Source organism: Martes martes (genome assembly GCF_963455335.1).
Source record: "Martes martes genome assembly, chromosome: 6".
Classification (NCBI taxonomy): Eukaryota; Metazoa; Chordata; class Mammalia; order Carnivora; family Mustelidae; genus Martes; species Martes martes.
Window position 1 is genome coordinate 138509840 of NC_137893.1, and position 111191 is coordinate 138621030.

The following is a 111191-nucleotide window of genomic DNA, read 5'->3' on the forward strand; positions in this document are numbered from 1 at the left end:
GGGGAGACCCGAACAGTCGCGACTCGGTCACAGAAACCTGGGACCCCGGACCTCCCTCGGAAATCCTCCTCCTGCCTCCGCAATTTCTCTTGGGACAGCCTGAGTCCACCTCCCAGGGGATGATGTGGGAAAGCCACGGGCCTTAGACTTCATTAAGACCGTTGAGAGGTGGCGAGGGAGCGCCAACATGGTCCCCACAACCATGAGCCAAGAGCTCCCGCGACCCGAGACGCCCGACGCCGGACGCCCGCGCCGCCGCACGCATCCCCTCGTCCACGCCCTCCCTCCCCCGCTCCGCCCAGCGGCCTGCGACGCCGGGGAGAGGCGGGGTTTCCGCTTCCGGCGGCGGATTGTTGACGCCTGCGGCTGCTGCGGTGGCGACCCGGCCGTTGGGGAGGGGCTAGTGGGGGAGGGAGACGGCGCAGTGACAGGACCGCCGAGGGTGCTGCTGAGGCGACGATGGCAGAGGGGCCGGAGGAAGCCCGAGGCCGCCCTCCTGGGCAGGACGACGGCGGAGGAGACCCCGAGCCCGTCCCTTCCCTGAGAGGCTCTCCTGCCGCCGCCGCCCCACGGCCCCGGGACGGGCCACAGGCCGAACCCCAGGCCCCGGGCAGGCCCCCGGCCCCGGGCCTCGCGCCCGCCGCGGCCACCACTGAGGAGTCGGAGCCGCTGCGCGAGCCCGGGAAGTGCGGGGAGGCGGCCCCCGGCCCTCGAGCGGGGCTGCAGGAGCCGGCAGGCCGCGAGGCGCCCGAGGCCGCCGCGCCGCGAGAGAGGCCGGCGCGGCTGAGCGCCCGCGAGTATTCCCGGCAGGTGCACGAGTGGCTGTGGCAGTCCTACTGCGGCTACCTCACCTGGCACAGCGGCCTGGCCGCCTTCCCCGCCTATTGCAGCCCCCAGCCGCCCCCGCCGAGCTATCCCTCCGGCGGTGGCGCCGCCGCCCCCCAGGCCGCGGCGCCGCCGCCGCCCCTCCAGCTGGGCTATTACAACCCCTTCTACTTCCTGAGCGCCGCAGCCGCCGGACCTGACCCGAGAGCGGCTACCGGCATCACCCCCGCTGCTGCGGTCGCGGGCCTGGGAGCCCGGGCTCCGCACGGGCAGGGGCCCGTCCGGACAACCCCAGTGACCAGAGTGGGATCCGGAGCCCCTTCGCGAACCCCGAGCGAGACCGGGCGGCAGGCAGGTGAGAAGCGCGACGGAGAGGCGGGGCGGGGCGGAGCGAAAGGGTCTTAGGGGAGCTCTCCGGTGGGTAGAGCGGGCACACTTTCTACTTCCGTAACCGCTGCTGCTGCTCGGGTTGGCATTTCTCTGCGTGCTTCAGCTGTCGTTCGCCCAGGCTGTAAGTTCCTGAAGTGTGCAGCGAGGCTGTACGGTTTCTTTTTCCTTTAGACTTGCTCCTCCGACCTGATTTCCTTATTCCTGGGACTAGTCGGGTCTCCACGTGTAAGGACATCTTTGCTCAGGAGACTAGCCTCTTGATCTCTGTGCTGTGGAGACCGAGATCAGAGCTTCATTCTCGGGTGGCAAACCCACTTAGAGGGCAGGGTCGGGGTCGGGGGGTGCGGGTAGTGCTGGGAATAATCCAGACGTGGATTTATTATGTATGATGCGGTATATGATGATATATAGTAGTATCTGTATCATTGATAGGGGAATTACACGTTACCTATGCTAGAAACAATGAAGCTGACGGATTATGAAAGGAGATTAACATGAATGCGGACGGAGTTAGGAACCTTTGAGCCCTAACTTATGTTCTTTGTAATATTGTCTGTTTACTTCTGTATGGGAATTAGAACACTAGTTACACTTTTTAGTTTATTAGACTTTGTTTACTTTGTTCAGCCATATATGAGACAAGATCTAGTTTTCCTGAATTTGATCCCATTCAGAACTTCAGATGTCAGATTGATAATCATTGGATTTATTACACAAAAAAGCAAGACAAACTAAATGAAGGGGGGGTAGAATGAGGAACACAGGTATTTACTTTGTACTAGTAATTGTCTATACTTAACCGGGGTTCTTACTAAAAAATGTTTAATTTTGTGTCACAGGGTTGGTGATCACCAGGGTACACTTTTGAGTCCCTAGTGAAATGTATTGAGTGCCTTAAATAATTTAATATCTGTGAAATCATTTTTTAAACCGTGAGGTGGTGAAAGCAAACTTTAAGCTGTTCAGTAAATAGTGGAATAAATAGCATGTGGTTTTGATGGAGTCAAATACCATTAACTATGCAAGGTTTTAACTTGTTTTATTAGCTGGTTATACCTTGACTTTGTGTTCTCCATTTATTACCTAGCTTAGGTTCTGAGGCCTATGTGAAATAATTAGTTTTCCTCTTTTTTTTTTTATTTTTTTAAATTTACAGGCAGAGAGTATGTTATTCCATCCTTGGCCCACAGATTTATGGCAGAGATGGTGGATTTCTTTATTCTCTTCTTTATAAAAGCAACCATTGTCTTAAGCATTATGCACCTCAGTGGAATAAAGTAAGTTAAGGCTATTTGCAGAAAGGTTTTAATGTCTACTGTATAGAAGTCTTGTTTTCTGAAGTTCTGGTCATGGCCGCAAGTGACTGTATGGACAGTGTGCCAGTGTCATGATTTCTCCTACTGGGAGCTCCTCCAAGGAGCTTAGTCATATTTGTTTTCTTGGTTTTAAGAAATAAGTACAAAAAAGAGAAAAACACTTAATGAGTTCTGAAAGATCTGTGGGAATCTCACCTATCAGAAGTAGGTAAACATTTGATTTTTTTTTATTCAACCATTTTATTAAATTAGGCATTAATTTCCCTCTTACTATCCCATTCAGAGTAAAAACAAAAACATAAAGAGCTTTGGGTAGATGAAGTGTTGATAATCAGTTAGACGGCTTTTCCAAATGGGATAGCTTATACATCGAGGCAAGTCCCAAGAGAACTGCAAAGTGAGCCGTTTACTTGAATGATCTTCCTTTCACATTAATAATTACATACCAGTGACCACTTGCTTAGCCCTTTCTATATATGCTAAGCGCTGAGCTCATGTCATATGAAGTCTTTAATTGTACCACCAGCATGAGATGTAGAGGTTAATACTTCCTTTTTGTAGACTGAAGTTTGGGTTTACTTCAGGTTAGCCCAGAACTTACAAATACAAAGGTAGTAAGCGTGTCAAGATACAAACCCTTTGGTGAAATTTCAGGGCCCTTGCCAGGAACCTGAGTGTTACTTTGATTCCGCTGACTCTCTCTCCCACCCCCCAACACAGCCAACCAGGTACCAGCTCCTTTCTTTTCAGGTTCCCATTCAGTAGCCTCCAGCTCAGACCATTGTCCCTGTACTGTTTCACTGTCACTGCTTCTCCCTAGTCCGGTGCTTGTCATCTCTCATCTGGGTCATAGCAAAAATCTTCTGACTGGTATCTCGGTCTGCCATCTCCTGCTCTATCTCAGTCCAGTCTCTGATAATAAAACCAAAGAGATCGTAAATTCTGATTCTGCCCCTCTCCCACCTTAAAACTCATCAGTGATTTCTTACTGCCATCAGGATAAAGGCTTGTCTTCATATCATTTAACAGATGCTCTTATTTCTTAATTGCTGTGACCTGCTATACTTAATATTTGAGCCATGCTGTCCTGCTTACAGCCTCCATCACAGCCTTGTTCTGTTCCAAGGCTCGCTCTCTTGCTAGTCTCTCCCTCCTGAAACTCCCCCCGCCCCCTCCTTAGTCTGGCTAACTTCTCTTCCTACGCAAGATCTCAGCTCAGATGTCCTTTCTGGGAAGCCTTCACTCCCTAAGTGAAATGTACCTGGTACGTGTCTCCCTACTACCCTGTGGTTCTCCGTCATCACCCCCGTCCCACTTCATTAGTACTTTGTTGTTGTTGTGCTGTCTGGTAGGTAAGAGTCTCCGTGAAAGCAGAGATCAGGTTGAATCCCCGAGGCTAGTACAATGCCTGCTCACAACAGTGCTGCTTGTTTGTTGAACAAGCTAATGAATGTTTTGTGAAACGAAAATGTGTGGAAACCTAAAGATTAATTTAGAATTTCAGTTAAAGTTTGTGACACTGATGGAAAAAATACCAATGCAAATTGCTCTGGTAACTAATTCTTTATAACCCCAAACTATTGTTTTGTGTAGGGATATCTCTAAGTTTGCTATGCATTATATAATAGAAGAAATAGATGAAGACACATCAATGGAAGACTTGCAGAAAATGATGATTGTGGCTCTTATATACAGATTGTTAGTTTGTTTCTATGAGGTAAGCTACTGACTCAGCAAATATTCACATTTCACAAATTATTTTATTTTTTAACAATCTAATTTTAGATGATCAGCCCAACATAAAAAGTAATGGAAATTTATAATTATTCATGTTTCTGTCAAATATCTTTTTTAATTTTTTTCCACATTTTTTTTTCTTTTTATTTATTTCACAGACAGAGATCACAAGTCAGACAGAGATCACAAGTAGGCAGAGAGGCAGGCAGAGAGAGAGGAGGAAGCAGGCTCCCTGCTGAGCAGAGAGCCCGATGCGGGGCTCGATCTGAGAACCCTGGGATCATGACCTGAGCCGAAGGCAGAGGCTTTAACCCACTGAGCCACCCAGGCGCCCCTCCACATGTTCTTTAACGTAGTATTCTTCAAGTTAAAAAGCAGAACTTACTGAGTGGAGACATTTTACAATTTCTTTATAACATACTTGAGTCTTGTGGTCCAAAAATATACCTGTAAGTTGGTTGTGGAACTTGAAATGTATTTTTCCATAGAAACAAATTGCTAAAAAAAAAAAGAAAGTGGGTCACAGAGAAATCTTACAGTAGACCTCTTATGGTACTGAGGGTATAAAAGACCTGCAGAGAAGCCTTACAGCGTTGACCTCCCAATATCCTATGAGATTCTTTCAACTTAAAATTTTAAAACATGAATAACATGGCAAAAAAACTTATCTTTAAAATTGGTAGAGTTGAGCTAGTAAGTTATTTTTAAATTCTCCTTCTCTCGGGGTACCTGGGGGGGTCTCAGCGGGTTAAGCCTCTGCCATAGGCTCAAGTCATGATCCCAGGGTCCTGGGATCAAGTCACGCATCGGGCGCTCTGCTCAGCGGGGAGCCTGCTTCCCCCTCTCTCTCTCTCCCTGCCTGCCTCTCTGCCTACTTGTGACTTCTGTCAAATAAATAAATAATCTTTAAACTCTCCTTCCTTCCTTAGATAATTTGCATTTGGGGAGCAGGTGGAGCTACCCCAGGGAAGTTCCTGCTCGGCCTTCGCGTGGTGACATGTGACACATCAGTGCTTATTGCACCAAGTCGGGTTTTAGTGATTCCTTCCTCAAATGTTAGCATTACAACGTAAGTTCTTTTCTTGGCTTAATTTCTTACATACATATGAAAATAACTAAGTGTAGAATTCAATGTTAGTCCTAAGTTATACCATTTGATATAGTATTTTTAGGATGCTGGTATTTTTTCTCATGGCATGTAATGGTATTAACCTGTGTTAAGTTTAAAACTGAAAAGTTGGAGGTTCTCAATGTTGTGGAATTGTAGACCCCTCTTCCAGTGTACAATTTCAAGATAATCATTTTATGGAATAAGAGTTGCCAGAGGGTTTGGGTGGTGGTGGTGTCTGTATCAGTGCTCCATACCTAGTTCAGTTATTCTCTAAATCAGTGGCTGTTGGGCCAGTTACTAATCTGCCTCGCGCCTCCAGTTTGCACGTGGTAGTCATCCGTGTCATTATCCCATCGTGAATGGGCAGCAAGGGTTTGGGCAGATACACGTGCACGCACCCGGCTCCGGCTCTCGAACCATACGAGAGCGCTTGTCCCACTGGCAGGACGCAGGGCTGGCTGGCGGCATCTGGCTCTGTGCGGAGAGGTACACACTGTGATAATGGGAGTTGTAGAGACTTAAGTAGGTGGCAGTCAGTTGAGCAAAAAACAAGATACAGGCTGGAATTGCTGCCAGAATGATTCAGAGCTGGGGTGTTACATAAATATGAGAGACTCTGGAAGCCTCGATGTTGCAGAGATCCTCAAGTTTCCTTACAGTTTTGTGATTATTATAATCCTGGTTGCTACTTTTACTGAGAGTCAGTAACGGCTGTTTATTGAGCACCTCTTATGTAACAGGCCTTGTTTAAAACAATACATATTAATAAGCCAGGTACCATCCGTACCGTTATCCCCTTTTTACAGATGTGGAGCGCAAGTGAGTGGCTGAAAATGGATCTGAAACCAGCCAGTCTGCATTCAGAGCCGCACTCAGCCACGCACTTTCTCTATAGCCTTTCCATGCACAGAGAGGCAGAAATCTAACACTGATAGAATTCTCCATTCTGAGCCACACTCGGAAGCTTTGTAAAGCTTTCTTTAATCACAGCATCCCCCAAAGAAAGAATACACAGTAATTTAAGCTGTCAGAGCCTCACAGAAGGTAGAAGAGGGGATTGCAGGAAGCATATTAGCGTAGAAGGTACTAAACCCACACGAGTGAATATTCAAAAGGTAAGTAAAGGGAACAGTTATTCTTCTAGCAAAATATCCAAGAAAATACTCTAAACCTTTAGTTCGCATTCTAAGAAATACTCATCAGTGCTTTTCATGTGGAAGTTCTGAAGTCTTACTCTTATGTCGATGTCGTCTTTAGAACCCAGGTGGTGGGGCGCCTGGGTGGCTCAGTGGGTTAAAGCCTCTGCCTTCGGCTCAGGTCATGATCCTGGGCTCCTGGGATCGAGCCCCGCATCGGGCTCTCTGCTTAGCGGGGAACCTGCTTCCCTTCCTCTCTCTGCCTGCCTCTCTGCCTACTTGTGATCTCCGTCTGTCAAATGAATAAAAAAAAAATTAATTAATTAGAACCCAGGTGGTTTGATCAGAATATAATGCTATTTGAAAGTAACTCAGATATCGAAGGTAAAAACCCTCAATACTTAGAATGTTTTAAATATATATTTTAAACTTGGTGTAGGATAGTATTAACCTCTAAGTGGTTGGTATATAATTTATCTGGTATTTTTTGCCTCAATTTTTTAGGTCTACTATACGAGCTTTGATCAAGAATTTTTCTATTGCTTCTTTTTTTCCTGCTTTCATCACACTGCTGTTTTTTCAGCATAATCGAACAGCCTATGACATTGTGGCAGGAACCATTGTGGTAAAAAGAAATGGGGTCAGATGATGCCTCCAAAAGCCCTGAATTCCATACTCTGGAGTAACAAGACTAAATTACGCGTCAAGGCCATCGGTATCCCTGAGTTACACTAATTGATGATTTAGAAATTAAAGCAGTCGCTCCAGTGTGATGCAGGTGACTATTCTGAAAGTATTGATTTTACTTGAATGCCAAAGAACTTTTCCAGAAGAAAAACCTGTTAAATTCAAGTGTTAAAAATTTTCAGATCGAAAAGAAGGCAAGTGGTTTTAAGATCAACAATGGACAATATATACTTTCTTAAGATCTAAGGCTTTAGAAGTTGCTGAAAGCATTTTCAGCTGTGAAATCTCCAGATGAAACTTTCAAAAATTTATTTTGGTTTATCCCAAAATGATGGAAAAAGTCCAGTTGTGTTTTGTAAACACATTAACTCATCTTTAGTTAACACTTCTCGGGGTAATTGTTTTTGCTTTTGGGGAGATCGAGTGGAGACACAAATTTGGTAATGCACTTGTCCCCCGTCCTAGGAGGAAGTGAGTTAGCTGCCGGACAAAGGGGCAGACGAGGCAGGCCTAGCTGTTCCCTCACCTGAAGTTTTCAGATCTGTACTGCAGTGTATTGTGGGAATGATGTCACTTTACAAGTATTGTTACTGTTTAACATGTGTTTGGGGCAAGTTTTGCATGATGATAAAAGTATTCAGTCCTACTGCTCTATTATCATTGATTATTTTTAAAGAAAAGGTAAGTTAGTGATTGCTTTTAAAGGGGGGGGGGTCACCTAAATTTTCACCGTAAATTTAAGTTGAAATTCATGTGCAAGTGTTTTTAGTGCCCTAAATCAAACGATAAGTATGTGGGGGAAAAGGACTTCATCAAATTGTTGCATATTTACTGTAAAACAATATTCCCAGTATGTGTGCAGCATGAAGCAAGTGTTAGTGCTGTTCAGTGTCCTGAATGTACCTTCTATTTCTATACCAGGTAGTCACATACTAGCTAGTTTCTTTTTATTATATTTTATATAGTTCCATGACTTTTGCAACATCAAGGAGTTAAATATTAATCTTAGTATCTCATGATAAAATACTAGTAGCCTGTGAAATATTAGCAGTTTTCCTATTATGAACTGTTCTTTCTACAACAAAGACAATTACCATTTCCATACATTTTTCTAAGTTTTGGGGGCCTGCCAGGGATGATGTTTCGAGGGAATTGTTAAGTAAAGTAACACTTTGTGTATTACTATTTTAATTTATTCTTCTACTGAAGCAAAGCTTAGTGTTTTAAATGTGTGTGCATGCTTTTGTTAAATGGCCCAGTTAACAGTGTTGAGATATATCTGAGAAGTTTTCTTAGGCATTTTTTCCAACCCTGACATTGTTTTCCCAAAAAACACTAGCCTGTCTTGGATACTTCATAATTAGGTTGCTTAAAAGATCAATCTGGACTTTATTTTTGGTCTTTAATAGCAAACGCAAGACATGTCTATTATCACTATCATTTTTAAAGTGGGTTTTTCTTTGACTTTAAAACTGAAAATATTCACATTTGATGTCTATAGAAACCTTAACAGCACCCTTATTAATCTTTTTATTGTAAGATTTCATAAACCATGTTTTTCAAAATTTTTTATTAAATCAACATCACAGAAGGCCTATTAAGTGTGTCAAAGTACTCAACAGATCATTCACTTGTAGCCCCTGGGAAGATGTTTGAAGTGTTTGGCCCTTCACAGTAGAAAGACACAGTAGGAAATGTTATGTAAACTTACCACTCAGTAGTACATACGTTAGCATCAGTGGATACCGCTCTCTTGGCCACTGATGGAGAATTCAAGTTGAAGTGTCCGTCAGCCATGTAGCTCTGGAACAGATCTTTAATGTAGAATTTCCTCTCATAATTGGAAGGTTCACCATCTAGGCTATTTTTATTTCTATTGCCAAACAAAAGCAAGTAAGTAGCCCAGTTTAATTCTTACAATATTGCACATTTGCTATATATGAGTTATTTAGAATCCTAGCTGGATGTAGGTTCATTTAAATCTATCTTGGAATCCAAGTTATATAGCCTGATAAAATAAATACAAGTTTTGTTACTACTTTGCCTTTCTAACAAAATGCAAGTGTGTTTGTATTTTGAATTTGGCACATAAGAAAAGAGATTTTGATTTCCAAATCATTGGGGGGAAAATGACAAAACAGTGGGGAAGAAGGGAGAGTCACTAGGGGTGTGAGGGGTTGAGCCTCCGTCTTTTCAAAAACACTTTTCTATTTTTTTCATTTCTAGAACTGCTGATTTTCTGTGTCCAAGTGTAATTCTCATGCTGAAGCTCTAGCCTAAAAAGGCAAAAAGAAAGTTGTTTTCATAGTACAAACATTATTCATCACTTTTACAAGATAAGTCATAAGGGAACAAAAATTAGAAGCCAAGCCAAGTAAGACCACTTGCAGTGAACATGGCCTAAATAAACCCGCAGAACAGGCAGTTAGCGTGGGCATCTAGAAAATCTCCGTACCCAGGACTACAGGCGGCTGGCTCAGAGTGGCTGGTGCACCCTGAGGAAAGTCTGACACACTAAGTCCATGCTGGGTTTAGGGAAGTAAACGGGAGGATGGTAAGCCTTGATTTTTTAGACCAAGCTACGTCTATAAAAATAAAGCCAACAACTTTTTGGACAGTGACACTTTATAAAGTATTGCCCAGCTGCTGCTTGTGTTGCACTGGTGCAGAAGTCACTTGTTTCCACCTAAACACTTACTTTCCAGTTTTACCCCGCTATTTAGGATTAGGGAAAAAATACATTGTATTTGAGGGCCCTTTTATTTAAATAACACTAAGCCTTTAGTGATTATTGCTTTAAATGACAAGTAAAAGTTGTTTTAACTCTGCTTTAAAAGGACTTGTTCCCTTAAGTGACTTGTGTGGGGGTTTTACTCATGCATCAGTATTTCCAGCAACAGGAAAGGAGAAAGGAGTTGAAACTACTTGTGAGTATTGGGCTTTGTGAGAGAGACAGGGATATTAAATATTTTCATTCCACACTTAGCTCTATTAAAACAGGCTGTTGTTTCTTTTGAAGAATATGCCCAAATAATACCAGTATTCCTAAAATCTGACAAGTACCATTTCAGGTACTTGCCATTCCCCGTCCCCTGTACCAAAGGCCAAAATCTTTACACTATGTGCTTGCCTGGGTGAAGTTCCTCATTCCAAACTATGTATTATGTGTATATCCTCACAGTTCATTAGAGTAGGGCTTGACCCACGAACAGTATCTGATGGCCTGCCTATAAATAAAATTCAGCATTCTATTTTTAATAATTTGTATGCCACCTTTGTATTCTTTATCTCAATAAATACTTGATCACCAATGCTTTTGTTTTTTGACTCTTAACTGAAGTTTGCTCTAGAATCTCCTGCTTAAGGGAACCCTTGCTTCCAAATACAATTTTCTAGCATTCCCGGCCTTTAGGAGAATGGCAGTCAACTAGAGTGCTTTCAGAAATAAGAGGTCTCCCCCCACCCCAAAAAAAGTCTACCTTTCGGGGTATATTCTTTAGGCAAGTCACTCAGAAGTTACCCATAGATGACTATGCTTAATGTTCAACTAATTCTGTCCTTAAAATGGTTAACCCTCCCATCTACTATGCAAGATACTAAGGACCCATGTTACACATGGGGAACCAGAAGTTCAAAGTCTCACAGCTGGTAAATGACTGAGCTGGGCAGTTTAAACCTCATTCTGATCCTACAAGCATTTCCTGTTCTAACACATCTAGAGGAGGAGGAGGACAGGATACAAAACAGGTTCCTCAAGAACACAGATAAACTCAATGTAGCTAAACAATGGCCGGGTCTGAGTTCTACAGACAATGTGCTGTTCGGAGCTGAGGCACAACCTACATTTCTGGAACTACAAACTACAGTGGACTTCGAGGTAAGCTTGTAAGAGTTGCCCCACAGCACTAGTCAATTCAGTTGGCATGTGTCGCTAGACCCAATACACATATTTTCCCAGTTTTCCTACACCAGATGTCAGTTTCCATTCAACACACGGGCTAACCTTTGTAACATTTTCATTGAGTTTCAAACTTTAAATAGACCCAGGAAACAAATGAAGTCATGGAGATGAAAAGGACAGCACAGGAAGGAGACAATAATTCTATAATCACATATGGTGACCACACTTACGGTGGTGAGCACTAAGTAACGTACGGAATTGTCAAATCCCGCTGTACGCCTGAAACTATTGTAACATGGTATGTCATCAGTACTTGAATAATAAAAATTTTAAAATTAGGATTTTATTATTTGAAATTAAAGTGGTGGATTAATTTATAGCCTGGTTACAAACTGTTACAATTAGTCCACCACTTTAATTTCAAAATAATAAAATCCCAAATACACGAACAATTTCAGGAGAAAGTTTGTAACAACTATTAATAAGCAGCTAGCTTGAAGACATTTTCCAGTGATCTAAATTACACTTTTTCTTAATGCCCCAAATCATACTCGAAACAACCTGGTACCTGAAGTGCCATCCTTGGGCCTGGACCTCAGGCATTCGAAGTCTTCCAGCATGAGAAGTGGCTTCTTTCCATGGTACTTCCCCTTCTACGAACTGCCCTCAATTTTCACTTGTGTAGGGAACGTAGGACCGAGGCCGGCCCGAGACCGCTGTAGAGTCACAGAGAGTGGCTGAGAAATACGTCTGCTGCGGAGCCAGTCCAAGGAGGACATCCCTCTGCTGGACCGAGTCGGGAGGGGCAGGCTGCCGCTGGAGCTGCGTTCATGAATGTCGTCTGGAGCCACATGCGCAGCCTGGGAATAACGACAATGGAGACGGAAAATCCAAGTCCCAAGCCCTGAATACAGCTCTGTAGACTACAGCTTTGGTGCCAGATTATTTCATTTTTAAGCCACCTTGATTTTCAGTCAACTTGTTTTAAAGAATACTGAACTCTTTCTAGCACATTTCTTATGAAAATCTTTCCCAGAGCAGAAAGCCTAATATTCCCATTCACATGGGCCCAGAGGATGGCGGATAATGAACAAACCTCCCACTTAGTTAGGCACTGACATCTCCACATTAAAACCAGGTTTCCGGTATTCACCATCATTTGCCCCCAAACAGGCCTGTGTCAAATGCGTATTATTAATAAAGTGAGAATTATAAAATGTCTCTCCCCAAACCAGCACCAGATAATGGCCTAAGATGTTTTCAAAACAAAAAATATCTTTGCAAAATTGGAAACACAAAATAGCTCGTAAACATTTTAAAGTTCTGAATTTGGATTTCAACCAGAAGTTAAGCAAAATAAAAGTCTGCACAAAATCACCGTGTGCTCAAATTAAGTCTAAAATCAAGCAAATGCTGTCCCAACAGGTCTTTTATGGACCACGGACGAGATCCAGTTGGGGGGAAAAATTGGTAAAGAATCCGTAAGAATTCCATACAAAAGCACCATGCAATTCTTGTAGGCTGCTTTCGGCATGTGTCTCCAAGACTTGATCAGTAAACACTGTCTAGTCGCCTCTCAAGGAAGATACAGATACAAACAAATGGTTACGTGTGTTTATTTTCAACTTTTAAAAAGGTATGTCATTTTATATGCAAAGTAGGCGTGATTCCTAGCACCAGACAAAAAGCAGGGTACCTTCTCTAGTTTTACCTCCAGACACTTCCCCTTCATGTAGGAGTTGTCCAAATCACTTAAATGTATTCTTTGGAATTTCTCTGACCATGGCGAATCTTTACAAAAAAAGGTTCCCTTCCATTAACACTGGTACCTTCATTATAAGTTAACACTAGAACAAAAAATATTTCATAATTTTTTATTGATGGCATTTATCCCATGGTTTAACATGTTAATTATACTGTAATAAACATGGCTTTAATATTAAACTTTTCCTTATTATCCAAAGTCACCATAGTCCATTTCAGTAAATATAAAAATATATGCTTAATACTTTGTACAATACTGGTTTTTGGTCCAAACAAAACTGGATCAGAAAAGCCAATAAATTCACTTTAAGAATCCCCAATTTTTTTTTTAAAGATTTCTAAATGGATTTAGGCAACTTTGAATAATGGGATTTACATAATAAAATCTGAGACAAGACTAAACAAAGAACAAACAAATTTTCTAACACAAAATTAAAATTTCAAGTTCACAGATTTATGTTATGCCAAAAAAGTACAGAAACAAAATTGTATTTACACCAGTTTCATAATAAAATAATGAAAAAGGCAAGACAGGTGATAGTCAGGAGAATGAAAATATAGAAATAGCATATAATTATTAAATGGAGAACGCACTAGATCTAATAAGTCCTTAGCATGGACCATTCTTTAATCAGGCTTCCTCTATCAGAAAATTTTAGTGCACAATACACCCGACTCACTCACTTCACACATACACCAGCACAAACTCAGCATAGAAATCATTCACTTCCACATTCTCTAATCTATACAGAATTCCTCCCATTTAATTACAATGTCGACGCGTCCCCCGGCGCGCAGGGAGGCTCCCTACAAAGCCACCCGCTGAGCGGGCTCCCTCCCGGGCGCGGCGGCCTACGCCCAATCAGGGGTCACGTGCTGGATCCTATTTCTGCTGCAGAATCAGCCGCCAATCTAGCGATTATGGGTTCTTGAACGGGGGAGGGCGGGGCTCTGAGAACGAAGGGGGGGGTGAAGGGGGGTGAAGGGGGGGGGGGACTAAGGAGGTCGGCAGGCAGGTCTGACCACAGCCAGCCCCACGCACAGTACGGCCGGGATCTGAGAAGCAGGGCACCAGCAGTTGCCAACGTGGTGTGGGACACACCGCGACCTTTATTTCCTGCGCCTGACAGCAGTCTTTATCTTGCGACCAGGAACCGAAGTTCCGGAAGAAGAGAACATGTTTTTCCCGTTTGACCTGCGAAAGAGAGAGACTGCGTTATGGGACCCGGTGCTCGGGGACATTTCAGCATCCCCACAAGGCAACCTGGGGTGTCGTTGAAGGAAACGCGCTCTCTGTCCCCGTCTGTCCCCGCGCACCGCACGGCGACCAACGCCCGCGGCCCCGCGTCTCGCCTGCACGCAGCGCCCGCCCGGGGCCGCGACGCGCAGCCCAGCCCCGCTCCGCGCAGGCGCGCGCCCGCCTCGCCGCAGGCCCCTCCCGCAGCGCGGCCTTACCCCACTGTGAACGCGGCCGAAGACTGGCTGAAGGGGAAGGCCGCGGAGCCGGACGGCTGGGCCGGGGCGGCGGGGGTGCTGGGATTCGCCCGGAACGTGAACACTCCCGACGGGTTGTTGTTCGCGAAGTTGAAATTGGTGGTGCTGCTGCTGCCGAACTGGAAACCTGAAGCACCTGTGGCGGTGAAAGCAGAAACACTAAACTAAGGTCAAAATGCTGGTTTTCTGGTAAGGACTCGGGCCTTTACATACAAGCACACGGGAAGGATTAAGCGGCCTTGCCGTCACTCAACAAAGTGAAAATGAGCGGTTTGCTCCGCCGACACACGGAACACACTCAGAACACCCTCGGACGAGGGACCCCACTTACCCGTGACCAAGGAGAACAGGGCAGAAGAGACTCCCGGTTAAAGCTACCCGAATCAACACACACATTTAGCGCTAACGTCTTCAAAAATTACGTTAAAATAAGAGTAAAGGGAGTTTTACGAAGATGGGGGAGAGAGAGGAGACAAAGGCGACAAAATGGAGACGCCGGGGGATGCCTGGGTGGCTCAGTTGGTTAAGCAGCTGCCTTCGGCTCAGGTCATGATCCCAGCGTCCTGGGATCGAGTCCCACATCGGGCTCCTTGCTTGGTGGGGAGCCTGCTTCTCCCTCTGCCTCTGCCTGTGCTCGCTCTCTCTCTCTCCCTCTCTCTCTCTGACAAATAAATAAATAAAATCTTTAAAAAAAAAAAAAAAAAAAAAAAAAAAAAATGGAGACGCCGGAAGGCTGACTGGAGCCAAGTACTAAGCTGGCAGCCGGGAAAGCACAGGCCGGTGCATTTACACTAACCGTACCCAAAGGCTTGGGTGCCGGGGCCTCGGGAAGGGAGAATGAAGGTGCGACTTTAAAAAAAAAAAAAAAAAAAAAAAATGGAGGAGGAGGAGGAGGATGGGAGAATATCTGTGTGAGAAGCAGGTACCCAGGTCATTCCTCCCCAATACCACATGAGACTTTTCTCCTCTACCCCAACAGGACAGAACTTCCGTCTCTGGACCCGGCGACCACACACACAAAGGCACGAACATCCTACTGAACACAGGAGGATTAAAAGTAAGTTGACATGAGTACGGAGAGCTGCAGCCTTCCTCCCTGACTCGGCTCCCAGAGCACTGGCCATCAAGAGTATGCACACCCTCTAGGCAGGAGACTGGGAGTAACCTCTGGGGAGTCTGACCTTCTAGAAGGAAAGACCTACTGATACTAAGATCCAGGTCTTCCTAAGGAAGCAGGCCCATCAGATAAACCTACAGTGAGATTCAAGATCTATGAGCTTCTCCATGCATGAAGAATTACCAAGTGGTACTGAGGTATCCCACACTTGTAAAATTATGAGTTGGACAGGAAAAGATGTTTACAAACCATATATCTGACGAAGAGCTGATGTCCAAAATATGTAACTTCTACAACTTGGTAGTCAAAAAGCCCAAATAACCTGATTTAAAAAATGGACTAAGGACGTGAACAGACATTTCTCCAAAGATGACACAATCATCTTGGCTAGGAGACATGTGAAAAGATGCTCAACATCACTCATCCTCAGGGACATGCGCATCAAAACCACAGTTCTGTGAGAAAAACCACACCTGTGAGAAGGGCTAAAATTAGCAACACAAGAAACAACAGGCGTTGGTGAGCGCGTGAAGGAAAGCAACCCCGTGCTCTGCTGGTGGGGATGCAAACTGGGGCAGCCACTGTGGAGAACAGTACAGAGGCGCCTCAGAAAATAACTAAAAATAGAAATTACCCTATGATCCAGCAACCCCGTTCTGGGTATTTCTTCAAAAGATTTAAAATCAGGGCCTCGAGGAGACATCCAGACTCCCGAGTTCACCGCACCATTATTTACAAGAGCCAAGATGTGGCCACAACCTAAATGTCCGCCGACCGAGGAGATGAAACAACGGGCGGTTCGGACACAGGAACACTGGTCAGCCTTTAAACAATATGCAAGCGCCTGGCTGAAGCGGGAGGACGTCATGCTAAGTGGAATAAGCCAGACCCACGACAGGTACTGCATGACTTCTCTTACATGAGGAATCTAAACTGCCAAAGCACAGAAGCAGAGAGAAGAAGGGTGGCTGCTGGGTGTGTGTGTGCGCGCGAGAGAGGAACTAAAGGAATGGAGAGGGGCTCGCCAACGGGTGCGGAGCACAGTTACACCAGAGGCGGGGGTGCAGCTGTGAGCAGCAGTACAACAGGGGGCCTGTAGTTAACAACACTACACCATGCACTTAATTTGCTGAAAGGATGGATCTCGTGTTAATTATTCCTACTACGATTTAAAAAAACAACTGTTGAGGGGCGCCTGGGTGGCTCAGTGGGTTAAAGCCTCCGCCTTCGGCTCAGGTCATGATCCCAGGGTCCTGGGATCGAGCCCCGCATCGGGCTCTCTGCTCCGTCGAGAGCCTGCTTTCTCCTCTCTCTCTGCCTGCCTCTCTGCCTACTTGTGATCTCTGTCAAATAAATAAATAAAATCTTTAAAAAAAAAAAAAAAACTGTTGAGTGGATAGCCAAGAAGCACCAGACAGTTGAGGAAAGTATTTCATAAGAAACACCAAGAGCCAAAGAATAAGAGAAAAGCAATTTGTAGAAAATGGATTGAACAGCAGCGTAAAGGGGAGAAAAGAAAACCCCACACCTCATCATTAATATCCTCAAGAGATAACAGGTAACAATTCTGGAACAAGAACATTAAGAATATAAAATGGACACATCCACAGAACAAAAAAGAACATCTGAAATTAGCAAAAGTAAAATCCTGACCAAAGGGGAAATAAAAGATAAATGGAAGAAATCTTCCCAGAAAGGACAGAGGGACAAAAAGAAAAAAAGAACAGAAGTTAAAGAATGAGGCACAAGGGGCGCCTGGGTGGCTCAGTGGGTTAAGCCTCTGCCTTCGGCTCAGGTCATGATCCCAGGGTCCTAGGATCAAGCCCTGCGAGCCCCGCATCGGGCTCTCTGCTCAGCAGGGAGCCTGCTTCCTCCTCTCCCTCTGCCTGCTACTCTGCCTACTTGTGATCTCTGTCTGATAAATAAATAAAATCTTTAAAAAAAAAAAAAAAAGAATGCGGCACAAAAATCTTCAAAGAAGTAATTCCAGAAAGTTCCCAAGAATGGACATTCACAAAAAGACAAACTAAATTCTTCACACAGTCAATGGGTAAAAATGGATCCAGATTAAGGAACATCCTCCTGGTAAGTCAGAACACCGGAGCCAAAGAAAAGATCCAGTGAGATTCCAGAAAGAAGAAATGGGTCCAAAAGCAAAGATCAAGTGCTTACTTCAGCAGCACACATACAAAAGCAAACATCAAGAAAGACTTCCGGAGCAACTCTGAGAGAACCAGAAAGTCCAGCATGGAGAAAGCCTTTCACAACTATGAAAATTATTTCCAAATGAAACCTGCATTCAACCAAAATCTTACCAAACACAGGCGCAGAATAAAGATACTTCCAGAAATGCGAGGTCTCAAAATTCTCTTCCCTGAGGACTTAAGAAGTCACTGGAAGATCTGCTCTCTCAAAACAAAGGAATAAGAAAGAACAAGACACTGACATCCTCCAGCAAAGAGAGGAAGCGAAGGGCAATCTCCAGATGGTAAAGAGAGATACCGAGACCACAGTTCAACAGCAAGCCTAGAAAGCCTGGTAGAAGGAACGGGTTAGGAGATTCTGTGAAAAATTTCCTTCCAATACTACATAACAAGCAGCCAATGTATATGAAAAGAGTGAGAAGCAATCTGTATGACCGGGAGAAGAGCTAAAGTTATAACTAATGACAGGTACAAAGAAATTACTAACATTAGGGAGGGCACGGATTGCATGGAGCACTGGGTGTGGTGCAAAAACAATGAATACTGTTAGGCTGAAAAGAAATAATTTAAAAAAAAAAGAAATTACTAACACAGATGGGGATCGCTGGTGCTGGAGAAAGCAAAATTTTGTATAGAAAAGCAAAGCGCACTGTACCATACAGCGCTTGCATACTCAGAACTGATCTAATAAGCACTCGGCGGTCACTGGTGGAGGAGGACTGCTGGGAAGGGCGCCCGCGTGGAGGGAGGCTGCCCTGTGCCACTCCACGTGCTGAGAAGAATCCATACGTCCTGATTAAAATGGCTAACACAGGTCCCAGGGGAAATTCTGCTACCTGTACTAACTGGCAAAGTACTAATATCCAGGATACATAAAAAATTCCTGCAAATCACTAACCACCAAAAAACAAGGAAAAAAAAAGGCCAAAAAAATCCTTAAAAAACAATTCACAGGGGTGCCTGGGTGGCTCAGTGGGTTAAGCCTCTGCCTTCGGCTCAGGTCATGGTCTCAGGGTCCTGGGATCAAGCCCAGCATCCACATCCAGCTCTCTGCTCAGCAGGGAGCCTGCTCCCCCCGCCCACCTTCTCTCTGCCTACCCCTCTGCCTACTTGCGATTTCTCTGTCAAATAAATAAATAAAATCTTAAAAAAAAAATTCACAGAAAATGAAATCCAGTACACTCAAAATATGAGAATCTTCATACAATGTAGTAGGATGCGAACGGGCACAATCTGTCAGGATATCCTTGCATTATTTTCTGAAGTCTAAGATGTGCACACATACCTTTTAATTTGGCAATCCCTCTCCCAGGTATATACCCTCGAAAAATATGCACGTGTGCCTCCAGGCACATATACAAGAATGAGCAGAGGTGCATTTCCTAACTGGTAATAAAAACATCTCCGACACATTCATCAGCAGCATATGGATAAACTGTGCTACGTTCATAACCTGACTTACTCTGCAGCAGTGACACTGAGCACACCACACGCACCCGCACGGGCGAGCTCTGCCAGAGTCAAAGCTGCGCTAATCCAGAGACTGAACAGTGCGGATTCCATTTACACAGAGTTAAAAATAAGGCAAAATGATATTCTGTAGAGCTTCACAGGTCAGCAGTTAACTTTAAATAAAACCTCAGGAAAGGGATCGCCACGAAAGCCCAGACACGTCAGAGAAGGAAAGAGGCGCATGAACAAACAGGGAGCGGGGGCGGGGGGGGGGGGGGTGTGCACGGCGGGGGCGGTGGCTGCAGGCAGAGGGCTAGCCACGCACCTGCTCCGACACCACACTGCTCATTGCTGTCCCGGGCTTTTCTGTATGAAGTCGTATTTCACGGTTAGAAAACTACACATCCTACAGTTTTGAGGAAATATATCCTCAGAGTACAATGTGATTAGCCACATTAAGCAGGTGTGTGCGTGCGCGCGCGTGTACACACACACACACACAGGAATGTTCATTTAAATATGCAAGTCAAGGATCATCAAGCAGTGTCCTGGGCGCCTGGGGGGTTCTGTTCCAGGAGAGAGCTTGAGGCGGGGGGGGGGGACCTCCCGAAGGAAATCCAATCACAACGAGGACTAGAAAATGCGGCTGAAACCTAGGCTGGAGTGCCCCAAAGTTCAGATGGGAGAAATGGGACAGAACCGATACTGCACCTCAAAGAGTAAGAAATAACTACATTTTAATCGCATGGTTAATGCCTTAAAGTGCTTCACTGTATGAAAGCTGGGAATGTTGTTTCTAGGGAAGTCCCAACACATACTTTTCTATTCTGCCAAGTGCAAGAGACATTTAAAGAAATAAGACGGGGGTGCCTGGTGGCTCAGTCGGTGAAGTGTCTGCCCTCAGCTCAGGCCACGATCCCACAGCCCTGGGATCGAGCCCCATGCCGGGCTCCCTCTGCTCAGCCCTCTCCCTGCCCCTCCCCCCGCTTATGCACATTCTCTCTCTCTCAAATAAAATCCTTAAAAAAGAAAAAGACATAAAAATAAAAAATAAAGAAAGAAGACACAGGCATGGTTTCAGAATTCAGAAACCGTTCTATGTGAAGACATGCAGACCCCAGGGGCAGAGCAGACACAAGCCCCGTGAGCGGGGCCACTCACCGGAACTCGGAGCTGCTGCAGAGCCAAAGGCAGACTGACCGGGCTGCTGTCCAAACACGGGAGGCTGGCTGCTGCTTGACACGGTCCCGAAAGTAGGTGGTGTGGGCTGAGGGGCAGCAGAAAACAACGCCGCTGACGAGGACAGAGCTCCAAAGCCTGGGGGAGTGGGCTGGCTGGCACCTTGACTCTGTCCAAATGTCGGGGTTTGGTTAACACCAAATGCTGGACTGGCAGACGGCGCCGAAGGCCCCGTGCCAAATACAAAGGAGGATCCTAGAAGCCCAGAGAAACACCGATGTCACCTGAGAGCCACCACGAGAGAATCCTCAAGAAACTGCTATCAAGTCAGCAGCAAACTTGAAGCTTCTTTTCAGATACTTGTCTTAGAGCTGAGCAAACCCCAGCAAGGCCAGTTTTGATAATCACGAAGAGCACAATCCTCGCCCATTATTCAGTGAGACCATAAAGAATTCGCATCAGCAAAGCCGCTGACGAGCGAGAGTCCCCCCCTTCGCAGCCACATTTTGTCAGGTAGAGAGAGCGATCGAAGACAAGCGATCTCTCGCCCGACTACCTAACCCGCAGCAGAGGCCACTAGCGCTGTCCCACGTACGCGCTACCGACTGCTGGCTCACGTCGAATGAAACAGTCCCCGGTTTCTGGTTACTGAACCACCCAACGTTTCAAAAAGAACACCTGGAAAAACTACAGAGGACGCTGAAACTAGAAAACTTCCCCCAACCGAACCACAAAATGGACACGATTCCAGGCAGCGAACGGTGACAACACACTGGGGGCAGCCGGCCTAGCGGCGCCCGGCACTTCTCGGGTCCCCGCTAGTTACCCGCCGGGAGAGGACAGTTCCAGCCCGTCCGGCGGCAACACATACGCTTTCCTTGCGTCACTGTACCTGCAGAGCTGGATGTGGTCGTGGCTCCGAAACTGAAGCCGGAGGTGGCGGTGCTGTGGCTGCCGGCTCCGGGCCCAAAGACGAACGGGGTGACGGCGGTGGCCGAGCTCGATGTGGTTGCTGGTTTGCTCTCTTGAGAAAACAGCAACGACTGAGACGCGCCCGACTCGGCCGAGCTCCCGAAGGCAGGGCCGCTCCCAGGGTTGCCGGCCTGTCCAAACACAAAGGCAGTCCCAGGCGCGCTGGAGGCGGCGGCGGAGCTCCCGAACACGCCCCCCGTGGCGGCTGGGGCCGGCGCACTGGACGTGGGGGCGCTGCTGTTCAAGAAGGTGAACGCCGGCTTGGCGGCCCCTGGATCTGCAGACACAGGTGACAGGACACACAAAACTCTGAGGACATGGAACCACAGAAAGGCACTTCTTCCTACGGTGCAGTCTAGCCAGTCATTGGAACACAGAACCACTAAGGTCTTTTTTATATAAATTCATCAAATGGCTGTGCTATGTTGAATTTTGATGTAAGCAAATATGTCCATCTTTTCTTTTATGGCTTTTGGACTGCGTCTCAGATCAGATAACTTTCAGCATTCATATTAGCAAGAATAAAAAATATCAATCCCACACTCCGAACTGGAGGCTACGTCTGGACACCTGTGCAGATGGCGGGAGATGGCTCTCCTCTTGATTTTGCGAGAGATGTTAGCAAGACATTCATCTGTCCAACTGCATCACTTACTGACCAGGTCATCCTCACCCACTCGTTTGTAACTCCCCACTTAGGACACACTAAATTTCCAAGTACGTGTGCATTTGTTCCCTCTGCAGTGACCGCTCCTAGACCGTTTTAATTCCTGCGGGCTTCACGGTATGGTCTGATACAAGTGGAGCAAACCTGTCTGTGTGCCTGCCCTTTTCTCCAAAATCTCTCGTGCATCCTCCCTTCCAGGTGAATTTTAAAATGAGCTTAGCTTGTCACACTCCACCGAAATTCCTCTCAGAACTGAAATGAAGGCTTCCAGCTCTGGAAGGAGTCCAACACAGGTGACAAGGCTTAGCACCGGGAGACAGTCTACGGTGCTGTCCCGGCACCGAGCGGGGACAGATGGCGCGATGCCGAGCACAGACTACCACACGCAGCCGCCCGATCACTATGCTGCACACCTGAAACTCATGTGACATGTGTGTCAACCACAGTCAACTACACACAGAGCGAGAGGACACCGAGGACACCAGGAGGGACAATGCTCTCACTCAGGAACAGGTCTGAAATAGGTCATTTGCGCAGCTATTTCTTGCTGATTTAGAGGAAAGCTACTGGTTATATATGAGCCTGAAATCACCCACCTTCCTGAAGACATTTTTTTTCTTAACTCTCCCAATGAGGTCTCAGTTCCAATATTGTCTCTGGACAGGCCAGCAGCGATATGGGATGGGTGTTAGTGTGATTTACAGAAAGTGGAGCACGCTGGCTCACTTTCAAGTTCATTAATGGGAGGTTAAGAGTGTCTGTTTCAGTGGAAAAACTATAGTGATACCACGATTACATCTAATTAGACCTAATCGTGTTTTTATTCTTTTCCAAATTGTATAGAATGTAGTATTTACTTTCTTTTTTGGAGGGTGTTTTGAATGTCCAGACAATGGACAAAAAAAAAAAAAAAAAAAATCCACTGATTTCCATTTTTTTTTCCCAAGGTAAATTTTTCATTTCGTGTTTCCAGTGTATTTTCAGAAGTATTTGCAGGCATTCTACTTTTTGCCCTGTCTGAAAACATCTCTATTTTGCCCTTCGGCTGGATATAAAATTGTAAGATCAAGACCATTTTCACTTTTAAGACACTGCTCTACTGTTTCAAGCATGTGGTCTTACAAATTCAAAGTCTGATGGCAAAGAGCTTTCCTCTCTCTGAAAGCATTCAGGATTTTGGCTTTAGTGTCCTACAAACCTCACTGGTCCTTGCTAATGAGTGGGCCGTTTTCATTTTTAAGGAGAGGTTTTCTTCGCACAAAGGAAATGTTCTTCTGTCACTGCTTTGATTACTTCTTCCGTCCTTGTTCTCATCTGCTAAGCACCCCTCCTGCAACGGCACTTGTGGGCTGGCTGGACCCAGTCTCTCTGCACGTTTATGAGACTGAGTTCTGTGAAATCCTAGTTCACTAATCTATCATCTAAGGCTTTTCTGCTGCTCAGCCCACAGAAGGATTTCATTTCACCAAGCACGTTTTTTGAAAGTTTTTAAAATGCTCTTTCATTTTTCCTTCAGGATACTAGTTTTCATAATCCCCTGTTTAGAGACAAATTCTATTTGTTGTCTATGCTCCGTAATGCCTGATGACGACTGGTTAACTGTATCTGTGAATGAAGGCCTGTACACAAAGAGGGAGTTAGAAAATATTTCACGAGCTTACGAAGGCAGGCCTACGCTCCTGAACAGTAGGCCAATCCCAACTGTCAAAGCTCAAACAGAAGGGAGGAGCATGGACAGACATGCAACCCTGCGGGCTTGCCATCAGAGCTGTAGCTAACCTCTTCACCTCTTGGGGTATGGAGCAGTGAAAACTGAAAATCCCATGCTCCTTTCCAGAGAGCTGTTCCTGGTCTCGCTCAGCTGTTCAGTGTGAACCATTCCCTGACATGCCGCATTTGTCCAGAGATCAGAGATGCCTCGTTATTAAAAAAAAAAAAAAAAAAAAAAAAAAAAAACAGCTTAATACTTACCAGCCGTAGTACTGGCTGGAGTTCCAAATGTGAAAGCGGCCTTTGTGGGCTGTTCCGATTCCTTCTCAGCTGGTTTTGCCACGCTGAAACTAAAGGTAGACTTCGAAGAACTCTCCTCTTTGGTTTGCTCTGAATTTCCAAAGGAAAACGCTGATTGACACTTTGGCTCTTCACCGTCAGCTTTCTTCCCAAACACCAGAGAAGTGGAAGTGACCTGCTCCTGCTGCTTCTCTTCTGTCCTTCCCAGCACGAACAAGGAGGCAGACGGCGGAGGGGCGGGTTCCATGCTGCCAAACGTGAACCCTCCTTTGGAGGCAGGCATTTCTTCCTTTTTGGCTTCTGACATCTTACACGTGAAAGGAGCCACTGAAACGCTCTTGGTTTCCAGGGTTCCAAAGCTGAAGCTGCTCTTGGTCTCAGAGGTCACTGCGGTGTTGGTAGCAGCAGGTGTGGGGTTAGTAACACCGGGAGCAAAGCTGAAGCCCGCAGACGAAGACTTAGGGAGCTCCTCTTTCTTCTCCTGCGGCCCGAGATTAGCCATGCCAAACTGAAATGGAGCTAACGAAGCTGTGTTACTCACGCCCGAAGGAAGTCCAAACTTAAAATCATTCTCACTCTTACTGTCTTTTTTAGCTTCCTCAGGTTTAGACTCAGACAAAACTCCAAATTTAAAATCTCCTAATGGTTTAGGAAATTTAAAGCCTTCACTCACGGAGTTTGGAGACTCAGAATCCGAGGACACTCCGATTTTGAAGCCTCCCTGATCTCCAAACTTAAAATTTCCAGTGCTTGTTAAGGTCTGAGAAGGTCCAGAAGAGGATGACGGGATACCAAATTTGAAGGATGAGGCTGTTGGGTTCGAAGATGAGGACGATGTGCCAAAGCCTTCAAAATATAAAACACACGTCACTGAGTTAACGCTATCCTCTCAAACAAAATGTCCCCTTGAAAAACAAAGGAATAACTCTAGAAGGGTGCCTGGTGGCTTCAGTTGGTTAAGCGTCTGCCTTCAGCTCAGGTCATGATCCCGGGGTCCTGGGATTGAGCCCTGCATTGGGCTCCCTGCTCAGAGGGGGGTTTGTTTCTCCTCCTCCTGCCTCTGCTCGTGCGTGCCCTCTAATACATGAATAAAATCTTTAAAAAAAAAAAAAAAAAAAGGACTAACTCTGGAAAGGCCTCCTTTGAAGAGTGAAAGGCAGTGAACACGAAGCAGCAGCCCAATGTTCGGCATGAGAACTCCATCTCGCTCCTCCCAACTACACGGACGCGCCGCTTTTCATCCGTGACACCGGCAGAGATCCAACAAACCTGATAAGGCAGTGTTGGTGAGGAGTCGAGGAGGAACAGACACTTTCTACAGGACAGGTGGATGGGTAAATTAGCACACAATCCATGGAAGGCAACTGTCAGTATTTACTGAAAATTACAAACACATGTATCCTTTGACCCAACAATTCTACAGCTAAGTATCTATTTATTTATTCTGTAAAGAAAGGCAGCCTGCCGCATGCAGCACGTCATTTGGATGCATCTGGAGTCTTGGAAGCTTCGCTACCCTACACGCTCCTACGAATGGACCTTGAGAGCTTGCCTGGAGGTTCTAGCAGGGGAGCGCAGCTACGCTATATACACACTTGAGCTGAGAAGGGCCCTCCTCTATCTGGGACGGTCGTCCTCTTTGACCACAGCACGCAGCTTTGGGACGGATGTACATGGAGCCGTAGGGAGGAAGGGAACGCTAGCCAGCCAGGGGAATCCACCCCGGTGATCAATGGGGTGACAGATGTCGCAGCTAGATCACCTTCACATCTTAGGTCTTTATTTTACTTTCTTTTTTTCCCCTAAGTCTTTATTTTTAAAGATAAACTCACAGACATGCAAAATGTCATATGCAATCCCAGGCAGCTGTGAACGAAGAGCAAAGATGTGTCCAAGCTAATCTGGGATAAAATCAAGGGGGCAGAAAGGCAGTATGGTATACAACATTTTCTAACAAAATAGAGGGAAATAAGAACACAGAGTAAGAGTATATTTGCTTATTATGTGTATGAAGAAACTCTGGAAGAATTCTGAGGAACTAACCACCAGTTATTCCCTCTGGTGGGGGAGGAAGGATGGAAAATGAACCAATGGGGACAAAAGACAGACTTTTCACTAGGAATCCTGTTATAGCCAGAGTCTGAAATCTTGTGAATAAATTCATTATCAATCAAACATTAAAAAGAAGTTCAACCTCAGAACACCAGAAGAAGCAGAAGCAGAAGCAGAAGCAGTCCTTACAAAGGCAAACAGTACTATGTTGACAAGATCAAAGTCTTGGGTTTCATAATGCTTTTCTGTAGCTTAGAAACTAGAAATGAACAGGAATCACTGGCGTGCCAAGATATTTATCCATCAACCCTGCTTACCCACATACAGACAAAGCCCTCTTATCTTCACATTTCCCTCTAATGATGACCCATCCCTTTCTTTCGCTAAGAAACTTAACTAAAAAATTATCAAAATCTGAGAAGCAAGCAGCATTCCACATGGTCTGTAAACACCTCAAGTGATATTAGATGGAAAGCTAAAACTTAAGGTGCTAAAGGCAATAATTAACTCGTTCTCACTTCTGCCTCAAAGGCACAGACTTGAGGGTATGATGATTATAGCACAACAGGGAGCGGGCACCGAGAGAGGACCACAAGGTTAACAGCTACACAATAACCTCAAGTGGACTGGAAAACAGTGATCTAAAACACCCAAATGCACAGTTTGGGATTTGATTTATTTATTTGATCTATTTGAGAGATAGCGAGTAGGAGGCGGGGCAAAGAGAAAGAGAGAAAGAGGGAGAGAGACTCAGTTTCAAGCAAACTCCACGGTGACCGGAGCCCAACACTGGGCTCGATCACGACCCTGAGCGAAACCAAGAGTCAGACCAACTGAGCCACCCAGGCGCCCTCCAAAGGCAGTGTTTTTCAAACCAGCTGCGTCCCTTTAGCCATGTAATTAATTTAGTGCGTTGCAACCAGCATTTTTCTTCTAAAATGAAAAAGAATAGAAACAGGGTAACTTAAACAAACTAAAGAGTAAGTATTGGTCTGTGACACTTTTCAATCCATCATACAGACAAATACACTGTGCATGTGGTGGGTCACAATGTAAAAGCTTCCTGCTTGGTTTCCAGTCAAAAGAGTCTGGAAGTCAATAGTCCAAGACACGGGTACAAGCTGATTAAACCTGGCATTCTTTCTTTAATGCCCTCACAGTCTCACCTTTGAGGCCCCCCTGCCCTTACCGGTAACAATCTTTCTCACCTCTCCCTGACTGCTGCTTCAGATCTAAAATTCCTGCTCTTTCCCAGCTTTATCAACCTTTTTAGTGAAATGTACCTCATATGAACTATTAAGTCACAAAGGACAATAAAGACTTGAAAAATGTGGCCTTCGGCGACAGTTCAGCATAAATTGTTTTTAGAGGTTCTTCCTTTGTATTTACGAAACAAAATTATTAAGAGACTCCTTTCTCTGGGACATTATCTGGGAAACCAAAGCCCAAGTCCAGATTACTTGGTTCTCAGGGTGTAAATCCCCAGAGTCAGGAAACTCATCTAAATCCCAAAGGGCTGTTAACAGTTAGAAACAAGTATCTGCAACTCTCCCAGACTCAACACAAGATAGAATAGTCAGTTCCTTAACAGTTGCAGAAAAAAAAAAAAAAAAAAACAAAGCAAAACAAAAAACAAACTAACAAACCAAAAAAACCCGTCACTGCTGACCACGCAATCACCAGCTTTACAGTAACTCAGATGTCAGACTGGAGTTATCTGCAAATATTTCACTTTAAAATGGCAGTACAAGGAGGCACTGCACCGATGCCTTACCTTTAAACTCAGATTTTGTGCCTGGCTTTGCACTTTCGCACGCCACACATTTAGTAGCATCTGCTTTATTCTGTACCAGGCACACTTCACAGTACCAGCTGCCCTCGGGTTTCTTGAACTTGTCTAACCCCAAGCAGCTTCCAGAAGACGAAGAGGTGGGGACAGTGCTGCTACTTGAAGCAGGTACCGAACTTCCTAAAAAACAGTAAGGAAACATAAATTCTAATTCACATTATGTCAATATCTTAAGGTACCACTAAGTCTAAATGTTCAATTAGTGTAAAGTGCCAGAAATATAGACTTTACACTGTTAAAAACAGTATAGACATCTCAGAATTCTTTTAATCTTACAAACAAGCAGCTCACACTCACCTTGCCTAGTGATGAGCTTAACCCGAGTTTTGAATAATCATGGTTTAAAAAAAAAAAAAACACATGCTCAGAAATCAGAGACTAAAAGACTAAAATGTCCTTAAGAATCTTTATCAAATCTCTTCAAACAGCACAGCATTTTGAAATCTAAGATACAAATCGTAGGCAATAGTCTAACACATAAAATACATAGCCACAGACCACATCAACTGCATGATTTCAAAGCCCAGGTCTCTGCCTTTGAAATGACCATTTTTACACAGAAGTTCATGGCCTTGGTTAGAACCTAGCTATTTAACAGACATTTATTAAGCACCATAATATACCACAGTTCTAAGGACGTGAAGATGAAAGAAATGCTGCTTAACTTCTCAAAGTGCTAACGGTCTACAAGGGGAAAAGTACAACATAATGCGTAGTTGCACCATCACCAAGATGAAAAGTGATAAATGAAGAAAGAGCTGACTAAGGAGCAGGAGAAGAATGGATTCACAGAGGGGCCATTTAAATCTTCGGCAGAACTGGCAAGTCTGTGGGGAGCAGAGGGCGCACGGGAAGGATGGCCCCGCGAAGCCATCATGAAGCCGTGTGTGATGAGTGGAGTCATTCCCTCTGGCGTCTCTACCTGCTGTCCTGTCGCCTCTCCCAGGTACCTGGTGTCTGTTCTACCATTAGGTTCTCCTCCATCTTGCCAAGAAAACTGCTCCCCAAGGTTGCATCTTCGGTCCACTGTCCTCAAAAGTCTCATCAGCAACCAAACAGTACCTGCAGTCCGCAGCTCTGTGGTCTTCCCAGGCGCAGTGCCCCCGGCCAGCTGGGCAGCGTGGCTAGAAGTGTCCTCCTGTTTCTCCTGTTTCCTTCACTTTTTCTGAGCCTCCTACTGCTCCCCTGTGTCAAGTGGCCCTCAGCTCTTGCTTGAGTAACAGTCTTCTTACCGCGACCTCTGCTCTTGTTCCCCAAGGTCCATTCTCCTAAGAGGCAACCAGTGCCACGTAATTTTGGGATTTCCTCCTCTCTGGTTCCTCTTCTAAAAGATTAACTGTTCCAGGGGCGCCTGGGTGGCTCAGTGGGTTAAGCCTCTGCCTTCGGCTCAGGTCACGATCCCAGGGTCCTGGGATCGAGCCCCGCATCGGGCTCTCTGCTTGGCAGGGAGCCGGCTCCCCCACCCCCCGCCCCGCCTGCCTCTCTGCCTACTTCTGCTGTGTCAAATGCATAAAATCTTAATAAATAAATAAATAAAGATTAACTGTTCCAAAATTTCGTTCCTGCCATTCCCTTAAGTTAATAGAGTTCAGTTTTAGGCCATCTTCTCTATTCCCACCAATCCCTCAGTTTATATAGCCTCTACTCCCATGCCTTATTGGAAAACTATAACCTAATGACTCCCAAATCTGTACCTCCAGCCCGGAGCGCCCATTCTAGGATATCCAAAGTCCTCGCATTATTTGTCAACTTCACAGCTTCAAAACCCACAGGGCTTCAACAGTACATTATTCGACATCCTGATTTGACTCCATTAGTATCCGTCGCCATTACCTTTGCCCACATGTACTACTGATACAACATCCTCATCGGTCCTCCGGTCTCCCTCCAACTTTTGTTGTCTTCAGATCTACCTCCAAAAAGCCACCAAGCAATTTGTCAAACACACAACTTTAACTGTATCACTCCTCTGCTTAAAATGATGGCTCATTTACAGGATGAAGTTGGGATTTCTTTAATAAATGTACGAGCTTCCTTCATTCATGGCTAACGATTTACTTCCTAACTCAGTTTTATTCTCCTAATCAACTCAGAATTAATTCTGGTTTCTTGTTTGATCAAAGACTTGCCTTTTTTTTTTTAGGGGAGGAGGAGGAATGACAGATGGAAAAGGAAAGTTATTTCAGAATGAAGACTCTGAAATCTTATCTTGTGGAGATGTGCAGTAAGAATGAGAAATATGGCTCACTCCTTATGTTCAGACATAGGGTGGAGGCTAACAAATAAAGAACTTGCCGTTGCAGACCTAAAACTACATATCCATGAATAATGCAATAAAAAGGGAAGTATAATTCCCAGGGCATCCATAAAAGGTTTTACTTAGTACCCAGGATGCCATATACCTAGACCAAATAATTCTATAATATTATTACAAAAACAGCAAGGAGTCATTTCCAGTTGTGAATCTCAGTAACTTTCTCAAATTTGAACAGAGAAACGGGAAAAACTCAAACCTGACTCCTTTGTTCTACTGCCAGGTTGGAATTTTTCTCATTCATGATTCAGTAATTTACTCTCACTGCAGTATATCTGGCAGAGAACAGAGAGGTAGAGGTATCACCATTAATAGTCAGCCTTTCATAAAGCGATACTGACTACCCTCAATGAAACCTTCTCCGGAAATGACCATTTGCCATCCTAATTCTAAGAGGGAAAGAGACAAAGTGCTATTTTGTTCTGGAGAACAGTCTGAGAAAGACTGTCCCTTCTAAGATCTTTCAGCATCCGTACTAGTCAACTTCGAAAATGACCCTGATGATCAGGAAGGTTCTGATACAAACAGATGCAAAGAAAGAGTCCAAGCACGTACTGGGCTGGTTAACGCATCGCCCTGGGGGCATGCAGATCCAGCCCCAGGCAAGTCACTGTACCTCAAGACGGCTCAGAGAAATGAAGGTGCACGAGGAAAGGCTCAACCTGCCACATTACACAGAGGTGGTTCTTAGCACACAATAAACTTAAATGTCCTACTAAAACAATGAACAAAATTTTCCCAAAGAGCCACACACGTACCTGGTTTCTCAGACACACAGGACACACATTTACTGTCTTCGCCATTATTAAAAACACAGCATACTGGACACTCCCAAGAGCCCACGGGCCTTTTAAACTGCTCTGCAAACCCTAAGGCGGCAGTGGTCACAGTGCACGTGGCAGAGGCGGCAGCCGCAGTCGCCGTGCTCTCCGGAGCCGTGGGCAGCGTAAGGACTCGCTTCACACCAGTCCCGGGCTTCGGGGTTTCACAGGCCACGCATTTTATCGCCTCAGGTTTATTCTGCACTAAGCAGGTATCACAATCCCAAGTGCCTACTGCCGGTTTAAATTTGTCTCCGAAGCCCGTCCCTGATGCGGGAAGAGCTGATCTGTCACTTTTACTCGGTGTTCCAATTCCAGTTTGTTTCGCAGTCTCTTTGGGCGGCAGTTTTGCCGCCTGACAGGCTATGCACTTGCTGTCTGTAAGTTTGTTCTGGAGTAGACAAGTATCGCACTGCCACGACGGTCCAGCTTTTAAACTTTCCCCAAACCCGATGCCACTAGAAGAAAAGCTACTTATTGCTGGTCTTGTATAAACAACTGGGCTTGTGGTAGGAGGCTGAGCAGCAAGAGAATCTGCCTTCGGTGATGCGAAACCTATAATGAGGGAAAGAGGAAAGTGTAAGCAAAAAAAAACCAATGAACAAAAAACCAAACCATCTGGTAAGGTCTAGAACTACAGAAAGGAAGACCCAGTCTACCCTCGTGGAGGATGAGCTCATGCTACTCAAAGACGCCCGTGAACATTACCAAATCCTAATTCAAATAAATTACCTCACATAGTTCTCCAATATAATCACAGAACCTTTCCCATTGTAAGTATACCTTTTTCGTAACCACTAAGTGTACTCAGACAATTAAGTTATTCACACAGAAGCATGGGTTAACAGGAGTCAAGAAAGTCGTGGTACTACCAAAACCACTGTCATTGAATTGAATCGATTCATTCCAGTTTTACTCATGGGAATGACCTTCCAATCCTTTACTTCGGACCAATTAACCTTTGTTGTACACGTACCAACAAACCCAGTGACCTGTTTTTCCAGCTTTTAACACAAAAGGAAAATAAAATTGGAGGGTAAGAGGATACAGAAGACTGTTTAGAGATTTTCTAAGGCTACAATTAATCCAACCTCGAGCTAGTTTTAGCAAAAAGGCAAACATACTTCAGTTACTCCAGTGATCTAAAATGTACTATCTTGTTAATGATTAATCTGAGTCACTAAGTTTGGTGCAATTTTAACAGTAACCATCTTAAGGTGTTATAGATTTCCTTTCCTTCCTCTTTCTCAGGTTTTCCTAATTTCCCTCAAAGGAACATAGGACTCCTCCAAATTCTTGCTACAGAAAACTGAAAGGGAGGAGGGCTGGGCATCACGAATGCAGAGAACAGGCTACGTGAGGATGGACTGCAGGAATGCGGCGCCGCTCTACTAGCCCTCAGCTGATTCTAGCCCAGGCGCTCTGCGGCTCTCCCCAACTGTGCCACATCGTCTAAGTCACCGGGACTCCTGGAGGCAAGTACCCTCATCTCTAAAATGACAAAGCCAGACCAAAGAAACCTAATCCTCCTAAATCTTGCTGTAGAAGCCAACCTTATCTGCAAATTCTTATTCAATTAGACATGTCTATCTGCTCAGTTAACCTAAATTCTCTCTGAGCAACTACATCACCTTATAAACATGTTTACATCCCTATAGCAGACATCACAATCGCAGTTGTAGCTGTCCTGATTTACAAACTGAAAACTCACTGAGGACTTCTAGTCACTGCCTTCAAGTTATTTCTACGAGCTCTCGAATTTCTTTTCAAGTGAGCACAGTCCCTTACATATACCTATGTTGGGATCAGCAAATGTTTTTTTTCTTTCATTGCCCAGAAAGAACGAGGCAATGATCGGAGAACAAGGCAGTTCAACATTACCATCAGAGAAAGATATGCCCAGGTGTATAATCAGGTTTATTTACTCTTTTTCCCCCTATATTGGCCTATCTCTACTAAAAGGCAATTCATTTTCTCCTTCTCTACTTCCCTCTTCTCCGGCTATACTTGCCTCTTAACATATCTGAATTCTAGGGTGCCTGGGTGGCTCAGTGGGTTAAAGCCTCTGCCTTCGGCTCAGGTCATGATCCCCGGGTCCTGGGATCGAACCCCGCATCAGGCTCTCTGCTCAGCAGGGAGCCTGCTTCCCTCTCTCTCTCTCTGCCTGCCTCTCTGCCTACTTGTGATCTCTCTCTCTGTCAAATAAATAAATAAAATCTTTAAAAAAAAAAAAAGAGAGAGAGAGATCTGAATTCTAAAGGAGTGTTTCTAAGATACTTACTTCAAAAGAATTACATCTGACTATGACTACTTTCAAGTCAATCTCCTATCAAACTAGCCATAATTTTTTAAACACCTAAAGTATACCATAGATGACATTAAAATAAGACCACAAATTTGTACTTAAGATTTTAGAGTATTTTCAAAGGCAGCTGTTAACTTACCGGGGCTTTTGAGAACATCTAGGACACTTCCCTCTTTCAGGGTTTTTGCAGGTCTAAAAGGGCCCTCACAATCTTCATCTGGCTTCTTCTTACAGCTTGTACTATTCACTGCACTCATATCTTGAGCTGCAACTTTTTAAAAATGTAAAACATTATGCCAAGAAAAAGCAATGGATTGAGTTAAATGTATTAAAAAGATCTTTCAAAGCTAATTTGGACCAACTTCTAAAATATCATGAAAAAGTCACTGCAACTCAAAGATAATGAATAAATTTAAATGAATAAATTTACTTAAAATTTAAGGGTTAACCATTATAAGAAAGTAGAGACAGTATTTCCCATTCTATACACTCTATATTTTTCTCCTCCAAAACGGCAGAAAGTATAAACTGTATATAAGATCATCCCTCACCCAGGGAACTAACTGGTAATCAAGAAAACCGCACTGAAACGCTGAAAAAGAGATGGCAACAGGAGCGAGCTCAGAAACTGCATGAAATATGTTTCTGATTACGCAACAATTTACAAGACTGATCAAAAAACCTTAACAATAAATTCCCAAACTGAGCCAGTTATTTCATTTCTAGAAATTCATCCTATGATTCAAAGTATCTTTCAGTTTTCCGGCGCCTGGGTGGCTCAGTCAGTTAAGCATCTGCCTTCAGCTCAGGTCATGATCTCAGGGTCCCGGGATCCAGTCCTATATTGGCCTCCCTGCTCAACGGGGAGTCTGCTTCTCCCTCTGCTCCTGCTCACTCTCTCAAATAAATAAATAAATAAAATCTTTAAAAAGAAAAAAAAGAAAGGATCCTTCAGTTTTCATATTGAAAACCTGGATGATAGATGCTAACTATCTGAGAACATTAATCACAGAACAGTGATCACAGAACAGCAGGGTGCCATGCTGTGTGGCCACAAAAATCATCCTTAAATGCAGTTATAGATAAAGACTATAAAGTCCAAAAGACTTTGAATGATACATCAAAAGGCTAATAATGGCTGATAGTGATGACTGACTTTTATTGCTGCTTCTTTTTAGGTTTCCTAAACTTTCCAAAATAAACATATTCTTATACTTAAAATAAGAAATCTGTATTTTCAGTACAATATTGGCTTTGTGGTTCTATTTCTAAGGGAGAAAGTTTTACAAATGAAGTATGTGTGGGATTGTTTCAATACAACTAATAGGTGTATTTCCGGCCAGGAGAGGGGGGAATGAGAGAAAAGAGAAACAAAACTGTCATTAAATGCTAGGTGCCAAAGTTGGGTAAGGAGTACATGGGAGGGGCACCTGGGTGGCTCAGTGGGTTAAGCCTCTGTCTTCCGCTCAGGTCATGATCTCAGGGTCCTGGGATCGAGCCCCACGTCAGGCTCTCTGCTCAGCAGGGAGCCTGCTTCCCCTCTCTCTCTGCCTGCCTCTCTGCCTACTTATGATCTCTGTCTGTCAAATAAATAAAATCTTAAAAAAAAAAAAAAAGAGTACATGGGAATTCAGTCTACTACTTCCGAAAATGTTTGAAATTTTCCATAATAAAATATAAATAACCAGGTTTTTCGTAAGCATTTGCCAATTTAAAAGGAGTGGGTCAAGTAGTTTCAAAAAATCCTACCACATGTCATAAAACAAAAATTAACCCAAAATGGATCAATGATCTAAATGTGAGAACTAAAACAATAAAACTCTTAGATGAAAACCAAATAGGTATTTTCAGAACAATGGATTTGGCAATGAATTCTTAGATACGCCATAAAAAGCATAAGCAAAGAAAAAAACTGACCACCACCACATTAAAACCTTTGGGGAGGACATTACCAAAAAAGTGAAAAGAAAATCTACTTAATGGGAGAAATTATTTGCAAATCATTTATCGATAAGGATCCGGTATCCAGACTATATAAAAATGGCTACATCTTAGCAACAGAAAGGTAAACCAACTTAGAAATGGGGAAAGGACTTGAATAGACATTTCACCCAAGAGGGTAAAGGACCAAGAAACATGTAAATATGCTTGACACCATTAGTCATTAGAGAAATGCAAATCAAAACCACAACAGAAGCATCATTTCAAAATCGCTAAGGATGGGTATAAACAAATGAAAAAGCAGCATGGTGAGAATGTGGAGAAATCAGAAGCCTCATACACTGCTAGGAGGAGTGTGAAAGGAGTCAGAGGCTGAGAAAAATAGCGCTGTGGTTCCTCAAAAAATTACACATAGAACTACCATTTGGGTATATATCCCAGAGCACTGAAACTAGCATTCAAACAAATACGTGCATATGAATATTCACACCAGCACTATGTACAACAGCCAAAAGCTGCAAATAGCCCAAATATCCATCAATGGATGAAGAGAAAACTATGGTATATCCATAGAACGAATATCATTTAGGAGTCAAGTATCAATATCAAAAGGAGTCAAGTACTGGGGCGCCTAGCTGGCTCAGTCGGTAGAGCATGTGACTCAAACTCAAGATCATGAGTTTAAGCCCCACACTGGGCATGGAACCCACTTAAAGTAAGAAGCAAAGAAATAAATAATAAATTCTAAAAATAAATAAAAAAGAAAAAAAAGGAGTGAAGTCCTGATAGATACTGTCATACACATGAACCTTGAAAACATAAGTAAAAGAAGCTAGACACAAAAAGTCCTATTATATGACTCCAGAATGGGCACATACAACGAAACAAAACAGCGACTGGTGGTTGCCAGGCCCTGAGGGGAGGAGAGATGCAGAAGGACTGGTTAGCAGGTACAGGTCTCTTCTGAAGGAGCCCGGATAAAATTATTTGGAACGAGACAGACTGCAGTGACTCGCTGCACACAGCTAGCGTACTAAACACAACTGAGTCTGGTCCCTTTAAAAGGATTCATTTTACCTTACCTCAATTTCACCTCAGGAACAAAAATATACAACAAAACATTGTGCCTACCTCATAACTGTGTCAAAACAAAACATATGCAGGCACCTGAGTGAAGGCAGGTAAGCCGCTGCCTTCAGCTCAAGTTATGATCCCAGAGTCCTGGGATGGAGCCCCGCATTGGGCTCCCTGCTCAGCAGGAAGCCTGCTTCTCCCTCTCCACCCTGCTTGTAGTCTCTGCTGCTCTCTCTCTCTAATAAATAAAATCTTAAAAAAAAAGGGGGGGGGAGGGAGGGCTAAACAAAACATACGCTTGTAGCACTTAGTCATAGTCCATCCTCCCTTAAAATCAAAACTGACATGCTTTTAGTAACATGCTTTTAGTAACTTAAGCAATTTTAAAGATACCCTGCAGTGTACTCAAATTGATTAGAAAAGTCAGCTCCTGCCACAAAGTAATTAATCATGACTTACACATTTTCAATCAGCTTCTTAATGACAGAAGTGGTGAGAATCACTCTCACAATTCTAGGTATGCCACTCCTAAAAAATGCCTTAAAAATCTGGATAACTCCCCCAAATATAATGACACAAAAGTTGTTTTAACAAATTACTGCTCATGCAGTTACCGTTAGTATCGCCTTAATAAAAATTGGCATAAAAAATTAACCAGGCATGAAAATGGTAATTTGCATAAGTTTATTCCTCAATGAATTCTTAGTTAACATTAAAGAAAAAAATCTTGTGGTAGAAAGTACACCTGAAATGTGCTTGTTACTTCTTTCTCTTACACAAGGCTGTTTTAATCAATAAAACACAGGACTGCAACATACAAACCCCTATGCTGTGCCACTCTCACAATCTATACTCTTATCTTCCAGCTCCACCAAAGCTAGAACATCCAGCTTCTGTGTCCTAGCTCTTTCGCTTTGTTGATTTTTTACTCTATCCTTTGAGGGAGGATCTAGTTTGTTTTTGTTTTGTTTTAATTCCAAAACTATGAGATTAAAAAAAACAATAAAACAAAAAACAAAAAACAACTGAGAGAGTCAAATAAACACTTCTGGATAAGGCAAAAGAACTTAACGGGTATTTCAGCCTATAAAACCCCACTTCCAACCATGCCCCCCACCATGGGCACTGCTGTCAATCCATGACACCCAGCTCACCCCATTTAAAATCACTCAACTTCTTCCTACTACATTCAGATTAAAATCCAATTCCTTGGTGTAAATTCAAGAATTTTTATAGTTTAAAGCTATTTTTTTTTAAGATTTTTATTTATTTATTTATTTGACAGACAGAAATCACAAGTAGGCAGAGAGGCAGGCAGAGAGAGAGGAGGAAGCAGGCTCTCCGCTGAGCAGAAAGCCCGATATGGGGCTCGATCCCAGGACCCTGGGATCATGACCCAAGCCGAAGGCAGAGGCTTTAACCCACTGAGCCACCCAGGTGCCCCTTAAAGCTATTTTTTAAACTGCATGACAAATTACCTACAGATTTCAAAGACTATCTTGTTTTTTTCTCTAATTCCTACACCCTCGCATTTGCTGTTCATCTTTTTTTTTTCCAAAATTTTAAATATTCTTTATTTATTGCACAGACAGAGATCACAAGGGAGGCAGAGAGGCAAGCAGAGAGAGGGGGAAGCAGGCTCCCCACAGAGCAGAGAGCTAGATGCGGGGCTCGATTCCAGGACCCTGAGATCATGACCTGAGCCGAAGGCAGAGGCTTAACCCACTGAGCCACCCAGGCACCCCTGCTGTTCGTCTCTTGAGTAAAATGCCCTTGCTCAAAAATTCTTGACCTGAGCACCTTTAGCCCAGATGATTGCCCACTTCCTAAACAGCGAACACTTGCAAGAAAAACCACCACTGCCACAACAAAATGCTAGGATTTAATTTTCTGATGACTCATTTCTTTCCCTCAATTACACCCATTCCTTGAAATCTGTATCACTATCGGCACAGGCCAGCGTAACCCTTAACACATAAAAACGTTTGTGAACTGAACACTAAACCTAGAGATAGAATCCACTGCAATTATACTTCACCTCAATAACAATGCAGACAACTCTTCAATTTCTTAATACTTCATTTTTACTAAACTATCACCTTATTTTAATTAAACAAAGACAATGAATATATTTGCTGCCATAACTATCCCTGTCACAACCAAACTAACACTTCCATTTAGTGAGCTAAGTGTTCCTGAAAATAGAAACTAAAAATATTGTCAAGGGTTGGTATTAGCTCCTGTTTGCTTTTTAGAGCTAACTTCATTGAAATAAAACCCTTTATAAGAATTGCCAAAGATTAAAGAATTTGAAATACTAATGTAATGTAATGCAACTATTTTTACGTAAAAACTTGCGAGAAATTCTTACTTACCTGAACTACTACTTGTAATTGGTTCTGAAATACTACTAGAGCCAGAAAGTTCTGCTGTTTTTGCAACAGGCACACTGAATAGAAATCCAATCTGTAAAGAAGAAAACGTATCCTTTAAGAGTCTATTTAGTTTTAAATGAATATCAAGTAGCTTTTTCTTATTCCAAGTCAAAAACAAAAACAAAAAAAACACTGAATTTCATGTATTCCAGGTTTTCATATTTTACGATCTCTAAAATTGAAATGCTTCCTAGAATGAATGGTGTGTTCTATCGAACAGCATTTTTCATTTCTTAGGCATTTTTTTTTCCTTCAAAGCAGTACATAAAATAATTATGTGCTCCTAAAGCTCATTTCTGGATTTCTAAATACCATTTTCTAATAAAAAGCATGAGACTTTATAGACAATGGGACAGGTTTTCAAGCATGCAACAGGGAAATTACAAAATGATCTGGAACATGCAGCTGTGACAGAAAATGAGACCATAGTGAAAAAGAGAAGGCAGCATGTAAAAACGACATGCATGCCAAAGATGTATGGGGCAACTCAAACATTAAACTTATTATTCTCCCCAAAATATTTAACTACAAAGAAAGAAACAAATACACACTCTGAGGCATAAAAACCCAAAACTTCTCCAGATTAAAGGCAATTCAAGAAACATGTTAACCAAATGCAACTGCAATTTAGTTGATTAGGTCCTGATCTTAACTGGATGTAGGCCCAAGAGAAACAAAATAGTAATTAAAGGACAGTATAGGGCAATGGGGGAAAATCTGAATATGGCCTATGTTGTTGTTTTTATATCATGTTAATTGTCATGGATACGATAACTATACTGCAGGTATGCAAAGGAATGTCCTTTTTCTTAGGGGACATATGGAAGAGCTGTAAGGGTATCAAGAGGTTCGTATCTTAACCTTCAAATGGTCATGAGAAAATATATATGCTTATGTGTATATACAGGTAGTGGAAAATAAATAGGAGTTCATTCAAGTTCTCTACACATTGAAATTTTTTTTAAGTTGAAAGAAAAACAATGTTATTTTCTTACCCCAATGGCACCTTGGTTTTGATAAAAAATAAATATGAAACATTCCTTTCTTGCTACTTACAGATGATGGAGGTAGTAGATCTGCCTCAGTAGATTTTACAATTGGAGATGAAAATTGAAACATGGGGCTGCCAGTGCTGTTTGGAGAGGTCATTTGTACCTGGTTTTCCAAATTATTAAAATACAAAAAGCTTTTCATTTTTTAGAGAAAGAAATTAACAATAAAATAACTTTAATTATTTTAAAGAACCCAAACACAATTTCCTTTTAGACTTAAAAATCACTTGTTAAGGGGTGCCTGGCTGGCTCAGTCAAAAGAGCATGCAAGTCTTGATCTTGGGGTTCTGAGTTCTAGCCCTACGTTGGCCACAGAGATTACTTTAAAATAAAATCTTCTAAAAAAATAAAAATAAAAAATCAATTGTTAAATTTTCTGAAAAATAAACTGTAACTGCTATAAAATCTGGCTTCTCCTTGGGAAAGGAATACACTCTATCTTAGAAATGAGTATCTGCCTAAAGGAGAAAAAAACCATCTATAAGAATACTTTCAGAAAAAAAAGCCAAGGCAAAAGCATGAAACATTTCAGGAGCAGTTAATCCTACCAGAGAAATAAAAGCAATAACCTCATTCTTACCCAAAAAAGGCATCTTAATTGGAAACAATGTTTGGAAACAAACTTAAAATCATCAGTCTCTATGGCATGAAATCAGAATTTAAAAACACTCCATTATAATGTATCCCTTTATAACATACATTTAAAAAAGCAAAGCACCGTTTCCATTTTTCTCTTCTTATTCTGAGTTATTAATTTCCAGAGTGGGAACTTAACATTGCTTTTAACAGAATATTAAATTTTTAAAAATAAAGAACAAAAATCACCTCTACTTGTATAATGGTTCTGTACCTTGTTTGTTAATGATTGTGAAGGACTAATGGGTGATGGAGAGGACGTTGTGATCACAGAGGAACTAAAATTGAAGGTAGGCAGTGAAGAACTGGTGATGGGTAGAGAGATTTTCGGCAATACCGGTACTTCCATTTCCTAAAACACAACAGGTTTCATAATGATAGAGTTCATCTTTCATGTCACTGTTCTATCCCTACTTATTTTCAGGAAGAACTGCTATAGTTACAGGTAAACTGGGAATGGGGCGAAGGTAGAACAATACAGTGTTACCAGTGTGGGCTCCTGAATCAAAAGAATTGAAAGGATCTGAATCCCAGCTGTGCTACCAGATATGGGGCTTTGTAAACCTAACTGCCCTCAGTACTAATTTCCTGATGGCTGAAACTGAGAAAAAAAGCAAAAACAAAAACAAAAACAAAACATAGTTGTAGTATTAATTTAAAACAAAGTTATATATGGGCTCAGCATAGAGAATAAACATTTAATAAACATCAGTACTGGTGAGTTTGGTGAAATGCCTTGTTTTTTTTACTCCAATATAGTAAAGACCACCCCAAATCTCAAACAACCCAGGTTAAGGGGAAACAAAGAGAGCTCTGCTTTTGCTAATGGTGGAATAGCTGATTATCTGACCAATGACCTGACATATAACAATTTTAAAATCTGAACAGAATAGAAACAACCATCTGGAAACACTGGAGGGCAACCAGAAGCAGCAGGAACTATAGAGATTAAAAAAAAAAAAACTTGGAAGAAGAGGAGGGCACTGAGTGAGTTTCCTATACTCTGTGAATTGGTGCCACTGCATAGTTGAAATTCTGAGAGAAAAGCAAATCTGTTCGCGGAGGAATTAGAGGACGGAATAAGTGACCATAGATAGAGAAAATGAGGGAGAAATGCAGGAATGAGGAGCATATAAATCTGCATGTAAACTGTCCAAGTTTCTAGCAGATGAGTAAGCTGCTCGCATGTAAGGCACACACCAAGGAGCCAACTTAGACTGAAGAGTTCCAGCTGCCGCCCACCGCAAGTGGGAGAGAGTGTGACCTGAATAAAGTTCCTGCTGGCTAAAACTATCTGAATATTTCAAATGGATGTCTTTTACAGTACATCAATCACACCTCTGTAAAGTCAAGCCCTCCTCTCCCCAAAGGAATAATAAAGATGCTTTCAGATAAAAGAAAACTAAGACAATCTATTGCCATAAAACCTGTTCTACAAGTTCTCCAGGGTGAAGGGATATGATACCAAATGGAACTCAAGTTTCTGGAAGAAATGAGCGATATTGTGAGCAAACACAAAAAACTTGTATTCCTCTTAATTTCTTGAAAATACATACAACCAAAGAAAGTGAAAATTAGATGCTGTGAGTTTATAGCCTATCTAATTTTAATACAAATGGCAACAAGTATAATCTAAAATACCAAAGAAGAGGGGAGGCAAATCAAACTATGTAAAGTTGCAAGATTCTTAAATATTACAGGAAGTGGTACAGTATGAACACAAAGTAGAATGTTAAGGACATAACATAATCTCAAAAGGAACCACTTAAGTAACATGAAGAGGTAGAGATAAAGAGCAAAGTAATTAAAATATAATTCTAATAAATAGTCAACTAACCAAAAGAAGACAGCTTTCAAAAGGAACAAAAAACAAATGGGAAAACCTGAAAACCAGAGAAAAATGGGAGACATAATCCAACCATATAAATAATGATATTAATTATAAATATTCCAATTAAAAAGTTAAAAAAAAGATAAGAGGCAAGACACTCATATATCATCTTCAAGAAACTCACTTAAAAAGATATAGGTTAAAAGCAAATGGATGGAAAAAGATACAACCTACAATTCATAAGCTTAAGAAGCCTTATTCTACTAACAGAGTGGCTGGCTATAGTAATACCAGATATAGCAGGTTTTTTAGACAAAGAATACTTTCACAGACTTTTCTTTTTTTTAAAAAAAGAACATTTAGTAATATTAAGAGGAAACTGAGGAACCGCAATGCGTAAGGCACACACTTTAATGAGGGCTTCAAAACATGTAAAGCAAAAATAGACATAACGGGAAAAGACAAGTTCACCAAATGAAAGTGGACAATTTTAACTCCTTTCTCGCAACAATTTGATAGACTAAAACGACACACCCCACACGCTGAAAAAACATTCAGCAAAGGCAAAGAAGATCTAAGAAATACGATTAGTCATCGGACACCTTATATAACACTGTACCCCAAAACCTAAAATACAGGCTTCAAGGTTCATCAGGCAGACCATATGCTGGGCTACAAAACAAGTGTCAATACATTTGAAAACATTAATATCACAGCGAAGCACAGTTCTAAATAACCCACAGATCATATAAGAAATCAAAAAGGAAATCAGAAAGATACATAAAAACACTACTATAAGTCCTCTAGAAGAAAACCCAGAATTACTTTGCGGCTTGGAGATAGACAAAGGTTTCTTAGGACAGAAAGACGAGTAAAAGTAACGTGGCACTTGGCTGGCTCAGCGGGAAGAACATGGGACTCTTGATCTCAGGGTTGTGAGTTTGAGCCCCACATTGGAGGTAGAGATAACTTAAAAATAAAATCTTTAAAAAATAATTTTTTTAAAAAAGGATAAATTCAGAACACCTGCTAATCAAAAGATACTGTTAAAAAAATGAATATGCAAGCCAGGCTGAGAGAAAATATAAGACATGTATCTGACAAAGTATTTGGATCCAAATTTATAAAGAACTCCCATAACTCAGTAAGAAAACCCAGTTTTTAAAAAGGCAAAAGACCTGAAGACACCTCAAAAAGGATTGGTAATAAGCACACAGCCCATAAGCACATAAACTAGAATACAACATTATTGCATCAGGGAAATGCAAATTAAAATTACAATGAAACAGCACCATATACAAAGCAGAATGGATAATATTAAGAAGATGACAACTTAATAACGATGAAAAGTGAAAGAAATGTTCATACATTGTTGGTGGGAGTGTAAAATATTATTCATCTTGGAAAACAGTTTGGCAGTTTCAAGTTAAACAAATATTGGGGGTGGGCTGGCTGGCTCAGCTGAAAAAGGATGCAACTCTTGATCGTGGGGTTGTGAGTTCAAGCTCCACATTGGGCTTGGGGATTACTTAAACAAATAAATAAATCTTTTTATAAAAAAGTGAAACACGTATCATACAACCTAGCACTTCCACTTTCAGGTTATTTACCCCAAGAGAAATACACACATGTCTACAAAAACCCTATAAGAATGTTCACAGCAGCTTTATTCATAACAGCCAGGCACAAAAGAACACACACACTGGACAACTGCAGTGATATGAAGTTCTAGAACAAGCAACACCAACACAGGACAGAAAAAATGAGAGGAGTGATTGCCTCTGGAGTAGGAGGTGATGAGTACTGACTGGGAAGGAGCACGAGTGAACTTTCTGGAGCAACGGAAATGTGTGACACTTTGAAAAGGGTTAGGATTACACAGGCATAACCATTTGTAAAATTCATTAAATGGTGGTACACCTAAGAATTTAACATTTTACTACACAGAAATTTTTGCTAAATTAAAAAACAACAAATATTTGACTGTAGTTTGTGCTGAAGTATTTGAGGGTGAAGTATAGGTCTTCAATTTATTATGAAATGCACCCAAAAATAAGATATACACTTGATAAAGCAAATATAACAAAATATTAGAATCCAAGCGCTAGACATATGTGTATTCATTGCACAATTCTTTCAGTATTTCAATATAGGTTTGAAAGTTATGCTAATCAAAATTGGGAGAGGGGAGCAGAAGCAAACAAAGACGCATTTGGCTCTTTCCACAGGGAAGTTTCATCTGATCTTCCTTTTAGACCCATACAACACCTGGGCACATCAACTGAATAACCTGTGTCTTACTTATGCCAACTCATTAAGCCACAGACTTAGCCATACTGGTTCTTTACATCATTGACCTTGAATAAATCCTAAATTTGATTCCTATTCACCAAAATTTTGACTTAGTTGATCAGAAGTGGGGCCCCCAAGTCTACAAGACAGTTAAAAATTATAATTAGATGCTTCCAGGTACTTCAAGTTGAACACAACAATCACCAAATATGTGACTTACTATATATTACCTTTGTAGTATCTTTACATGGGTTATCTCCCATAAGGAAGATTCTACTGGGACATGACAATACTAAGCAATTAAATCTCCGCAGCTCAGCAGTATTATATACTCATGTGCTCTGTATCAATAACTTTTTCATTCTAAAAAAATCAAACCGGTATCACAGTAGAGGCAAAATGCCAAAATGTTCAGTGACTAACACACAATCCTTACACATTTTGAGATATAACAAGGAATGAGAGCAAAACCATACTTCTACTAACTAATAATGCAAAATGGGTTATTTACAATATAAAGTTCTGTTTAACCTGGTTGTTGAAATGAATCAAAATGTACCAGCACTCTCTGTTACATACCAACGGTACCTAAAATTAGCATAATTTGTTTATACTCCACTAAAAATAAAATTTCATTTGACCTATCCCAAAAGCACATTAAAATAGCCACAAAAAATGAGTGTTCCATCCTTAATCAAAAGTTCCTATTAACTGTAATTGAATTAAGAAAAACTAGTGGTCTAAACATATTTGTTATCTGAAACAAAACCAGCACTGAATACAAAATAAAAAGCATCCACCCCAACCCCCTTCTACCTAGATTAAGAAAACACAGGGTGGGCAGAAATTTGGGGCAGCCACCCATTGGTACCTCTTTCCTCAGAAACGCAGAGACTCTAACTCCAGTGTGTAACAGAACTAGGGACAGGAGTTGGGTGAGGCATCCTGGGATGCAAACAAAGTTGGCAGTTGACAGTTGGCCAGAATGGAGAGGGGGCAGAAAAGGGAGGAGGTGATAAAGAGGTCTGGAGGGTTAGACTTTCATAAAGCTCCTCACAGTATACCAAGCAGTAAGAGTAAAAGTAAATCAATAAATTTTCATCCCCCTCCCAACATCTTGATATAGCAAAGTCACATAAACACACACCTGTAAGACAGCCAAAACTGAACTACAGATAGCAACCTGAACTTCAGCTAAAGATCGTGGGAATATATTCTTAAAAAGTTGAAAATGAACAGAAATAAGCAAAATTCACAAATCTGTTATCTGGCAAACACCAAACCAAGATGTTTTCCTCGCCAAGGGATAAACTTTAGAAAGCTAGAAACACAAATTCTACTGAGAAATATAAAAACTCATGTAAAGAACAGGCTATATAAAGAGCTATATTATCCTCAGATACTAATTTCCTTACGTACATAAAAGCAAGACAACCCATTTCTTAAAGGTAAATCTACATAAAGAGCTTCAATAAAAGAAAATCGGTTTGTTAAGAAAGCTACAAATTTTGTTATACTGTGTCATTAATGGCATTCAATACTTTTGCTTTCAAGATGAGAATACATCCCCTTCACAACACTCCAGCAGGAGAGCAACACGCAGAATCCCTAGACCAGTCCAGGAGCCAAGCCCCCAGCATAATGCCATATACCATGAGACAGCCCAGGGGGCAGAAAGTCCAAGTGGCCAAAGCAGTCGCGATTCTGGTACCTTCAGAGAGGCACAACTACCAAACTGCCCAATGGGAAAAGGGATGATGAAGGAAATGAAAACAAAAAAGACTGCCTACTCTAAATAACCCTGGAAAACACACCAAGAGACAAGAAGGAAAGCAATACTGACTTGTACAGTTTCAACCAAAACATGACTTTAGAGTCAACAGAAACTGTTATAGAAGATCTCCTGTTTAAAAATCTAAAAAAAAAAAAAAAAAAAAAACTAAAAAGTTCTTAAAAACTCATGAGTCAATGAAGAAGTTACAAATGAAATTTTAATTAGAAACAAACAAAAATAAAGCATTATGTATCAAAACTTAAATGATCCAGTTAGGCTGAAATTCACTTGTAAAAAGATTGAAAGAAGGCCTGCATTCAACTCCAAGTAGTTAGAAAATACAGGCTGTAGAAAGATTTAACCAATCTTTAACTAGTCCTTATCTTTTTCAAACTTTCATTTGCAGAATATATACAGAAATCTTTCAAAAAAAATCTTCCCAATAAAAGAAATAATCCAATAAAAAATGAATAAAGAGAAACCCCAAATGACCAAGAGACTCACAAAAGGGTTCCTTCCCTTATAAACAGGAAATGCAAAATGAAAAGTCCAATGGCATAACACTTCAAACCCATCACCTTGGCAAAGATTTACGAGAAAAAAAAAAAAGTACCCATAAGAAAGAAGAAAAAGCATATCCACCAACTGTCATGTGCAAGGAAGTATTTAAACTACTTTCAGGAGCAACAGGGCAACATCTAACACGTGTGAAGATATGTATCATCCCCTAGAACCCAACGAGGCCATTCTAGAAAAAGCCTAGAGAATACACTACACGTGCCGAAGCAGAAGTGCATACACATTCACCTCAGCACATATCGGAATCAACTCACAGGCACCCTGCGGAACAGGGTGGGGTAAATTTTCAGATAGGATAAATCTGTAACAGTGAAATTACACAACTTGAATTACCTTTCACAACACTGATAAGCTTCACAAATAATATGAAGAAAATGTCAAGAGAGCAGAGCACAGTTAATCCATTTATGAAAGAGGCAAAACCTACCTAATGATACAATAATATTCCCAAGGTCAAATAGTTTCAATTATAATTCTCTTATATGAAGAATTATGGCTTTTTAGCAGCACCCATGGGGTTTAAGGTCCTAGGTTAGGTTTTCTGGGTCATGACAGTGAAGGGGGTATTGAACACACGTAGGTGCATGCACACTCACACTGGGAAGGGACTGCCCCAATGGCAGAGTAGTCGTTCTTGTGCTGGGTCTCCCCCAAGCCCCACCCCTTGGGATCTCCCCTCACCACCACCACACCAGAGCTTCCCATAAACTTCAAGAATATGAAGGATAGAACCCTACCTCCTCCTCTGGAGGCTTAGATGCAACAAAGCGCGTTCTCTCTCGTCTCATCTTGCCGCCTCCACTACCTACTCCAGAAGATAAACCATTGGCTGCAGACATACTGAAATTTGGATAAGAAAAGCCACTAGGCAAAGAAAAAGAAAATTAAAACAAATGATATATTACTCTGGTCCATAACTTATTAACTAACTGAATACCTAAAAATTAGAACTGCTAACAAGAAAATATACAGCTGAATGTGACTTTAAAAGGTAACAGATTTCTGTGCATGAAGTTTGTTTTTTAACCTTCTTAATTATCAAAAAAAAAAAAAAAAAGCCATAAACACAGGCCTTACAAATGAAATATAAAGAAGCTTTAGCTATAAAGACGACATTACCTTTCTTGCTGTTCTCTAGTTTGTCCTGGCGTCACAGGCTTTTCATACCCGGTCTAGAACAAAATGAGCACACCAAATTTATATGCCTGCTTCTTCATTTTAATTTTCTGAATACCTCCCTTCTGTCCGTCCATTTTAATATTTGCAATCAGGAATTTGATGGGTTTTTACTTAGTGAATCCTAAAACTTGTGACCTATACCCTGTTTTCTGAATGGTAACTGAATTACAACGTGATTACACATATAAAAGGTCACTGAGCACACTGCCCTTTCAACAAAAAGAACCACAGAAATACTTTTACTACCCATCTCTCACGATGGCCTATTAAAGGTATAAGCAAGTTTATAAAGATATTCTCTATGAAATGATTCTCTACAATTTAAGTTCCTCCATGGAAAGGATATCATGGCTCTTTGGAGAAACAGCAAAATACAAGGCAGGGACCAGAAACTTACAAGATGAACTTGAATTTTTTTTTTAGTATTTTTTATTTGAGGGGCGCCTGGGTGGCTCAGTGGATTAAGCCGCTGCCTTCGGCTCAGGTCATGATCCCAGGGTCCTGGGATCGAGCCCCGCATCAGGCTCTCTGCTCAGCGGGGAGCCTGCTTCCCCTTCTCTCTCTGCCTGCCTCTCTGCCTACTTGTGATCTCTCTGTCAAATAAATAAATAAAATCTTTAAAAAATATATATATTTTTTATTTGAGAGCAAAAGAGAGAGAGAGGAGGGGGAGGGGTAGAGGGAAAGAACCTCAGACAGACTCCCTGCTGACTGCAGAGCCCCACTAATGGCTCAATCTCACGACCCCGAGGATCACGACTTGAGCCAAAACCAAGAGTTGGATACTTAATTGACTGAACCACTCAGACACCTCGAGCCTTGATTCTTTTATATCAAAAGGCAACTAAGTGTTCAAAAACTGAAGGGAAATACAAAAAGGACACAGGAGCCAGTTCAAAGACCAAATGGCACAATATGAACATCAAAATAATACCAATAAAGAACTATAATCTATAGAATGTGAGAAATACTTGACTTGAAAAAACACACACACACACACACACACACAGATAGGCACATAAATGAGAAAAAAGAAAACTTCTCCTCCAGGAGGATGTCAACTAATAAATGTAGAAAGAATGGGGGAGTTAGAAAACCACCCTTTGGCAATCTATAAACAACAGATTTAGGCAAAAATCACCAATAATATTAACTACTAAAAGGATATTTATCCTTTCAACGTTATCTACCCACAACATACCTATTAATTACAAAAGATAAAAAAAAAATAGTAACTTTACACTGGAGAAATCCTACTACCACCACCTTAATAATCACACTGCTAGTACTGAGATCAACTGATAGCATGTGCCTTTTGAGATGACAGGCTGAGAAGAGCTCAGCATCTATTCTTCAGTATTATTACCAAAAGTATGTAACTGGGGGACCTCTGGGAGGCTCAGTGTGTTAAGCACCTGACTCTTGGTTTCAGCTCATGTCATGATCTCAGGGTCATTGAGATCAAAACCCACGTCAAGCTCCGCACTCAGTGCGTAGTCTGCTTGAGATTCTCTCCCTCTCTCTCGGCCCCTCCCCGTGCTTGCACACACTCGAAAATAAAAAATAAAATAAAAAGGATGTAACTGGAATCTAATTATGAGGAAACATTACACATTCCTAAACTGCAGGACATTCTACACAGTAACTTATTTGTACTTTAGAAATACTGATGTTACGAAATACAAAAAACAAACCAAAACCCTAAGGAACTATTCTAGACTAAAGGAGATGAAGAGATATGAAAACTAAATGCAGGGGTGCCTCGGGGGCTCAGTGGGTTATGCATCTGCCTTTATCTCAGGTCATGATCCCCGAGTCCTGGGATCAAGCCCCACGTCAGGCTCCCTGCTCATCCCCGAGTCTGCTTGTCCCTCTCCCTCTGCCCTGCTCGTGCTCTGTCTCTCAAATTAAAAAAAAAAAAAAATAATAAAGTTTATTTGCTAAGAAAAGAAAGAAGGAAGGAAGGAAGGAAAGAAAATGAAAAAAGAAAGGAAGGAAGAAAGGAAGAAAGAAAACTAAATGCATACATAATCTTGAATTTTTTTCCTCCGGGACACTGGCAACATCTAAATAAAATCTGTACATTAGATAATAGTATTGTAAAATACTAAGTTCCTGGTTTTGATAATTATTCTGTATTTATTACATTAAGGGAATTCCCTATCTATAAGAAATACACAGTAAAGGAAGAACAAATATAGTAAACCGTTAAGTCTTAAAGTTGTTCTTACAGAGTCTGTAAGTTCAAAATTATATTCAAAACGTTTTTAAAATTTTAATACAGCAAATATGACAAAGTGTTAATGACTGGTGAATGCAGGAGTAATGGGTAAACACTGTACTATTCTCTCACCTTCAGTTTGAAAATTTTTAATAAATTAGGTTATGAAGACCAAATGAAATTAAAAATAAGTAAAGGCATAAACATAAGATACTATGTAATACAATGTAAATGTAATACTATGTAATGTAATACTATGTAAATACAATAAATATAAAAAATACACTCTAGCTAAATAGCCCAAAAAACAAACCCAAACATGGGACATTTTAGGTAACTGTCCTAGTCTCTTCAAAAACCAATTTTACCTAGCAATTCCACTCTTAGGTACGAACCCCAGAAAAATGACAACATATGACTACAAAATACCTGTAGACAAACATTCACAGCAGTATTATTCATTACAGTCAAAAAATAAAAAGAACCCAATGTCCCTAAACTGATGTAAGAATAAACAAAATCTAGTATATCCAAACAAGGAAGTATTATTCAGCCACATAAAAAGGAACAGAGTTCTGATGACGTGGATGAACCTTTGAAACATTATGCTGAGTGAAATCAGTGAGTCACAAAGGACCACATATTTTAAAACCCCACTTATACGAAATGTCCAGGAGAAGCAAATCCAGAGAGACACATTAGTGGTTGCTTAGGGCTGGCGAGGAGGAGGTGGGGAGTGACTACGAACAGGTGTAAGATTTGGGGAGGGGAGGGAGAACGGGGAGGACAAGGTTCTAAAATCGACTGTGGGGACGCCTGGGTGGCTCAGTTGGTTGGGCGGCTGCCTTCGGCTCGGGTCATGATCCCAGCGTCCTGGGATCGAGTCCCACATCGGGCTCCTTGCTCAGCAGGGAGCCTGCTTCTCCCTCTGCCTCTGCCTGCCTCTCTGTCTGCCTGTGCTCACTCTCTCTGACAAATAAATAAATAAAATCTTTTAAAAAAAATAAAAAATAAAAAAAAATAAAATCGACTGTGTTGATGACTAAACAACTCTGAATATACTAAAAACCACTGCACCACTGTATTCTTCAAACAGGTGATTGGTACAGTATATGAATTGCATCTCAATAAAGCAGTTATTTTAAAACAAAAACAACGTGGTGAGGGTCAAGGCCTGAGATCTAGAAAGACAAAACCAGAGCAATGTGTGAAATCTGCTTAGCTTCTGATTCAAAAAACTATAAACACCGGAATGTGGTCTACATATTATATAATATTAGGAAGGAACGGACATCAATTTCTTCAGATATGATAAATATAGAAAAAAATACTTGGGAAATGCACATCAAAGTACTTTTAGGGATGAACAGATATATGACATTTTATTTTCAAACAGTTCAACAATAATCCAAACAATACACACAGATAAAGCAATTCTGGGCAAAATTATTTCATCTAAATCATAAGTACATATTAGTATTACTAGTAAATACTAATTTCAGATTTAATGAAGGTGTTAGCCATTTGAAAGGCATACCAATTTGTAATCACTAACACACAAACTTTACGCATTATCTAGTTGCTACACTGCAATGGTAGAGTACTTGTATCTTATTCTTACTCATTTTAATCAATATTCAAAGACGAGTGAAAATAAACACATACTCACACTGTGCTTTTTATCCATTCTTTGATTAGTCTTCCTTAATTCACCAGATGGGGTCAGAGATGGTTTAAAATAAACAGTTCGATTTGCTGCTATGGAAACTGGCTTTGGGGTCATGAGTCTCTGAACAGGAGGATACTGAGAGTCCACCTTATAGGTAATCAGAAATCAAAGACAAACCTTTATTTTCAAATATGTATCAGTGACACATATCTAAAACTTCTCTGGCAATAGCTAATGTCACCTAGAAACTATGATTACTTCTTACAGAAATACCGAGAGAATGCAAACAAATACTAAAAGGAAAAACTGATAGTAACAGAACCAAAGGTATATATATTTATAAACCTATATAAAAAATTCCAAATGGGTTTCACAGACCATTTTTTTCTAGACTGAATGACTTTTCACATATATGTGCACATGCACAAAATGGAAACTGTATTCAAAACTGTTCTACAAATCTAAGCTTTTACAGGTTGAATTTTGAATACAGAAACTAAAACTGATTTTGCCATGTTTTCCCCAAATTACTTTTTAGATATCCTTCAATTGGAAATGAGATTATTTTTAAACTAGCTATGAAAATAGTTGCCAAAAAATGAGCAAACCTCTCTCCAAGTTTATTTTCCTCTATTATTATTAAAAAACTAGGGGCGCCTGGGTGGCTCAGTGGGTTAAAGCCTCTGCCTTCAGCTCGGGTCATGATCCCAGAGTCCTGGGATCGAGCCCCGCATGGGGCTCTCTGCTCAGTGGGGAGCCTGCTTCCTCCTCTCTCTCTGCCTACTTGTGATCTCTGTCTGTCAAATAAATAAATTAAAAAATCTTAAAAAAAAAAAAACAACTAAAGCAAAACAGAGTAAAACTCTGTTAAGAATTTCAAATCCTAAAATAAACTGGCATTATTATCTAAGCACACAAGTGTTTTGTCAACAGTTCTTTGCAAAAAGGAAACACAGTAAAAGTCCTATTGGTGTAAGATGACTATAAAGCCAAGAACTTCTACTCTGTCCAAACAGTGTGATGCTATGAATACAGTCCTTTCACTCTGAAGCAGCTGTGAACAACATTGGTTTCCAAGGCAAAGCCTCTGTATTCTAGCTCTTCCTTAAATCCTCATCACAACTGTGATCTTACAACTCAATGAGAGAGTCTATTCTGCAGACTATTCTTTACATCTGTGAAACATGAACTACGATATTATATTCTGGGCTTTATATATCCTAACACCCATTAATAAAATTCTATTGATACTATACTCAACCTTTAATAAAACTTTAATCAATGAGAACTTGTACTACAGCACAGTTTTTTACATTTACTTCTTTTTAAACAATCTGATATAAACCAGGAGTTTGAGAAAAGCAGCTAATGCCATAAATTAACCCTATCACAGTGGTTAATAATGGATTCCCTCTTGCCTGATTACAAACATCTAGGTACAAACACAGTGGCCAATAATGGATTCCCTCTTGCCTGATTACAAACATCTAAAAACTGTAAAGCAACACTATTCGCCCAATACTCCTCAATTTTCAAAGTTTCAAAGTTTCAGTGAAAATAATTATAATTTACCAATATCTTACACACAGTTCCCACAGTTAAGTCAGAAAACTATGATTCTTGCTATCAGTTACTTCTGGGGGAAATTGGTGTTGCAATAAATGCTTTCACAAATAAGATCTGGGAATCTGCTTTCTTGAAGGATACTTAACTAGCCACAAGTATAACTAACAAAAAATACACCTCTTTAACTCTATTAAGCATTTCATTTTCCCCCACAGTAACCTCCAAAGCTAATTTTTACCAAATAGAACACAAGAAGTGTTATCAAGATACTAACATATTTTGTGTTAGTTCCCATACCTTCAAACAGTATTTGGGGCTGACTAATGAAAGATCTAGCAATCTGAAATTCTATTACACATCACAGATTTGACTTGTTTGTTAATGAGGAAAGTTTTTAAAGCTAACTATGCTCAATGAGGGTTTTAGTTCACTGAACTTCTCTGATTACTAAACACTTCATGCACTGTTCACTCCTATTTTTATTTATCGGAAGGTAGACTACCAAGATGCTGAAAACGGAAATACCAGTTACCCAAAAAATTATGACTGAGCATTTACTGCACTTACAGATCTGTACTAAGGCAGGCTCTCGTAAGAAGCTACAATGTCCAAGCAAAACAATCTTATCTTTCAAACATGTTCCCTAATGACTATCAAATTCAATTTGTATATTTACTAACTTAAAAACAAATATAACAAAACTGCTGAAACTTTAATAAATGCAGAAGAAGGTTTACCCTTTCCCTTTTGGCCTGAAAGTCTGCAGTGGTATCTATTCCACTCCTATCCAGAGGCTGAAAAAGTAAAAATACTATTAGAATAAATTGGAAATTTTGAAAAGTATGACTTTCATCACCAATATATAAAAATATATCTCTAAAAGAGATTTAAAAGTCAACTTACAGAATTCAGGGGAGAAGAAACAACAGATGGAATTCTTTTTGCATCCTGTTAATATTGAAACAGTAACAAAATTAAGATTTTCCACAAAACTCAAATTGTCACACACCCACATTTAATTGTGATTCTAAAAATTTACCGCTAGAGGGCTTGACATCTTCTCTAAAGACTGCAATATTCGCCGAGCTGTTGAACTGGTCACACCATAGGACTGTGCATTGAGCTGCTTAGCTTTCATCTGTCTTCTGACTGGTGCCTATAAAGTGAACACTGTATTATTTTTCTGGACCCTTAACTCTAAAGCCCATATTTCAGGAAATGAAAATATTTACAAAACAGAATGGATATTCAAAGAGAAACGGAATTAATGTGGTAAAAGCAATTTATCTCTGGGTGGTGTCATTAAGCATGAAGTTCAATTTTTTTTCTTTATACCTTTACTGAAAAGCCAAATAAGCACACACCACACCTACAGATCTGCAGCTATGTTAATTTAAGTAGGAAAAGTGAGATCACTGTTATAAAGTTTTACCATTACCTTGAGCCATTTATCCCTGATATTTACATCAAAGAACACTTCTTGTTCAATCACTATGCCATCACTATGCTGTACACCTAAAACTAACACAACATTGTGGCAACTGTAATTCAATAAAAATACATAAATAAATGAAAGAGAACTAAATTAAAGAGAACTATATTAAAATATTACTCCAGGTATTAGTTAATTAAATTCCAAGATAACTAAACGAGGCTACAGTATCTATTGTAAAGGAAATTTAAATTTTTTAAACTCCTTTTTCAAATTTTGACATAAGAAAAATTTTAAACACTCAGGCTACTTCTTCATGATCTTTAACCTTCTTAAAATTGGAGTTAAAGGGGAGTCTGGGTGGCTCAGTCGGTTAAGCCTCTGCCTTTGGCTCAGGTCATGATCTCAGCTCTCTGCTCAGCGGGGAGCCTGCTTCCCTCTCTCTCTCTCTGCTTGCCTGTCTGCCTGCTTGTGATCTCTCTCTCTGTCAAATAAATAAATAAAATCTTTAAAAAAAAAGTTAAGGAGTTAAGGAAAACCCCTTATAAAGAATAGATAAGTATCCTTTAATATGCAAGCAATGTTTACAAATTCCAATTAAAAAAGTTTCTTTGCTCAAGAATCCATTACAACAATCCAATAACCCAGTGACTACCACAAAACAATCTGTCAATGCTTGATATAAAGATATTATCACAATCAAAACATAACACAGTTTCTACAAATAGCTCATAACATCCAAAAAACTGAGTCATAATAACTATTTATAAATAATGTTTCTCTGATACCAAACATTTAATGACATTTTCAAAGTAGCTGCAAGTATTCTTTAACAGTTTTATTAAGAACTGGATGCCCATTAAAGACTGCTGTTCAGGCCAAAATCTTTGGCAAACACGAAGTCAACATTAAAATCCTCTAGGAAATTATGATAGTCTGTCCTGTCACTGGATTCTACTTGCCACGGGCCAATCAAGGCCTCGATTCGCTAATCAATAAAACAGAACTGAATTAGAGAATCTTTAATATATCTCCCAGCTCTAACACTCTAGGGAAAGGAGTAATAGACTCATCCCAAATATCAGTGATAAAACATTTGGAAGCCTGTGCTGAGAAGGATTTTAAAGGTATGTCATGACTTAGCATTAAAAAGTGTAAGATTTGGGGCGCCTGGGTGGCTCAGTGGGTTAAGCCTCTGCCATCGGCTCAGGTCATGATCCCAGGGTCCTGGGATCGAGCCCCACATCAGGCTCTCTGCTCAGCAGGGAGTCTGCTTCCTCCTCTCTCTCTGCCTGCCTTTCTGCCTACTTGTAATCTCTGTCTGTCAAATAAATAAACAAAATCTTTAAAAAAAAAAAAAAAGTGTAAGATTCATTGTAAGAAAGAAAGAAATAGCAAGAGTACACTCTGACTGGGACTATTCTATGAATCACTGGCTTGCAACATCCTATCTTCTACTAAGACGCTTAACTATTATTTTAACTTTAAAAAAAAAAGTTTAAAGGAGTACTAGGATCCAGTTAAGCTCTAGAAAAAGCTCCCTGTGTAACTCTAACATTCAGTTAACACTTTCTAAAATAACAAAATATTGCCCTTCATGAACACTTTCAGAAATAAAACTCCTAATTACTGTTAACTATATACATGAAATCATCCTCCAATTAGGAAAGCAAGAAACTAAAGACAAAACAAAATCTTGGAGGTCATGTATTGCATGGAGCACTGCGTGTTGTGCATAAACAATGAATCTTGGAACACTGAAAAAATAAAATTAAATTTAAAATTAAAAAAAATATATATATATATATATACTTGTTTCTATCCCATTGCTGTGTTTGTTATGGACTGTCATCTTCACATAGACTCCCTTCTCGAAAAGCCTATACACTGCAAGTATAATTACTTCTCCATCTTTAAAATGTCAAAATCTGTAAAAGTAAGCACAGTAATATACACAACAAAACCATTTTTATGAGCTTCAAAAAACTCTTAAGGGCAAAACACAGAATGGTGGAATTCACCTTGAATTTATTTTTTTAAAAGTTACCAATTTCCACTTGTTCTTTGCTAATACATATGTAAATACAAGTGATTTTGTATATTGACCTTGTCTTCTGTGATCCTGCTAAACTCAATTATAAGTTCTGATAACTTTTTTTTAAATTTCTTAGGCTTGTCTACGTAGATAAGCACAATGTCTATGCCTTGCATTTCTTCCTGCGTTGGCTAGACCTGCAGCATGGCATTAAATATCCTCGTTCTCTTCCTGACCTGATGAGAAGAGTACTCAGTCTTTCACCACTAGTATGATGCTAGCTGAAGATTTTCTACAGATACCCTTTAACAGGTTGAGGAGATCTCCATTTACTCCCCAGGCTACAGAAAATTTTTATCATGTCTGGACACTGAATTTTGTCAAATGTGTTTTATGCATCTGTGGAGATATTCATGGTTTTTATTCTTTAGTTTGTTTCAGTATCAGAGTAATGCTGCTCTCACAAATACGATGGGAAGGGTGCCCTATTATATGAAAAAGTTTGTGTAGAATTGGTATTCTTTCTTTCTTAAAACATTTGGTAGAATTCACCAAGGAAATTATCTGAGCCTAAAGTTTTCTTTGCTGGAAGATATCTTAACTATGTATTCAATTTACTGAATAGACTATTTGGGCTATTATATCTCAACTAATATCAAACAACATGAAAACGTAAGTATAAATCTAACAAAATATGTGCAAGTTCTGTATGATGAATACTACAAAAAACTGATAAAAGATATTTCAAAAAGACAAGTAAATGGAGAGCCATGCTATGTTCAAGGACTGGGAGATTCAAGTTTATGAAGATGTATATTCTCCCCTAAATTCACCTTTAGATTCAATGCAATCCTAATCAATATTCCAGTAGATTGCAGAAACTGGTAATGTGATTCTAAAATTACGAAAAAGCAAAAGATCTAGGAAACCAAAAAAAACCTGTAAAAGAAAAAAGGTGGAGGACTCACATTAGTGATCTCAAGATTACTGTAAGGCTATAGTAATCAAAAGAAGTTTCGAGTTGGCCAACGGATACATAGAAATAGAAAATAATAGAAAGTCAAGACAGAGCCACATATATGGTCAACTGATTTTCAAATAAAGAGGCAAAGGCAAAGCAATGTAGAATGTATAAACTTTTCAGCAAATGGTACTAGAAAAACTGGACATCCCTTATATCAAAAAAAAAAAAAAAATCTTGATCCCTCCCTCCTGACATGCTACATACCACAGACAAAAATTAACTCAAAACAGATCAGAAGCCTAAATTAAAACCTCAAACTTTAGAGGCTTTATAAAGCCTCTAGAAAACACAGAAGAAAATCTGTGACCCTAGCTTAGACAAAAATGTCTTACACACTACACCAAACACATGAACCATATAAGAAAAAAAAAAAAAAAAAAAACCAATATACTAAATGCCATCAAAAGTAAAAACCTTCTCTTCAAAAGACTTAAGCCAGGTTTGCACAACATATATCTAACAAAGGACTTAATAAAGGAATAACATACTCTCAAAACTCATTAATAAGAAAACAACCCTATTAAATAACAGGCAAGGGAGTATGGGTTATTCAGCTGGTTGAGTGTCTGACTCTTGATGGTGGCTCAGGACATGATCTCCGGGTCATGAGATGGAGGCCCACATGGGGCTCCCAGCCAGCTGGCAGTCGGCTTGAGAATCCCTCCCCCCACCCCTCCTCCATTTCACATGTGTGCACACACTCTCTAAAAATAAATTAACAAATATTTAAGACAAAAAACGGGCAAAAGATCTGAACAGATGTTTCACCAAAGATGATACATTTATGGCAAATAAGCACACAAAATGATGCTCAGTTTCATAAATAAAAACCAGAGCAATGTGGAGTTACCACTACATGCCTATCAGAATGGCTAAAATTAAAAAAAAGAAAAGAAAAACCAAAGAAACAAGAAGAACTGAATGCAAAATGGTGTCAGTCATTCTGGAAAACAGTCTGGCAATTTATTATAAAGTTTTAATGTATACTTAACGTAAGACCCAGCAGCCAACTTCTAGGTATTTACCCAAGAGAAATGAAAATTAATGTTCACACAAAATGTTCATAACCACTTTAATCAGAAATGCCCCAGATCAGAAGCAACCCAAGTATCCTTTCACTAGGGAATGGATAAACAAATTACACCTCAGCAATAAAAGGAACTACTGATGTAGGCAAAACTATATATTAATCTCAGATGCATTACACTGAATAGAATCAGCCATATTCAAAAGGCTAGAAATTATATTGATCAAATTTAAATGACATTCTGGAAAATCAAAACTACAGGGAAAGAAAACAGATCAGTGGTTGCCAAAGGGTGGAAAGCAGAAAGAGGGGTCAACTATAGAGAGGCATAGGGTAACATTTGGGGTGATGGAAATGTTTATTCAATACTTTGCAGAATGGGCACATGACTGTATGTATTCTGTTAAAATTCAATTACTCTAATAAGGGTAAGTGTTACTGAACATAATTTATACCTCAATTTTTTTTTTAAAGATTTTATTTATTTATTTGACAGATCACAAGTAGGCAGAGAGACAGGCAGAGAGAGAGGAGAAAGCAGGCTCCCCGCGGAGCAGAGAGCCCGATGCGGGGCTCGATCCCAGGACCCTGGGATCATGACCTGAGCTGAAGGCAGAGGCTTTAACCCACTGAGCCACCCAGGTGCCCCGCACCTCAATTTTTTTTAAAAAGGAGTATTATCTCCTAAATTAATTCCTAAAGCACAGATGCATAGAACACACTCACAAATGTAGTGAATAAATATTAACTTGGGTCAAAATAATGTTCAGATAGTCCCTAAATAAAAAGAATGTTTCTAACCCACAGTTCTATCACTTTACCAAAAAAAATAGCCAAACCACAACTCCACTTGAGGTCCATGAGTTACTTGTCAATTATTATTACTATTATTATTTTTAAGTTCTCAGTCCTTCTCCTATTCAAACCAACCTGATACACTGTGTTTCGCAGTTTAGGCTGTCTTACAGCAGCTGCTGCCCCACCATACACTGTTTTTCCAGGATAAAACGGAGAATCTCCAAGTTGACTTGTTTTAAGGATTGAAGAATTCCCAAGTGACTGCACAGAAACACAACAATAAATTATGAGCAATAAACACTCAAAATTAATGTGATTAAATCAAATCCCATTAGTACACTCACAGGGGAAAGTGATCCAAAGGCAGTCAAGTTGAATGCTGGTTTTTTCGAGCTGGTGGCAGTGTGCTGTGAGAGTGAAGGAGTACGTTCAGCCTCTGGGGACCACAGAGGTGGCACTGAAGTGTTCTTCGTAACAGCTATATCTGAAACAAAAATATGCACTGCATAGTAAGAGCACTAATTACAAGAAAATGGAAATTACAAGTCAGAAGAAAACCTATCCCACGAAATTTTACTTTACTACCAAATGCCAAGAATACCTTTATCAGAAGCTCTTGAAGAAAAACCACTGGTAGTTGAGATGTTATCATCATCATGCTGAGAGGTAGAATCTTTAATTTCCTTTACAAGGGAAAATCCAGAACTGCCAATTGGGAATGCCGAAGATGTGGAGGGCTGACAGTGTAATGTAGGAGATTCCAACATGGAGAAATTCATATGGCTCCGATGAAGAGAAGGCCTTGTTAATACATCTGGGTAATTTGAAGAAGTACTAGTTGTTGAGGGTTCTTTAAAAAAATATATATATATTATGAATACACAGCTTAGAAAAAGCAATACAGTATCACAACAAACGGAGTCTAAAAAAAAAAAAAGAATACTATATAATAAACATAGGTTCAATGCAAGTCACTGAAGCCTCCCATGATAAGACCAATTTAGGCTATTCTTTAGCCAAACAAGATTTCATCTAACTGCAATGAATTTACTTAACCGAGTATCAAACCACGTTTCAGGGTTCACATACAACTTCTAAAAGTTCATGGTCCTTTTCTTTTCCTTGAATTGGTATTATAAAAATTGCTTGTAAAAAAATAAAATCAAAGAAGCTATATAAGAAAGTCATGAAACAAAAAGGATGTCTTCCTCCGGGCACAACCACTATTAAATTTGTGTATCCTCCCAGATATTTTATATGCATACATAAATGTTGTCCCTAATTACATAATCACACAATGCATCCAGTTCTAGGACTTGTTTTTCTGTTTACCAATATAACTGTCTCTATATACAAAGCATTCGCTTTAAAGACCACATTGTATTTTATCACAGACATTGACTATATTTATGTGATTATTTTCCCAATGCTCCATCAAACATATATGCACTGATATCTGCGTACTTTTCAGAATATTCCTTTGGATTAATCCACAGTTCTCTAAAACCATAACAGAAACATGAAATTATTAAACAAATACTCTTAAGCTACTCACACAAATACCTGATTCTGTAAGCCTGAGTTGAGCCCCTAGAGCTGCCTGAGTAACCAAGGTATGAGATTCCATGGGATAAACAGTTACATTGGTACTGCTCTGGGGACTGATCAGAGTGTGTGCTCGTTTCTGCTTATGAGACATACTGTGATCTTGTCAAGCTAAACTCCCACAAAGAGCAAATGACAAAGTACATTTCTGCCATCCTAACCCTGGGTATTAACCTTTTTTGATTTCCGTCAATCTACTATGTCAAGTGGCATCATTATTTTACTTACATTTACTTAAATGAGAGGGCTACTGAGCATCCTTCTCTATATTCATTGGTCATTTACATTTCTTCCATTAATTGCTTACTGATATAGTCCCTCTTACTAATAAAATAAGTTAAAATCTAATTTTTGATCAGTAAGATCCTGTGATATGATCTGAAATAATTAATTTTTCACCATTGGTTGAACCTATCCATTTTGTTGATGGGTGTCTTTTACAGTACAGAAAATAACTTGCACCTTGTTTACGAAGACTTTTACCATTCCAAGACTGTAAGAAATTAAAAATTGTACTCATTTTTTTTGGTACTGCACTGTCACTTTTATTTCAATATAATGTTTAATCTTGAGTCCATCTGGAATCAGTTATGATGTAGTAGTGAAAGAATGATTCAGGCTTTGTTGTTTTCCAAATGGTTAGCCTGTTCATATTCTAAAATAACCTTCTTAGACAAGCTATCTGTTAATCACTGATTGAGAAGCCACCACTACCACATCACTAAGTTCCAAAAGGCTTTTCACTCCTTTCCCTGGTGATGTATCTGTACGAGTAGGATACTGTTTTACCTACTCTAACTTTAGAACACACTTAGTAACTGTAAAAGTTACTCCAACCTACCCCCCACATTCCCCTTATTCTTTTTCGGAATCTCTCTATTCAACTTCAGGTATATTTTCAAGAACTTTAAAATCATTTTTCAAGTTTACAAAAAGACTCACAGTTAGGCTAGACTAACTAGGCCTCCAGACTAGCTCTTCTACTATAATTTAAATAATTATTAAACTAGACAAAATAGACATCTTTCAGACAGTAGAAAACATCACTCAAAAATAAAAAAAACTTGGGACACCTGGGTGGCTCAGTTGGTTGGGCAGCTGCCTTCGGCTCAGGTCATGATCCCAGCGTCCTGGGATCGAGTCCCGCATCGGGCTCCTTGCCCCGCAGGGAGCCTGCTTCTCCCTCTGCCACTCTGTCTGCCTATGCTCGCTCGCGCTCTCTCTCTCTCTGACAAATAAATAAATAAAATCTTTAAAAAAAAAAAAATAAATAAAAAAAAATAAATAAAAATAAAAAAAACTCAAAATAAACAGAAAACTCAGAAAGTGAGCCCTATCACTATCCTGCTCTCTACCTACGTACATTTCCGGACCTGGAAGAGAAAACTGGAGTTCAAGCAGAACATGGCAGGCAGAAACCAGAATTAAGGGCACGGACAGCAGAAAGTAAGAAAGAGTTATTGGGCTTTTTTCCCTATATTAATTTTGTGATTAATATCTACAATTCTCTTAGTCTAACAAGTTTTGTTTAATCAACTGGCTTAGGTTTTCTGGGTATTACTGGCAGGCAAGGATCTTTTTGCCTCCTTCTTCCCAATACTTACACATGTACAGACATCCTCTATAATTGTATCTTTAATATCGAGAAGTAGTAACAATGGGCTTCCATTTTATATCTGATTTTAATGGGAATGTTTCTAATGTTTCACCATTACATGTGATTCTGGCCTCTAGACGACTAACATGTTATAGAAGTGGTGGAATCCAACTTCTAAATGAAATAAAGAAGAATGGACTTTAAGTTTTAGCAAATGCCTATTAAATATCTACTGGAAAGAAAAAAATTGTAAAATCACTTCACCTATAAATATGCTGAATTATATTAAAACCCTCACGATGAATGATTCCTTACATCCCAAGATTAACTCTTCCCAGTAAAAAGAAGATACTATTCTTTAATGTACTGCTGAACCATATTTGCTATGCTGTAATATTCTTCCTAAAAGTAGGTCTTCAAAAATACTTAACAGCATAGGCAATACAAAACAATTCTGGATTAGTTTCAGAGTACTATTGTGCAAAAAATAAGATGCAGATAAAAACACTTAACTAGGACTAGAAAGAAACATCAACTTAATAAAAGCCATGTTTTAAAAAAACTCACAGCTAATATCAAACCCAGCGGTAGAAGAGATTTTCCTCCAAAACCAGGAACAAGACAAGGACACCTGCTCTACCGACTTCTATTTAACCAGTACTGGAAGCTCCGGACAGAGTTGTAAGGCAAGCAGAAGAAAGATATCCAAATTGGAAAGGAAGAAGTAAAATATCTCTATTTGCAAATGATACAGCTTATATGCAGAAACTCCTAAATATTACACACATACATACATTAACACACACACACACACACACACACACACACACCCCCGCTGGAATAAACAAATTCAGCAAAATAGCATATTACACAAAAGTGACCTGTTTCTACACACTAACAATGCACATTCTGAAAAGTAAAATAAGAAAACAATTCCAGAGGCACCTGGGTGGCCCAGTGGGTTAAGCGTCTGCCTTCGGCTCAAGTCATGATCCCGGAGTCCCAGGATCAAGCCCTGCACTGGACTCCCTGCTCAGTGGGGAGTCTGCTTCTCCCTCTGCCGCCCCTCACCCCACTGTCCTGCTCTCTCTCTCTCAAATAAATAACTAAAATAAAATAATAAGTTAAAAAAAAAAAGAAAGAAAAGTAAAGAAAAGAAAAAATTCAATTAACAATGGCATCAGAAAGAATAAAACTTAGAATTTAACCAAAAGAGGGGCGTCTGGGTGGCTCAGTCGGTTAAGCGTTTGCCTTCAGCTCTGGTTATGATCCCAGGGTCCTGGGATTGAAACCCATATTGGGCTCCTTACTCAAAGGAGAGCCTGCTTTTCCCCTCTCCGTCCACTCCTCCCCCTGCTTGTGCTGTCTCACTCACTCTCTGTCAAATAAATAAATAAAATCTTAAAAAAAATCACTATTCATGAAAAGTCATATTTTAAAAATCCAACAGAACATTTAAATTGTTTTATATGTAATAATTTCTTATCAAGTTCACTCAAGTTTAGATAGATACTGGCTAGAATCTGAAAATCTACTGGTACTGACAATTAAACCTTTTGGCATTTACACATTATTTCAATTTTTCTACAGTCAGGATGCACATACAGAAAGGGTGAAATGTTTCTTGGGGTATTTAGTATTCTAATTTTGTAGTATATTATACCATAAAACTGTTTTTTACTTATCTCATTCTCTCAACCCCTCATCAGTTTATCCTATAGGATAAAAGCAAGGGGACAATTTTCTAGCTATGGGCAGACATCTGCTAAATCTAGTCTACACAGAAACTACAAAGGAAAAAGAAATCTACCATGACCTATGTCTACTTGAAGGCATGATGCTAACAGCAGTGTTACTTTTTGATGCCTACAGAACTTCTTTACCCCCAAAACCAAGCCCAAAAGACAGTTTGGGATAATGTGAGTAAATAAGGCCATGTCATCTATAGATTTCTATCAGCCACAAATGCTCAGTTTCTAAGAATACACCTATAATCACATGGTATCGATTAGACAAAGCAGTCCACACAACTTCAATCTACTGCTGACTAGTGTACTAGATATGCCATTGTGGAGTCTTTCAGAGGCCTGAACTCATAACCAACTCAATGAAACCTGTACATTATTTCAGATTCCACTATAGCAGAAGAAATCCAGATACCCAAAGGCTCACCATCATTAAGATAGTCAACACTATGAAGTACACAGGCAGAAAGCTGCAGAGAACAGATTTTAAATGGGCCTCAGATTCTGTAACTGTTCGTACTGCCCTGTACTATTTGAAGAATGCACAATCCCCTCCAGCTCCAGTTACTATTAATACAAAGTTACACTGGCAAAATTAATATTGAGTAAACAACATTCAGGACTGCTTTAAGCTTTCCATTATTTTAAGCTTCGAATAATTTGACACCACTTTAAGAGCAGATAGGTCTAAGTTGTCTTTTGAGAATGCACTGTCAAATTTAAATGTAATGTTTCAGAGTAAACAGTTCTTTCTCTAGTAAGAGCTATATTCATCACACTGGGGAGTTATCAATGGTATTTTAAATAACATATTATGTGATTACAACTACTGAATAATCCAATACCCAGAAAAGAACTATCTGGGACTTAAAGTTTAAGATAAGAGCAGGATTGGGGCAGATGGGTGGCTCCGTTGGTTAAGCGTCGTATTTGGCTCAGGTCATGATTCACAACCTCTCACTAGGCTCCCTGCTCAGTGGGGAGCCTGCTTTTCCCTCACCCTCTGCCCCTCCCAACACTCATGCTCGCTCTCAAATAAATACATAAAATCTTAAAAAAAAAAAGAAAAGAAAAAGATAGGAGCAGGATTCAGATTTAAAGTAAGAATGAGGCGGGAAATGCTATCAAGTTCCTGAAATTACTATAAAGAAGCAACTCCCAATTTGCTTCTATATAATTAGAGAAGTTGGGGTAAGTGTGCAAACAGAAAAAACAACATCAGCCATAAGTTGGTTGTCTTTGAAGCCGAGTAATGGGTACATGGGGGTTTCACTGCACTATCCTCCTTACCTGCGCAGTTTGAAATCTTCCACGGTTATTTTAGACGCTAACTCACAAAGGTATGTATACTATACATGTAACAGAAAAGCTATGATATAACCTTAGTGACATAATGAATAAAATCCAAGTTGGAAATGACCTCGGCAAACCACCGAATTAATTCCATTATTTTACTGAAAATACAAACACGTGCAAAAAAGAACCTTACAGATATAAAATGAGAAACACTCCATTTATCTCACCCCTGAACTAAATTAAATCTTCAAGCTAGTTAATCCTCAAAAGCATGCTCATTAAGATAGAAAATAGTGTCAGTCACTGTGGATATTGGCTGGGGAACACTGGAAGTCTCTAACAAAAGGAGAAGCCAGGGTCCCCCTTAAATGCCCAGGAAAAAAAATGACATGAAGGCAGCGTAGACCTACTAGATAAAGCCTCAAGGCGGTAGTTGGTAATATATTTGAAAGAAATCTGTCAAAGTATAGATATTAGAACTTCCCAAGTTATTCTAACAAAAAATAAGCAAACATTTAAAGACTAAGCCAAACAGAATTACTAAGAAAACTTAGCTAAGCCATTTGTCCACACTGGGAATCATTTTTTCAGGCCCACTTCATTCTCACTGGGTTTCACGACAAGCAAATCAGGCAGGAAAAGATGTTACTATATCCACCAAAATTAACATGCCATACACCCACCTCAATTATTTAGGCAAGACAAGACTTCAACACAGAGTCAGAAAACTTTCATAAGCTAAAACATATAGTGAAAGAAAATATATATCAAGAAACATATGGAGAGATAAACAGGACTTCATCAAAATTAAAAACTTTTAGGGCACATGCGTGGCTCAGTGGGTTAAGCCCTTGCCTTTGGCTCAGGTCATGGTCTCAGGGTCCTGGGATTGAGTCCCGTATTGCATCCGATTCTCTGCTCAGCAAGGAGCCTGCTCCCCTCCCCACCCGCTTCTCTGCCTACTTGTGATCTCTCTCTCTGTCAAATAAATAAATAAAATTCTTAAAAAAAGACTTAAGAACTTTTGTGCTTCAAAGAACACTATCAAGAAAGTAAAAAAGAAATCCACAGAAGAGGGAAAATATTTGTAAACCCTACTCTGATAAGGGACTTACATCCAGAATATACAAAGACCTTATCCAATTCAACAATAGAAAGACAAATAATCCAATTAAAAATGGAAAAAGGAGATACTAAGTTATTTCTCCAAAGATATACAAACAGCCAATGAGCATATGGTTAAGATGCTCAGTATTATTAGTCATCATGGAAATGCAAATCAAAACCTCAAGATGCCACTTCAACCCACTAAAAGAGCTATAATAAAAAAATTAAAGAGATGCCTGGCTGGGTCAGCCCGGGCTCTTGATCTCAGGGTCATGAGTTCAAGCCCCATGTTGGGTGTAGAGATTACAAAAAAACAAAAAGTTAACTTTAAAAAAACATTTAGAAATGGAAAAGGTTGGTGAGGATGTAAAGAAACTGTAATCTTCATACACTGTGGTTGGGAAGGAAAGATGATATATCCACTTTGGAAAACAATTATTCCTCAAAATGTCTGAATCACTATGTGCCCTAGCAATTCTACTCCTAGGTATACACACAAGAAAAAACATAGCCACACAAAACCTTGCACACATGAATATTCAGGGCGGCAGTATTCATAATGTTCAAGAAGTGGAAAAACCCAAATGTCCAGTAACTAATGAATGGATAAACAGAATGGAGTTTTATCCCCACCATGGAATATTGCCTGGCAATAAAAAGAAGCTCTGATGCATGCCACAACCGAGATGAACCTGGAAAACATGCTAAGTGAAGTAAGCCGGTCAACAAAGGACCATATATTCTGTGACTCCGTTTATATGAAATGTCCAATGCAGGCAAATCTACAGAGAGACAAAGACAAATCAGTGGTTGCCTGGGATGGGGAATGACTACTAATAGGTCTAGGGTTTGGGGGTGGTGACAGGGATGGTGATGAAAATGCCCTAAAACTGACTATGGTGACGGTTTAACAACGCTGTGAATATATTTAAAACCACTGAATTGAACACTTTATCTTTTTATGTTTTGGAGTATAGGTTCACACACAACATTACATTAGTTTCAGGTGTACAACATACGATTCAACAAGTTTATACATTACGGGATGCTCTCGAGTGTAGCTTCCATCTGTCGCCATACAACACTATGACAACAACACTGACGGTACGCTGTGCCTTTCTTCCCCGTGACTTCTTTTCTCCCTAACGAGAAGCCTGTATCTCCGGCCCACCTTCACCTATTTGCCCACCTCCATACACCCTCCCCTCTGGCAACCATCAGTTTGTTCACTCTATTTATCATTCTGATTCTGCTTTCTGTTTGTTTATTCATCTGGTATTTTTAGATTCCACATGATTGAAATCATATGGCTTTGTCTTTATTTCTGACTTATTTCGCTTAGCACAATACCCTCTAGGTCCATGCACGTTGTCGCAAATGGCATGATCTCATCTTTTCTTATGGTCACATACTATTCCAGAGTGTGTGTGTGTGTGTGTGTTCCACATCTTCCTCACCCATTCTCTATCGAGGGACAATTATATTGCTTCCATATCTTGGCTGTTATAAACAATGCTGTAATAAACACAGCAGTGCATTTATCTTTTTAGATTAGTGTTTTCTTTTTCTTTAAATACCCAGTAGTGGAACTGCTGGATCCTATGGTAATTCTACTTTTAATTTTCTGAGGAACCTCCACCTCCACAATGTTTTCCACAGTGGCTGTACCAATTTACACTCCCACCAACAATATACAAGGGTTCCTTTATCTCCAAACTCTTGCCAACACTTATTTGTCTTTTTGATTTTAGCCATTCTGACAGGTATGAGGTGATATAGTGGTTTTGATTTTCATTTTTCTGATGATGACTGATATTGAGCATCTTTTCATATGTCTGTTGGCTATCTTTATGTCTTCTTTGGAAAAATGTCTACTCAGATCCTATGTCCATTTTTTAGGTGGAATGCTTGTGAAGTTTTTGGTGCTGAGTTGCTGAAGTTCTTTATATATTTTGGACATTAATCCTTTATTGGACATATCATTTGCAAATATCTTCTCCCATTCAAGTAGGTTACCTTTTGTTTTGTTAATGGTTTCCTTCACTGTGCAAAGGCTTTTTATTTTGATGTAGCCCTAACAGTTTATTTTTGCTTTTGTTTCCCCTGCCTTAGGGGACATAGCTAGAAAAATATAGCTATGGCCAATGTCAGAGAAATTATTGCCTATGCTCTCTTCTATGATTTTATATGGTTGTAAATCTCACATCTAGATCTTTTAATCGATTTTGAGTTTACTTTTGTGTATGGTGTTAGAAAGTGGTCCGGTTTCATTCTTTTGCATTGAACTGTACACTTTAAATGGGTATGTGAAACAGTATTATTTCAATAAAACTGTAAAAACTATATACAGTGAAATGACAGAATATTTCCAAATATGCCATGTTCATGGATTATACTGAAGCTACTGAATATCTGTAAACCCCATCAAAATGCTGTAAGAGGATCCAAAAATGTTCAAGCCGTTAAAATGCAGGCTCACTTAATTCTAAGACTAATGAAATGATCCAGCTGAGCATGCTGCAGAAAGGACAGGAGCCAACTGCGGTTATACCACACCTAAATTCTAGTGTTGGGGGAGGCATTATCACAATTTCACTGTAAGAGTTCACACTTATATAGTGTTGCCTTAGTGCCACGACCTATATCAAAACAATTAGGAGGATACTGAGGGGAAAACAGACTCCTGTCCAAAAAGCCACATGACAGTTGATGGTCTGAAAATTCAAAACCCAAGTCTAATCCCAGAGCTTCCATTCCTAACTGATATATCAACCTCCCTTACTAAACAAAAAGCTGATAAATAACTCATTTGAACCTGATCACCCTCCTCCTATACAGCTTATGTACTACCCAATGAGATTTACTACAGCAAGGGAATGTGAAAAGATTTATGAAAACCTATCACACCTAACAAAATATTCACATTCTACGTACCTTCTGTATTACTGACTGTTGGCTCAGGAGTGATTCTCCCATCATGAATATTAGAGCTCTCCTCATCGGCATAGACCAGATGATCATCTTCTCTATTTTCTGGCCACTGTGGAACCTCTCTTGTGTCTGATGAGCAGCCACATACATCTTCATTCTTGTTGAAGTATCTTTGTAACCATCCTGGCACAATATTCTTAACAGATTCTGTAACCCTGCTAAGAATGCCCTGTTGGAGGAAGAAACACATAAGACAGTTTTAGAAATTTCTCTCTTTAAATATGTACCTAATTACAGAAACCATATCAAGCAAAGCATGACTACTTTCAACAAAGTTTCCTAAAGTTCAGTTATTTGAGTTAACGCTGACATGATGGTATTTTACAAATTCTATAGACATTATGAAATACCTACTTTCTTCCATATGCATACATCCATGAGTCAATAACTGCCCCAAATGGCCTATGTTCTAACCCTTAAAAACTCCAACAGACCATCCAATAAGCCATATACTTTTTTGATTGAATAATAAAATAATGCACTAAAATACTATAATCTCGAAGAAAAGGCATCTATTTTGATTCTAGAATATTAAAAGAAGCAACATTTCCTTTCCAACCAGGGCCCAGCAGAATGACTCCTATAAAGATGGGTGGCAAGAAGAAGGGCCTTTCTGCCATCAACGAGGTAGTGACTGGAGAATACGTTACCCACATTCGCAAGCACAAACATGGAGTGGGTTTCAGGAAGCATGTGTGCCCCTCAGGCACTCCAAGATATCCAGAAATTTGCCATAAAGGATATGGGAACTCCAGATGTGCACACTGACACCAGGCTCAAAAAAGCTGTCTGGACCAAAGGAATAAGGAATATTCCATACCATACCCATGCACCACTGCCCAGAAAGCTGTAACGGGGATGAAGATTCACCAAACATGCTCTACACGTTGGTTCCCTATGTACCCATCGCCACTTACAAAAAAATCTACTTAATGTGGATGAGAACCAATCGCTGATTGTCAAACAAAGGCATAAAACTGCAAAAAAAAAAAAAAAAAAAAGCAACATAAATAATACCTTCAACAGCTTCCTTAAGCAATTATTTTATTGCACACTAATAAAGAAAAAAACTTGGACAATTAAAAATGAGGTTTTTTAAGACATATAACAATTAATCCAACATAATAAACTCAATAAATAACCTAAGTTTTTTTGATGGGAAAATTTTGTTACATCACATGTTGTCTGAAGATCTAAGGAATTAATTTTATCATGACAACTGTTAAGGGGAGGAAAAAAATGTGGTACAACTATCAGTGCTCTTAACATTTATTATAGCTTTGCTATGTGCCAGGCACTGTTCTAAGTAGTTTATACATATTAAATTGAATCCTCACAATAATTTTATGAAATTAATATTAATAATGTCACTTTATGGATGAAGAGAGACAGTGAAGTTTTAAGTAATTTGTTTAAGGTACAAACACAATTACTGTGGTTTACCTAGGGACAGAGTTAAGGGAAGGGCTTTGGGACTGGTAGGATCTAGGAAAAGTTTGAGTACGTCCCTGTACTTTGATGTACTCTAGGTAAAACAGTAACACCCACTCCAACCTGAGGCAACCATAATGAAGACCAAATGAAATAACGTGAAAGCACCTCACAATTTCCAAAATATAACAGAACTTACCGATAATTTTATTACTAATGAGGAGAAAAAAAAATTAGCAGAAACAAACTGGGGTAAGATAACCAAGTTTAGTCAATGATTTCCTTCATAAAGTAGCATTAGTAGTATTTCAAAGAAAGAATCACAGGAGGAAAAACATGAATTGACAGGTACAAAAAACAACAGTTAAAAATCAAGACACTGGGGCGCCTGGGTGGCTCAGTCGGTTAAGCGTCTGCCTTCGGCTCAGGTCAAGATCCCAGGGTCCTGGGATGGAGCCCGGCATCTGGCTCCCTGCTCAGCAGGAAGCCTGCTTCTCTCTCTCCCACTCCCCCTGCTTGTGTTCCCTCTCTCAGTATCTCTCTCTGTCAAATAAATAGATAAAATATTTAAAAAAAAAAAAAGGCAGAATATATAAATCTACTCCGAAAGCTAACCCAAGACAAAGAGGCCCTTGAAATATCCTGTCAACAGAAAAGATAGAACACACTTCTGATACTGGCACTTGAATAGTATTTTCTCTACTATTTGAAAGGTGCAGGTATCAACTGGGAAATGTGTAGTTATTTTTCCACCTATTCTCCAAACAGAAACTTTGAACCAAACTATAACGATGTAAGCTCTCCAGCAACATAGGAAGCCAGCAGCCCTATAAAAAAGACTCCTTACTGAAAAGCACAAATTCACTGTTCCCCTCCTCAATGCTAATATTACACAGTATTAGTTCCTCTGGAAAGAAAGATTATATAACTATATCCATAATTTAGTATTTATAAAATATAATATTTAGTATTTTTACTTATTATAAAGATTTACTTACGCCTCCCTATATATTTCAAAAGATTGGAAAGTGCTTACAAGATATAACATTATTTAAATAAGACTTGAAAAAAAGTAACTTGATATGAAGCAATAAATTAGCTAAGCACGACAGCAATAATTTAAGGTAAAATAAGTTCTTTGGTGAACTTCTAAGGTGTTAGGCTATGAAAAGTATCAGAGATTCCCTGTGATCCCTACTCACTTAAGGGGGCAAGTCCAGGGCACCTGGGTGGCTCAGGTCATAATCCCAGGGTTCTGGGATTGAGCCCCACATGGGGTGGGGGAGCCGCTCAGCAGGGAGTCTGCTTCTCCCTCTCTGTTTGCCTCTCCCCCTTGCTTTCACTTGCTTGCTCTCTCTCAAACGAATAAATAAAAAAACTCTAGGAATGCCTAGGTAGCTCAGTCAGTTAAGCGTCTGCCTTTGGCTCAGGTCATGATCCCAGGACCCGGGGACTGAACCCTGCATCGGGCTCCCTGCTCAGAGGGGAGCCTGCTTCTCCCTCTGCCCCTCTCCCCACTTGTGCTTTCTCTCTCTAATAAATAAATCTTTAAAAAAAAAAAAACTTTAAAAAAAAAAAAGGAGGGATGGGGGGAAATGGGAGGGGGAGAGAGAGTGTGGATTCTGAAAAACAATCTGAGGGTTTTGGAGGAGCGGGGGTGGGGGGGAGGTTGGGTGAGCCTTGTGGTGGGTATTATGGAGGGCACGTATTGCATGGAGAACTGGGTGTGGTGCATAAACAATGAATTCTGGAACACTGAAAAGAAATTTAAAAAATAAATAAAACTTATTTTTTAAAAAAGGAGGGGGCAAGTACAGAACAACTTAAAAGTAATACCATACTTCACCAAAGGTCACTTATGGGGCAGCATTAGGTATTATGGAGAATAATCAGTGAACAAAACTGAACAGTCAAAATGGATAAAATAAAGCTCACTCTAGTTCTGAAGTTCATGAACCTTGCTTGGATCCTTCTCTTTTCTCAAATAAAATTTAACCAATGTATCTGATCATGGCCCACAGCTGCTCTAGAAAAGAAAAGGAGAGTGAGAGAGGAGTTGATGGGGGCACAAGGAAGGGCAGCATGAAGATCTTGACAGTAAAAAGAAACACAGGTGTTTAAACTGACCTGTAACCATTACAAAAAGCCAACATCCCTAACTAACTTCAGGATACCTCTGTAGGGTAAATAACCCTAAGGCAACCACAAAAATTAAGCTCAGTGGACTCTCGTGTAATGGTTTCCAAAGCGTGATCCCTTTACTGGTAATGTCAGCTTCCCCTCGAGCCCTCTCCCAGCCCTACTAAACTCAGAAAAACAGGGCTCACCTGTTTTAACAAACCTTCCCACGTGATTCCTATGTATGCTAAAGTTTGAGAACGACCATTCTAGTAAAAGATATTAGGAAATTAGATACATTTCAGGAAATTACAATACATTTCAGGGAAAAGATCCCCCTGAAAGAGGCAAATAAAAATTATACTTAAGTCCTAAGAGTTTTCTGGAAAACATATGTATGTGGAACACTAGTCAGACAGTAATTAAAATATATGTAAGATACTCTACAATTAATCAGAAAAACAAATCTTACAGGGGACTGTGCTGAATATAATGCAGCTTACAGAAATATTTTCCCAGTGATCCCAATGCAGCTTACAGAAATATTTTCCCAGTGATCCCCAAACTTTAGCCATGGTTTTCACCTGTACTATTATTAATGGTTTTCTTTTATTCATTTCTCTCAATAAATTTAGCTCTTCCTACAAAATGAAATCTATGAAATCACAGACTTGATGCCGTCTTGGTCTTCACTTGCTCTTCCCTCATTCCATCCTTGACAGGCCATCCCACCAAACTGGATTCTTACCAGAAGGTAGGATTGGCCCATAAGATACCAGGGGATACTAGAGATTATGGAAGGGAGGAAAGATAAGTTGTTCTTGGGCTTCCTCTCTGATCAAGGATCCCATCTCTAAAACCCTGCTCCAGCCAGGTGGCCATTCCTCCACTCCAGCTAGACCATTTCTTCCTTATCCTCCCAGTCCTAGGAAGAATAACAGCCTCCCACTACTGCTACTTTCTGGGCATCCAGTATTTACTACCCAGTATTTACTCCTTTAACCACCAGCATATTTCTATGTGACTCTTTCTTACAGATAATTTCAGATGAACCATCTCAAGTGAACGGGTTTCGTGCAGGATCCCTGGCTGATAAAGCAGTGCTGCATGTTAGTTTTTTTTTTCTAATGAACATGAAAATTAAAGAGTCAGTCTGTAGCTTTATCAACAAAGGAACACACATACAACAGGTGAGGAAGCACTCATGTTACTCAGAAGCTACATCCAATCTTTATCTCTGTAAAATATTTTAGAATCTTGTCTAACTTATAAAGGTAAACACAGACATTATTTTGTCCATTCAATTCATTCAATCAACACTTACTGATCACACACATGTCAGGCAAGGAACAGCGGGAGACAGCAGAAACAAGTTCCTGCTCTCTGGGAGCAAACACACCAGTAAATATAATAGGAACACATAATATGGTGATTCAATGCTATGAACAAAAATAAAGCAGCAGAGCAAAATGGGATAGTTATTTTATATAAGCAAAGACCTAGTCACGCAAATTTCTACTGAACTACTATAGACTGAGGGAACAAAAAGTGCAAAGTCTTAAATATAGGACTGTTCTTGGCACATGCTAAGGTTCTGTAACCTAATTAATAAATACAACATCTAATAAGCTTTAAATAACTACTTATATCTTTCAAAATTCCTCTTTAATCATATGTGTGTGCATGTGTGTGAATCTATGTGTAATCTTGTTCTATACCTATCTCGTCACTATTAAAGGACTAAAACAGTGATCTCAAATTAAAGTCTTCAAATCAGCAGCATTGATGTCACCTTTGAGCAAGTGAGAAATGCAAATTTGTTTTAACAAGCTCGTGAGGTGATTCTCATGCAAATTAAAGTTTGAGAACCAGTGTACTAAAATCATCTAAAACTCAAGAGACCCATTTCCCAATTAAGGCCATGGTAAACTGTCGTACAAGTTTAACTACAATATAAACTTTTGCCTAAAAAACTACCCTATTTCCATGATTATCTTATTATACATCATACCATTTTATCAATTTCGTAAATACCTACTTTATAATATCAACTCTGAAAATGAAACCAGCAGTAAACATAAAAGCCTACTTTTGAACCTATTTCCAGTGTAAAAGACTTAGTTAATACACTTCATTACAGTAAATAACTACCAGATGTTAGAATTTTTTAAAAATTGCTAGGGAAAATAGAAATCTGATTATGCACAGAACTAGGTAGACTACAACCAGGGAAGGGACTCTGTCTATCTAGTATACTTGGGAGAGCTACTTGTTACCAAAGGATACTTCGGCCACTAAAATGGAAAAGTGAGAAAGAGTGAGGAAACTGGAAAAGGGGAAAAGTGTTTTCCTATGAAAGAGAAAGATCCTCTGACGCTATTCCTAAAGAAGGTCTACGTTTTCAGTTCTTGAGAGACAATGTTTCAGGTCTTTATGGGAATGAGACAAACCAGCTTCCTATATGAACCTGAAGAAAAACCACTTTATGATATTAAGTGGGGGGGGATACCACTGACAGGGAACAAGAGGTACATGGAGTAAAGGTCTACTACAGCGTGAATATTGAAGTCCTACTTTACACAAGATTAACTTCTCTACTTTCAGAGGCTTCGGTGGTAAGCCAAACTGCCACCATTGTAACTTGATGTCAGTTTTCCACAGAAGACATTCTCTGATCCTCCAGTCTGGGATAGGCACCCCCTGTACTTCCCACACGATGGCAAACTGTCAAGCAGGATGACAGGCAACCTGTCCATCAGCTCCACTAGGGCATCACCTCTGTGAGGACAGGCACCGACCTGTACTGTGCACAGATGAGTAGACGCACTCTTTTAATTTATCTACAACCGCAATAAAAGAAAAAAAATGTATCCACAACTGCACTGCTCAGCCAATATCTTATGCCCACATAAGAATATTCTGTTACAAATTGCTAAAAAGGACTTCAGCAAATCTAGAATTCAAAAACAAACCATGTATTTTCTTGGTGTAATACTTTCACCTTAAGAAAAAATAATTTTTGTTGTCACACTAATACCCCTTCCTCCAAAAAAACAATTTGTGAAAGCGGTCCAAGAATACGGGAAAACAGAACCATCCTCTGGAATGACAAATAACACAAAGCCAACTAAATGAAGAAAAGCAGAAAGGTAGCCAAAGAAAGCAAATTAATGAAGGGCTTAGAAAAATCAACAAAACAAATGGGCATTAAAATTTTTTTAACCCTAAAGCAAAGTCTACACTAGGTAATCATAAATAACGACATTAATTTTAAGGATTAAGAGTGAATCTTTAAATGTGGACAAGTTAAACTGAGTCTTTTCTTTCTTTCCAAGAACTAAGGGTTCTTCATTTGGCCAAACATGGCAAAGTATCAGAAATACCACTGATATTTACCATAAATAATCTGGGACCAGAAGTAAATCCAATTCAACACTAAACAGATATTAAGCACAATCAGTGTGTAAGACACTGTGACTATATTAGCTTTTCAAATTACTTTTAATCAGTATTCAGTGATTAATGAAAGTGGGTGGAGGAGGGGCAAGGCTTTTTTCCACAACACTAACTCAGTACTCTTTTGTAAGGAAAAAGACATCCTTTTCTTGTGTATCTTTTCACCAATTCGTATCTCAGAATTACCAAAGACATCTCTCCCACATGGCCAACTCCTTACCAAGGGTATATGGTCTTCCCTCTCCTTATGTAACTCTCTATTTCTATTAGTTTTTAGTTTTCTTGACTTCTGCTCAACTCTCTTTTCTCCACATTATCCTCTATTAAATAGTGGTATTCAGATTATAAAATCTCCTCTCTCAAATAACTTCACCGGATCTCTAACTATAAATATCAAATATAATCCGTCTTCAGTTCTTTCTTTAGTTCTTTTTTTAAAGATTTTATTTATTTAAGAGAGAGCGAGTGAGCGCACGCAGGAGCCAGAGAGCACAAGCAAAAGAAAGGGGCAGAGGGAGAGGGAGAAGCAGGCTCCCCACTGAGCAGGGAGCCAGACAGGGGGCTTGATCCCAGGACCCTGAGATCATGCCCCGAATCAAAGGCAGATGCTTAACCGAGCCACCCAGGCATCCCAATTCATCTTCTGTTTTGATTTCTATCTGCTCTTTGGCTGCCTTTATTTTATTGAGACCTGTCACTTCCTTTTCTTCCAATGTTCTGTGCACACTCTCCTTACCCACTGAACTCCTATGTCGCTAGGTTCTCCTTTCCAAACTTTTTTTGAAAGTCTTCTTTTTTTTTTAAAGATTTTTATTTATTTATTTGACAGACAGAGATCACAAGCAGGCAGAGAGTCAGGCAGAGAGAGAGGAAGGGAAGCAGGCTCCCCGCCAAGCAGAGAGCCCAATGAGGGACTCGATCCCAGGACCCTGAGATCATGACCTGAGCCGAAGGCAGAGGCTTAACCCACTGAGCCACCCAGGCGCCCCTTTTTTTGAAAGTCTTACTTCATAGTTTCCCTAATGAGTTTTCCTCCTGGGCTCCCTCCAAGCCCAAGCGAAGAATAAGGGCTAAGAACCCAAGACTTCACATGAGACTTAAAGAATATCCAATTGTAAGAAATCTTAAATGCTAAATAATAAAAATCAAGATGCCATCATAACCTTTCAGTTATTTCCAGTTTTAAAATATATCTATTCTACCATCAATTTTAACGGTGCATCTCTATTATAACTTTAACTCACAGCTATTTCCATGAGCGAAAAAAGTAATGAAGTATTCAAATTCTAATGTGGTCATACTGAATCTGTTTTCAATCATCTGAATTTAACTTCCAAATCAAAGCTACTTCGTCTTATTTTACAACCTACCAATAGTCATTCAGCAGCCAAGGTTCCCCTATCCACATTCCAAATCCTGCTAGCCACCGAAAATCCATAATTTTTATTTCTCTGCTCCACCTCAAGAGATGAAGCCAAAAAAAAAAAAAAAAAAAACCTCATACAAATTATGCTGGCTAAAAAAATTTTAAACTACAACTGGCCACAAATTTCAACATCCCTCAAAACTCTGCCCTAATGCAGTAAGGAGAAACGTGACCTGGCTTAGTCTCTTATTTTTAGTTATCCATATTACAGAGCCAGTATTAATAGATAATTAAAAGTAATCAAACAAGGACAAGAAATCCCTAAATCCTTTCAAACTAGCCATAGGAGACCAAATAAAGCCCAAAGCAGTTTTTAACCTACTAAAAGTTACCTACAAGATATTGTCACTTTTCTTAAATAATCTATTTGAAAACTGGATATAAGAGTTCATTTTTTAAATCACACTATGAAGATCAGCAAAATCAAGCAAACTGAAATATTTATACACAGGAAAGGCATTCTACCATCCTGTTTCTGATAGCAAAGTAAATTGTATCTTGTGGCAAAACTTTATATCAGGCTTCCTAACATGAAGAATCTTAAAAATAAATATATTACACCAGGACAAGCTAAGTAGCTACAAATAAAACATTTCTAAAAACACGAGGTCATTACATCGTCCTAATAATATTCTGTGCCTAAAGAAAACGGTTTTAATTAATGACCTCAGACCAAAGTCTTGATTTTATTTCAAACTAATATATACTGGCCTCATCAGGGGACTTCCTGGGATATGGAGACAATCCCTGGGCTTTGTTGTCATTTATTTTATTAAAAACATTGGTAAGTGAATTGCTAAAATATCACACACAAGGGCATCTCATCACACACAAAAAACCTACCATGCACTGAACTTAATACTTGATTTATTTTCCTCGATACACTCAATAATTGACATTTCTATGAAGACAATGTGTTTGAAAATAAGTACGTAAGAGGGTAACAGTTTAAAGTCCCACCTCATCACCCAGTAAACAAGTCCCTAAATCCAATATAGGCCTATAAAAGATTGAGCTTGGGCACATAAAGGGAAAGAAATCTCTAGGAGGCAGCAAAATTCAGAGACAAACATGTAAATCAAAAGGCTGTATTTAGGGCACCTGGGTGGCTCAGAGAGTTAAGCAACTGCCTTCCACTCAGGTTGTGATCCCAGCGTCCTCGGATCGAGTCCCACACTGGACTCCCCCTGCTCTGCAGGAAGCCTGCTTCTCCCTCTCCCTCAGCATGCTGCTCTCCCCTGCTTGTCCATGTACTCTCTCTCTCTTTCAAATAAATAAATAAAATCTTGGAGCGCCCGGGTGGCTCAGTGGGTTAAAGCCTCTGCCTTCGGCTCAGGTCATGATCCCAGGGTTCTAGGATGGAGCCCCGCATTGGGCTCTCTGCTCAGTGGGAAGCCTGCTTCCCCCCGTCTCTCTGCCTGTCTCTCTGCCTGCCTCTCTGCCTGCTTGTGATCTCTGTCAAATAAATAAATAAAATCTTTAAAAACAAACAGGGGTGCCTGGGTGGCTCAGTCAGTTAAGCCTCTGCTTAGGCTCAGGTCATGATTCCAGGGTCCTGGCATGGAGCCCTGAACAGGCTCCCTGCTCAGCAGGGAGACTACTTTTCCCTCTCCCACTCCCTCTGCTTGTTCTCCCCCTCTCGCTGTGTCTCTCTCTGTCAAATAAATAAAATCTTTTAAAAATTTTTCAAAAAAATTAAAAATAAAAATAAATAAAAACAAACAAAAGGTTGTATTTGATCATAACAATTTCAAATGAGTTCTTACTATACATATGCCAGGTCCTGTTGTAAGAGATTTACTCATCTCATTTAATCCTCACAACCATTTCCATTTTACAGATGCATAAATTAAGCAGAGAGAATTTAAATAGCTTCCCTAAGTCAGTCCTGGCAGAAGAGAATTCAAACCTGGATGCTCTAACTGCACTATAGTACATTTTTTCCCTACCAAGTATTTCCAGTTCTGTTTCCACTGATAGTATTTGACATCTAAAATAAAACAAATAGGGGCCCTGCGTGGCTCAGTCGATTGAGTACCTGACTCTGGGTTTCAGCTCAGGTCCTGATCTCAGGGTCATCAGATCAAGCCACAAGCTGGGCTCCCTGCACAGCACAGAACCTGCTTGACATTCTCTCTCCCTCTCCATCTGCCCCTCCCGCCCGTGCTCACTTGCTCTCTAAAATAAATAAACCTTTTAAAAATAATAATAGAATAAGATAAAATAAAGCAAATAAAGGTAAAAAATAAAGACAAAACTACATAGTGACCTCTGGAATGACTTAAGTATTCCATGTCTGAATATCACTACTTTACAAAACTGAGAATACTTTTCCCCCATAAGATCCCAAGTGGGGCATACTGAGAGAAAGTATCATATAGAAACTACCAAACCAAAAAAAAAAAAAAAATCCTAAACAAACATATAAAACCAGGGTTAAGCAAACCATGGTCTGTGGGCCAATTTTAGCCCTCAGCCTGTTTTTATAAAACCCTCAGGCTAAAAACGATTTTTACATTTTTTAAAGGGTTGTAAAAACAAAACAATGAACTTGCGGCAACAAAGTCTAAAATATTTGTTATCTGGCCCTCTACAAAAAAAGTTTGCAGATTCCTAATCTAATAAGCTACTCAAAAAAGGGGTTTCCTCCTTTTTCTAAAATAGCTAAATGCAAAAACTGACTTGGTGTAAGATAAACTACAACCAGGCAGATAAAATGAGTGGATTCCCTCAGCTCCAAGCCAGAAGACAAAAACCTCTTAAACACACCCCCCCAAAAAAGGGCAAAAATGAGTAATTCCCTTTCACCAGGAGGTGGCAGTAGACTCTTTCCCAGGCAAGGTTTTGGTTTCCCTACAGACTCAAGTTTTTTGTGGTGACTATTAAGAAAAGCTTGATAGCCAGAGCTGACTTCCTGGACCTGACAATCTGCGCAAGAAATGGGAAAGGAAACTGAAAGGGTGACAAAAACCACATCTTCTTTAGTGTCCTGTTCACTACCAACTAGGAAAACAATACCATTCCCTAAAGGCATCTGGGCTGTTAGGGGGTAGTACAGAAGGCAAGGGAAAATGATCAACTTACATTATTCAGGGCTGTTCTTCATTTTTGCTTCTACAATTCTTTAAGTTACTACCCTTCAGTTAGTTGAGTAAGACAATGGATTTGTCTCCAAACTTCAAGCAAGATGACATTTTAAAGATCAGAAGTTAAAAGAAAAAATGTAATCTTTAGATGTATCTCAGCAGAGCTAAACCAGAAGTCAAAACAGGAAATTACAAGTCAGAGGAACACATGCAAAAATTGCAGGTACTGCATGACTGCCCAAGCTAACTGGCCTGACAGGCAATGGCAAACACCCATGAACAGTGCCAGACCTCTCATTCTTATTCCAACCCTCTACCACACAACCAAAAACTTCATTTTTGCCCAGAAACCCTTGGAAACTTAATCAAATAACATTAGTCTAAAACATGCCATGTCATGAAGCTCCTTGCTATTCATGATGACTCAGCAGCTGCTGCAAAACATAGAGGTGACAGCATAAGACAGTAGACAGCAAGCAGGTAGTCTACAAGTCCACAAAAGTTCCAGCCAGGACTAAAGACAGTCTTTATTTTAAGATTTTAAAAATTGAACACTTTTTTGGTATACTCCTGGACACTTTAGTAGTTTCTGCCAATATTAGGTAACACTGGCAGTGTTAATCAAGAAACCCCAAACACCTTTAATCACAATCCAAAAGCTAAAATGTATTTTCTTCTTCAGTTAAATGGCTAGGACAAGAAGCTAAAACTATTTTAAATAGGGAGAAATGATAAATTATCAAACTCTAAAGTAAAACTAAACAGCCCAAAATCTTATCAGCTCTAAGACAACTTGATCGTAGGTACTATGATGTTAAGGCATCATCTCCCCAAAATTAGATTTTTAGTAAGTACATTTAAAAATAAGCTGTGATTGTACCTTTTGTCACCTGGAACATATTAGGTGTTTTCTAAACTCTGTCCAGACCAACCAATACATGTATTTAAAACATTTCACTTTTTAAATAGTAACTTTCTTTTAAGATCTAAGAAAGCACTCAAAGACATTTATTCTTCAGGGGACACAGAAAGCATGTGTGTCTAACTTCCTCTCTACAAAAGGATTAGGTTAAATGGCCAGGCGTGTGACCTGAATTCTAATCTTAAACTAGCCTGCAAGTACCCCTGGTTCCTCACAAAGAAATCTGAAAAACAATCATTTTCTGTATTATCTGGGGGAAAACTAGGGAGAGGTAAAAGTAATGTCAAGACTTCTAACCATTAACAGAGAGCTACTTAATATTGTAAATCACCATTTTTACTATTAAAAAAAATCCCCCCAAATTTTCACTTTAAAAGTTTTGTTTTTAATGATACAATTTAACACCATCACCAAACATGTTATTCAAAAACCATCACCATCCAGAATAAAGCAATCTAGAATTCTACCTTTAACAGGATGCAACAAGTTATCAGACCCTTTTGCTATACTTTTTTTTAACAAGTTTAAGACACACACATACCTGCACCTTAGTCTCACTGAGAAGTTTTGTAAGTGACTTTATTAAAATAAATTTTTAACAGTTTCCTACTCAATTCCCATAACAAAAAAAGTTTTTTTTTAATCGGATTTTCTCAAAATGTCTCATTTACAGTTAGGATAAACTCCTTTTCATAATTTCAAACACCCATAAGTGCACAAGGTGGTTCATTATTTAAGACCTCCAACATTCCTGGGTGTCAAAAATACCTAAACGTCTAGAATACGTCCCGTAATATTAAAATATTTCGTGCATGAGATCAGGACTGGAGTCCCGGTCAACTGTACTGAATGGCCAATTCTAGCCTCCAAAATAAGAATGGGGGGGGGGAGGAGAGAGGAAGGGAGGAAAGAGTCTCGCAGCGGAGAAAAGACGTAAGGGTGGAGAGGGACTTTCAAAATGCCCCAGGGCCTAGGTAACTATAACCAGGTTACGGGGGGTTCGGAAAAAAAAAATCAAAGCAGATGCTCTCAGATCGAAAGACACCGGCAGGGGAGACGCGGAATGAACAGGATAAAAACAAAGTTATTCCACTTTCTGTTTAACAGCGCCCCATCCCCACCCCCGGGTGCCTCGGAAGGAGACTGCCTAGGACAGCCCCCTCCCCACACAAAATGAAACGCGGGAGAGTAGAAAACAGCAAGCATACGAACCTCCAGCCACATCTCCTTTCTCCCTCGAGAGAAGGTTGAGTAATACGCTCAAACCTCCCAGTCCCCGCCAAAAACGAAAGAAATACGCATCGTAGGCCTAGAATTTCCGTTCCCGCCCTACGCCAGTCTGGGGAAGCCCCTAGCCCGGGGGGGGGGGGGGGGGAGGGGGAGGGGGAGGCGGCCTGAACCACACGTGTGTGCCGCAAAGATGGGCCTGTCTCAGCCCACTTCCCGTCGCCACCCCAGCGGCCTGAGATCCCGCCGCCTGGCTCGGGCCTTTCCTCAGGCCCTACCGTCCGCTCCACGTGGGGCGCCAGGGCCCCTCACCGCCTGTTCCCTCCCGCTGAGTTCCCGACCCGCTGAGACGCCACCGCGTCGGGGTCCCATACCTGGTGCTGTTGTCGCCCCTGCTGGTAAGGCTTAATTGGCCCCTGGTGGCAACGCCGCGTCCGGATCTTGCCGCCACCGCCCCCTCCTATTCCTCCGGCTCCCGAGGCCATGGCGGAGCCTCCGCGGCTTCCCGCTTCGGGGCGGGTAAGGGGGCGGGAGAGGCAGAGGTGGAGGCCTTAGAGCCCCCCCCGCCCGGCCCCGGCCCAAAAGTCCGCCTTCGCTGCCCACACACTGGAGCACAGCCACACCAGGAGGCGCGAGGTTTCGAGCAGGAGTGGAGAGAAAATGCGCGCTGGCACCAGGGACGGCGGTGGCGGCGACAGAGGCCGAGGAGCTGGCTCCGGTCCGGCAGCCTCCCGCGGACCCCCGCCTCTGTGTATGTCACGGTCTCTATGGAGATCCCCCGCAGAGGACAGAGCGAGCCGCTCCAGGCGCTGCTTAGGCCTAACTCGACCGCCGGCTGATGGGGATTCTTCCGTCGCCCTAGCCGTAGCTGCCGCAGTTGAAGCCGCCGGCGCCGCCCGCCTACCCCTCCCCTCTGCGCACAGCGCCCGCCCCGCCGTCGTCGTCGTCCCTGCAGTCGCCGCCGCTATTGCGCCTATTGCCGCTGCTAAGGCCGCCGCCGCGGTCGCGAGCCAGAACGCCGTCACTCGTCAGCGCCCGACGCGCTTGCATCATCATACTGCGACCGAGTGATAGGCCAAGAGGAAGGGAGGGCCGGTCGAGCCCGCGCTCTCGGCGCGCGGCACGCTGGGAAGAGTAGTTCAGCGGAAGAACGCGAGTTCTCGGAAAGGAGGACGCGGAAGGAGATCCACGCATCCGCGCAGAGGCACAAAGCCAGAGGAGCTCCATTCTTTTCACTGCGCTTAGCGGTAAACTTAGACTTTGAAAGAGGCGTTCAGCGTGAAAACAGTAACCTCCGTTCACTCTGCTTCGCCATCGGTTGGTAAAACGGATACATACTAAAATCAAAAACAGGAGCTAATATAGAACAGGTTTTTTTTTTTAATGGTTAAAAAACAACGTCCGAGATCTCGAAGCCTAAAGCGGAATTAGAAAATGCATACAGTTTCATTAATGCCCCATTAACATGTAAGGGCTTTGCTGTCAAACACGAGGGCTGGAATTCTGGTTCCACCACTCTCTAGCTTGACCTTGGATAAGTCAAAACTTTCTGAGCCTTGGCTTCTTCCTCTCTAAAATGGGAACCATAAAATCCATGGGGTAGAGCTGTTGTGCTCATTTCTGTAGAGGACTTAGTACCTGTCCTGGTATACAAGAAATGCAGTAAGTGGTAACAATTATTACCCACGCAGTCAGCTCGCATTAGAGGTTAAGTAGTAGGTTACCAGTCATAAAAGTATAAATATATTTGCTCCGAATAGAAAACATTATATTTAGGAAAGTAAGTAAGCTAGGATCAGACACTGAACGCACAAAGTATAGAGATTGTAGAAACTGACGGTTAGAAAGGGCTTGGTGGTCTCATGGTCCAGCCCTTCCATTCAACCGACCGGAGAGGGGTTCAGAGAATTCAGGTGGCGCCTTCACGCCAGGCAGTCAAAGCCACGGCTATAACCCAATTTTTCTTTAAGAGTAGAAACAAGTGCCCAAATGAGTAGGGGGGAAAGCCTGCTGGAAAAAAAAAAAAAAAAAAAAAAACAACCCACACATAGGCTTAGTGTTCCATTTCAGACAATTGATTTTAAAGCTTAATAATATCTTTGGACTCAGACTTAATTTCAGATCTTTCACTTACTAGCTGTGTAGCCTTGGGGAAGTTACTGATCCTCTTTCTAAGCTTCAGCTTCCTCATCTGCAAATAGAATGAATATTTACCTCAACAGGGTGTTGGTTCCAATGAAAGCATGAATATATGTATAGCTCATAATAACTGCTTAGAGAGAAAGCATGTAATATCCAGCTATCAGATACAAATGAACTCTAAGACATTCATACCATCTCTACCACCAAACTGCACAATTTAAAGCATTCTATAAATCATGTAAGTCAATTTGTGAAACCAAACGTACAGTACCTCGGATTTTGTAATGCCTTTCAGCACCTAAGAAAACATGCTGTATCAGGCATTGGTTTACAGAGCAAAGGGCTTTCATTGGTGCTTCTGACAATAATCACCAATGCTATAAGGAGTTGCCAACTATGACAAACAAAATTAATCTACTTCCTCCTCTGTTTTCCTGGTCTTCCTACCTCCATGCCCAGGCTCCACCAGTAATGCCCCACTAGACCCCTCAGGTGTACATACTTTCCCTCATCCTTTTTAAATACAATTGTTTCTCTTTCACGGCTCTTAGCTAGGTTTTTGACAAGCAGAGCAAAGTAGTTCCTAATAAGCTAACTCATGGGGGAAGATCTGTACCTGAATCTTTCACTGGGCCTCGTACATGGAAGATGGAACTGTAGCCCTATCTCATTTTCCCTTTTCACCCTACCAGATTCAGAATTTCTGTCACAGGAGAGTGACCTGGCTGGGACTCAAAAATCATCCCTTTCTTGGTGATTTGTTATTTGATGTGCGTGGAGGACAACCTTCATATCCAGGCTTTGAAGGGAACATGTAAAAAAGAGCTGGGCCAACCTGAGACAAAATTCCAGAATAGAAAACTGGTAAGAACTGGGGCACCCGAGTGACCCTGCCAGTTAAGCATCTGCGTTCGGCTCAGGTCATGATCCCAGGGTCCTGGGGTGGAGCCCCATGTCAGGCTCCCTGCTCAGTGGGGAGTCTGCGCCTCCCTCTGCCACTCGCTCGTGCTATTGCTCTCTCACTCTCAAATAAATAAAATCTTTAAAAAAAAAAAGTGGTAGGACTTGAGGACGTATGGAAAAATCCACATCCCCCTTTAGCCTTGATCTCAATTATTTACCCCATTTTACAGTTATTTCTTTGAAGTGAAACAGTATTTGCGGGAAGAATAATACATTAGTCCCACATTCATGATACTGAGTTATTAGAAATGTTACCAGGCGTAACAGCAGAGAAGAAATAAAAGGCAAGAAGAAATTCGCATTCAAAACTTCCTACAGCCTAATTTTACCCTGAAATAGTATCAGCCTTACTGTGGGATGAAAATTACTTCTTGTGCATAGTTCGGGATTCAAAAATAACATTGTTTCTATGCTGAAATTCAGTTTGGAGTTACAAATCACCAAACCTAGAGTTCCTCATACATTTTTGGTACAGGACTCATTCTTCAGTTAGGAATTACTAGTAATAGAATGAATTTTAATCAAGTTATTCTGATTATAAAATTTAAAGAATCTGCCCACATTTAAACATACAAATGAACATTTCTCTAACAGATACCATATATAAATTAGAAAAAAAAAAAAGCATCAAATGACATGGAGCAATAATAGGGATTCTTGGGACGCCTGGGTGGCTCAGTTGGTTGAGCAGCTGCCTTCGGCTCAGGTCATGATCCCGGCGTCCTGGGATCGAGTCCCACATCGGGCTCCTTGCTCCGCAGGGAGCCTGCTTCTCCCTCTGCCACTCTGTCTGCCTGTGCTCGCTCGCTCTCTCTCTCTCTCTCTCTCTGACAAATAAATAAATAAAATCTTTAAAAAAAATAATAGGGATTCTTGAAATCATCCCAGCTGTATTAAGAATTAACAGGTTCTTGAGGAAGGGAGTAATTATTATTTAGTACTTATAATTAGCCAATTCCTATAGATGATGAATTTAATCCCTTAAGAACTAGTAAGATTCTGTAGTTCACAGAATTGGAGGATATCCCTTAGAAATTTTGTGTTATGAACTAGCTATCTTTTTTATTCATTCTTTTCCTTATTGTTAATTTCTCTTCCCGTCAATCTTTAGGCCTCTAAGAAATTATCTTAAGTTTTGGGTTGTTTCACTGAGTGTATTTTAATAGAAACTCATTTCTCCCCTACTCCATGAAGACAAGGATTTTTTCCCCTCACTTTCATATCCTGAACACACAGAACAGTGTTACATAACAATCACTTTGTATATACTACAGCTAATCACTACCAATTTTGGCTGTTTCTATTTTATTGTAATAAATAATACCCTCATGAATACAGCCAAACTGCTTTATATAAGCTTTCTGAGTCTGCGCATTTGTTTTCTATACTGCGTAACAAGTTATTTCTCAAATTCATTTATTTATTCGATGATAAAGCATTCAGGAGTTATCATGAACAAATCCCTATGATAATATACTAGAGAGATTCTTGTGTAATCCTAACAATCCTTAGAGAAACTATTATCATTTTACAAATAAGGAAACTGGGTGTTAAGGGGATAAAAAATTCTTTAAAAATTATTTTTAGGGGCGCCTGGATGGCTCAGTGGTTAAAGCCTCTGCCTTCAGCTCAGGTCATGATCCCAGAATCCTGGGATCGAGCCCCACATCGGGCTCTCTGCTCATCAGGGAGCCTGCTTCCTCCTCTCTCTCTGCCTGCCTCTCTGCCTCCTTGTGATCTGTCAAATAAATAAACTAAAAATCTTAAAAAATATATTTTTAAAATAATGGTGGAGTCAATATTTGAGTGATTTCTCCTCCTCCTAACTGCAAAGCCCATGCTCTTGCCCTCACTTTGTCATTTTTTTAGCCAGTTTAGAGACCCATCTACCACTTAAAACATTTTTCTTTGAAAAGATGATTTTCCACTTTAATGGAGACTAGCATACCTTAGAAACCTCTCCCTTTCTCTTGCTCTCTCTCTATCTCTCTGATGGCCTCTATACCAACTAAAATGTTTAGATATTTGTTCTGTCTTACCGCATAGGGAGAGTGGACATTTGCCAACTTTCAGGTATGATAGCACTGGAAAGACCAGACTCAAATATCTGGCTTAGGATCACATGGGAATGCAATGACCCTCACCGTGGCATGGGGACATGAGGATATGGAGTAGAGTGGGAGTGAAGAATGTATCAGCTGGGCCATTTGGGTGGAAGGGATATCATACATCAGGCTTCCAAATTCAGGGAGAAGCCACATAAGCAAGATCAACAGAATTCAAAATATATCATAAAAACAAAAGAATACCGTGAAGGATGAGTAGAAAAACTAAAAGCTATTTATATTCAGACCAAATAGCAGAACCTCAGAAAAAACACAGGAACTCCTTCCCAATAACCAAGTTTCCAACAAAGATTAGCCCAACTTCACTTTTCTTAAACCTGAACCCAGTTTTACCAGCCAGAATGGTTGGTTATATTGGGAGAGATGGCAATTTACGAAAAGCCTGTTACTACTAGGGCCCCTGCCCCACCCCCCAAAAACTTATCTTCCCCCCCCCCCATACGATATGGTAACTGTTTGCCCATTACAAGAGCACACAGGGAGGCTGCTGACCCTGCTCTAAGAGATAAGAAATATCCACTCATTTCAAATGAAATACAATTTAGTCTAAGCCCAATCCGGATTGAAAAAGTCTTTATATATTCTTCAAAAGGTAGTCAATTCTGGCCAAGGGAATATTTAGAGATGACAATTATAAGAAGTTAGAAAACTATGTGTTTATTTTATCTTAACATAAAATGAAGTACCCACTGTGATGTCTATTGAAGCAATTATTTTTTTGAGAATTTTGGATAGATCTCTAAGATCTTCCACACACATTTTCATGTGCTAATTATTATCAAGCATTTCATTGTGTAGGAAAATAAGGTGAAATTCATTTCTTTTTTTTAATTCATTATACACTTCAGTCTTAACTGGAGAAAATCCAAAGTAGAGCTGAGATTCTAGAAAGTTACTGGGTTTTTGTTTGTTTGTATTTAAGAAAAAAGGGTCATAACATTGGGAGGATATTTCAAGATGCATCTCATTATTGTTCTCATTAACTTACTGTGTTCTCTGTCTTTGGGGATAAAGTTATACTTAAGGCTAAATGAACTAACTAATATCAAATTTTGATTAACTACATATATCACTGAATTCTAACATCTCATATAAGATTTTTTCCTCTTCCTACTCACGTCAATGTAGTCTAGGCTTTGGCATATATGTGTTTACATATATCCTATTACAGTTTAAGGCATGTTTTAAACTTAGCAATTCTAAATAGAAATTCAGTTCTGTTGGATGGAATAAGAACCAAATTCAGGTCGGGGCGCCTGGGTGGCTCAGTGGGTTAAAGCCTCTGCCTTCGGCTCAGGTCGTGATCCCAGGGTCCTGGGATCGAGCCCCACATCGGGCTCTCTGCTCAGCAGGGAGCCTGCTTCCCCCTCTCTCTCTGCCTGCCTCTCTGCCCACTTGTGATCTCTGTCTGTCAAATAAATAAAAATCTTTAAAAAAAAAAAAAAAAAGAATTTCTCTAAAAAAAAAAAAAAAAAAAAAAAAAAGAACCAAATTCAGGAAGATTAGTTCCATCCTAACAAGACAGTTAATGAATCAACTAGGATTAAACATTTTTGTCTAATATTCAAATATACACTTGTATAAGTATAAACAATTGAGACCAGGGCGAAAGGAAGATGTGGGTAGTTATAAGCCATTTATAAACATAATCTAAATATTAAAAAACATTTATTGAGGACCTACTATATGGTAGTTTCTAGTATATGTCAGTGTGCCAAACAGTAAAACAACCTCTGTTCATATAGTGCATTACACTTCACTATTTTCCTGAGTTCTCTTAAAGTTTAGTGCATTGTGATCTATTAACCACTAGAACTTGACACTAATAACTCACCCCCAAAATTCTACATTCTAAATTCTAAACACATGCTACTAAATTCATTTATTGAATATTAATCTACTGGCTTAGTTTCATTTTTAAAATATAATTAACCAGTTACATTAAAAAACTAAACTCATCATTAAGGTTGCAAGCTGTGTAGAACCAACTATAATGTCTGCAGAACTCAATTTGCTTGGACTAAGGTTTTTCGTTTTTTCTCTTTTTTAAAGCATTTGTAGAGAATGCTTGGATTCATCAGATCCTGATTCGTGATGATGTTTCTTTTCAAGAGCATTCTGTGAATTGACATGTTAACAGCTCTAATGTACACATCATCTCACCACCACCACAAGAAAGGCATAACCTACACAGCTGAAATGTGTCTTTGGGCCCCTTGCTACTCAGGGACTAGAAGCTACCCGGGAGCTGGTAAAGGGTTTCTGCCCATCCCAGGCCTACTCAGTCAGAATCTGCATTTTAACAAGTTACCAGGTGACTCGTATGCACATCCCATTTGAGAATTAACCATGCACTGGAATTTATAAAGCACATCTGAAATGTTAAGTGTCTGAAACTAAACATTAGTTATGAAATATACTTGTGCATATATATTTAAAGAACATTTTGCTAATTCCCAAATATCCTTATTTGTACAAGTCTTCTTTCTAGAGTTAACTCATGAGAAAGAAGGGATGTGGATGTAGAATAAATCCACTCATAATCCAAGAAGCTAGGAGCCAAGAAAAGAAATACCAGACTACTTCCTAGAATTGCTATGACTTTCCTCTTCCCAAAGCACTCACAAAATCACTGTTAAGGTAGAAAAGCAAGCCTGAACAAGCCCTAAGAGCAAAGATCCACAGTACTGGGTTGACATCCAATATCTAAAATGCAAGCAAAGAAGTCGGGCAACTTGCAGTAAAATGTATAGCTTTCACCTTTCCTAAACTGTAACAGAAATAACAGCTTTCCACTTGACCAATCACAAAAACAATTCAGTAGATTACCTACTTCTAATAGCTTGAGCCCTTACGTAAGTGCTATGAAATCAATACAATATTCAGATGCAGGATTTTCTCCAAAAATTACTTCTGGAAAAAAATTAATAATAACGGATCCTTTAGTCTAATAATTTTCTGCAGCTGGTCATCAAAAATTCTCTCCTCCTCCCCCACACCTAGAGTTATTTCCTCCTACAATAAGGAAGGCATAAAACATGAAATAGAAGAAATAAGTCATTTTTAAAAGACTCACATACACCTTCCGTCCTGGAAGCCAAACATGAACACATTTGCTCCTTTGAACATTTACAATCAAGGCATCAAGGCAATGAGCTATCCAAGTTTTCTGTAAGGAGCAGGCTTAGGAATTCCCCTTCGTCATTAGTCTACAACAACCAACAATTTTAAGAGTTGATGAACCAGCAGCTTATAGAGCACGTAGACCTTTTTCCCCCTTATTTAACATTTGGTACATTTCACCCTACTCCACAGCAAAACAGAATTACACATTTTTTTTCTTTTTATTTTCATTGGCTTCTTTTTCCAAAGGAAGCTAGATGCTACCTGAAATGATGTTCTGGATTTAATACATCCTTATTCTCCAGTATCCTGGGTAGCCAAGTTGATTTAACAGACATAATGCTTGGTTAACAAGATGAATTGGAAGCCGGTATGTGTAACCCATGGCCTGTGTCCTCAACGTATCTCACCTTGTCTGGATCCATTACAGAGACAATAGAATATCGTGGGCTACCAAAAATACGGTCCTTCAAATCCAAAAGCCAAAAAAGAACTTTTCAAATATTCTCCAATGCAAATGCAAGTGACGTTAACTATGCTACTACATTCAATACTAAGTAGGCAGTATTGCCATACAAACAAAAACCAACCCTGCAGACAAGAGCGAAGTCTACTTAAACACGCCACCCCCCCGGGGGAAGGAAAACCACCTCGCACCGGAAGGCTTAAGTTCAGCACGTATACCGTGCATAGAATTAAAACATCAAAGCAGAACATAGGTCTTCACACGGCCCGGAACCAAGCAACAAACAGCTTCTGCCCGCCACAATTAAATCCAAGCCCTAACTTAGATGCTTTAAATTAGTAACAGTGAAACCAGCTCTCTTTCACTTGTTTGCTCATAAAATCTTGCCCCCGCTGTGAGTCAGCAGTGACTCATAAGCACTTCCTACAAGAAGCACCTGTTTTTAGGCCCATTCCTTGCAACCGTAGCGCTGAGATCAGTGATCTTAGCTTAATGCTTGCTAACAGGGGAGTATAATCCCTAGTCTCTCTGCAACTAGACCGGGCCAGGCAGAGCTGCAGGAATTGCAAACAGGTAAGGTCTGCAGCTGGGTGGTAAGGAGACGAATCTATAAAAAGGCACTGGGAGTTGATGAGATCAGGAAGGAAATGCCCTTTTTCTGTTTTTACTGTTGGCCATTGTGAGTATGCCTCTCCCTTAACTCCTCATCCCATGGGCTGACCCTTCTGGAGCTCGGCATCCTCGGGGACCAGCATCTTCCTTCTCTTAAGGTCTGGGTTGGGTTTACGAACAAAAGGGAGCAGACTTCTCCCCTTCGTTTGTTCCATCACTAACTTTAGAACTGGATCCTTTGAAAAGTATTAAAAACGGAGATGGAAAAAGGAAATCCAATAGTTCTTAGGAGCTATCTGTCCTCTTTTCAAGCAAAGGAAAAGAAACGCCCAGTGGCCGTTTCCATGTCGTCTAAACGAGACAGGTCAGGTCGTTTGTTTGGATTTTTCGGCAACCTTCACTGAACGCTTCTACCCACGTGAGCAATATAGGGAAAGGGGAGCTGTGTAAGGAGTGTGTAAGAGAGAAGGGGGGCGCTGAGAGGAGGAAGGGGAGAGAAAGTGCTCAATTCTGACAAATAGTCACAACTAGCCATTTCGGAGAACTCGGTCGAAATTTCCACCGGGTCCACAGCTGACCCGGACTCACCTTCGGCGTGTAAACTCTCCATAGGTCAGTCTTCTCAGTCCAGATTGGCTCCTTGCTGACTGAACTTAAAAAGCTGTGAAAATAAACGAAGGGAAGATGACGGATAGCTTGCAGGAATCGCGGTGCAGAAGGGACGAGTATCACTTACTAACACCCTAAATAATGAAGGAAGGATGAATAATACATTCGAAAGAGAAGACCCTCCTTATGGCCACTTCATGGTTTCCTAACCTCTCCCACCCGGGGAACAAATTAGAGAAGTGTTTTACGGATTGGATAACGGCATATTCATAGGTTTTGCAATTTGTTATTCTTCTCAACAACTTTTATGTTATGGAATTTTTTTTTCTGTGTGTTTCAAAAATACTTTAAAATGAACGTTTCTTAAAAAATACTCTTATGTGGTTAAACCACCTTTAATCTCCCTCTTTTCCTTTTAAATACAACTCACCACAGACCATGAACTAATTGCAGTGTAGGAGGGAAAGAGAAAAAAATCGCTTTTCCAAAATTTCCACAATCTGATGCAAGTGGTGTCTCCCCTGAGAGATTATACCAAAACAGGAAGTGTGAACCAAAGGGACAACGATATATACCCTAAACTTCGGGATGCTATTCGACACCTATTTATTTTATCCTGGGCCACACATTCGGCAGGTAGAAACGTGGCGATGATTTATGTCCGGCCATTGGGGATGATGGCTGTACTGTTACTTTATTTTTAGGTATTTTGAATATATACTGATGCGGATAAATTTCCTTTGGAAAACGTATACTACATAAATCGTTTTAAGTTTATGTTCTACATTTTATGTTTTGTTGTACTTTTTTAAATTTAATTCTTTTTTCAGTGTTCCAAGAGTCCTTGTTTATGCAGCACACCCAGGGCTCCATGCAATCCGTGCCCTCCTTAATACCCACCACCAGGCTCCCCCAATCCCCTACCCCCTTCCCTCCAAAACCCTGTTTCTTTCTCAGAGTCCGAAGTCTCTCGTGGTTTGTCTCCCCCCCTCCGATTTTAAACACCTTGCCAGGCAGATGAAAGTTGAACATTGACCAGCCTTGTCCCCCACCCCTGGCTCAGTGGAACAGTGATCAGGACATTCAACCAGGGGACTTGAGTACAATTCGAAGGTGCCATTGCTTTCTTTAGATGTAAATAAATTCTAAAAAGTTTAAATGAAGGTACTGTAGGGGCACCTGGCTGGCTCAGTTAAAGCACGTATGTGACCCTTGATCATAGGCATGTGAATTCAAGCCCCACATTGGGTGTAGAGATTACTTAAAAATAAAGTCTTTAAAAAAAAAAGTATACTCTAGGGACATCTGGGTGGTTCCTTCAGTTAAGCGTCTGCCTTTGGCTCAGGTCATGATCCCGGGGTCCTGGGATCGAGTCCTGCATCAGGCTCCCTGCTCGGTCGGAAACCTGCTTCTCCTTCTGCCTGCCACTCCCCCGTTAATGCACACACTCTCTGTCAAAATAGATGGGTAAGGGCGCCTGGGTGGCTCAGTGGGTTAAAGCCTCTGCCTTCAGCTCAGGTCATGATCTCAGGGTCCTAGGATCGAGTCCCGCTTCAGGCTCTCTGCTCAGCAGGGAGCCTGCTTCCCCTCTCTCTCTGCCTGCCTCTCTGCCTACTTGTGATCTCTCTCTCTCTCTCTGTCAAATAAATAAATAAAATTTTTAAAAAAATATTTTTAAAAATTTAAAAATTAAAAAAATAGATGGGTAAAAATCTCTAAAAAATAAATAAAATTAAAAATTTAAAAATGGGGGGGCACCTGAGTGGCTCAGTGGGTTAAGCCTCTGCCTTCAGCTCAGATCATGATCTCAGGGTCCTGAGATCAAGCCCCACATCGGGCTCTCTGCTTGGCAGGGAGCCTGCTTCCCCCCCCCCCCCCCCGCCTGCTGCTCTGCCTACTTGTGATCTCTCTCTGTCAAATGAATAAATAAAATCTTTTTAAAAAATTTAAAAATGTATACTTTAGACAGAGATACATAGACTGAAGTTCGCTATAGGACCAACAGTGTCCCCAAGTAACTGCAGTATCAAAGTGGGGCCTTCTGGAAGCAAGGAAGACAGCAAGGAAGAGGATTTCAAGTCTCCTACACTCGTATTTATAACTAAGTGCATGAAATGATAGCGCTCTGGAGTACCCACAGCATGCCACACCCCTCGCTAGCCGCATTACCATTCATCCTCGTAAGTCTTGGAGGGAATAGTCTGAAAGAGAAAGGTTTAATGATTCCCTCAAAGTCATGCACCAGGGACAAGCTCTGAACACAGGTCCTACTGATTTCCAAACCTGTGCCTTTTTCATTAAGCCAAGAAGTGTTCTAGAACTTCCCACAGGCAGGGCAAACGGAAGGAGTAGAGCCCGAGATGTTTCGGGAAGCTACTGAGCCCACTGACATCCTGTCTCTTCTCACAGAGCTATGTCCAGCTGCTTCTCAGCAAGGCCTTGGCAAGATTTCCGTGGTAGCCTGAGATTCTGCTAACCAGATCGGGGTACTTGGGCCGATGTCTTAGTGGGCCCCAGACTCCAGTAAGTGAATTCCCTTCTTTGCAGCATTGCTGGAGAACATATAAGATACCCAGTTCAATTTCAATTTCAGATAAACAATGAAATTTTTTTTAATACAAGTATGTCCCCAATGCTGCAAATATTGCATGGGACAACTAATTTGCTAAATCTGGTCACCCTATTTCTTTGCCCTATTTCGAGATGTCTTAAATTAGAATCAGAGATAGTGCGTGTATCCTGGAGTGACTTACATCTCTACACAAGAACTTCAGCCTGGAATGAAGATACCCTGGCCATTGGCTGGATCTCAGAACCTCAGCTGTGAGCACGTCACACCTTCCCCCCTCCAGCACACACATACCTGCTCCAGCACACACACCTGCTCCAAGCTGTTCAATGGTTTATCATGGGATGCCCCTATAATTCCCTTTATTAGTAACATCTAGGGCAGCCGACTTGAATCTTGTGTCCACACCTCAGGGATACAAAAAAATGTAAATTTATACTTAATTCAACAGAATTTGTTTCAAATCACATTCTTCAGAGAGAGCAAAAACAAACCCAGTCAAGTCACGTCTTACCATGCCCCCCCCGCCAACCCAGCCCTTCACAGAACTGTTTCTAGGGCTCCGTAATGCTGTGGGGGTTGGGGGGGGCAACTATTTCTTGATGTTGTCCACCCACGCAAATTCTGGCCCTTTCGATTCACGTGCTTTCTTCCCTGTTCGCCTCAGGTGCAGCGTCTGTACCATCCCAAGGCTTCAGACACTTTCTGCAGCCCTTGAAGGCCTCCCCTGCCTCGGTACCCAGTGTAGCCTTTCCTCTCTGTGTCCTTCTACACCGCTGGACTTCTGACTTCGGAGAGTGAAAGGCGATACTCTTTGCCATTGAATCTTATGGACTGGCTCCGGCTTTGCTGTCTCCCCAGGGCCCTTCCCCCTAGGGGATGCAAAGGCACCTGTGTCCTCTTGTCTCTGTGCCCCATATCCTCTTTGCCTAGACAGTCTTTCTCAATTTTTTTCTAGGGATGGCTCCACCCTCCTCAACAGCCCCACCCTCCAGCTCTCCAACCTTTCTCCTGTGCATCTAATTCCCTTAAGGATTTTAGGTTTTTGGAAGATTCTGGAAGGTTGCTTCCTTTTCACCCCCCGGCTTATTTTCCCCCCGAGGCAATGAATACAAGAGATTAGGTACTTGAAGAGGAGACAGGGTAAGGAGAACGTAGAGGAAATTAACCAATTAATTTAAAATATCCCTGGGCCTTTTTTTTTTTTTTTCCTCCAAAGCCAGGCTAACAGATTGGATCCTGATTTGTTCAAGTGTAAGCTTTGCCTTTCCACAGTAGTCCGCAGCTTCTGGCCATCAGCATCAGATGGGAAACATGTAAAACATGGATTGCCAGGCCCTAACCCCAGACCTACAGAATCTCCGGGGTGGAACTAGGAACACGTATTTGAACAAACTCTTGTCACTTTTCTTACATACTCAGTTGTGCTGGTTCTCTGACCGCTTCTTTCCCACACTTTCTGCCTTCTTTCCCCTTCGTCCTTACCCCTAGGATGCGATAGCCGGTTAAAGATTCCCTGCACGGAACCAAAATCTAGTGCAGGGTTCTGGATCCATCTTTCAAAGGGGAGGTCACCTGGGGGCCAAGAGGATGCTCATGTGTCCTGTCATCTCTCCTTGAGCCTTTATCTTACTTCTCTCCGACGTTGGCGTCCTGTCCAGGTTCCGAGAAAATCTGAGTCTAACACACCAAATGGGCCCGTGCCAAAAGTGTAACTCCATCCTGTGTCAAATGCAAAGCTGCTTTCCGAGACCTCAAGGCTGCTTGGTTCTTATAAAGAATCATCCGTACATCTAAGCAATCTAGTATTTCATAGCTTGGGGATACTTCCAGAAGAATTACCCAAGTGATTAATAGTCCCAAAGTAGATAAATTATGAAGTAAGGGTTTTTTTTTTTTATTAAGTCATCTCTATCCCCAGCATGGAGCTCAAACTCACAGCCCCGTGACCGAGAGTCGCACGCTCTATGGACTGAGCCCATGAAGTAGGATTTTTAAAATTGCTTGCATTGATTTGTTTAAACACCTTAATTCCTTTGAGAGAACAGTTCACCTTTTTTTTTTTTTTTTAAAGAAAAAAAGTGACCATGGCTAGGTAGATAGGAGACATTAGGCTGGCAATATCATTGGCCTATTTTACTCCAAAATGAGGTTAGGAGTGCTGAGCTAAATTGGCTTTCTTAAAGGATTATGTCCTGGGGAGTGATAACAGACACACCAGCAGAAAATCACTCACAAGTGATGGCAGGAAAGACCCTCTGGGATGGTTGATGATAATTTATAAAAGTCAGCTAGGCTTACTGACTTGTCTCAACAAAAAGTCATGTGTGTTATTATGACATCAGAATACTACTCCACATCAAATAACAGAGAAAAGGACCTGAAGAATGAGGGAGGGGAGTAGCCTGGACAGGAGGCAGAGAAGGGAGTGTAGCCTAAGCTACTCCCAATAATTTTTTTTTTTTTTTTTTTTTTGGTCAAGAAAGTAAATTTACACTTACTATCTCACTCCAGATTTCCATCCTAGAGAAATACACTTTTCGCTTTAGAGATGGTTAAGCAGGGATGTCTGGGTGGCTCAAAGTTGGTTAAGTGTCTGCCTTCGGCTTGGGTCACGATCCCGGGGTCCTGGGATCGAGTCCCACATCAGGGGGAGCCGGCTTCTCCCTCTCCCTCTGCTGCTCCCCGTGCTTGTAAGCTCGCTCGCTCTCTCTCTCTCTCTCTCTCTCTCGCTCGCTCCCTGACAAATAAATAAATAAATAAAAATGTTTTTAAAAGATAGTTAAGCAGAAGTATCTCTTTTAAGTTGATCGATCAGGCAATATTGTAACATGTCACGTGCCCCCAGAGCGCTCGCCCAGCTACTGTAAATGAAGGGACCCACGGGCGCCTGGCTGGCACATTCAGTGGAGCGCGTGGCTCTTGATCTCGGGGTTGTGAGTTTGAGCCCCATGGTGGGTGTGGAGATTCCCTAAAAACTAAATCTTTTTTAAAAAAATTAATTGGTCAAGGAAATGAGTTTTCTTCCACACGATGCCCTTTTTTTCCTTGAAAGGCTGACTCAGAGAAGGAATTTGGGAGCAGAGAAATCAGATTCCACAGGTTCAAAGGAACAACAGAATCCTGCCCGACCAGTCCCACAAGGAAGGGGTGTCATTTCTTCAACTCCTGCAAGCATCCGCAGTGTTTGGGCTTTCTCCTCTCCGGGGGTGGAGGCCTTGCTTCCTGAGGGGTGGACTGTGGTCCTGCCGGCCACAGCTGTTCTTTCTGAGGGGGAGCTGGGCTGCCGGCTGCTCCTTGGTGAGCTCCAGGAACTGGGCGGACCTGCTCCTGAGGGAAACGTCTCAGCAAGTCCCGCCCACAGGGCTCTCTTGCCCGAAGAGGTGATCTCCCCACAACATGCGTGGGCCACTTCATCTGTTTCTGAACAAAGACTGTGTTCCTTGGGGTGGCTTGAAGAGTGGCACGTCGTTTATTTCCATTGTTGTTAACTCACTCATCTAACACGTTTTCAGGAGTTGGCGCGTTGTGTTTCATCACAGGAAACCAAGGCCTACAGAGCATAGGCTATATACTCCACTTTGTGACTTAGTCAAAGACTAGATATTTCCTGACTTCGAGTCTAGGGCGTTTTGCACTGTTCAGGGTGTGTTTTTATTTTGTCTTCATTGAATGATTTTTTTTTAAGATTTCATTTATTTATTTGAGACAGAGGAAGAGAGAGCGAGTGCAAAAGTGAGCAGGGACAGGGAGGGGGATGGAGTGGGACCAAGAATCTGAGGCAGACTGAGCCCAGAGCCCAACGCAGGGCTCGATTCCGCAACCGAGAGACCACAACCTGAGCTGAAACCAGGAGTCGGGTGCCCAACCGACTGAGCCACCCAGGTGCTCCCACTGAATGATTTTTTAAAATCTTATTATTCTTTTTTTTAAAGATCTTATTTATTTGACAGAGAGAGATCACAAGTAGGCAGAGCAGCAGGCAGGGGGTGGGAGGGTCAGGCTCCCTGCTGAGCAGAGAGCCCAATGAGGGGCTCGATCCCAGGACCCTGAGACCATGACCTGAGCCGAAGGCAGAGGCTTTAACCCACTGAGCCAGCCAGGTGCCCCTTTTTATTCCTTCCTAATGTTCATCTCTTAGTTCTCTCTTATGAGGGGCAACAAATAATTGGTAGGACCAGGATGATGGCAGTGTGGAGAGAACAAAACAGACAACGTGTATTGAAATTTTACAACGTACTAGGCTCATGAGGTTCACTGGTGGCATCTCATTACTTTTCACAACGCTCCTGTGAAGTATGTGGCATTGCTCCCATTTTGCAGATAAGGAAATTGAGGCTTAGAGAGGTCGGGTGTCTTGTGTAAGTTCCTTTGATGAGTTGTCAAATATTTGACACTGTTTTGAATCCAATTCTTTCTGACTCCAAAGCCATTCAATTATAGTGCTTCCCATGCCTCAAGCAGAACAAATTTGATGTCTAAGTGGCTGCTTAGCTCCAATGAGCTCTGCTCAGATTTCTCACATACCTTAAGGAAGAGCCTTTCTATTGGCCCTTGATCCTGAGTTTAACTGACCAGAAGACACTGGTGTTACTATGTAAAAATTTACTCATTCCAGTAACTCAGAATAGCCACATGCGTTACTACCTAGCTCCAAAAATACCTGAAGGCAATTACTTGAAAAAAGGTGTTACTGTGCTTTCAGAACAAGTGATGGGGAAGAAGAGATGACTAGACTTCCCGTGGTCTCTGACCTCCTGGGACAGCTCTGATTGTTTCAAAATTTATGTTGTGAAAGTTAAATTTTTTTCCCTGAGCTCTTTCATTCATTGGTCTCTACACTGAGGGTTGTATACAATTCAAATTCCTTTTCCATGACAATGCTTCAAATTATTGGCAGTGGCTTTCAAGTTTTCCTAGGGTTTACATTGGAAGTGTGGTATAGGGAGCGCTGAGTCAAGGACTTCAGGTTAAACAAGGCAGATTAATGATTCTCTTCTGGGTCCTCTTCCGCCCCAAACCCAACACACATGACAATGAACTAACAAAGGTATTAAACCTCAACCTCTCCTGAAATCACTGATTTATACCACGAAGAGAAAAAGCTGTCTCAGTTCCTATTAACTGATAAATAACTATTTTGGCCCAATGATTGATTTTATTATTTATTTTTATCCTGATTCTTTCGTGGACTGGCTGAATGGAAATACATTCTGTTGTAGCATTTTTAGGACCCTTTCCTCCAGCGAACCTTGATTAAAGAGCAAATCAGTAGCATAAATAGAAAACCTACACCGGCTCTTTTCTTAAAATTAAGAATGTCAAAATTTGACATACATCCAACATCTTTACAAAACCCTGTAGTGAATATGGGGCGCAGGAAGGGTAATGGGGTGTGAATATGGAAAAGGAACCAAAAGTTTAATTGGTGAGTTAAGCATGCAAACATGATTATGACACAAAATACACTAAAAACTTTTGAGAATAAATCTGAATCCTAAAAAAAAGCACAAAGAGATAGGTGAAGGGGATAAGGGAATGCTTTCCTTCCCCCCCCCCTTTTTTTAAGATTTTATTTATTTGACAGACAAGTAGGCAGAGGGGCAGGCAGAGAGAGAGGAGGAAGCAGGCTCCCCGCTGAGCAGAGAGCCCGATGCAGGGCTCAATCCCAGGACCCTGGGATCCTGACCTGAGCCAAAGGTAGAGGCTTTAACCCACTGAGCCACCCAGGTGCCCCAAGGGAATGCTTTTCTGAGTTGATTTTGAACTAGTCCTTGAAAACTAAGGACAATCTTGGTGTAAGAGAGCAAGCACCTGATCTGATGAAGAGCAGATAATCTGAAAAGATGTGCAAGCTAGTGCAGTGAGCCTGGAGCAAGGGCGTGATTGTACGAAGCAGAGCCAAGAAGGTGGTCTGGAGTCAGATCAAGCAGGATTAGCGTGGTTCCGCAGGAGGAGCTGAGCTGGGGGTCCGACAAACTTCGGACGGCCATTCCCATCCACTCTGACCTTGAGACGTTTTCTCAAATCTCTTTTCTTCCGTTTCTTCATCTGTAAAATGGGCGTGATGATGTTTATCGTAGGGATTGTTCCAGGGATTAAAATGGGATGATATAATAAAAGACATGCTACAGGTGGGCATTTAATATTCTTTGAGCAGAAGTGCTAACTCTGCTGTCTATATGATGAATGGCAGAAGTATGAGGTTAGAAGTAGGGAGATTGGTATTTTAAAAATTTTTATTTTCTTTTCTCCTGCCTCACTAGAATATAATTGACATATCATAGTGTATAAGTGTAAGGTGTACAACGTAATGACTTGATGTATGTATATATTGCAAAATGGTTACCACAATAAGTTAACACATCCATCCCATTACATGCATTATTTAAGAACTTTTAAAATCTGCTCTCTCAGCAACTTCCAGATATAAAATACAGTGTTGTTAACTACAGTCACCATACTGTATATTACATCTCCAGAACTTACTTATCTTCCAACTAGAACTCTGTACCTTGTGACTATGCCCACTCATTTCCCCCACTCCCTGTCCTTCGTCTGTGGCAATCACCAATCTATTCTCTGTTTCTTGAGTTTGGATTTTTCGGATTCCTCATATAAGTGAGATCATACGGAATTTGTCTTTCTTTGTCTGACTGACTTCACTTAGCATAACGTCCTCAAGGTCCATCCATGTTGTTGCAAATGGCAAGATTTCTTTTTTATGGCTGAATAACATTCCATTATATTTATACACCACACTTTCCTTTGTTTTCTTTCCTTCTTTCTTTCCCTCCTTCTTTCTTTTTTTCACATTTTTAAAAAATCCGTTCACCCACTGATAGGCGCTGAGCTTGTTTCGGTGTCTTGGTTATTGTAAACAATGCCACAATGGCCACGGAGGTAGAGATCTTTTCGAGACAGTGATTTTACTTCCTTCTGATATATACCCAGAAGCAGGGTTGCTGAATCATATGGCAGTTCTACCTTTAATTTTTTGAGGAAACTCTATACTGTTTTCCATATTGGTGGTACCAATTTACATTCCCATAGGAAGCACACCAGGGCTCCCTTTTTTCTACATCCTTGCCAGCATTTGTTATTTCTTGTTTTTGTTTTTGTGCCATTTTAACAGATGTGAGGTGATATCTTACTGTGGTTTTGGTTTGAATTTTCCTGATAATTAGTGAAGTTGGGCACCTTTTCATGAACCTATGGGCCTTGTGTATATCTTTGGAAAAATGTCTTTTCAGGTCCTTGGTCCATTTTTTATTCACATTGTTTTTTGCTGTTGGATTATATGAATTCCTCATAAATTTTGGAAATTAATTCCTTCCTAGATATGTGGTTTGCAAATATTTTCTTTCATTCTATTTCGTTTTGCTGATCATTTCTTTTGCTCTACAGAAGCATTTCAGTTGGAGGTAGTCCCACTTCTTTAATTTTTGTTTTGTTGCCTGTGATTCGGGTGCTTCCTGGTCCATAAGAGGGGATCCAGTCCCCCATGTCTTGGGGTAAGACATCAGCAAAACCATTAGAAGCTAAGATAGCTGGGGAGAGAATTTGAGACTGCCTCGGCCAATGCTCTGCTTCTCCCTCTTGGTGCCCTCCCAGCCTTGTTTCGGTGGTACAGAGGGATTGGAGAGACGAGCTGCAGAAAGCATGCAGCTGTTTCTTCTTATGGCCCGGATGACTTCCCGAAAGACCCCATGAGAGATGTAGAAGAGAGCCTAGAGTTAAAAGTCACTTAACTATGGTGAAGTCCAGGCTTCACCATACAAAGGCACAGTCCCGGGTGCCATTGCAGGGGTGCATGGCAGACAGCCCAGGTCTGGGTGTAGGAAAGGCTGAGTCTTAAAAGTACTAGTGCCCGGGCGCCTGGGTGGCTCAGTGGGTTAAAGCCTCTGCCTTCGGCTCAGGTCATGATCCCAGGGTCCTTGGATCGAGCCCCGCATCGGGCTCTCTGCTCAGCAGGGAGCCTGCTTCCTCCTCTCTCTCTGCCTGCCTCTCTGCCTATTTGTGATCTCTGTCTGTCAAATAAATAAATAAAATCTAAAAAAAAAACCACAACAAACTTAAAAAAAAAAAAAAAGTACTGGTGCCATGCCAGCAGGGAATCCTGGTCAGCCCAGGGTGATTGCCAGTTTCCTGGGAGAAACTTCCCGGCAGTTAAGTTTCTCAGGAGACTGACTGTGACTGACAGCAATGGTGGATGAAACCAGGACAGAGGTCTGTGCCCCAAAATTAGGTGGGGGAAGGCAATCCTCAGCCAGGGGTCAGCAGGAGGCAGCAGAGGACAACCAATTAGAGGTGCGTACTCCGGCTGACAGGATGAGAGCCATCCTGAGGAGACCCATCCTGGGAGGTTGGGTGACAGACCACAGGGAGGTGGAAAGAGCCCCAGAGCTGAGTTTGAGCTGACGGAAGACTAATTTTGAACAGGAAGAAGCCATCCAGGAATCCTTTTCTCTATACCTGAACCATTTTTTTTGTTAGCTAATTTTAAATTTTTGTTAACCTGTTTTCCTTTTTAAACTGTACTTTAAAAATTATTTTATTTTTATTTTTTATTAGTTTCAGGTGTAGAATTTAGTGACTCATCACTTACATACAACACCCCGTGCTCATCTCAGCGAGTAATTAGCTCTCCTTAATGCGCATCACCCATTTCACCCATCCCCCCTGCAACTCTCAGGTTGTTCTCTGTAAAGAGTCTGTTTCATGTTTGCCTCTTCTTTTCCTTCCCCTTTCATCTGTTTTGTTTCTTAAATTCCACATACGAGCAAAATCATGCAGTATTTGTCTTTCTCTGACTGACTGATTTGGCTTAGCATAATACTCTCTAGCTCCATCAACATCATTGCAAATGACAAGACTTCATTCTTTTAGATGGCTGAGTAATTTTCCATTGTCTATATACCACGTCGTCTTTATCCATTCATTAGTTGATGGACGTTTGGGCTATTTTCATAATGTGGCTATCATTGATAATGCTGCTATGAACATCGGGTAAATTTCTAGTAGTGCAGTTGCTGGGTTGTCAGGTAACTCTATTTTCAACTTTTTGAGGAGCCTCCATACTGCTCTCCAGAGGGGCTGCACCAGCTGGCATTCCCACCAACAGTGTAAGAGGGTTCCCCTTCCTCCACAACCTTGCCAATATGTCATTTCCTGTTTCTTAATGTTGGCCATTCTAGCAGATAGGAGGTAATATCTCAATGTAGTTTTGATTGGTATTTCTCTAGTGATCAGTGACGTTGAACATTTTTTCTTGTGTCTGTTGGCCATCTTCTTTCGAAAATGTCTGTTCATGTCTTCTGTCCACTTTTTTTTTTTTTCAAAGTTTTGGTTTTGTTTTTTTTTTCTTCCATTATAATTTCAGTACTTTATTATTTTTTTAAAGATTTTATTTATTTATTTGACAGATGGAGATCACAGGTAGGCAGAGAGGCAGGCAGAAAGAGAGGAGGAAGCAGGCTCCCTGCTGAGCAAAGAGTCTGATGCGGGGCTCGATCCCAGGATTCTGGGATCATGACCTGAGCCGAAAGCAGAGGCTTTAACCCACTGAGCCACCCAGGCACCCCTTCTGCCCACTTTTTTAATGGGCTTATTTGTTTTTTTGGGTGTTGAGTTTTACATATGCTTTATATATTTTTGATACTAACCCTTTATTACGTATGTCCTTTGCAAATTTCTCCATTCCGAAGGTTGCCTTTTAGTTTTGTTGACTGTTTCCTTTACTGTGCAGAAGCTTTTTATCTCGAGGAAGTCCCACTAGTTCATTTTTGCTTTTGCTACCTTTGCTTCCATAGACATATCTAGTAAGAAGTTAATACGGCCAACATCAAAGAGGTTACCGCCTGTCTTCTCCTTTAAGATTTTGATGGTCTACTGTCTCATGTTTAGGTCCTTCACCCATTTTGAGTTTATTCTTGTGTATGATGTAAGAAAGTGGTCCAGTATCATTTTTTTGCACGTTGCTGTCTGGTTTCCCCAGTACCACTTGTTGAAGATACTGTCTTTTTTCCATTGCACATTTTTTCCTGCTTTGTCAAAGATTAGTTGACCATAGAGTTGTGGGTCTATTTCTGGGTTTTTAAAATTCTGTTCCACTAATCTATGTGTCTGTTTTTGTGCTAGTACCTTACAGTCTTGATAACTACAGCTTTGTAATAAATGAAGTCTGGAATTGTGATGCTTCAAGATTTCCTTTTCCTTTTGAAGACCACTTTGGCTCTGTAGGATCTTCTGTGGTACAAATTTTTACAAATCATACCAATTTTAAGATTGCTTGTTCTAGCTCTGTGAAAAATGCTGGTGGTATTTTAATAGGGATTGCATTAAATGTGTAGATTTCTTTGGGTAGTCTGGACATTTTAGCAATATTTGTTTTTCCAATCGATTAGCATGAGGTGTTTTTCCATCTCTTTGTATCATCTTCAATTTCTTTCATAAGTGTTTTATAGTTTTCAGAGTATAGGTCTTTTATCTCTTCGGCTAGGTTTATTTCTACGTATCTTACGAGGTTTGGTGCAATTGTAAAGGGGATTGATTCCTTGATTTCTCTTTCTACTGCTTCATTATTGGTGTATAGAAATGAAACTGATTTTTGTACACTAATTTTGTATCCTGTAACTTTATTGAATTTGTCTATCAGTTTTAGAAATTTTTTTGTGGAGTCTTTTGGGTTTTCTACACAGAGTAATACGTTGTCTGCAAGGAGTGAAAACTTGACTTTGTTCTTGTTAATACGGATGTCTTTTACTTCTTTTTGTTGTCTGATTGTTATGGCTGATTCCAGTTCTATGTTAATAGTGGTGAGAGCAGACATCCTCGTCTTGTTCCTGACCATAGAGGAAAAGCTCTCAGTTTTTCCCCATTGAGGGTATTAGCTGTGAGTTTCTTGTATATGGCCTTTATAATGTTGAGGTAAGTTCCCTCCAGCTCTACTTTGTTGAAGGTTTTGGGGTTTTTTTTTTTAAGATTTTATTTATTTATTTGACAGAGAGAGACAGTGAGAGAAGGAGCTCAAGCAGGGGGAGTGGGAGAGGGAGAAGCAGGCTTCTCGCTAAGTAGGGAACGGATGTGGGGCTCAATCCCAGGACCTTGGGATCATGACCTGAGCTGAAGGCAGATGCTTAACAGCTGAGCCACTCAGGTGCCCCTTGTTGAAGGTTTTTATCAAGAATGGATGATGTACTTTGTCAAATGCTTTTCCTGCATCTATTAAGAGGATCATATGGTTCTTACACTTTCTTTTATCAAGATGGTGTATCATGTTGATTGACTTGCAAATATTGAACCACCCTTGCAACCCAGGAATAAATCCCACTTGTGCACGGTGAATGATTCTTTAATGTAGTTTTGGATTTGATTTGCTAGTATTTTGTTAGAAATTTTGCATCTGCAAGGTCCACAATAGCCAAACTAGAACCTTGAAGTCCATCAACAGATGAATGGATAAAGAAGATGTGGTATATATACACAATGGAATACTATGCAGCCATTAAAAGAAATGAAATCTTGCCATTTGCAACGATGTGGATGGAACTAGAGGGTATTATGCTGAGTGAAATAAGTCAATCAGAGAAAGACAATTATCATATGATCTCCCTGATATGAGGAAGTTGAGAGGCAACATGGGAGTTCTGGAGGGTAGAAAAGGAATAAATGAAACAAGATGGGATCGGGAGGGAGACAAACCATAATAGACACGTAATCTCACAAAACAAACTGAGGGTTGCTGGGGGGTGGGGGGTAGGGAGAGGGTGGTTAGGTTATGGACATTGGGGAGGGTATGTGCTATGGTGAGTGCTGTGAAATGTGTAAGCCTGATGATTCACACACCTGTATCCTTGGGGCGAATAATACATTATACGTTAATAAAAAAATAAAAAATTTAAAAAAAAAGAAATTTTGCATCCATTTTCATCAAGGATATTGACTTATGGTTCTCTTTTTAGTGGCATCTTTATTTGGTTGTTGTATCAGGGTAACATTGGATGTACAGAAGGAAACTGGAAATTTTCCTTCCTTTCCTATTTTTTTGGAATAGTTTGAGAAGAATATATATTAGCTCCTCTTTAAATGTTTGGTAGAATTCTCCTGTGAAGCCATCTGGCCTTGGATTTTTGTTTGCTGGGAGATTTTTGATTACTGATTCAATTTCTTTGTTGGTTATCAGTCTGTTCAAATTTTCTATTTCTTCCTGTTTCAGTTTCAGTAGTTTATTTCTTTCTAGGAATTTATCCATTTCTTCCAGATTGCCCAACTTGTTGGCATATAATTTTAAAAATAATATTCTGTTATAATTGTATTTCTGTGATGTTGGTTGTGATTTCTTCTCTCTCCTTTGTGATTTTATTTATTTGGGTCCTCTTTTCTTTTTGATAAGTCTGGCTAGGGGTTTATCAATTTTATTAATTTTTTCAAAGAACCAGCTCCTGGTTTCATTGATCCGTTCCACCGGGGTTTTGTTTGTTTGTTTTTAAATCATTTATTTCTGCTCTTTTTTGTATTTCTTTTCTTCTGCAGGCTTTAGGGTTCATTTGTTGTTCTTTTTCTCACTCCTTTAGGTGTAAGCTTAGGTTGCATATTTGAGATTTTTCTTGCTTCTTGAGATAGGCCTGGACTGCTATATACTTACCTCTTATGACCACTTTTGCTACATCCCGAAGGTCATGGACTGTTGTGTTTTTCCTTTTGTTTCCATGTGTTTTTTTTTTTTAATTTCTTCTTTAATTTTCTGGTTGACCCATTCATTCTGTAGTAGGATGTTCTTTAACCTCCAAGCTTTTTCTTGTGGTTGACTTCAGGTTTCATAGGGTTGTGGTTGGAAAATATGCATGGTATGATCTCAATCTTTTTGTACTTGTTGAGGCCTGATCTGGGACCTCATATGTGATCTATTCTAGATAATGCCCTACGTACACTTGAAAAGAATGTATCCTGCTACTTTAGGATAGAATGTTCTGAAAATACCTGTTAAGTCCATCTGGCCCAGGTGGCATTCAAAGCCATTGCTTCCTTGCGATTTTCTGCTTAGGTCATCTGTCCATTGATCTAAGTGGCATGTTAAAGTCCCTTACTATTACTGTATTACTATTATTATCAATGACTTCGTTTTTGTTATTGTTTATAATTGTTAGATCTTCTTATTGGATAGACCCCTTTATTATGATAGAGTGCCCTTCTTCATCTCTTGTTACAGTTGTGGTTTAAAATCTGGTTTGTCTGACACAAGTATCGCTACTCCAGCTTTCTTTGGATGTCCACTTGCATGGTTAAGTGTTTCTCCATCCCCCCACTTTCAACCTGCCGTATCTTTAGGATGAAAATGAGTCTCTTGTAGGCAGCATATAGATGCATCATTTTTTAAATCCATTCTAACACCCTACGTCTTTTGATTGGAGCATTTAGTCCATTTATATTCAGTGTAATTACTGACAAATATGAATTTAGTGCCATTTAATACTGTTTTGTTATTGCTTCTGAAGATTTTCTCTGTTCCTTTCAAGTCTGCTGCTTTTAGTCTTTCTTTCCCAGAGTCCCCTTTAATAGTTCTTGTAGGGCTGGTTTAATGGCCACAAACTCCTTTTAATTTTTGTGTGGGAAACTTTTTCTCTCTCCTTCTATGCTGAATGATAGCTTTGCTGGGTACAGTATTCTTGGCTACAGATTTTTCCCATTCAGCATGTTGACTGTATCATGCCACTAGTTTCTGTGGAGAGATCTGCTGCTAACCTTACTTGTCTTCCCTTTTAAGTCAGGGACTTCTTTTTTCTTGCTGCTTTTAGGATTTTTTCTGTATCTCTAAATTTTTGCAAATTTAACTACAGTATATGTCTTGGTGTTGACTTGCTTTTGTTGATTTTGATGGAAGTTCTCTGTGCCTTCTGGTTTTGGATGTCTGTTTCCTTCTCCAAATTAGGGAGATTTTCAGCTAGAATTTCCCCCAAATAAACCTTCTGCCCCTCTCTCTCTCTTCTTCTTCTTCTTCTTCGACTCCTTTGATACCAAAGTTAGTGTGTTTCATGGAGTCCCTGAGTTCCCTAAGTCTACTTCCATGATACATGGTTTTTCTTTTCCTCTTTTGCTCAGTTTCATTATTTCCCATAATTCTATTTTATCACCTATTTGTTTCTCCGCCTCTTCCATCGTTGTGGTCATTGCATCCAAATTGGTTCTGAATCTCAGTTACTGCATTTTCACTTTGGCTTGCTTGGTGTTATGCTCTTTTATCTCTGTGGTAAGGGAATCCCTCATGTCTTCTCTGCTTTCCTCAAGCCCAGCTAGTATTTTTTTTTTAAAGGAGTCTTTTTTTTTTTTTTAAGATTTTATTTATTTATTTGACAGACAGATCACAAGTAGGCAGAGAGGCAGGCAGAGAGAGAGGAGGAAGTAGGCTTCCTGCCAAGCAGAGAGCCCAATGCGGGACTCGATCCCAGGACGCTGGGATCATGACCTGAGCCAAAGGCAGCGGCTTTAACCCACTGAGCCACCCAGGTGCCCCCCAGCTAGTATTCTTAATGATTGTTGCTTTCAATTCGGAATCTGAAAAATAAAATAAAATAAATTCTGGACCAGGCGTATTACTTATATCTGTTTTGATTAGACCTTCTCTTGTTTTCTTTTGGGGTGAATTCATGTCTTGGCATTTTGTCTCAATCTCTTGTCTCCTCTGTGGTAGGAAAGTCTATTATGTTT

General features: G+C 40.7%; 2 protein-coding genes across 2 annotated transcripts; one reads left to right on the top strand and one right to left on the bottom strand.

Annotated features, from left to right (window-relative positions):
- The first annotated feature begins 432 nt into the window (after window positions 1-432).
- Window positions 433-7848, top strand: FAM8A1 (family with sequence similarity 8 member A1). Its single transcript, XM_080807296.1, has 5 exons — window positions 433-1180; window positions 2372-2492; window positions 4125-4248; window positions 5198-5337; window positions 7020-7848. The coding sequence occupies exons 1-5, from the start codon at window positions 460-462 to the stop codon at window positions 7162-7164; spliced, it is 1251 nt and encodes a 416-aa protein (XP_080663422.1). The 5' UTR covers window positions 433-459; the 3' UTR covers window positions 7165-7848.
- A 5115-nt stretch (window positions 7849-12963) lies between these two features.
- Window positions 12964-84360, bottom strand: NUP153 (nucleoporin 153; the record flags this gene model as incomplete). The annotated part of the gene is made up of 22 exons (XM_080806362.1): window positions 12964-14062; window positions 14323-14497; window positions 20296-20568; window positions 21206-21562; window positions 23924-24808; window positions 27789-27983; window positions 30936-31553; window positions 33443-33574; window positions 38694-38784; window positions 39810-39908; window positions 40656-40793; window positions 47655-47781; window positions 48037-48089; window positions 51987-52133; window positions 54290-54346; window positions 54456-54500; window positions 54592-54708; window positions 60001-60129; window positions 60213-60352; window positions 60470-60718; window positions 70153-70378; window positions 84250-84360. 22 exons carry the CDS (start codon window positions 84358-84360, stop codon window positions 13978-13980), a joined length of 4449 nt encoding a protein of 1482 aa, XP_080662488.1. The 3' UTR covers window positions 12964-13977.
- Between the last annotated feature and the right edge of the window lie 26831 nt (window positions 84361-111191).

Coding starts and splice junctions, on each gene's coding strand:
- FAM8A1 (XM_080807296.1), top strand. CDS start 460: ATGGCAGAGGGGCCGGAGGAAGCCCGAGGCCGCCCTCCTGGGCAGGAC. Junction 4,249..5,197: donor TGTTAGTTTGTTTCTATGAG/GTAAGCTACTGA, acceptor TTCCTTCCTTAG/ATAATTTGCATTTGGGGAGC. Junction 5,338..7,019: donor TCAAATGTTAGCATTACAAC/GTAAGTTCTTTT, acceptor TCAATTTTTTAG/GTCTACTATACGAGCTTTGA.